This window comes from Carassius auratus, chromosome 26 (genome assembly GCF_003368295.1).
Source record: "Carassius auratus strain Wakin chromosome 26, ASM336829v1, whole genome shotgun sequence".
NCBI lineage: Eukaryota > Metazoa > Chordata > Actinopteri > Cypriniformes > Cyprinidae > Carassius > Carassius auratus.
Genome location: NC_039268.1, coordinates 17,742,261 through 17,854,601, shown reverse-complemented (window position 1 = coordinate 17,854,601; position 112,341 = coordinate 17,742,261). Strand labels below are relative to the sequence as shown.

General features: G+C 36.3%; 12 protein-coding genes and 1 non-coding gene across 19 annotated transcripts; 5 read left to right on the top strand and 8 right to left on the bottom strand.

Annotated features, from left to right (window-relative positions):
• The first annotated feature begins 2,099 nt into the window (after window positions 1-2,099).
• Window positions 2,100-7,514, top strand: LOC113044805 (voltage-dependent calcium channel gamma-3 subunit-like). Its single transcript, XM_026204976.1, has 4 exons — window positions 2,100-2,432; window positions 4,019-4,102; window positions 4,580-4,720; window positions 6,121-7,514. Exons 1-4 carry the CDS (start codon window positions 2,222-2,224, stop codon window positions 6,900-6,902), a joined length of 1,218 nt encoding a protein of 405 aa, XP_026060761.1. The 5' UTR covers window positions 2,100-2,221; the 3' UTR covers window positions 6,903-7,514.
• Window positions 7,515-7,809: 295 nt separating this feature from the next.
• LOC113044530 (cell wall protein RBR3) lies at window positions 7,810-14,614 on the bottom strand. The gene is made up of 11 exons (XM_026204606.1): window positions 14,342-14,614; window positions 13,494-13,838; window positions 10,922-13,108; window positions 10,720-10,790; window positions 10,479-10,537; window positions 10,180-10,337; window positions 9,902-10,061; window positions 8,816-9,007; window positions 8,404-8,625; window positions 8,080-8,236; window positions 7,810-7,999 (listed from the first exon to the last, which is right to left on the bottom strand). The coding sequence occupies exons 1-11, from the start codon at window positions 14,382-14,384 to the stop codon at window positions 7,925-7,927; spliced, it is 3,669 nt and encodes a 1,222-aa protein (XP_026060391.1). The 5' UTR covers window positions 14,385-14,614; the 3' UTR covers window positions 7,810-7,924.
• A 6,295-nt stretch (window positions 14,615-20,909) lies between these two features.
• On the bottom strand, window positions 20,910-23,857 carry LOC113044529 (acyl carrier protein, mitochondrial-like). The gene is made up of 5 exons (XM_026204605.1): window positions 23,654-23,857; window positions 22,717-22,845; window positions 21,520-21,607; window positions 21,239-21,345; window positions 20,910-21,160 (listed from the first exon to the last, which is right to left on the bottom strand). The coding sequence occupies exons 1-4, from the start codon at window positions 23,810-23,812 to the stop codon at window positions 21,248-21,250; spliced, it is 474 nt and encodes a 157-aa protein (XP_026060390.1). The 5' UTR covers window positions 23,813-23,857; the 3' UTR covers window positions 20,910-21,160; window positions 21,239-21,247.
• A 781-nt stretch (window positions 23,858-24,638) lies between these two features.
• palb2 (partner and localizer of BRCA2) lies at window positions 24,639-32,011 on the bottom strand. Its single transcript, XM_026204604.1, has 13 exons — window positions 31,906-32,011; window positions 31,655-31,701; window positions 31,287-31,346; window positions 30,985-31,111; window positions 29,396-30,727; window positions 27,662-29,106; window positions 27,395-27,550; window positions 26,992-27,074; window positions 26,650-26,811; window positions 26,432-26,548; window positions 25,415-25,502; window positions 25,177-25,325; window positions 24,639-25,087 (listed from the first exon to the last, which is right to left on the bottom strand). The coding sequence occupies exons 2-13, from the start codon at window positions 31,691-31,693 to the stop codon at window positions 24,880-24,882; spliced, it is 3,966 nt and encodes a 1,321-aa protein (XP_026060389.1). The 5' UTR covers window positions 31,694-31,701; window positions 31,906-32,011; the 3' UTR covers window positions 24,639-24,879.
• Window positions 32,012-35,341: 3,330 nt separating this feature from the next.
• rasd3 (RASD family member 3) lies at window positions 35,342-36,289 on the top strand. The gene has a single exon (XM_026204975.1). It carries the CDS (start codon window positions 35,481-35,483, stop codon window positions 36,114-36,116), a length of 636 nt encoding a protein of 211 aa, XP_026060760.1. The 5' UTR covers window positions 35,342-35,480; the 3' UTR covers window positions 36,117-36,289.
• A 7,456-nt stretch (window positions 36,290-43,745) lies between these two features.
• On the top strand, window positions 43,746-48,658 carry plk1 (polo-like kinase 1 (Drosophila)). Its single transcript, XM_026204603.1, has 11 exons — window positions 43,746-44,451; window positions 45,109-45,277; window positions 45,405-45,549; window positions 45,702-45,795; window positions 46,087-46,309; window positions 46,465-46,531; window positions 46,706-46,806; window positions 47,021-47,098; window positions 47,618-47,772; window positions 47,866-48,048; window positions 48,146-48,658. Exons 1-11 carry the CDS (start codon window positions 44,089-44,091, stop codon window positions 48,341-48,343), a joined length of 1,776 nt encoding a protein of 591 aa, XP_026060388.1. The 5' UTR covers window positions 43,746-44,088; the 3' UTR covers window positions 48,344-48,658.
• Window positions 48,659-52,379: 3,721 nt separating this feature from the next.
• On the bottom strand, window positions 52,380-63,836 carry LOC113044526 (serine/threonine-protein kinase/endoribonuclease IRE1-like). The gene is made up of 22 exons (XM_026204602.1): window positions 63,516-63,836; window positions 61,747-61,864; window positions 61,451-61,484; window positions 60,546-60,618; window positions 60,395-60,467; window positions 60,012-60,134; window positions 59,339-59,443; window positions 58,957-59,224; window positions 58,675-58,753; window positions 58,445-58,598; window positions 58,124-58,251; window positions 57,461-57,589; window positions 57,066-57,285; window positions 56,693-56,783; window positions 56,423-56,612; window positions 55,277-55,376; window positions 54,884-55,083; window positions 54,592-54,739; window positions 54,165-54,292; window positions 53,965-54,088; window positions 53,727-53,794; window positions 52,380-52,971 (listed from the first exon to the last, which is right to left on the bottom strand). The coding sequence occupies exons 1-22, from the start codon at window positions 63,573-63,575 to the stop codon at window positions 52,801-52,803; spliced, it is 2,784 nt and encodes a 927-aa protein (XP_026060387.1). The 5' UTR covers window positions 63,576-63,836; the 3' UTR covers window positions 52,380-52,800.
• Window positions 63,837-69,834: 5,998 nt separating this feature from the next.
• On the bottom strand, window positions 69,835-69,942 carry LOC113044827 (U6 spliceosomal RNA). Its single transcript, XR_003275933.1, has one exon. It is a non-coding gene; the product is annotated as a U6 spliceosomal RNA (small nuclear RNA).
• Window positions 69,943-70,561: 619 nt separating this feature from the next.
• On the top strand, window positions 70,562-78,081 carry LOC113044524 (chromosome transmission fidelity protein 18 homolog). Of its 3 annotated transcripts, XM_026204599.1 has the most exons (7): window positions 70,562-70,759; window positions 71,392-71,460; window positions 72,817-72,965; window positions 73,404-73,532; window positions 75,877-76,015; window positions 76,604-76,692; window positions 77,951-78,081. In XM_026204599.1, exons 1-6 carry the CDS (start codon window positions 70,744-70,746, stop codon window positions 76,615-76,617), a joined length of 516 nt encoding a protein of 171 aa, XP_026060384.1. In that variant the 5' UTR covers window positions 70,562-70,743; the 3' UTR covers window positions 76,618-76,692; window positions 77,951-78,081. The 3 variants fall into 3 exon arrangements, with proteins under 3 accessions (XP_026060384.1, XP_026060382.1, XP_026060383.1); XM_026204597.1 differs by lacking the exons at window positions 75,877-76,015; window positions 76,604-76,692; window positions 77,951-78,081 and adding an exon at window positions 74,906-75,283 and having other exon boundaries at window positions 73,404-74,078; XM_026204598.1 differs by lacking the exons at window positions 72,817-72,965; window positions 75,877-76,015; window positions 76,604-76,692; window positions 77,951-78,081 and adding an exon at window positions 74,906-75,283 and having other exon boundaries at window positions 71,392-71,570; window positions 73,404-74,078.
• Window positions 78,082-78,446: 365 nt separating this feature from the next.
• Window positions 78,447-79,329, bottom strand: gng13a (guanine nucleotide binding protein (G protein), gamma 13a). The gene is made up of 3 exons (XM_026204601.1): window positions 79,129-79,329; window positions 78,900-78,997; window positions 78,447-78,580 (listed from the first exon to the last, which is right to left on the bottom strand). The coding sequence occupies exons 2-3, from the start codon at window positions 78,995-78,997 to the stop codon at window positions 78,475-78,477; spliced, it is 204 nt and encodes a 67-aa protein (XP_026060386.1). The 5' UTR covers window positions 79,129-79,329; the 3' UTR covers window positions 78,447-78,474.
• A 476-nt stretch (window positions 79,330-79,805) lies between these two features.
• On the bottom strand, window positions 79,806-81,600 carry LOC113044803 (proline-rich protein 18). The gene has a single exon (XM_026204974.1). It carries the CDS (start codon window positions 81,342-81,344, stop codon window positions 80,481-80,483), a length of 864 nt encoding a protein of 287 aa, XP_026060759.1. The 5' UTR covers window positions 81,345-81,600; the 3' UTR covers window positions 79,806-80,480.
• A 4,633-nt stretch (window positions 81,601-86,233) lies between these two features.
• LOC113044523 (ubinuclein-1-like) lies at window positions 86,234-97,221 on the bottom strand. Of its 4 annotated transcripts, none has more exons than XM_026204593.1 (18): window positions 96,814-97,221; window positions 95,585-95,888; window positions 95,024-95,125; window positions 94,722-94,820; window positions 94,515-94,643; window positions 94,305-94,393; window positions 93,765-94,185; window positions 93,611-93,681; window positions 93,390-93,519; window positions 92,500-92,618; window positions 92,271-92,384; window positions 91,934-92,077; window positions 91,432-91,482; window positions 91,228-91,267; window positions 90,651-91,106; window positions 88,924-89,200; window positions 88,580-88,678; window positions 86,234-87,040 (listed from the first exon to the last, which is right to left on the bottom strand). In XM_026204593.1, the coding sequence occupies exons 2-18, from the start codon at window positions 95,816-95,818 to the stop codon at window positions 86,988-86,990; spliced, it is 2,628 nt and encodes an 875-aa protein (XP_026060378.1). In that variant the 5' UTR covers window positions 95,819-95,888; window positions 96,814-97,221; the 3' UTR covers window positions 86,234-86,987. The 4 variants fall into 4 exon arrangements, with proteins under 4 accessions (XP_026060378.1, XP_026060379.1, XP_026060380.1 ...); XM_026204594.1 differs by having other exon boundaries at window positions 88,963-89,200; XM_026204595.1 differs by lacking the exon at window positions 88,580-88,678.
• A 7,871-nt stretch (window positions 97,222-105,092) lies between these two features.
• LOC113044522 (homeobox protein unc-4 homolog) lies at window positions 105,093-109,770 on the top strand. Of its 2 annotated transcripts, none has more exons than XM_026204591.1 (3): window positions 105,093-106,022; window positions 106,669-106,859; window positions 108,489-109,770. In XM_026204591.1, the coding sequence occupies exons 1-3, from the start codon at window positions 105,761-105,763 to the stop codon at window positions 109,455-109,457; spliced, it is 1,422 nt and encodes a 473-aa protein (XP_026060376.1). In that variant the 5' UTR covers window positions 105,093-105,760; the 3' UTR covers window positions 109,458-109,770. The 2 variants fall into 2 exon arrangements, with proteins under 2 accessions (XP_026060376.1, XP_026060377.1); XM_026204592.1 differs by having other exon boundaries at window positions 105,101-106,022; window positions 106,684-106,859.
• Window positions 109,771-112,341: the final 2,571 nt, after the last annotated feature.

The following is a 112,341-nucleotide window of genomic DNA, read 5'->3' as shown; positions in this document are numbered from 1 at the left end:
AAGTTGGCAAAATGCCCATTTTAGGGTTAAAACCCATTTGAGAGGGAAACCTTCTAAGCAAGCATGACACAAAGAGAATAACATGAAATAAAATATGCTTACAAAAATATTATCATATGACAATACAGTGAATATGATAAGAATTACAAATACTGAATGGAAAATGTTAGAATGCACTTTCAACCTTAACTGTGTTTAAAGCATTGAGTTTCACCATTTTCTTTTTGAACTTTTGTCAAGTGCATGCGGTTGCAATCCTTGATAAAGTGCGTTAGTGCTGTTTACTGAACTGGCATCAGGGGTTGTTCCATGCATATCACTGGCTGCAGAGAATGTGATTCGTTCTGTATGAGCTGAAGAACTACAACATTAGCTACTGTACCAATTTTGACTGAAACCCTAATGTGCCATATATTTTTGTGGGGGAATCTACAGTGTTTGAGGAGCTCGTTATGTGCAATGTGTCTGTGTTAAACAGACTCCACAAGGAGTTTTAGTCTACCCTATGCATGCCTGGTAGAGCCCTTGCTCTTTAACTCGGTGTTAACTTATTAACGAACTGTGTCAGTAACGGTTGGATCTGTTGTAGCATAGATCCTTTTAAGGGTTACGGTGTGTGAACAGTTCTATTTGTTTATGTTTTATTTTGTAATTAGATATATGAAATAGAAATATAAGTATTCTAGTCTTCCAAATGAAAACACGTTGTGTGAACATGTAAACAGTGAAAAGTTTAATCAGCTTTTCCTGAGGTGATACCTGGAAAAGTGGGGATAATGTATAAAGATGTAGTAAAATATTTATTGTATAGTGCATATGGAGGGTTAAATGTTTGGGAAGACCAGTGGCCTGAACTACAAAGATGTGAAAGCTGGAAAGAGAGATTGAAAAGCTGTTATTTTAAAGCAACTTTATGTTTTTAATAATCTTGAAATACAGTTTTAAAATGCATGTGCGTAACTGTAAATGAATGATGTGGCCTTTACGCAATCAAGGTAATTGTCACACCTCGGAAAAACATGCACACTTTAATATTGTAAACCCTGGCCCTGTTAGTAGGCAGTTATTATTTTAGTTTTTCTATCATGTTTTAACGATGAAGGCTTTTAAAGGGCTTCCTGCACAAGAATCAACCGCCCCCCACCCCCAAAACAAGTTTTATACTATGCAAGACAGATGCATGTCAACAACGACACATCGACATAACACCAGACAGCAGCAGTGGTCGGCTATGGGGAGGGCTATCGCTGGTAATTGCAAAGAGATTTTGCATGTTATTTATTTATGATATGTGGATTATTAAAGTTGAAGTTTTCAAATGCCAATATGTGTGTTTGTAATTTTTTGTTAGTTTTTGTTATGAGGTTCCATAAAGAGTCCATAGGTTATTGGCCCATTCACAAAAAAGTGAGAAATGTGTACCTGTAAATTTCAAGATGTATTCATACTATTGAAAATATGTTTGTTTTTTGTTTTTTTTCCTATTCTGATTTTAGTGGGCCTACAAAAGTGAACGGGTGAGATTTAATTTAAACTCTAACTTAAAGAAAAGTATTCAAAGCTACGACTGAGGTGCTAGTGTAGAAGCAAGGATGTTAATCCGTGAACGTTGTACTTTGTGAAATCACGCTCACCCTATGCATAGTATACGCAATTAAAAGTATAATTTTTACGGTTTGTAAATAAGCAAATGCAAATGACAGGGTAACTAGATAAATGTGTTAATTTGTGCATGTTTTTCTTTACAATGTATTGATCTTTTATTGCATAAGTTTATATGTGCTGTTCACGACACTATCGAGCGCAAAGTGAGAGGCGGTGCTTTGCATCCACAATCAGAGGCTCAACCCAAACCCACCTCAGTAGTATGATTCATGTGGGAATGCACAGACCAGTCATGGGCACACTGGTTTTATTCGGGGGAATATCGAGAAAACCTAACACCACCGTAATGTCTTCTGGGAAAAAGGTTTTCTTGGAGTTGATGTATAAGGTAGGTTTGGAGCGTTAAAATTAGGATTTAGCCTACCTTAATGAAGGAGGTTAACCCTAATGACCTCTTGCACTTTACGCGTAAAAGCGCACTGCATGAGGAGCGCGTGCCAAAACTTCTCGAAAACGTCACTGTCACGGACGCACACATGTGAGAGACTTCATCGACTTGCGTGAATATGTATAAGCCGTGCTAAGTGTACACTGATGCCAGAGAGCCGGGTGCAGGATGAAGGTGTGTAATCGTGGAGTGCAGATGCTCCTCACCACGGCGGGGGCTTTCGCGGCCTTCAGCCTGATGACCATCGCGGTGGGCACCGACTACTGGCTGTACTCGCGTGGGGTCTGCAGGACCAAAAGCGTCAATGACAATGACACCAACCGAAAGAACGAAGAGGTACTTACGCACTCGGGACTCTGGAGACAGTGCTGCATGGAAGGTACTCTTTTCCTTCAAAACTGTCATGAAATGCTTTTTATTACATGTACAAGTGGATAACTTGATAACACTGTAATAGCCTTTATATTTAGCTCAAACTATGATTGTGTTATGATTTAAATTCATGATTTCAAGTAAGTTGTTTCAGTAGAACTGTGGAATAACTGTAAAAAAGTAACTTTAAAAAAAAAAAAGTGGTTGCAAACTATTTATTTTAACTACACTATGTGTATGTGTGTTTATATATATATATATATATATATATATATATATATATATATATATATATATATATATATATATATATATATGTTGAAAGTTAGTCAGCTAAATTTGTTTTTTGATGGTAAATTGACATCTATTAAACGAATGCATGAATTAATGACAGAAAGGTTCTGAAACAATAACACAGTATTAGTTTGAGATTTAATGTTACTAAATAATTGAAATATTTATACTCTTACACCAAAAAATTGTAAATGATAACATCTGAAATGACTAATTAACTAGGCTAAAATCAAAATAGAATAACATCACTTAATCAACCTAAAAACATTAATTTATACCAACTTGTTTATGGTATAAATAAGATAAAAAATAGCTTTTTAATATAACAATTTCAAATGACCATTTTTACAATGTTCAAAAAAGTAAAACCACCATGCAATTGTTTCATAGAACAGAGAAACAGATTTATTTATTTTTTTTACACGTACCATGAAGTACCTTGAATTACTCATACACATTCACTATAATAATGACCTTACCGTCACTGTCATTTTACCACACATTACGTTTTTCTAAAGCATGTGTGTCAGATGACTATAAATGTTTAAAAGTTGGAGCCGAATCAAACCTCTTTCCTGTTTCCTGTGGGTTGATTTATTTATCTGATTATTGATTGAATCTTTTTTTACTCTCTCTCTCTCACAATACGTATTCCTCTAGCTTCGACCCATCTCTCACACCCTCTCGTACTCTCTGACCTATATCACTTCAACGTCAATTCTTTTAATGGAAAGTGTAATGAAGCGTTGACTATGTTAAAAGGGCATCAAAGTGGCAGCGTTCACTTTACACGTGTGAATGCAAGATATATTAAAGGTACGAGTAGAAAGTTATGAAAGATGGCTGGCACAGACCATACACTTTATCTAAAACTGGTGTTCTCTGTAAGATCAGTTATACACACAAAGATATAGAAATCAAGCTTTTAAAAATGCAGATGCATGTACATGTGTGGTATCTACATCACAGTCACATGCACATGCAGTGATCATTTTGTATTAATAAAAAAAAAAAAGAAAGAAAGCCACGGAATCCCTGTTTAAATTGATACTTTAGCTTCTATATTTTCCTTTTAAATAATTACTTTGGCTCAAGATATTTGATATGTTGAATGACACTTAGCAAAAGTTCAAATGTGTTTCCTGGATAAAAGAGAAGTAAAGTCTGTGTTTTGAGAATGTCTAATTAGTTTGGAGGATAATGATATTGTTAATGATTTGATAGCATTAGTCCGATCATGTGGAAAATGGCATTGGCTGAGGCATGTGTGATTGTGAAAGTATCTGGTGTATCTTACAGGCATATTTAAAGGGGTTTGTAAGAACATTGATCATTTTCCAGAGGATGCAGATTATGAACAAGATGCTGCAGAATATCTACTGCGTGAGTATCTACACATGTCACATTCAGTTAAAGGTAAAGCACATGCAATAAAAACCTGCTATAAAAATAGCATTTGCAAACTCTGTGGTCTCCAATTTAATCACTGATAAAACAAGGTTCCTTCCTAAAGATGCATATGTTAAGATGTATGTGAAAAAAGTATTTTGTTTTTTTGTTATTGTGTTAATCATACTGATACATCAGGTGAATACATGCAGATTCTTCTCAAAAAAAAAAAATTGAGATGACAATATTATATATAATTTTGGACATAATGCTGTATAACCCATTTATGTAAAAATATGGACTGAAAAATTGAGTGGTTTAAAAATGATGGAATTTTGAAATGGAAAATACATAGGAACCCTGTAAAAGCGATAAAATAAACCAATAAGAATTAGAATCATACTAATTATATAGATTAGAGAAAAAACACTATTAGAGATTAGTTATACTTTGTGTGTGTTTGTGTGGCAGGTGCTGTGCGCGCCTCTAGTCTTTTCCCTATACTGAGTGTGGGACTGCTGTTCATTGGTGGAGTGTGTGTAGCTGCCAGTGAGTTCTACAAGAGCCGACACAATGTCATCCTGAGCGCAGGCATCTTTTTTGTCTCAGCTGGTATGTCCATGTGATCACATGTAGGTTTTTACCTGGTTATATGCACTACAGATGCTTTCAAATGTATATATGTATAATATTTGTATCCGCAAACAGTCATCACAGGGTGAAGCACACAAATAGCAGCCCTTTGTTATGTTGAGTAGATTTGGTTGATTCATAGCAAAGCAGATTTTGTATTACTTGTAACTTTTTAGCTTTTGACAAGTAGGTGGCACTGTAAACAAATGTATGTGGTATTCTCATGACTGTAATATGGAAGCCTATTTCTGCCACATAAGAAAAACTATTTGAGAAATCATAATTATGACAAAGGGGAATTTAGGAAGTAAAGAGTCTGAGATAAAACATATGAGATAAAAAGTTTAAGTAGGACTTAAAGAGGAAATTATAGGAAACCGTCTAAGAGATTATGACAAGCAATAAGGATAAAAAGTAAAGTCACCTTTATTTGCTTTTAACAATACAGATTGTGTCAAAGCACTTTTACGGTATTAAATGGGGGGGGGGGTGTAATAATACAAAACAGTAAACACAAAATCTTCAGTTAAAGTCAGTTATGACATTATAATTGACTTAAAAAGTCATAATTAAGACTGTCATTATTTTGACCTTTATATCATGTTTATGATTCCCATAATTTCCCATAATTGTCTTTTTATTTCATAATTATGACTTTTTTGTAATACTATTATACTTTTTTATCTTAAAATTTTAATTTTATCTTTAAATTTTTATTATAATAAATAGTATTATATTAAGTCAATAAATATGACTTATGTTTCTTTTGAAAGTTAAAATTATGATCTGCTGAGTCATATTTATGGGAGAATAAGTCCTAATTGTGATAAGAAAGGGCCAAATTGATATTTTTTTGTCTTTTTATATAACAATTATGACTTTTTGTTAGACTTTCGACCGTTTTATGCTATTTCGACCTTTTCATTTCATAATTATAACTTCACATTTACATCTCAGCATTGCCTAGTTTTTATCTCATAATAATGTCTCAGTATCTCATAATGTCGAATTTTTATGTGGCATAAATGCGCTTCCATACAATGCAACGTTTCATAAACAAAACTACAGAATAAGTGCCAACTTCCACACTCAACTTCATGATTTTGCTAAATTATTATTGAAGGCAAAAAAAGGATATTTTTGTTTGTGGAGAAAAATGCATTGCTTTAATAATTTACGTAAGATTATTTTCATAAGATCACCAGTTATTTCGAGGACAGCATTATAACTTGTTTGAAAATAATTTCTAAGGACATTTCTTAGCAAATTGCTCTTATATGATTAGGTTAGAAATACACACACACACACACACACACACACACACAAGTGAGCTGGAGCAAAAGAAGCAAGGTTGACAGTATTTTAATTTTTATTTTTAGGCCTCAGCAACATCATTGGCATTATCGTGTACATCTCATCCAACGCTGGCGACCCTAACCAGAGCGAGTCGAAGCGCAGTCACTGGTACGGCTGGAGCTTCTACTGCGGCGCTCTTTCCTTCGTCATAGCGGAGACTGTGGGCGTCCTGACCGTGCACCTGTTCATCGATACGCACCGTGTGCTGAGAGCGCGTGCGCATCGAACACTCCAAACCAGCACGCATTCCCTACAGCATCGGCGCTCGAGCAGCTACCGTTCCCGTTACCGCTGGAGGCAGGGTCAAAACCGCTCCTCAGACTCCCGATCGAACGAACCCTCTCCGGCCCCGGCGGCCCGTCCCGGGAACGACCTCAGGCTTTACGCGCTGGGACGCGGACTTCCACCAACAGCTGCTCACGCGCTCGCGCACAACAGCCTCAGCGCCGGGCGTGGTTTTGCACATTTTCATAACTCTGTCATCGCTAATAACAACTTTGCAAATCCTCATGTCCTCACCATGCAGAACTCGTTGAAATCAGAAAGAGAGCTTGGGCACATACAGAACTCGTTGAGCACCGAGAATGGCTTTGCCTTTGCAAATGTACATGGACAGAATTCAATCAAACCCGAAAATGGAGTCGTGCTGTCGCAGAACTACAAACAAAACTTAGTGAATCTCAGTAAAAGCCCAGTGCATGCGCAAAATTCTGGGAATGACAATTCACCCTTGCAAAACGCTGTAAAGGAGCCTTCATATATGTCTCAAAGTAGCACTGCATCAAGAAGAACAACTCCGGTGTAAAAAAAATAAATAAATAAAAAGAACCTATGCTGCTATATTATGCTATATGAAAGGCCATGAAGTGTTAGCTAATTCCTTTATTGAATATGTGCATATTATTTGCTTTTAGCTTTATGTACTAAATGAAGTGGATTGACTCTGCAAAAAAACTAATGGTGCTGTTTATCGTGCCCAGAATTTCTCATTCCAGTGGTCCAGTGAGCAACAACAACAAAAATCCAGAAAGTGTTAAAACATTGTTTAGAACATTCGGTTTTTAGTGGACCATACTGGATTGGGAAAGATAATATACAGTTTTTATACAAATTAACAGCCAATACAATTGATAGGACAGATAGCCTGGAGCAACAGGGTTAAGTGGATTGATTTTAGACCCAATGAGGGCAGAACAGGATGGTGGCTTTAGTTTCTGGGTCATGCATGACTATGACTGAACCTTGAACTTTTGCATTTGCATGTTGCATGCAATCAGAAAACGCTGTCTTGCTACCTCAATTATTTGGCGTGTTCAAGTTTGCTAACACCATGTTTGTTGTCACATCTTCAGAATGGAGAACAGGAGAATATGAAAAAAGATTTGTTCTATTTTCAGAACAAATGTACTATTTTCTATTAATTTCTCATTATTAATGTTAAAAACAGATGTGCTGCTTAATATTTTAGAGAAAACTGTGATACATTTTTTTTCTGGATTGTTGACAGACATTTAAAAGAACAATATTTATTCGACTTTAAAATCTTTTAATAACATTATAAAAGTCTTAACTGTTACTTTTAATAAATGTAACGTGTTATTGCTGAATAAAAGTATTAATTATCTAAAAAAGTTTCCTTAAAAGCTTGACACCAAACATTGGAATGGTTGTGTAGATTTTACAGAGTACACTGGAAGCAGATCCCCAAAAAAGACTTTTTTCAGTTAAAACATTTTTTTTTATTTTTGGCACAACAACGGTGTTCCTGAAACAGATGAAATAATCTCTCACTTGACCAGAGCTTGTTGGGTTTCCTGAGAATCTCCTTTAAGCTGTCCAGCTCTTCTCTAAATCTACAAGTTCCATGCCTTCACAGTAAGAGCGTGGACGGGACGCTTTCACCTGGATATGAAGAACAGTTATGTGTCATTCCCTTACAACAATATAGATATAAAGTATGAGTTTGAGAGTATGAGTCTTACTGTGGTGCTATTCCTGTTGAGCTGCTGCAGCAAAGGGAATGGGGTCCATTGAATCGGCTCGATTGGCCAGCTACAGACTGACAGATCACTAGCCTTCCCAGAATCCACCACGCCATCCGCCAAGCTGCAGTTGCTGAGATCCCAACCATACTGAGAACTGTAAGCCCAAACATACATGGAATTTTCTTTTACTTCTGTTGTGAGAATAAGAGACTTCTTCCTAAACTATTAAAAACTTTACCTACACCAACTTGTGAACAGTAGTGTACCATGATATTTATGGTAAATTATGAATTATGAAATAATATGCAAATATTACGTTACCCGTGAGGATATATGGTGTTGAGGTGTGTTCCACTACCGTGGTATGTGGATACCACAGAAAGAGTATCATCATGGTAACAGCAGGTACGGTCAAGTGCTCTCATGTGTAGTAATTCATCAGAACGGGTGTAGGCAGGGTTATCCAACGAGTCCGCAGAGCCTGGCCAGGACCTTCCCCAAAAACGAGCCGAAAGCTCATCAAAGTGATTAAACCTGCGATAACTGTTTCCACACACAGAAGACAAAGGAATATTATTCACACATTCGACCCCTGTGTTGTGTCGCTATCACAGCCCACGGTTTGTTTTAACTGGCCAATGATTTCCTGCAAACTATTTCCAATAACAAAGCCAGGCTAATAGAGCTAAGTGCATGGGAGTGTGTGTATATAAAATGTGAAAACATGTGATACCTGCTGCGTGTTTGTTCCACTTTGGCTTGCATTAGCATAGTTTTAAAGCGGCGCACTGTGAGATAAGACAGAAGAGCCATGATTGCTGCGACAGCAACCAGTACTCCAAAGCACACGCCCACCAAACGTGGCCGGGTCATGCGCAGGTCACAGCGCTGGCCCATAAACCAGTAATCTTCCCCAACAGGACACCTTCAGAAAAAAAGAGTTTGGACAGCAGGATTTTAAACTGATAAAGCCTGCTGTATCATATTTGATATGCAAAATTTTGATTATCAAAATGATGGGAACCTCCCTGTTGTACACAATATTCTACATGCTCTCTGTCATCTGATTTATACCTTTTTATCAAGTAAAAGGCCTTTTGGTGTAATTGTAAAACCATCTTTGTGTTCTTTTCCTGTGAGATCTTTACTGATTCTTATAAAGTAAAATAAAAATACTCTTTATATTGTTAGTAATATTTCATGCTAATTAGGTTTACTTGATTAAACATCATCTTGTAGAATGTAAAATGTAAGTTTCAAATATGATGAAACAGGCTTTTAAGGAACGGTTATTTGTACATCCCCTAATCATCAATGTATTGGGAGATGTAGAGTAACAAATGATATTTATAAGCATTTTCATGTATTTATATGCATTTCATGTCCCATGTAGTCTGCTATACTATTATAAAGATCTTGTTGATTGACATTAAAAGCTATCCGAATTTCATCTAATATTTAGAATTTGAGTAACTGAACCAAATTGCAAATTGTTTGTTCCTCTGAATAAAATCAAGTGTGAACTCCATAACACTTTATAAGCCATAAAAGCCTGATGTATCAAATATGATACTTAAAAAACACAAAAGCTTTTCTTTTTTTTCATCTAAAGGTTTAATAAACTGCTCCATTCCAAAAATATTGATATATTTTTCTGACTATTATTTAATTTGTTAGGCTTTACTGGGTTAATCAGTGTGCACGTATAAATGCACAGGTCTGGACTAGAATGAGTTGCAATTAAGATCAAATTGTATGCTGCAAATAAAGGATGTGACTATGCAAAACTACACTGCATGTAACTGTACATGCAACTTACTGGCAAATAGGCTGTTGCCCGAGGTGATGGACACAGATGCCATGATGTTTGCAGTATTCAGAGTGGCACACAGATGTACAGGTGGCATTGCCCTTTGAAGAAACACACTGGAAACCAGATGGACATTCAAACAACCATTCACAAACATCTGTCTGCAAACCTTGGAAAGAAACAAAGAAAACTAATTAAAAAAAATATTAAGGTATGATAGGTGTTCTGAGATAGAAATAAAAGTGAGAGATATTTAAGTGGTTAAAATCTCGTTATTCAACACTCACCTCCCACAGTAATATTCTTCACTTTAACTCCCCCCACAAGTATTCCTTTCTTTGGCAGTGGGTTTAACCCCGCCTCTTGTAACAGAGACTCCACCCTTTCCAGCCAGGAGAGTGCTTCCACTGTTTGGAACTGCACTAGTGTTTGCAGAACTGGGCCACTGATGAAAATATCCATTGCAGAATCCATTAAATCAACTTATTTAACACAAGTCTTATTTAAAATTACAAGTACTCACTGAATTATGAATTTCATTAAAGCAATGTCTGGTCGACAATATCTATGTCAGTAAAAATTTTACCTGTGCCAGGTTACATGTTGATTCTGAAATCCAGAAAGGTTGTGCAGAAATGTCTCCACCTACAGGAGTGGAAGAAGAGCAATGGTAATCAAATGGCCATAAACCATCTGCTGACATTTTAAATTTGGGGTTTCAAAAACTGTATTTTTATCAAATAAGACTTCTTTCAAAACATGAAAATTCACATAGCCTACAGAGGTTTGGCATGGTAGTGTATATAAAGCAATTCAAATGGTTTCACCTCAAGTAACCTCATGCTAGGGGCATAATCTCCTTCCAGAACAATCTGTAAGAGTACTTGAAATGTTTTTTCTGAAAAACAGAAGAATGCATGTTTTTTTTTCAAAAAAAAAAAAAAAAAACAAGACTCATGTTTACCAAGAATACGGATAAGTGAAAAATTAGTGGCCTCAAGAAGCAAAAGTGACAGATATATTACTCACCCTTGATGATTGCTGGCTGGTCCTTTACTATAAAATAATGGCGTGCATGTAGCCACTTCCTGTCAAAGCTGGATGCAGTAGAACGGATCCAAGATGTTTGAGTCACTGCTTGTGTAGGTACTGTGTGTGCTTTTGTTTTAATTAGATAAGAGCTTGTGGTCATATTTTGGAGAAGTCTGACAGTGCTGGGTTTATGCACTGGAATGTGTGTCTGGACCTGGACTGAAGTAGTTTCTGTGGACGTGGCATGTGGATTAATCTGGGGGCTAGTTTTCCAATGTGGAGAGGTCGTACTAACAGATTTGCTTGTTGGAACAGTTGTACTGAGCTGAGAGATGTATGGAGTTGTGGTTTCCAATGATGAAGTACTCAGTGTGGCGATCGTGTGGGCGGTAAACCCATTAGTGTTTTCTGTTGATACAGTATGAATGTCGTTAAATGGAGATAAGCCCAGAATTGTTTTCAAACTTGTTGTTCTAGTCTGAGTAGGATCACTCATTGTTTGACCACTACTCATCTCACTGATATCAGTTATGTCGGAAAATCCCACATTGCTCTGTGTGTTTTCCGAAGATGTTGAATACGGAGGTGTAGATGTGTATATAGGGAATTCAGTTGGCATACTTGATGTTGTGTTGGTATTCTGGACTTGTGATGGAGACCCATCAAGTTCTTCTAAATCAGTGCGGTTCTCAGATCTCACTGTAGTGCTGTCTTCAACCATGAGGTCAGAAGTCACATCATGACTAATCTGAGGACTTGACAAAGAGATTGATGGAGGGCTGGTGACGGGACGTTCTTGCTTGCCTTGTACTGTGGACGCTAAATACAAAGTGCATGCAAGCCCGATACACTCACTTTCAGATGGTGACAGATCCTTGTCCCTTTCTAGGGTACTAGGACTCTCAGTAGGGGTCAGGTCTGGAAGGATGGTAGCTGGGAAAGAGGTGAAGTCACTGGTTTCGTTAGTGTTGTGTGATGTCTGGTACGAGATTGACGCAGATGCGGAGCTGGTTCCTCGGGTGCTAGTATCGTGTTGACTTTGGGTTGTGTGTGAGGTGAGGGTGGTTGATGCTTCCAAAGATGTCAAAGTTGGAGTCTCAAGTGTGTTATATGTAGAGTGCATGAACTCGCCTGAAGTTGTTGGCTCATTCTCAGCTGTAACATTTATTGGCGTCTCATTTGGAGACGTGGAGTATTCAGCCATGTCACTTTCAGAAAACGCTAATGTGTGGGTTTGATTAACATCTGGAAACTCTGAGACTGTTGCAGGCGTACTAGTAGTGAGTACTGAATCAGCATAGATTGTTGGATTAGTAATTAATTGATCTGCATTAGTTGACCTTGGAGAGCGATCTGTCCTGTCCACCTCTAAAGATATACGTTGGTTGTCATCTGTAATTGTGTTTGAACTCCCAAAAATCAAATCAAATTGACTCATCCCAACATCCTCTGATATTGTAAACTCATCCCTATTTGGGAGCGTCACCGTGGTTGCTATAGACTTGTGAGAACTGTCACTAAGAAAGTGTTTAGAAGTTCTGTCGAATGGCTGAATATAATCCGGACTTATAGTCATAAAGCTGGAAGTTGGAAACATTGAACCTGGATCATCTCTTTTTGTCATTTTGGGCTGTATTTTGGTATATGCATGTGTATGTGTCTGCTGTGAACTTCCTATATGTAGTTCAGTGTGTGAAACATCATTTGTGGTTAAGAGTACACTTGTTTTTGCCACATCAGTTGCCTGTTTGGGTGTAGTTTGTACAGACACCAATGGTGATTGGATTTCAGTAGAAGACTGCATCAAAATAGGTTCATTAGACAACATTGTATGTGTGTTCATGTGTGTGTCAAGGGCAGAGCTGGTCTGTGTATCAGAATAGGAATGTGTGCCAGTGAGTGTGAGGTCGGAGATCCAGGCTCCAGCCGTTTCCTGTCCATTGTTGGTGATTTCCTGCGGAAATAGGGGTCTGCGCTTATCGTCCAGGTCAGACACACCTCCGCCCTGCTGTATACTCTCACCCCTGAGAGTGTGTGTTTTGGGGGCTGCATTGCTGCTCACTGGAATGTCAGCAGTGTAAGTTACATCGTTTGAGCCATTCGGAGAGGGAGACACCGGGTCAGCATCAGAGTGGGTGTAAGGAATCAAAGCAGGAGTGTGACTGTCCTCTGACGTGTTCCATCCTGAGAAAAACACACAGACAATGATGAATGGAAACAGAAATTATGAGATTATTCAAGACACAAGATTCCAACACTAACTAAGAACACTGCATTTATTTATTTGCATATGTATCTGTATATACTAAATAACAGCAGAAGAAAGATAACGTTTTTATTTAACTTTGTATGAATAAGGAAAATATGGAGGATATTTAGATTTTTGCCAAGATTATCTGTATTGCATATATTTTTCCAATAAAAAAAAAGATTCTAACACTAAGGGAAATTAACAAATATACAACAACCTTTTTTTTACTGGGTATTGTCCATATACTTTTCACAAACACTTTTTGAAAAAAATGTTTTTGAAAGAATATGATAATAGCATGGTACATAATTGCCTTACTCAGATGTAATGAGGAAAATGTTTCATCAGTCCTTCTCAAGCTCCATTCAATGATGGTTCTCCCAGTGCCAGAGAATTGTGCCCGCTCCTCTCTTTCATAGATCAGTGTATTCCCATTCCCAAATTTAATTCCAATACGAGCGCCTTTCCCAACAGAAATGACCTCTATCCAAACAGTCTGATTTTCATAAGCATCAATAATCCAAGTGCAGGTAACATCCAACGGTTTTTCTGTGTTGTTACTGGTAAATCTGTTCAATAAAAGGCTGTTTGGCTGAATTGAGCCACTCCTCTCTCCAAGAATTTTACCTCCACAGTCTTGATTCAAGTTCAACAGTGTGTTACCTACAGAAAAATCATCATCATCTTCAATAAGTTAAGAAACTTTACATATTTTTTTACCTTAAAGTTAGGTAATAACTTTTAATAACATTTTATAAAAAGTATCAGTACTTTTGTACTTTAACCTTGTTTTTTTTGTGAGGTAAAATGGTTGCAACTTTTACTCATAGTAGCCTACTATCAATGTAAATGTCCAAGAAAAACAAAAAACAAAAATGTAGCCTAGAAGTACCATGGTACTTCTGACACGTGTGTAAAATCTGTGGTACATAAAGATTCAGTACCTATATTTTATGATCAGGCCCACTACAGTATATTTTAAGATTACTATGATGCATTTTTAAAAGGATAATATATAGATGAATCATAAAATAAACTATTTAAAAACTATTAAATACAGTTTTTATCAACCTTCTAAAAATATGGCTAATGGACACGTTTAAATATAAGATAATGTATTTAGCATTTAGCAAATACATCGTCTATTAATGAAATAGTCGTCTTACCTGGAGCGAAAATAAATAAGAAAAGATACACAAAACGACGCATTTTGCGAGCCAAAACATTCCAGGAAGGAATCCTTTCCCACAGTTAATTCCATAAAGATTATTTAACAATACTAAAATGATGTAGACAATAGACTATATAAAGTAGTCAAAAAAGTATGTGTAACGAGGATTAATTTCAGGCTTCTGTCTGTTCTTTAAAGACCTTCACAGAAGAGTCAAGTTCATCCCTCAGTCCGCCTCAGAAACCGCGTTGAACCGACCTCAGCTCAATTTATGAAGCTCGCGCGTGCGTACGCGCGCCTGTGAACGCGCGAGCTCGCCCAAGGGGTGTAGAAAACAAGGCATCGTGCAGACATATGATTACGATTAGGCATCTTTTTAAGAGGGAAAATGGGACGGAAGCGGTAAAACGTTAAGGGGACGGTGGAGATTTCAAGATTAGGTTAATTATCGAGGTTGTGTGTGTTTGTGTGAAAGAAAACAGAGAGAGTGTATGGCGTGCATTTTGTGACACATCTAAGGCCTTAGCAGGAGAAGGAGAAGGAGCAGTCGACCCTTCCGTCGCCGTCAGTCCGTGTTCATTTTTGAATGGGATTGAATGGGAGGGCAGACGACAGACCCGCGGCGACGTCGCGGCGACGTCACTGTTGGAACCAATCATAGGCGGCGACGTGACGACGGCGTACGTAAGAAATTTAACAAAAATAGTACGTGTTCTCAGTACGTCTGAACCTAGCTACGTTGCCTTAGATGACGCCTGATATATACGCCGTCTCAATATACGCCGCCTCACAAGACGCCTGATATATACGCCGTCTCAATATACGCCGCCTCACAAGACGCCTGATATATACGTCGTCTCAGTATACTTCGCTTTACACGAAATGTAAGGTTTGCATTACAGTAGATGCATTTGTAACAGGTTGTTTTTAAGATATTTCCCAAAACGTGGTAACAGTGCATAATAATAACTGCATAAAGTCTATTTTATGTTTGATAAATTATGTTTATCTGTTAAGTTGGTGTTGAAGTGAAGTACAAGCACATTAATGTTCAGTTTGCTTGGATGCTACAAACAGTAGGGAAAAACTGAGAGGAAATGCATGATTTCTGCTTGAATTACATTTCTTTCTTGTTTCCTTGTGATCTTGACATAGAAGAGTGTAATTTTAACAGAAATAAAGTTGTATTTATAATAGATATTCATTAGACATTCGATCTTTAACATTAAATGGCATCGAGAACAAAGTCGTTCTAAGCAAACATGCTTAATTTTATTAATTTATCATATTTGGGACGCTAAGGCAGTGATATTAATGTTGTCCACTAGATGACGCCATGGGATTGATTTTAACCCAAATATAAGAAGTTTTTATTCTTATGAATTGAAAAAAAAACGGGAATGATTTACTTAATTTGGATAACTATGGTAAACTGACAGTATAGTTTATAATTACAGTACATAGAATGCTTTGAAATTTATATTTATCATTATTATTTTTAACTTTTATAGACCTCAAGACATAAAACATCTCGACAGGATTAAATAGAAACCCATATTTAATATTTATTTGATTGACAAAACTGCAAACAAAATTTTCAATGTTTTCACTGACTAAATAAACAGTAATCTGTAAATATAAGATAAATGGGACAGAAACACGTTTCACACTGTGTCACGTCAACTTTCCTTTTAATTTCAGTGTTCAATTGTTTGTAAATCGAGGATAATAATTGTTTCTTCTTCAGCTGCTCATCAGTCTGTGGTCATCATTGCCTGAATGTCCTTTTCATGATCGGTCACACATGTTCAATATTCAGACAGATCTGGACTGAACATTCACTCTGTCTACCGTGCTTCTGTAGCACATTTTCAAATTCAAACGCAAATTAACAATGACAAGGATATCCCCAAGAACATTATTGCACAGCAATATATAGATCAAAGCTATACATCGTGGTTGCACATATACACAGATGGTTCTAAAGATCCTGCCTCTGGAAGAACTGCTTCTGCAGTGCATATCCCTAAATTTCAATGTGATATCAGCAAAAGATTAACTGATAATGTATCGGTGTATACAGCAGAACTTATTGCCATTCTGGTAGCACTTCATTGGGTGGAGGATGTAAAACCTAGGTTAGCAGTCATCTGTTCTGATTCTTATGCAGCACTTTCAAGCCTTGCAAGTAGACTAAAATCAACTAGGCAAGATATTATTTTTGAAATTCTAGCAAGTTTATTGAGAAATAGTAATACACTAGTCTTATTATGTTTTTGTGGGTCCCTGCTCATGTGGGAGTAGAGGCTAATGAAGTGGCTGACAAACTAGCTAAGCAAGCTTTAAATCATGCAGATGTTGACATACAAGTGGCTCTTAGTAAAAAAGAGGTTCAGGCTAAAGTGAAAGAAGTCACTCATAGTAAATGGCAAGAAGCATGGGATGTTGATAGCAAGGGCAGACATCTTAATAGCATCCAACAACTTGTAGGAAATGGAAGAAGTGTATATAAGAACAGGAAGGAAGATATTATCATTTCACGTCTTAGAATTGGACATTCTGGACTAAATCATTCCCTTTTTAAAATAGGAAAGCATGCAACAGGTAAATGTAGAAATTGTGATGAATCAGAGACAATAGAGCATATTTTATTTTCATGTCAACAGTACGAAAATGAAAGAATATTGCTTATTCAAGAAATGGAAAAATTGGACATTAACACTTACAATATACAAAGCTTTTTGGAATGTAATTTTGAGCAATGGAAGAAGTATAGAGCCATTATTAAATTTATTAAAGACATAGGGTTATACGGGATAATTTATTTTTTATTTTTTATTATTATTATTATTATTTTATTTTTATTTTTTTCATTTCCTTGCTTGTCTGAGCTCCACACTCCAGTTTGGTAGGTGGCGGTAATGCACCATAAGCTGGTTTGCCAACCGCCATAAAAATTCAGAAGAAGAAGAAGAAGTCAGTTGAGGCGGTTTACTTATCACGCGTCTGTTGAGGTGACGTCAGTTGAGGCGGCGTACTGATCACGCGTCTGTTGAGGCGGCGTACTGATCACGCGTCTGTTGAGGCGGCGTACTTGTCACGCGTCTGTTGAGGCGACGTACTCTTATGACACGCAAAAGTACACGACTGTCGACTTCGGCAGGTAATCCTGTCACATTCCACCCGCCATAGAGAGTGTTTGTTTGCGCTCCCCTGACGAGCTTGTGCTCTCAATTCAAATCAGAAAATAGATTAACGCAGAAGGCATTCAGAGATCGTTGACACTGTGTTTTCTGCAGTGGTGGACGAAGTACACAAATCAAGTACTTGAGTAAAAGTACAGATACGTATAATAAAATATTACTCCAGTAAAAGTAAAAGTACTCCTTTTTCAATTTTACTCAAGTGAAAGTACAAAAGTACTAAATTTTTTATGTACTTAAGTAAAAAAGTACTGAAAGATAGATGTTTGCAATTTTATATAGGCTAATTTAATTTTATATTAGCACTTTTTTTTTTATAATCCTACTGCTCAAAATACCTGGGATTTTTTCCAAAATAACCACTATATGGAGTGAAGATATATTTTTGTTGTTGATATGGACTACGTTGATATGGACTACGCCACCTACATATAGGTGGTTGAATAAAAATATTTGGACATTGTTTATAAAAATTACCTCAAGTTAGCACCAGCAAGCTTGTTAGCTAGACAGTTAGCATCAGCTAACAATATTTGCTTATTTTCAGTGCGGTTATGAATAACGTCCTTAATAACAATGGATGAAAAAGTTAGAGCTTTACTGATGATTAACGTTAAGTCTAGAGTGTGTCCACCTTTGTGTGTGGGTCCATGTACATGCTGAATCGACAGGTAAAAAAAGCCTCAAGTCCAAATATTCATTTATCACCAATTAACCGTTTCACAAACTTGCTTCGATGTCCAGATCTGAATAAAAAAAAATCTCAAACATGCTCCGATATCCCGATCAGAATCAACCGAGTCGCGAACAGGCTCCGAAGTGGCGCTCTGAATCAACCGAGTCGCGAACAGGCTCCGAAGTGCCGATCTGAATCAACCGAGTCGCGAACAGGCTCCGAAGTGCCGATCTGAATCAACCGAGTCGCGAACAGGCTCCGAAGTGCCGATCTGAATCAACCGAGTCGCGAACAGGCTCCGAAGTCCCGATCTGAATCATCCGAGTCGCGAACAGGCTCCGAAGTCCCGATCTGAATCAACCGAGTCGCGAACAGGCTCCGAAGTCCCGATCTGAATCAACCGAGTCGCGAACAGGCTCCGAAGTGCCGATCTGAATCAACCGAGTCGCGAACAGGCTCCGAAGTCCCGATCTGAATCAACCGAGTCGCGAACAGGCTCCGAAGTGCCGATCTGAATCAACCGAGCCGCGAACAGGCTCCGAAGTGCCGATCTGAAAACTTCGACCAAAGAATGTAAGAAATAACTCCATTTCCAAACTGTTAATATTACGGTTGCGGGGAATTTGGACAAGCATGAGTTATTTTATTTAATCTGTGTTAGTTTAAGGTTATTTTATTTTATTTTTTAACCTAATACACGGAGACGCTGATAGATGTGTCTGCTTTGCACTGGAGCATTTCAGTGGGCTTAAATAGTTCTCTCTTTACAGCGGATTTAGTTCCCAAACAACTGACAATTTTGACCTAAATATGATTTTCAGTTACAATAATTAATCCTAAATTTCGACATTAATAACTTACTTTTAGCAACATCAGACGCACGCACGCTCACAAGATCTCCCGGTTCTTACTTCAGGAGACTCGCACTAAACGGTTCATTTGAATCAGTGAGTGGTCGACTCCAGAACAGCTGCAATCGGATCATTCTAATTCGTAAACGAATCGTTTGGTGCGATTCGCGATCTGAGTAAAGTTTATTTTGAAAAGACTCAGTTCATTCATGATGAATCAGACACCGCTTCTGCGTCGGAGCACGTGATATATTATAGGGAGTAACGATATGTTTTATGAAATGTAGTTAAGTTAAAAGTACGATCTTATGCTTTGGAATGTAGTGAAGTAAAAGTAAAAGTTACTCAAAATAAAACTACTCCAGTAAAGTTCAGATACTTGAAAAATGTACTTAAGTACAGTAACGAAGTAAAGCTACTCCGTTACTGTCCACCACTGGTTTTCTGTGATAGCAGTTTTAGGGGACGGAATGCAGGAATTGAAGGAATACTACCACCGTTTGTTTAAGGGTAGATTAGACAAACTCAGATTCTTAGACACTACATTGTAAGGCAAAGTAAAAACTAAAACTATACTAAAAGGTATTCTGACATTGAATAAAATTCAAACAATTTCTTAAAAGTCAATTGCATGAATTCATTGTAAATTCAAATTTTACTGCATTTAAAACTTTGCTTAACCTTTGGCTAATGCACAGAAATCCTGACATTCACACACACAACACACACACACACACACACACAGGAGGAAATGCCTGGAGCGTCCCTCCCTAGCTTCTCATCATCACAGTAAGAGGTATATGTTCACAGACGTCCACTGACATAACACACACATAAACACAGAGGGAGGGAGAAGGATTTATTACACCTGAAAAGGAAACACGGGTTTAAGTCCATGAGATAGGAGTGTCTTTCAAATTAAAGCCTTTTTGAACTTAACTTAAACCAGAGTTCATCTCTTTTTACCCTAAGCTGAAGGTTAAATTGAAACTCCAAGTCTGAATAAACAAAAACAATTTTTTAAAGTCTAAATTAAGAAAGAATGCTCATTATCATAAATCAAATAGTTCTGATGTGATTCTAAGTTTTGATAAATGACTAGAGTAATATTTTGTGTTAAATATTCTGAAGAAAATACACAGTCCTTTTATGCTGAAGAGCTGATCCTGAAATACACAGACTTAAGAAATGGCATTAAAGGAATCCATGTGCAAATGTGAACAAGAATGTTAAATATCACTATTTTAAGGCCACTCTGCAATAAATGTCAAACAGCTTAATGTTGTTTAGAGTGAGTTAAAGGTTATTAGTGAAAGATTGTATTAGTTTTATTAGCATTAACATCAGGGGGTAAAGATTAAGTACTGGACTAGAAATGTTTCCTAATATAAACTCTATTGGCTCAAGCTCTGGAAAGTCTTGCATTAATATTTTAGACATTGAAAGAATCTCCAGTAGGTGGTGCTATAACATACCAAATACAGCCACTCCTAACTATGTACAGTAGTTTCTTGTTTTATACACTACTATTCAAAAGTTTGGGGTCAGCACGATTTTAAATTGATACTTTTATTTAGCAAGGACATATTAAACTGATCAAAAATGACAGTAAAGGCATTCATATGAATACATAAGACTTCTATTTCAAATAAATGCTGTTCTTTCAAATCAAAATTCAGCTTTACCATCACAAGAATAAACTGCATTTTAAATTATATTAAAATAGAAAACAGTTATTTTTTTATGATAATGTTACACAATATTTCCTGTATATGATCAATTTAATGCAACCTAGCATAATGTTTCCAATAAATAAACAATTCCATAAAACATGAAACTTATTCAAAGTCTTTATTTTTGTAGTGTTCATATGTATTATTCACATTATTTGCACGCTGAATGAATGAGGAGCTTGTTCATGTCTCTAACAGACAAATCTCAAGCAGCCACAAGCAAAATGATGAACACTGTTTAAACAGTTATCTAAATACAAAAAGAATAAAGAATGACAAAGAATAGCAGAAACATAAACAGTTCATGAAGAAAACGCCATGGTCTTTGTCATTTGATGGGATTATCTTTATCTGGATGAAAAAGAACAAACGAGAGTTCATAATAAGGTTCACCCGAAATGACTGAAGTAATATGAAAAGGAAACTCACAATGATTGTTTATGCTAATTCATAAACATCCTTCTTGTCTGCGATGTACTGAACAATCTCTTGTGGTGTCATCAACTTCTCTGCATCAGCATCAGGAATTTCAAAACCTGTGCATGAGAGCAAATACTATATCAACTGAGTAGATAGATACACATTCATAACCAGGTATAATAATCGGTTTCTTTTAATACTTATACATCAACAAGAACAAATAACATACATTCAAAGAATACATAAATACAAAGAAATGCCATAATGGGAAACTATTTACAATTACATACCAAATTCATCTTCCATGGCCATGATGATCTCCACTTGATCTAAACTGTCCAATCCCAAATCCTTCATGAAGTGAGACGTAGCCTGAAGCTATTAAGAAAAACACTTTAAAATTATCATCTAACACAGTTAATCTGCAGAATATGGTATATTTGGAGCTAATATTTCAACCAAAAATGTTGCCCATCTGATAAAAAACTATGAAGTCCCTTTCAAGGGAAGTCTGTTCACTCAGTGGCCATATTTGCAATGCCTCCAGGCAGCTCAAACAAGTCCTATCTAAAAATGAATGGGGGAATCCTGAAATTCCAAAATTACTCGCAATTTAATTACATATTTCAAATCAGCAAAATAAAATCTGAAATGAACTGCCCCATGAATGTTGTTTATTATGCTCAAATGGCATATTTTTCAGGCTACACGGACGCGCAGTCATACGCACATGCACAATAACAAAAAAAAAAGAGATAAAAAATTACCTATTTTTTCAATGCTTTAAGAGCATTTCTTGTTTTCAGTGCTTTTTTGTTTGCTCCAAGAGATTTACATATAACTTAAAGTCATTTATAAAATGTGCAAAATTTGGTTAACAAAATTCACAGATATATGAAATATTAAGCTTAAATCTTTCCAAAGCATGCTTAGCAGGATAAAATCTATGAAGTATTTTGTAAGATACTTCCTTCATTTTGTTATTGATACAAATCTTATTTGGCATTTTCCATACTTTAAACCCAAAAGATATTACCAAATAAAGTAGACCAAAATAATCTTGCCGCAGTTAAGGACACAGAACAAAGAGCATTCCTTATAATCTTATTGCTACAGTGTTGTTTTAAAACATCCGTAAGTATTTTCATTGAAAATGTTTTCAGATGGATTAACCATGCTGATTTCATCTGAGATACAGTTTTTAAAAAGTAACACCACACTTGGATTGCGTCAAAAACAAAAAAGCTAATTCTCTTGGTTTAACTGGAACTGGGAATTTCTTATATAATTCAGTATACGATAACAAGTACCCATCAGAGTTTCTATGGGAACCCGAGCTTCTAACGGCTGCTGCCGTGATGCAATGACTTTACCAATCAGCGATTGGCTCTTTCATTTAGAAAGAGGAACTATTCAGGCATATTGCACATTGCCGTTTCTCCCATTCATGAGTATAGGAGTGAAACATATTCGTCTTTGGTTTTTACCTTCTCTGGGCTGATCTTGTCATAGAGTTTCAGGACATAGAGGACACGCTCATGGATAGAGTCCAGGGTTAATGGGGGCAAGTCACCGTACTGCCTCCACTGAAAAACCTGAAATGAACTGATGGAGAACTACAACAGAAAACATAAAATCTCAGAAAAAATACATTTTACAAGGATTATCAACAGACATCTGAAGCAGTGTTACTATTTAAAGTATTTATTAATTATTTGATTGAGCTTTTGTTTTTATGTTTCAAGTTTTTATTTAAATTTTAGTCTAGGTTTAATGATTTTGCTATTTGCTTTCTACTTGGGTTTAATTCATTGATCCAATTCTGTATAACGTTAGTCAGTCAGTTTATGCTAAAGCCTTATTTTCAATTTGTTTTGTTTTTTTAAGTTTTTTATTTATTATTTATACATTTATATTTCAATTACAGAAATTATTTTAACGATTATAGTTAACAATAAGCAAAATTAACTCAAGGTTCAGAACAATAATAACTAATGATACATGAATATTATGAGGTAAATCATATATTTGTTAAATGTCAGAATATCAATGTGTAAGAAAGAAGTTATACCATATATAATACATAGCGAAAATACACAAAAAACAAATACACCTTTAAACAATCATAAATATATTAATACTGTCATGTAATGTATACATACACGCGATCCATAATAACTGTGTAAATCATAGCTGATTAGCAAAAGAGCTCATTATAAATCAAAACATGCAGACCAGTCTAATGAGCTGTTTTGCTACATAGAGATGATAACATTTAGGTTAATTTAGAAACATTATCCTGAACTGTACATACAGGTGAATTTGTTAAAAAGTATTTCGTAGCTGTGATATGGTGTCTTTCCATCATGTAACTAAAGACACGGGTAGGTCACTGGATGTCACGAGTCAATCACTAACACACACCTGCTCCAGCGGAGACTTGTGTCCATGAGTCAGCTGTGAGAATGCTCGTCCACGGATGAGCGGAGCTGCTGTTAATGTCGCGACAGTATTGACACGGTTAAAACATACAGTACGGTGGTTCAGTGATCGGACACACCGGGCAATGACGCGCGCCGCCATGTTTCTCGATCCGCTCCCACAATGCACGAGACTGCACTGCGCATGCGCGCAACACTGTCTTCAATTGTGAATGTAAAAGTTGAACTTTTAATAAATATAGGCTACTATATTTCATGATTATAAAAGAAAATTAATTGTGAATGTACGACATCAACTGTTCAATTTAGATTAACATACGTGTCAACCATAAATGTGTAGTTGTCATCTTTCTGACCTTTAGTATTATTTTGGCTGAAAACTATATATCCAAAACTGTTTCAGTATTTAAACATCCAAAACATTTTATTTATTTATTTTCCATAAAATGTCCTGTTTAATTCTGATTAGGACACTGGACCACAAAACCATAATATACACACACACACACATTATTTTTAATTAACATTTACACATCTGAAAGCTGAATAAGCTTTCAATTGATATATGGTTTGTTAGGATAGGTCAATATTTGGCTGAGATACAACTATTTGAAAAGGGATTCTGAAGATGAAAATATATATATATATTGAGAAAAACTGAAGTTCTTAGAAATGTATATTACTAACCAGAAATTAGGCCTTGATATAATTACATATATAAATATCTTCATGCAACATGATCTTTACTTAATATCCTAATGATTTTTGGCATAAAGAAACATTTATTACTTTTGACCCATTCAAATCATTGTTGGCCATTGCCAAAAAAAAAAAAAAAAACCCTGTGCTACTTATGACTGGATTTGTGCTCCAGTGTTACATATTAGCTGGGGCGTGTGGACAATAAAGCTTATACAATTTGACATTTTCTCATCTAAAAACTTTAATCTCAATATTAAAGGCATTAAAAGTGTTTAAGTCATTTATGTTTTATTTAGTAAAATGTATTTTACATACAGTGTCACATTTGAACAGTACAAATATTTCTCTGGTTTTGATTATATTAACTGTAATCAGCAAACAGCTTGTGTAATAATGTAACATTTTTCATTTTTTTAACAATGGCACTAATCAATATATTTTTGTTTTATTAACAAGTAGTACAAGTCATTTGGCATGCATTGTGCTGAATAGAGATGTATGATGTGTTTATGTAGATTTATAATGAAACACACTAACATCTCCATTCAGATATCCAGTCAGCAGCATATCTGGCCCTGCCCAGCGGGCTAGTCGACACAACTCATCCAGCACACCAACAACTTTAACCACGGCTCCTCTGAGATCCCAAACAGCAAGATAACCAGACTGAAAAACACCAACAAGCCCGGTGCCCAAGACATCACCATCTATTAACCTAGAGAATGAGACAAACATTCATTCATTTGACTTTACTGTTAACATTATGTGTTCTTATATTGGAACATTCATCACGTCTAATCTTACTGCTGTTTGTGTTGATCAGGACAGTTGATAGAGGTTAGTGTGATATGTTTGCCAGTGAGAGGGTTTGTGGCAATCAGTGTGAAAAGAGATGCGTTACTCTCATCATCACACACATTTCCTGCATTCTGAAGCAAAACACACAGCACCCCCTGCAGGAAAGAAAGCACAAGGTTATGACTGGCACATACTCATTCTTCTAACACACACACATTCACACAAGAACAATACACTCACTTACTCTGTAACAATATCCCTTCATGCAGTTTGTCATGGTTAAAGTCTTTTCCAGGTATATAGTCTGCAGCAGCTGGCATGTTTTCATGTTCCTGAAATTCACAAGTGTGACCAAAGCAATAATCAATTATACAAAAATAAAATACTAACAATATATACACAGTATTAAAAATTATTTACTGACAACATTAACAAAACTGACTTCAAATTATACCTTCCTTTTAGCAAAGCATCAGAATATAGCAATCATTTAATCAAAAATGTAAAGAATAGTTCAGCCACACATGAAACTTGGGCCATTCAAGATGTAAACTGAGTTTGTTTCTCCTTTGGGACAGATTTGGAAAACTTTAGCATTGCGTCATTTGTTCAACTATGGATCCTCTGCAGTGAATGTGTGCCATCAGAATGAGAGTCCAAACAGATGATTAAAACAACACAATAATCCACATGATTTAATTAATGTCAGCGAAAAAGTTGTGTTTGTTTTAATCAAATCTATTAAGATGTTTTAACTGTTACTTTGGGCTAAAATATGAGTCCTCTATCCTTCATCTTTCTCTAGTGATTGTTAATCTTTCTCTATTCTCATCTGAATGAGGAGAGAAACATGCACAGCTCTAGCACTGTTTACAAGTGAAAAGAGTCCACGTAATGCAACATTTTTTCACGTTCCAATGAAAAACAGAATAATCCTTAAAAGTGCGTTCATATGTTTTCGATGCAGAGTGCAAATTGCTGTGCATTTATTTGTGTTTTTATCTCAATGGAAGCGAAATTAAACTGTCTGAGCCTGAAGCTGTGTGTGTTGTGTGTCTCTATCCCCTCTTCCCCTCCTCTGTGCACCATGCCCACTTTTGTTTTGCGTATTTTAAAACGGTGAACAGAACTAACCAGTGCTGAAACACAGGGTTTCATTACCCTTTAATTATATCCCTATTTACCGGATGGATACAATTAAAGTTTCCTAATAAAAAGACTTTCAAAGATGTTTAAGACTCAAAATCACCAAATTCTTTACCATATAAGGAGAGTTTTACATTCTGTCCAACCAATCAGAGCATCTTTTTCACCCTCGACAGCTGCAAGGGTTCGAATGTTCTGTTTAGCAGAGGCCAGGAGAAGAGTGTTCTTTACCCTAAATAAAGCAAGTAAATAATAGTTTTGCTTTAAGTGAATAATACATAAAAAAAGGTTTAATAGACACAGGTATTTAACATGCACATGATAGTTTATTACCTTCCATCTTGAGTTACTGTTAGAACACTGACTCTTTGTTGATCTCCAGGGGAGGAGCAACACACAAGCCGACAGTTAGACACACCCAACACGGCTTGTAACGTGTCCTTGCACACAGCGTTCTGAGAGAATGGCCCATCCGTACTTGGACAGCAAAGGATCCTGCACTCAGGAACACACAAGGAATTAGACTGGCGTATATTGAGTATAAGATGCCTGAGCGCAATGCCCCTAGGGTTTGAGTTCACAATTGGATGACTGTGGTAAAGGGCGTCAAAAATAGCATCATTTTGGTTTACCCAATAGTATTTTTGCTGTTTTGTATTGTACCATTTTTATTACCTTGCCTCTGTGATTTCCAAGTGACCCAGAGTGACACAAAGCAGTCCTGAAGAGTCTGGTATCCCTTGCAAAGACATCACGGACTACAGATACAAACACAGAATTCAAATCAGAGGGATATATTTTATATATATATATATATATATATATATATATATATATATATATATATATATATATATATATATATATATATATATATACATACATATATCTAATATATAATTTTTTAGATATAGCTCAATTCATGTCTTGAAGATTAACCAAAGTCTTTCTTAAAGGTTATGGATAACATGAGAATGAATGATGACAATTGTTTCGCGTGAACTAACCTTTTAAACTACTACAAAAATTCAAAGAATTGTCAGCTTGCTGTCATATATGCTGTAGCAAATTGGTTTACCTGTGCAAATGTCCAGGTTTGTAAAAGACACCATGACTGAATTTCCTTCATCTGAGCCCAAAGGCAAATGCTCCATTCTCCTGCCACACATATGCACCAGTCCTCCGATGGCCATCGCACCAAACACAAATCTAACACACATCCACCCTCCAGCGCCTGAAAACAAAGACAATCATCACACATGTGCAGGTAATTAGACCTTAGGACAAGTGAGCACATATCACTGCATTGCATATCAACTAATTATTTATTTTAGTTTATAGATACCTTAAAAGTGTGCATTTCCTGCAGGACTGCAGAACAATGAACTTCATCAGTAAATGAAGTGCCAGTTAGGGATTCCTCATGCACTAATTTCTGGTTGTTGGATGGAACAGTGTTACGCTCCACTAACTGAGAACTGTTGTTGTCAAAACCAGTCCTTCTTTCTGTTCTCTGATAGGTGGAAGTGTCCAAAGAGGTCGTCTCAACAGGAGTTTGACCTACAGCTCCAGATTTCACATTTTGGTTTAACCCCATACTTTGGGTTTCAGACCCAAGCTCAGAGCATTTATAGGTTTCAATGTCCATTTCAGAACTGTTCTTGGTTTGGATTTCAGACTCAAAGACAGTTTTAAAAATCACTGGTTCAGGAATGTTGAGGAGTTGAAGTTCATTTTCTGGCGTGCAATTGATCTTATTTCCACATTCAAGATTGCTTTCCGTATCAAGACTGCATTCACGTTTCTGTTCATTTTCTGAGATGATTGAGGATTCCATTTGCAGGACACTTAAGTTTTCATATCCCAGTGTAGTGTTGTTTTGGGATGGTATATGTGGTTTCACAGTATTCTGAACTTCTGTTACTGTTTCTTGACTTATTTGAGTTTGATTTTGTGATTCTGAACCTCCCTGATTTCTGATGTACCCTGTTTTAACTGAGACTGATTCTGGAGACACAAATCCCATAAGTGGAACTGAGGAGGGAGACCTAAGGATACCAGAGGAAGAAAACAGAGGTGACCGGAGGTCTAATGGTGAACCTGGAGTCAAAAAGTGAGGGGACATTCCCAAAGATGGAAGGACAGGATCTTGACTTTTCTGTGTATGTGAAGTCAGAGATGGGCTCAAACTAAGTACCACAGGGCAAAGCGAGCTGTTCTCCGGGAGCATGTGAGATTGTTTTTGCATCTTTGTTTGCGACTGAATCTCATTAATGTTTTCAGTTTCTGAGGATTTAAGTGGGGCCACAGCTTTTCTCTCATTATTTATGCTTCCGTCTGGTTCAGGTTTGATCATCTGTATACTGTCCATAACTTCTGAGGAGAGGGTCTTTATTTCATTTACAGCGTTGAGGTCCTTTTCTATCTCTGTCTGTGACTGGTCAGCAGGGTCTGACTGACAAAGAGGTAAACTATCCTCAAGAGAAGAGGTAGTTAGGGCTTCTGGAGTAAATAGTTCACCCGCTGAGTAACGTGCTTCACAATTACTCTTTCTCCCACTCATTCTCTGGCGCCTGCTGCTCTGCCGTGTATTGTAAACAAGAGGATGCTGTACGAAGGGCTCTACGACTGAAGATGACAAGCGCAATCTTTCTAATTTTTGTTGTCCAAAATCCTCATCAGGCAGGTGGAAATCCTGGAAATCAAGTGCCGCCAGCAGTCCATTTTTCTTACCCTTTTCTTGAAGAGCCTGAATGAGTGAAGCTAATGAGGGCAGAAGAGGTGACTGATCTAAACACAAAACACATCCACAAACACATATTAACGATAACATGATGGTTCCAGAAAGTACAACACCTCTCATCTACAGTCATACATTTCGCAGACGCTTTAACCCAAAGTGACTTCCATTTCATTCAACGTATATTTATTATCATTATTTCCATGCATTCCCTGAAAATCAAACCAATGACCATGGCATTGCTAGTGTCATAATTATTTATTCAGAATAATTTAAAAATGCATACTACATGACACAGATAGAAAAGAATATAAAAATCACATCATCTTTATTTTTTACCTGTCTGAGATGCTTTTCCAGATTGGCCGTGTTTTCTTCTGAAAATAGGGAACACATTTGAATCCGGGAGGAGTTGGGAATCAAAGCAAAGCTGAGAATCTGGTAGATGCGTAAAATCCTGAGTAACTCCTTGCTCTGGACTTGGCTTTAAACTCACTGTGGGCCCAGGAGAACTGACTTCCTGAGACTCTAGCCTGTCAAGGACCAATACTGATTGACTGGGTGATTCAGTGTGAGACATGGACTTTGATTCTGCTTGAGATTTACTTGGGGAATGTGATATTGTACAATCAGGATCAGCTTTGGCACATGAAGCAGTGCTTCTTGGACGACCTCTTCTCCCTCTCTGACCCTTTCTTCCACGTCTGGCCTGGTCAGTGGACCTGCAGACTGAATGCTCCGTGGTCATGTGACCTCTACCACTCGTTTGCGATTGGCTGAGCCTGCGTCTGCCCCGCCCCCCAGTGAGCTGGCTGTAAATGACAGCATCTAAATTGACAGAGCTGTGAGATGCAGCCATGCGCCTTGTCGTCCGGATATAATACTCCACGGGAAACGGTAAACCCTCAACCAGCGTGCAAGAGTCCAGAACACCAGATTGTTTAATGTCTATCCTGTCATCATAACCTTTATTTGAGTCTTTGAGCAACTGGTTAGTTTGTTCAAGCATCTCTTGTGATTTGTCAGTAATCTGTACTCCCTCGGATGAGTGACGGAAAGATGAGGTTTGGATAGACACAGCTGAACCTGAGTGTGATTTTTGCTCAACGTTAACCTTTTTCTGGCTACGGTGAGAGTTCTGATTTTCTTCACTTGAAACTTTTGACAGTTTATTATCTGACTGGCTCATAGAGCAGTTTAATGCACAATCATTATCCAGTTCTTGTGATGGCTTCGAAATTTTACCAACTTTTCTTATTCCAATTGACCTGTCCTGGTTCTTCTCCCTCTCAGCCGACATCTTCTCAATTTCTCTTTCTTTTTTCTTTTCACCGTCCTCGTCTTCCATTTTACCATATTTTCTTATTCCTTTTAGACTGTTCTTGTTTTCAGTCCATTCACTACCCTCCTTTATTTCGGTGTCCACCTTTTCACAAATACAGTCTCCACTTCCATCCCTTTCTTTTTCTTGGCTGATTTCACTGTCTGATTCTCGCTCTTTGTTCCGTAGACGCAGTCGACTACGCTTAGAACGCAGGCGGTGGGCGGGGCTTCGTTTGCATACTGGGGAGTACAACGGCGGTGTGGACATAATCTCGATAAAATCCAATTGGACTGCAGGGATTTTCGGTACAGCGGAAATACCAGAGCGGTTTCTTTCTGCAACTAGGCCTGAGACAGAACAAAGAAAACCACAGTTTATTAGTGTTCGGGATACTTTTCCTTATGAATATGCATTATTATGTTTAACAACGTTTCAACATTTACATTACAATGAACAGTAAATGTGGTCATCACTGGTATCTCAAACCACTGAAACTATGAATATTGACACATATGTATGCTGCCTTGGTCTATAACAATTTATCCTAATATTATCCGTTATGTTTGTCTCTCTATTCATGTTTTTAAATTGAAATTAGCCTTACTGGTTTGTAATTGCAGATTCTCATGGTTTTCTGAATATTCTGATGTTGGCATGGATGAAGACACAGAAGATGTGTGTGGAGAGTTATTCTGTGTAAGTCTGAGAATGGCATCATGGCGCTCTGCTCTCTAAACCAAAAAACACATGATATACATTAACACGTCTCATATTCATCACAATTTCAATTATATGACAACTCAAGGGCTGTTACACTGCAGAAATCAATTCAGTCTAACAGTGTTAACATCAGTTTGAAGATAAAGTCTTGCATAGACACAAATATGGCATGTCTTTACTCTTTACCTGCAGTCTCTGTGCGGTCTTCTCATACTCTTGCTTCAGCTGCTCCAATCGTCTTCTCAACTAAAACATTCAATGAATGACAAATGAGGCAATATTTTCATGTCTCTCATATTAAGTAAAAACATTAATACATGCTAATTATACAATTAATATGATATAAAAAGTACTACTGGTATTCCAATGAGGATATCAGATGTTACATGGCTCTATACCATGTATGCCATAAAGTACAGTACTATAGTACTTACACAGCGCTAAAAGTTATTTCAAACAATGTCCAAAACAACATAACATGACCATGGAAGTTATTAGCAAATCAGTTTTTGTCAAATGGTGCTCCTACAAACTATATAAACATATGAACTCACGGTCTCTTTATCTTCGTTAGGGTGAATCTCCTCTGACATCCTGCAAACTAATATGTGAATAGATATTATTTCTATATTTGCACGTCAACGTAACGTTATTTATTTGACATATGAAAACATATCGAGAATCACAACCAACTGTAAACAACCACATAGACATAGGCAGACTGACAAGTAGGCTACTGATAGATAAACACAGAAGAGACTGAGCAAACAATGAGCTTCAATTAAATTAACATTTATTTACATACCCAGGAGAGAAGTTTACGCTCAAAAGTTGTGTTTTGACCTTTGTTTCTAACCTGACGAGACTTGCGGAATATTTTGCCACACACTCAACTGTCCCGCGAGTTCTGACTGCAGACAAAACCAATCGATAACAGACCACACGCTCTGACCTTCAGGTTAGTGTTACTCGCCCGTTACTGTTACTGTTACTTTTGTTATTGGATAATAAAATCGTCCTTTATATAAATATACATATAACCTATTGTATAATAAGTTTTTTTTTAACTTAAGGATTTAGATGTAGAAGACGTGTGCGTAATCCGTCTCATCGGGACTCTTTAGTAATGTCTGTTTTTTCTCAGTATTTAGTGAATCAGGCTTAGATTCAACTATTGTCTTCCCTTTCTCGCAGCTATAAATTTAACAGTGTGGTAGATAAAATATTAGCTTTGTAAGTAGTCTGTTTGCATTAAAGAAAATGGTGCTTAAGATTTTTTTTTTCAAAGTAGTCAGGTAAACTATATGAAGACCACGTGTTTTAGTGGCAAATAATAGATCTTAACGAAGCTTCTGCTCAAGACAACTGTCATTACTTAAGCAACTTAAATGATTATTTCTTTAAATTATCAAATAAATCAGATCACAGATCAATTTAAAAAAAAAAAGTAGCTTACTCACCCCCAGGCAATCCAAGATGTAAATTAATTTGTTTCTTCATTGGTGAAATTTAAAATTATATCACTTGTTCACCAGTGATTCTGCAGTGATTGAGAACCCAGCTGATAAAAACATCACAATGATCCACAGTTGATCCACACGACTCCAGACCATCAATGTCTTGTAATGCAAAAACAGCTGTGTAAGACACAAATCCATCATTAAGCTCTTTTTAACTGTTGCTTATATCCATATTGCTTTCTCTAGTCAAAAGGTGGTAGTCTGAATTAATAGAGAAAATTTGCACATATCAAGCAATGTGAAAATGGTCCAAAACAGTTCTTAGAAAGTATGTTGTTGGTGGATTTTGATGTGAGAGAACAGGGGATGGAATTTTGAGAAAAAACCAATGAGATATGACAGCAGGAGGAAAGACTCCTCTATGTGAGCCTATACCTGATTGCCTGAGTACATTTTAAGCTAAAGTATTTTTAGTGCAAATATTCCTTAAATTAATTGAACGGGAGGTTGCTAGAAAGACTGAATTTTACTACTTAAAGTGGAAGTGAAGTGACATTCAGCCAAGTATGGTGACCCATACTCAGAATTTGTGCTCTGCATTTAACCCATCCGAAATGCACACACACAGAGCAGTGAACACACACACACTGTGAGCACACACCCGGAGCAGTGGGCAGCCATTAATGCTGCGGCACCCGGGGAGCAGTTGGGGGTTCGATGCCTTGCTCAAGGGCACCTAAGTCGTGGTATTGAAGGTGGAGAGAGAGCTGTTCGTGCACTACCCCCACCCACAATTCCGTCCGGCCTGAGACTAGAACTCACAACCCACAACCCTCTAACCATTAGGCCACGACTTACATTATGAAGAAAATGTAAGTTGTACTCATCTGGACCAGTGCAACCTCCTTATTTTAATAATCTGCATGATTTGCAATTGCTTTATGCAGTATTTGTGTTAGACAGGACATTCATTCTCTGCAAGCATGGACGGCATGGGTACATTTAAGGACAGTGTCTCTACATAATGGTTCTTTAGAGGCAATACTGATCTTATGATGTGTCTTCATGTGGTGTGAAGAGGACGTCTCCCCAAACTGTTAATCTTGGGAGATTTCCTGTCAAAAGGTGAGTCACACGCATCTCAGATTTACGATGCAACAGCACAAACAGACTTATCTTTAAAGTTGCTTTAATATCATATTAAATAGGCATACTAATGTAAATATATACTGCATTAAATATAATAAACTAGACAGCAATGTGCAGAAAAAGCAGAACTGAAGGCCAAATTAATCATCCTTTCATGTTAGTCCCAGATAGTTTGATGGACAGCAGCAACGGATTAATAGGGAGATAGACAGATAAAGTCACATTGACTGCATTTAGCCTTCAGACTTGCTTAAACACAGTGTTTGTGTGGAAAATATTGGTGCTTTGAGGTCACCGTGTGTATTTCCATGCCTACCATCTGACACCATGATTTTAATATGCAAAATATGGAAAATCATCCCTGACGAGCTCATAAAACATTGATATTTGAAATACCTTGTTTCTGACTTTTTCTTAATGACAAATACAGCCTAGCTGAAAGTATATAGTATACTTTAAGTATATAATGCTCCTTTGAACAGTTTACATATTTTATTTCAGTAAGCTAACAGAACGATTAATCATGATGACTAATTACTGGAGTTTTGTGTTTTTGAAAGGTCAGCCATGCATAAAGATTAAGATGATTAAATATTAGACATCAAACAGGCCTGTTCCCACATTAGTTAAATAACTAACTCTGCTGATAGATATGCATACTTATCCAGGGCAGAGTAAAAAAACAACTTTTATATAATTTGCCAAACCACACCTACAAGAAGTCAGGCTTCCTCAAGTCAGAGTCCTGTTAGCACATTATTTGTAAATTCAAAACTGTCTGTTAAAAAAAAAAAAGTTGAAACAACAAAGTAAATATTACATCCATTGTTGTGAGATGAAGCTGTTTGTCAACTGGGGGATGATTATGGAGGGGTCTCAAACTGTTTTGTATTTTTAAATAAATATGATACAATTATAAGTAAATAAATAGATTCACAAAGATTTATCAAATTCACACAAAAATACAATATGATCCACAAATAGGGTTATATGTTTTAAAAAATTAATATTAAATGTAATATGTTTAAAACATTTAATAAATAAACCAAATTTGCCCATTATTTATTTATTTTGTTTTTAATGTTTCAGTAACCATAAAAATTTGGTTAGCCTCATTAATTTCTCATGGCGATAAATAAACTCAAGCAAACAGAAATCACGTTATTATGAGGAGCAACCCTTACTAAAATCAGCCATGGTTTTATTATCGTAAAAGTGTAGTATCAATATTTTTGGTGCATTGATTACCATTTGTATTTTACTACAAATACCATGGTTAAACTATGGGTAGTGTAGCAAAACCATGGTTAATTGGTTAACATGGTTTAACTCCTATACGTTTTTTTGTTTTGTTTTGTTTTTGTAGTAAAACCATGGTTAATTTTGTCCTGTCCGGGCACGTTCTGTTACATTTATAAAACATTATTATCACTTTATTAGCCTATATATATATATATATAACCCCAAGTGTTTCAACAGTTTGCGTTCGGAAAAATTTCCTACTTACCCCAGCTGAACTCACTGAATAATTCTTACAATGTCTTTAAATTCGTCAAACTCTACAATCCAGAAACCCACGCGTCGCGTCATTGCGTTTCCATTGGCTACAGCTAGTAGGACGTAGGACGCATGCATGTAATATAAGGGCAGCATCCTTGCTTCATCTCACCACTTTTGTATCGCGTCTCGATGGCATAAGGATATTAAAAGTTTTAGATTTGTAAGTCTTACTGAATCTCTTCTGCAAATTATAATTTATAAAATTAGCAATATGTCTTTGCTGGTGCGGGAGCATCGGACGGTCCGCTTTGTGTTTTTGGGCGCCGCCGGGGTTGGAAAAACTGCTCTGATCACCCGTTTCTTGCAAAATCGCTTCGACTCCAAATACACACGCACGGTGGAGGAGCTTCACGCTCTTGAGTACGACACAGACGGCTCGAGTGTGCGCATTGAGATCTTGGACACGAGCGGTAGTTATTCGTTCCCAGCGATGCGCGCTTTGTGCATCCGAACCGGCGACGCGTTTGCGCTTGTGTACGCCGCGGACGAGCCAGACTCATTGGAGGAGGTGCAGAGACTCCGTGAGGAGATCCTGGAGTTGAAGGGAGAGAAGTTCACTGGAATCACGGTGATAGAGAACAAAGCGGACCTGGGCAGCCGGAGTCGCCAGGCCACTGCTGAGGTGATGCGCGCGGTGGAGGAGGACTGGGGCGCCGGCTTTGTGGAGACGTCCGCACGCACCGGGGAGAACGTCACCGGTGTGTTTCGGGACTTGCTTCAACAGATGAAGTTACCGAGCCGCGTGAGCCCGGCACTGCGCAGACGGACGCAGACAATGAGCAGAGAACATACAGAGACGCGGAAAAAGCCTCCAATGAAGAAGAACAACAGCTGTATCTTGTCTTAATGCACTTTCACCTGATGTTATAATAGTTGTGCATCATACTGATGCTTAAGTGGTCTGGATCGATAGACTCCACATAAATGTTGGACAGTTTAAGTCTGATGCTTTATCATAATCATGTAATCTCTCTAAATGAGATTTTATGAGTAAATAAATATAAATAATGTTCTAATCAATATATGTTCTCTGTGCATATTCTTTACCTTGTTTCATAAAAGGTAATATCAAATGTGACCCACTTGGGCTAAAGTCACCTATACAGAATAAAACAGACATGTTTTCTTAGTTCAACCAAGAGTAATAATTCAGTAATTTGATTACTTTATCTGTCATGTACACTCTAAAAAACGCTGGGTTGTTTTTTCAACCCAACTGCTGGGTTGATGCCGTTGGATAGGACTTTGGGATGTTTTAACCCAAGTTTGGGTTGAAAATAACTCTTTTTTTTTTAACCCAGCGGGGTGGGTTGAGGACGCGGACGTGAAGGAGAGCACGCACGTCACGTCAAAATCGTACGTCTCCAGTGCGAGCAGCCGCCATTTTCTCAGCGTGATAGAAGCGAGAAGCGAGTGAAAGACAATGGTAAGTAACGTTAAATATTCAAAATGTAAAGTTATCTTTTATTGTTTACCCGGTTGTATGAAAGGCGGAAGGTTTTATGAAAGGCGGAAACAAAGGAGCTTAACGTTATATATATATAAAAAAACGGACGCGGTTTTCGCCTCGGACACGGAGGTCTTAACTGCCTCATGTAACGTTATTGAACGGAGGATGTACTTTTAATATAACGTCTGTGAATGTATTTTGTCATATTTACATAAGATTTTACATTATCTGTTCTCTTTGAGGCGTTAACAGACGGTTATGGTCACGGTTACGCTCATGTGAATTTGTCTTTTTTTTTCGCGGTTAAACTGAATGTATGTTTGTCTCCTAAAGGAAACGGCATTGTGTAGTAAAGACTAGCATAATTATTTTGAGGCTGTTGAAGTGTAACTGTTAAAAGTATGTTTTACATGTAATATTTCAGACTTGTCCAGCTCCTGTCTTCATTGTCCTCGCGCTGAGAGTTAAAGACACAGAAGCTGTTTGTGTGAGGAGTCACAGACCTGTGTGAGGATGAGGAGGAGGTGTTCTTCTGAAGAGAGGGACAGACGGTTTAAGGAGAGTAAACTTCAGAATAACATCAAGTTATCTTTATTTTTACTAAACCTAAAATAATGTGTGGTTTTTTTAGATGTTGCAATCCAGAGACAAGATAACTTCATTCTTTTGAGACTGATGTAAGTTAAATTATTATTACTTTTTTTTTTTTAGAAAATTAATGTTTCTGTTGTGTCCTGCCTGTTAACTTCACATTTTGATGCAAAAACAATGTGATTTTATATATGTATGTATGTATATGTTAATATTTTATTGAAACCATTGATGCCCCTCTTTGCAGAACTCAAACTAACTGGAGTTAAGGACACAGAAGTCTGCTTGTGTGAGGAGGTGGTTTTCTCAGCTTCTTCTGAAGAGAGGGAAATATCGTTTAAGGCAAGTAAACTTCATATTTCATGTTATCAGTTGTTGTTTTTTTACTAAGAGTAAAATAATGTTTGTTTTTTGTTTTTGTAGATGTTAAAAGCAAGAGGCATGGGAGAGCATCATTCCTTTGAGATTTTATGTAAGTTATTTTTAGAAAATAAATTTTTCTGTCGTCTCCTGCCAGTTTACTTCACATTTTGATGCAACAACAGTGTGATTACGTGCTCATTTCATTAAGACCATTGATGTCTGTGTTTTTTATTGCAGAACTCAAACCAACTTTGGAGTTGTCTGATTTGGAGAGTCATTATTCTTGGTCTTCGCTCTTAGAGGTAAAGTTCACACAAAAAAATCATTTACTTGCCCTCAAGTCATTCCAAACCTATAAGACTTTTGTCTGTCTTTACAACATAAATTAATATATTTTTAGTTTTCTCATAATATTTGTTAATCCATTTATAGTTTAGATAATCAGTATTTTCAAGCTTCATAAATATAGAGTTATTGTAGAAGTAAATTCTGATATTTATATATGAATACATCTTAAATTATATGATAGCAAACATGTATGTTCAAAATAAAATACTGGTCTCCCAGACCAGTAATGGAGGACACAAAAAGAGAATATTAAATATATTCATACGTTTTCCAAAAAATTAGCAGATTTTGTATGAGTCTGGAAAAACATGAGGAGAGTAAATTATGAACATTTTAATTATTTGGTGAACTAACGGTTTGAAGAGCAGCCCTCCATGTACATGAATATTGTTAGGTATGTGAATGTCATGTCTGTTTTAATGTTTCAGTAAAGAAGCTTTCTGAAAGCGATATTTATTCAAACAATATCACCTGCCCTCACACTAGCGCTGTGGTGGACTGAGACATTAATCAACTGCACAAAGTGTTGAAACTTTAAAACCGATTATTTACCTATCCTTACGGATGTGAATACACCTACCTGAAAATGGATAGTTTAATTAAATGTTTAATTTTTTCAAATGTGTTTCTCTTAGGCCACTGATGAAGAGCAGGCGGTGACTGGGATGAATGCTGGTCAGAGAGGAGAATCTTCTTTCCCCTAAACTGATGCAGCGGTGGTTTTAAAGGAGGACGCTGCCCTGGATGATGTAGAAGATGTCACATGCTGTGCTGATGGGGTTTCTTCATGATTACATCAGTTATGCTAAAGAGATCATGAAAATTGACCGTGATGCATGATCTATATTCATGGACTATGAAACAAACTGTAAGTGTATAATTTGTTAAAAAAAAAAAGTTAAATGCTTTTTCTGTGTTGTTTAGTTTACACTCTGTCATTTATACACCTGCTCACATTCTTACACACACACACACACACACACACACACACACACACACACACACACACATGCATCTGTTAAATGTTATAATATCAAAGTTAATGTGATTTATTTGTGTACTGTCATGCCAGAATAGTTGGAAAAAAACCTAACTAATTGTAAATTTATTGTATGTGTTTTCGTATATTTTTATACAATATATACAATTGAACAAAGTCCAATTTGATCTTAAGTTATATTCATTAAATGTTCAATGCTTTGTTTATGAACTCTGTAGCTGTTAATGCCATCCTTTTCTGCATTTCTTCTAACATGTTACTTTTTGACTTTTCTCTTGTTTTTAATAAATATTTTCCTTTTGGTAATTATTATTTGTGTGTAAAAGTGATATTTAAAATGAATAACATTTGTATGTTTAATGCCTAGCTCAATTTGGGTTAATTTTAACGTAGAAATGCATTGTTTCCCCACATGGCTGCACTCTGCGAGTTTATTTTCTTCCAGCAGGAGGCGCTAAGAGCGGGAGAGGTAGGTTTCTCCGGTAACGGCTGCAGAGCGGTACTGAGCTCACAAACGCTGCCTTATCAAGCACATGCGAAATGATATCGAACATTTTCTAAATACAGTAGTTTTCCTTCTGAAATACAGTGATAAAAAAACACCCGCTCTGTTTTTTTTAAACCCTGCAATATAGTCATTTTAAACCATAAAAAAGGCAACCCAGCAGGCTGGGTTAAATATGATAACCCAACTGGTTGGGTTAAAACAACCCAGCGCTGGGTTCGTCCCTTTTTGACCCAGCGCTGGGTTGTCAAAATAACCCAAATTGGGTTGTTTTCAACCCAGCAGTTTTTAGAGTGTAGTGTCTTGGTCAGATCAATGGCAGAATATATTAGTACGTTTTTTTTCTATCCTGCTGCTCTGATCCCAACACACAGAAAATAACACTTTGCATTTAAGACTGGATATAGATATGCTGAATGACCAGACCTTTTCTCAGGAAATAATGTCAGCTCTGCACCTTCCAGATGGCCTTTTGTTATATATATCAGTCTGTGCATGACTCAACAACATGTCACACCCTTTCTTTGCTGATAATAAAAACTGCAAATAATATCATGTTCTTAAATGAATGGTTCATGAAATAAAATTTGCTACACACCCACAGGCCATCCAAGATGTAGATTAGATTGTTTCTTCATTAGAACAGATTTGAAAAAATGTAGCATTACATCACTTGGATAAATGGATCCTCTGCAGTGAATGGTTGACGTTAGAATTAGAGTCCAAACAGCTGATAAAAACATCACACTAATCCACACCTAATCCACACCACTCCAGTCCATCAGTTAACATTTTGTGAATTGAAGAGCTGTGTGGTAGTATAAGTTGTTAACTTTAAAGGTGCTGTAGGGAACTTTTGTAAAAAAATATTTTTTACATATTTATTAAACCTGTCATTATGTCCTGACAGTAGAATATGAGACAGATAATCTGTGAAAAAAATCAAGCTCCTCTGGCTCCTCCCAGTGGTCCTATTGCCATTTGCAGAAAGTCATGCGCTCCCGGTAAAAAACAACCAAGCAGAGCTGCGGTCCGTAACTTTGTTTGTGTTCAAAATGTAGAAAAATGAACATAATAAGCGAGTACACCATGAATCCATTTTCCAAACCGTGTTTTTAGCTTGTCCTGAATCACTAGGGTACACCTATAATAAGTGTTTATATTCGGATTTGCTTCGGGGGTACCGCGGCGGAGTAACCCAGTACCTTTGTGATTCTTCATAGACATAAACAGAGAGAAGTAGTTCCGGCTACGATGTTCTTCCGCAAGACGCAAGCAGTTCTGTTTATTAACCGCTAGAGCGTCAAAAGTTCCCTACTGCAGCTTTAAGTTGTTGCTTTTGGCCAAAACACGAGTCCATAATTTACAAACAAAATTGTACTGTACAAGTTGTGAGTAAAAAAGGAATGGAATAATTTACAAATCTCATAAACTTTATTCACAATAGAATATAGATAACATATCAAATGTTGAAAGTGAGACATTTTGAAATGTCATGCCAAATAAATCCAAATATTTTGGATTTCATGAGAGCTACACATTCAAAAAAAAGTTGGGACAGGTATAATAGGCCAGAAAAGTTAATTTTACATATAAGGAACAGCTGAAGGACCAATTTGCAACATATTAGGTCAATTGGCAACATAATTGGGTATAAAAAGAGCCTCTCAGAGTGGCAGTGTTTCTCAGAAGTCAAGATGGGCAGAGGATCACCAATTCCCCCAATTCTGCGGCGAAAAATAGTGGAGCAATATCACAAAGGAGTTTCTCAGAGAAAAATTGCAAAAAGTTTGAAGTTATCATCATCTACAGTGCATAATATCATCCAAAGATTCACAGAATCTGGAAAAATCTCTGTGCATCAGGGTCAAGACCAGAAAAGCATACTGGATGCCCGTGATCTTTGGGCCCTTAGACTGCACTGCATCACATACAGGAATGCTACTGTAATGGAAATCACAACATGGGCTCATGAATACTTCCAGACAACATTGTCGGTTGCCGGCTAAATCTCTATAGGTCAAAAAAGAAGCCATATCTAAACACGATCCAGAAAGCGCAGGTGTTTTCTCAGGGCCAGGGCTCATTTGAAATGGACTGTGGCAAACGGATTAACTTGGTAATAAGGAACACACAGCTTTTCATTTCACAAGACATTGAACTGGAGTTGTGTGAATTACTGTGATGTTTTATAAGCTGTTTGAATTCTGATTCTGACGGCACCCATCCAATGCAGAGATGACCGAAAAACAAACTTATCTGGGTGAACTATTCCTTCAGTGCTTCAAAAACTGAAATGTGAAATAAATGTTAGGTAAAAATTGTTTTGCCTGAATGCACTTTAAGTCGCATCCGCTGAATGCATAAATTTAATTTTATTTAAAAAGAAGAAAAAGTGAATCAATGCATTATAATAGCCAATTGTGTAACCAATGAATTCATTAGTTGTGGCATATCAACTTTTTTGTTCCAGAACTATCCAAAGCAGATTATGAATAAAAGCTCATCTTCCATCTGAACACATTGCTGCTCTCCTTGCTTCATTTCTTTGTCACCTCTTAAAATATATAATATTATATTTATTTATAAACAGGCCAGTGGACAAAATAATAGCTATATATGTACAAGTAAAAATAATATTTACAGCCACATCTACAATAATGACTGACTAAACACAAAAGTAAAATCCAATGGTAGCAAAATTAAACAAATGTAAAAATAAATGGTATAAACATTTAATCACTAAATAAATACAGCATGTATGCCAGTAATAATGTTAGTCCCAGCAGTTGCTGACCATGTGACTTTTTGTAGGTTGATGTATTTTGGAACTGTTTAATATAGCCTATGTGTAATTTATTCAGCTTTCAAGGAGGCTGACATGTTTTATGCAAACATGAAGTACTTCCTTGCATCCATGCAACCCACCTTTTTATATATGCTAAAATTATCTAACTGCCATGACAACCTTTTATAGTGACAATTGTAGTGTTTTAATCAGGAAACAGTGGGTGGGTGCATGCATGCATTTGTGAATGGACTAGTCAAGAGAAAATCGTGAGCAGGAGAGTGAGAAAGACACTCATGAAAAACAGTAAACAACCTTATTAGGAAACACTTCACAGTATTCACACAGACACAGAAATGCTCTCAAAAAACACCCACACAGATAATTTAAGTCATGTCTTCTCTTTAATGGTTTGATTATATGAAGAAAAAAACATTTGCATAATTTATTTTTTCATTTCAATTTATTTAGAAGATCGTTATTAATTTTAAGTCTGTTAGAAATAGTTAAATATCATGAATAGAATATTGAATAAGACACTAAAATAAATACTAAGAATGGTATATATATATATATATATATATATATATATATATATATATATATATCATTGTTTGTTACTGCTTCCTGACCTTGTAACACTGTTTTGGTTTTGTATCACAAGGGCAAACTTTGTGTTTATCTTGCTTTCTCTCCTCTACTCACACCCACACTTGTACAAACATAAAAACGTGTGTAATGATAGGTAACTTGGTATTTTTCCCCTCCGCAAGCTAAAACGTGCCCTCATTTGACCATTTGCACACACATAAATACCCAAAGATACACAAAGTGTTAAAAGCACGTGATAAATGGTTAGATTAAAAACTAGAGCAAAATTATTTACTTTTCGAGGTTAGATACTAAACAGACTTTAAGCACACGTGCTTGAATGAATGTGTTTACAAACCCAAGAGGGCACATGCGGCATAATTAAACAAACCGAACAATGTACAAAATCAAAGGATTAGCTGTATATGACATGAGAAAATAAAATATAGCAATTTATCTTCAGGTGATTTTTATTTATTTCGTTATTTATTATTATTACTAAATGTGGTTGTTTAAATTATAATATAAATAATTTACATTTAATTAAATACATTAAATTAAATGATAACAAGTTAGTGGACTTTGAATATTATTTATACCCCATAGAGACTCAATAAACCCCATAGAGATTCAACGTATAATCCATGTTATAAATCATAAAATTAAATCCATACGAAAACTATTTAACGGTGTGTAAAGTTTCCCCAAAGTTAAACATCCAAAGAACACAAGTAAAGTTTTTCCGAACGCGCACGCCGAGTCCCATGATGCTTCGCTGTGTTTGGTCAGAATTTAAATCGCAGCAGCCAATCAGAGGCGGCGATAACGAATCGAGCACAATTCAAAAAGTAGCAGTGACTCACTGCATTCCCATCTGAGCAGCGGGCCGACGCACAGACTTTATGCCCGTTTAATTTCATTCTTATCAGCGAAATCCTACTGATGCGTGATTCAGTGCGGCAAATATACATCTTTTAGATAATACAGCGTGTATATTGTAGGTTTTCAAATTGTTGGGGTTATTATTTGAATGTAATTCGCAGCGGATGTGGATGACTGGTGAATTGCATGCGTGCTTTTCGGGATAAAGAAGAAAGGAGCAAGGAACTTCGACTCAGTTATTTATTTTTCAGGACTTTAGGTTTCCTTATTCGACTTGAATCGTCTCGTAAAGCGTGCAACGATGAGCGCTGCAATCGCAAAGACGGCGAAGCCATCGGGTCACGTCGACCCCAAATCTGCTCCTTTGAAAGAGATTCCTGACATTCTGGTGGATCCCAGAACCATGAAGAGATACATGCGAGGTCGCTTTCTGGGAAAGGGAGGATTTGCGAAATGCTACGAAATCACAGATATGGACACAAAGGAGGTTTTCGCAGGGAAAGTGGTGCCTAAGTCAATGCTACTGAAGCCGCACCAGAAAGAGAAAATGAGCACAGAAATCGCCATTCACAAGAGTCTCGATAACTCACACGTCGTGGGATTTCACGGCTTTTTTGAGGATGATGACTTTGTGTACGTGGTGCTGGAAATCTGCCGGAGACGGGTAAGATCAGGGAAACCGATTTGAAAACAGACCGTCAACGGTCGGTATTCCTGTCATGGCTGATAGTAGATTACAGCGCTTCAAACTTAACTCGTTAAAATAACCACATTCTGCTAAGAGTAACCGGTAATTACTGTGTTCTTTCAAAACGTAACGTTAAATGTTTTGTAAACGTTATATCTAAACTTAAACTTCTTCAACTTTCTCCCTTACGCCGCTGGTGGATTTTAAACTGGAGGATGTGACGTCAGTTGATTTTGTGTTTCTCGGAGACATCGTTGTTTAAAACGAACTGTGTCAGAAATGAAAACGATCAATAATACACACATCTTATTGTTTTCACTTCTACTAATGCCAATTCTACCAGATTTTATAATTAATTTACAAATAATTTATTATACCTTTTTTTTTGTTTTTATAACTTTTCTTTCTTTCAGATTCTGTAAATTCAAATAATCCTCAAATCCCACCATATTTATTTTCTTTCCCCCCCCCCCCCAAGAAGTCTGAAATAAGAAATTGTTTATCCTGAAGGTTTTTGGCAAATTATTTTATTCCTTTGTCCTTTATGTGATGGAACTGGAGTTAAAGAAGTTTGTTTGAAGTTCCCGTCCGCTCCATACTTTTGTGCTTTATTTTTTCTTTCTTTCCATATAGTCTCTCCTTGAATTGCACAAGCGGAGGAAGGCAGTGACGGAGCCTGAGGCCAGATACTTCATGCGCCAGACTATCCAGGGTTGTCAGTACTTGCACAACAATCGGGTCATCCACCGTGATCTCAAGCTTGGAAATCTATTCCTCAATGATGACATGGATGTGAAAATTGGTGAGGAAAAAAATAATTGTTGTTGCATTACTTTTTTTTTCTTTTTTTAACCCCTGACCTTTTTTATTTTTTATTTTATTTTATTATTTTTTTAAATCAAGACTATGTACCATTTCTCCTTTTTTAGGTGACTTTGGTTTGGCCACTAAGATCGAGTTTGATGGAGAGAGAAAGAAGACCCTGTGTGGCACGCCGAACTATATAGCCCCAGAGGTGCTCTGCAAGAAAGGCCACAGCTTCGAAGTAGACGTATGGTCACTGGGATGCATTCTGTAAGTCCAGTGTTAAACCAAACAACCATAGAAGCATTTGATGTAGATTTTCATAAAACATGATCTCTAATGAAATTCTGTCCTTGCATAAGGATTAATTTTTTTTAACTGTGCATGTGCGATTGCTGATGGAGATGTAATATGTCCATTAGATATACACTGTTGGTTGGCAAGCCACCATTTGAGACGTCCTGTCTGAAGGAGACCTACATCAGAATCAAGAAGAATGAGTACGCTGTTCCTAGAGTATGTATCTTTGCATCAGGACTTCACCTGTTGTACTTGGATGCTGGCATGAAATGAAAATCCTTTTGTGCCCATTGTGAACGGTTTCTTTTTTTTTTCATAAAAAAAAAAGTTTAAAAAAAGTAAAGCTTCTAATGTTTAATCATTTAATTGTGGTTAATTCAATTTAGGTAGGCAACTTGCTAGATTTTGTACTTTCTATTGTTAAATGTTTAAAGTAATTATAAATTGAATCTTGCCAGATTGTTGGCTTATTGCAACATGTTTTTTTTTATTTTTTTTATTGTTTAGCACATTAATCCAGTTGCTGCTGCTCTGATTCGTCGGATGCTGCACGCTGACCCGATGCTCAGACCTTCAGTGTCCGAGCTGCTCACTGATGAGTTTTTCACCTCTGGTTATGCGCCTCTGCGGCTGCCCACTTCCTGTCTCACTGTACCTCCCAGGTTCTCCATCGCCCCCTCCAGCCTGGATCCCGCCCTCCTTCGCAAACCCCTCTCGTCACTTAATAAAGGTATGTGTATAGAAAAATCTATTTTTAAAACTCTTATCTTGTAATTTGGCTCAGCTGTGTTTGAGTTCAACACCGTGTCCCTCCACTGAAAATCTTGTCATTCAGAAATATTTCAAACTTTCAAGTTGCCTGTAATCTATCTTCTGTGTGCAAAGGAACCGATAGTCCTATTGAGAAAATGGGGAAAATGGAGCAGCCACAAAGTGAAGATCTTCAGCAAAGGTCAGTTTTATCTATGTAGATACCTGCCGCTGTTTTTAGATATAGAAATATATAGATATAGATGGTTTGGTACATGCATTTGGAAAATAGTATCAAAACCAGGATTTTAATATAATTGTAAAAACTGACTTGCATCCATTTGTATTTAATGGTCTTATCTGTTGTTCTGTACAGGGATGGAGTTGAACAACCTGACACTCATCTAAGTGACATGCTGCAGCAGCTGGCCAGCCTCAACACGGCCAGGCCATCTGAGAGAGACTTTATTAGACAAGGTAACCACATGGATTTTCTGCATCGTGCCAGTGAAGGGTTGAACTTGTGGCTGTATTTGAATGGAAATGAGAGCAGGAGCTACTGTAACAGCAAGAATCTATAAAACTGTACTTTGTGCATTTGAACATAAACACCAGTCAGCACATATTTTTGTGGCTTTGTTCAAACTATTGATGAGCACAATGCAATGAAATTTTTTTTCTTCCTATATAGAGGAAGCAGAGGACCCTGCATGTATACCTATCTTCTGGATTAGTAAATGGGTCGACTACTCTGACAAATATGGCCTTGGTAAGACCCCCCCCACATACACACGCAAACTGTATAATTAGCATTTTTCTCTGATGCATCTGTTTTGTGCACATAATGTGGATGATCTACAAAAGGCAAACTTGTAAGCAATGTGAACTCTCTTCACTTTATAAAAAAATAAAGTTACTCATTGCTGAAGAACTTTACAGTAACTGGTAAAATTTATTGTCTGAGATCACATTTCAATTGCCCTAATTAGTGAAACCTTTATTTTAGGTTTTTGGCTAAATTTGTAGAGATAACTACTGCTAGCTGCAGTTTAGTTTAAAGGAATGTGCAAAGTCTTAATATGCGCACGCCGCACAATATTCATTTGAGGTGGGTTTCTACATTTGGTAAGAAAACATGCATAAACTGTGATAACCAATTATGTGCGCACATGTCATTTGTAGCTTTGGGTGATGAATGATGCTACTTGCATGCTTTCCAAAAATATTGTCCATATTTGTACTTTTGCATTTATTATTCATTTGTATAATGTTCTTTTCCCCTTCATAGGTTACCAGCTGTGTGATAACAGCGTAGGCGTTCTGTTCAATGATTCCACCCGTTTGATCATGTACACTGACGGTGACAGTTTGCAGTACATCGACCGCAACTCTGCAGAATCCTACCTCAGTGTTCGCTCCTACCCTTCTGCACTCTCCAAAAAGGTCTGTGTGCACTGGAAATATAACACCGCGAATGACTTCCATAATTCTCTGTTTCAGGTTTGCTTATAAAATAAAAATCTTTTTCTGGTGTAGATTACGCTCCTCAAGTACTTCAGGAATTACATGAGCGAGCACTTGCTGAAGGCCGGGGCAAACATAACGCCACGTGATGGGGATGAACTGATCCGGTTGCCTTACCTCCGCCATTGGTTCCGCACAAAGAGCGCCATAGTGCTACACCTGAGCAATGGAACCGTGCAGATCAACTTCTTCCAGGTCAGAACCTACCATGTTTGAAATGGGTCTAGTACTTGTGATGTCAAACAAAATACAGAGGTATCCGAACTCATCATTTTCTCTTTGTGTTCTACAGGACCACACTAAGCTTATTTTGTGTCCCTTGATGGGTGCAGTGACGTACATCAATGAGAAGCGGGAGTTCTACACCTATAAGATGAGTTTAATTGAGGAGTTTGGGTGCTGTAAAGAGTTGGCCAGCCGTTTGCGCTATGCTCGTAACATGGTAGAAAAGCTCATGGCCTGCAAAAGCACCGCTACATCAGCCCGTTAATCCACTGACATCACAATATGTATAGCTTTATGAGATCAAACTTGTCAGTTTTTTGGGCTCTACACCAGGACTTCCTCCTGCGGATCTGTTGTTTACTCCTATACTATCACTTGTTTTTCTGGGTTGGGGAGTTTATGACCATGCCAGCTCGCTGTATCATGTGAATGCTCTTGTACATGTTTTAATATTTTAGAACTTGTCTGTTTACCTTTTGACTGTTCTTTGTATAAAAGCTTTCGGACGTTAATCTTTTAATGTGTAAGAGAATATTTGAAATGAGTTGGTTTTCCAAAATAAAGATCTTTTTAGAGACATTTTGATTGTTAGATACTGTTAATGATATACATGTTTATAACTGAGTTTAATTAAAATGTAAGTGTCCTGAAAATAAGTCTTTAGTGTTTTTAAATCAAACATGAAACCTTGCTATCTATCAATCCTTTATTTCAATATTCTACTTGTTTCATGTTGAGTTGCTGTAACTTAATATGCTACTTTATACTGTTAGGGCTTAGTAATTATAAAAATAAAAAAAATCCATATAGCAGTATATAAACAAACTTTATAAAATTATGAAAGATTTTGATTTCAAATAAATGTTGCTCTTTGGAAATTCATAGAATATCCTTGAGGAAAAAAAATAAGATGTAAGATGTAAAACAGTTTTCCATGTTTATACATTTCTTGATCAGCATATCTTAATGATTTCTTAAGGATTATGTGACACTGGTGTAATGATGCTGAAAATTCAATTCAGCTTTGCATCACAGGAATAAATTGTTTTAAAATCTATAAAAATATATGAAAATATGAGGTTTTAAATCTATGAAATATAGCCTTGCATGTTCTCAATAACCTGAAGCATATGTTACATTATTGTATTAGTGATCCTGTGTCTCAGTGTTAGAGCATTGCATTAAAAGTGCAAAAGGTTGTGGGTTTGATTCCCAGGGAACAGACGTTAGGTTAAAAGTGTTAGCCTGAATGCACTGTAAGTTGCTTTGGATAAAAGCGTCTGCTAAATGCAAACATTTATTTTTTACGGCAGCATGTGCAAATAAGACAATGTTTGGGGGAAACCATGAGGAAGATTGAAGGTACTTACTTCTCTACATCTTAATGAAGTAACTCTATGTCCTCTTTGGTAGTGTTTATTTACATTGCCACTGCACATGAACAAATCTTTTTTTAATGTTTTTGAGCTTGCCATTTGCATCTGTCACCAAGACCACTTATATTAAGAATAAAGATGGCCATTACAAAGCTGACAAATGATTTAAACATTAAGCACATTTACACAATAACAGCTTACCACAACATAATGGATTGAATTCAACAGCTGAGAAAATGTAGAGCAATGCAATCAAATGCTTAAAGGTACAGTTTATTTAAGATTATATCACTCCATAATGTTTTGCAGGGCAGTTAGTTTCATTTTTAGGTTTCAAACATTTTTCATGTAGTTGACTATAAGTCTGTTGTAGATGCTGTAATAAAATGGCACAAAAAAGTATAGCACTACCACATTTTTGTACAACGGTAATACCATTGTGTGTTTTGTTAAGTAACATGTAATTAACACAGTATCCAGTGACATGGAAATCCATAACAACAATAATCTGAATCAAGTATAAGAGTTTATAATTTGTGCCAAAAATAGTTCCAAAGATTTTTATGGCAAATACATTTAATCTTCACTGGGTAGAAAAACAAAGGCACTAGTATTTCCACATTCAGTGAATATTTCCAGTGGCAAAAATCCTCAACACTTAATTTATAAAAATACATGTTTAAAACTAGCAGTATAAAACTAGTGTACAGCAGGCTGTAAAATGCTTCACAATATTTGGTTTTAAAGCTGTAACACTGAGAGATGAGGATGAAGATGCAATGTGAGGTGGAGGATCCAAAAATGTAGCCACACAAAGCAAAATCAAAAGAAAAAAATCCCATTCCCAATGTATCTGAATCACAAAAATACATATGCATATACACGTGGTGTATAATATGACAGACAAACTAGTTTTTTAAGTCTAATTATGAAATGTTGTCATAAATCTGCAAATATCAGTGGACGTTTTGCTGGCTTTTATCATTCTTTAAGCATCTAAACTGGCTGAAGGAATAGTTCACCCAAAATGTATTTCATTATTTGTTTCTCACACAAAGGTATTGAATATGAATATCCTGCACAAGATGGACCACATATGTGACCCTGGACCACGAAACCAGTCTTAAGTCTCTGGGGTATATTTGTAGCAATAGCCAAGAAAACATTGTATGGGTCAAAATTACAGATTTTTATTCTATGACAAAAATCTAAAATAAAAGTCATTAATCACTTACCCCCATGTTGTTCCAAACCCATAAAAGCTTTGTTCGTCTTTGGAACACAATTTAAGATATTTTGGATGAAAACCGGGAGGCTTGTGACTGTCCCATACTGCCAAGTATGTTACAATGTCAAGGTCCAGAAAAGTATGAAAAGCATCATCAGATTTGTCCATCTGCCATCAGTGATTCAGCCATACCATTATGAAGCAACGAGAATAGTTTTTGTACCCAAATAAAACAAATAATAATGACATTATTCAACAATTCCTGTCAACAGTCTCCTCTGTGTCTCTCCACATCACTCAAACTGCCTACGCTCTTCTGTGTCAGCCACACCACAAGCATGAGCTGTTTCTACGTGTATTTAGCTTTTATTTAAAAGATAACAGTGCATCCTTGTGGAGCGGCTGATATAGAAAAGCATACGCAGCATACGGCGATATGAAGAGAAACAGAGGAGAATATTGAAAAAGGAATTGTTGAATAAAGTTGTAATTTTCATTGCTTCATAATGTTAAGGTTGAATCACTGATGGCAGTTGGACATCAGTGTCTTTCATATTTTTCTGGACCTTAACAGTGTAACTTACTTGGCAGTCTATGGTATAGTCTCAAGCCTCCCGGTTTTCATCCAAAATATCTTAAATTGTGTTCTGAAGACGAATTTAGCTTCTACAGCAGGATAGGCAACTCTGGTCCTGTAGAGTTTAGCTTCAGCTCTCATAAAAACTCACCTGCCGGTATCTATCTAGTAATCCCGAAAACACTGATTGCCTTCTTCAGGTGTGTTTAATTAGAGTTGGAGCTAAACTCTGCAGGATAGTGGCCCTCCAGGACTGGAGTTGCCTATCCCTGTTCTACGGGTTTGGAACGACATGTGATTAATGACAAAATTTTCATTTTGGGGTGGAGTATCCCTTTAAGTAAAGATCATGTTCCATGAAGATATTTTGCAAACTTCCTACTGTAAATATATAAAAACGTAATTTTTTATTAGTAATATGCATTGCTAAGAACTTAATCTGGACAACTTTAAAGGCGATTTTCTTAGTATTCAGATTTTTTGGCACCCTCAGATTCCAGATGTTCAAATAGTTGTATCCCGGCCAAATATTGTCCTAAAAAACCATACATAAATGTAAAGCTTATTTATTCAGCTTTCAGATGGTGTATAAATCTCAATTTTGAGAAAATATACACTTAAGATTGGTTTTGAGGTCCAGGGTCACATTTATGTTTTTTTTTTTCACCCCCTTTTTAAACTTTTGTGGTGAACTATCCCTTTAAGAAACTTTATTATGAAAATACTTAAAGGAACACTCCACTTTTTTTGAAAATAGGCTCATTTTCGAATCCCCTAAAGTTAAAGAGTTGAGTTTTACAATTTTAGAATCCATTCAGCCGATCTCCGGGTCTGGCGGTAGCACGCTTATCTTAGCATAGCTCATTGAATTTAATTAGACCATTAGCATCTTGCTAAAAAATGACCAAAGAGTTTCAATATTATTCCGGTTTAAAACTTGACATTCTGTATTTACATTGTGTACTAAGGCCAACGGAAAATGAAAAGTTGTGATTTTCTAGGCCCGTTTAACTACAGGGGAGTTGGAAATAAAAAAAAGAAAAGCCTATTTAAAAAAAAAGTGGAGTGTTCCTTTAACTTTCTACCTAATAAGAATATAAGTAGTCAGTTGGTGATGCAGTAATCCTGTGTGGTAAAAGTCAGAATTAAAATAAACAAAACTGACAGAAATGGTAGAACACATGCCAATCTACTGGCTGATGTCAACTCATCAGAAAATATGGCCTTTTTATTTCTTTGCTATTTGTTTGATATGATAAAACCAGCAGCAAACAATGGCAGCTCTGTAAAAGCCCTTAATAAAAGCCCACTCAGTAACTTGTTTGGTTAATCTAACCTATAAAACCTGTTTCTGTAAAAGCATAAAAAGCTTTACATTTAATTCAGCAAGTCCAGTTTGATGTTTAGGAACGAAATGTGCTCACAGTTCTGAAGTTCAGAATTATACACTGACAGAGTCCTCAAGGTCTCTGTTTCCTCAAGGATCTTACTTTTCGTCTCCTGTCCAGCGTAGGAACAAACAAGCATGTCTCTGTGGATGTTCAGTGGTGGTAGTATGGGTGAAAGAGTCTCTCGGAGGCACAGATGCCAAGCGCTGAATGCGTGTGAAGCAGTAACCGAGGGAAACGGGAGGTAAAATATGCCACGAAGCCATCGGGGACTTCACCCAGAGCTGTCTGAACCTCTGGTGGGAGCTCATGATAATGATGTTTCTGTTGAAAGACATTACAAGATTTCAGATTTTTACAGAAGGCTTCACATTCTATTCTATTCTAATCTATAACATTACATTACATTACATTACATTATAATTATAATTATAATTATAATTATGGTTCACAAGTCTGGGGGCAGTACAATTAAAAAAATAAAAAATAAAAGAATACTGTTATTCAGCAAATTAAAATCAAGATGAAAATTCAGCTTTGCCAACAGAGGAATAAATTATATTTTTACATTTATTAAAATATAATGATTTGTTACAATATTTCTGTTTTACCTTTTTTTTTATCAAATAAATGTAGCCTTGATGAGCATAAGAGACTTAAACATTAAAAACTTACCAACCCCAACTTTTAAACATTATATTATAATATATTAGAAAACATTATATTATTATCATTCAAATGTTTGTCACCTATTTTTCTTTTTATTATTATTTATTTTTCAGCAAAGATGCATTCAGTTGATTAAAGTGAAGGTGAAAATGATTTTTCAATCATAGGAATTAATTATATTTTAAAATATATTAAAGCATTTTAACAGAAAAAAAATCACAATATTACAGTTTTTACTGTATGTCTGAAGTTTTTCAACTTTCAACAGTATTTTACAAATCTTACAGACTCCTTTTGAATGATAGTGTATATTATATTATATTATAGTAAGTGCAATGTTAATAGTTATTTTAGTGATTACTCACTTTTCTATGCAAAACATTTTATATGTAAAAACACATAACACTTACTTTATTTCTCATTGCTCTTAGTAGGTCTCTCACAGAGTTTCCTTTATATGTGCGAAATTTTCTAAGATCTGCCAGATGGAAAAAGATTGATATTAGACAAGCAAATATACATATATAAATAAACACGTTTTAAACCATTTTCATTTCATATGCCTTAAAACATTCCACATTTTATTCAATATTTCTCTAAAATAAAAATGTTACAGTATTTTTTGTAATGGTAGCTGGCAGTGCTTACCAGTCTGCAGTGGTGCTGAAATGTGCATCCTCCAGTTGGTTCTTACCACAGATCTGCCAGAGTTTTCTAGACGGGCCACTATAGCGCTATCTGCTGGCTCCTTCTCTATTCTGTCACTGACATCCTAGAGCCAAAGAACAACTTCAGCACTGCACTTTCTCACTGGACCCTTCATTGAATACGCACACACAAACACACACCTGAAAGAATTGCAGTTGTTTCTCTGGGCTCCAGAAGAAAGGATGTTTGAGGACGGACGCTGCCGAAGGACGGGTTTCCGGTTCAGCACTGATCATCCGCTCAATCAGATCTCTGCCAATCACATCCTCTACAAACACCAAAACAACCAGAAAAACGTTTTTTTTTCAGTGCATACACATAACTGATGAAATTTTTTATCTAAGTTATTAATTGAAACCTTTTAATCTGCAAAACCACATTGTTATTAGTCAATGCTAAAAAAATTTAAATGGGCAAATAATATGGTTTTATTCATAAAACACGCGCGCACACACACACACACACACACACACCATTTTCTACATTTAACTTCATGATAACATTGTCTACACAAAATCAGAACACTTCTCAAGGCAAAAGTACACATGCATTAATAAATTCACAAACCATGTATATCCTCCATAAAGTGGTCGAGGTTATAGACTCCAGAGAGAATATTAGCTTGACGCCGCAGAGTGTCACCAAACGGATGCTGTCCTTTGGACGTCACATAATAAAACACACATCCAGCCGAAAATATGTCCACTGCACTTGTCTAAAGACAGAAAAAAGAAGGGAAAGGAGACTTATACAAAATATATCATATTTAGTAAGCTTTTAAAATTCAGTAGAGCACAATATCTGTTTTTTTAAACTGAACATGTGATGTGTGTGTTTTATGCATGTCTACGGGACATACAGGGTTCCCTTTTGGAGCATTTATGAGTAATTCAGGGGCAATCCAGCCTTCGGTTCCCGGTATTCCAGAGCGTAGGCTGAAACTATGGCGACCATCTGGAAGCTTCTTACACAAGCCGAAATCTGAGATCACTGCCCGGACTCGACCCAACGCCCCCGGGAGAGAGAGCAAAATATTCCGTGGCTTTAAATCCCTGTGAACTGAGTACAAAAGGGACATGCAATTACAAATGACGGTGGGGCCGTCTGCTTGCGTGCATGTATGCCATCAGCATCCAGGTACTCAATAGCAATTAATAAACATTAGTGCAATGCAATACTTCCATGTGCATTTTTAAGACGTTACAGGAAGGAAGATATGATAAGAATCATTGCTATGGCAATGGTGACTCACCAATATTGAGGGAGTGCAGGTGACTGAGGCCACACATAGTCTGGTCCAAAAGGGACACTGGGTTCAGGTCTGAATAAGGACAGCTTGGGTCCTCCACATACTACATACAAAACAGAAGGTGCATGGAAACAAATCAGTTATAATACAGCTTTAAATGAGAGTTGATTATAGTAATATTAATATTATTCATGAATATTTATTATGAAAATAAATAACAAAGTGTGGTTATACAGTTAGAAAATACAGCACAGTACAGTAGGGATGTTGTTTTTGTAGTGGCATATTGCAAAAGCCTAATTCATAATTATAGTTTTTGTCTTGCTTTTTAGTAGAAATATCTCAATCCTTAAACCATCTTTAAAAATGAAGAGAATGCCCCTTGTCAGAGAATGCATCTTACAATTTAAGCATAAATCTAACTAGTTTTTGCTACTGTTATCAAGTGCTTTGTAACTCAAAGCTGAAATAAATACTTAATTAGACAAAAAGAATGTTAAAAAAGTATTCAAATTACTAAAACTAAAAATGACATACAAAATGACTAAAGTTTAAACAAAAATTAAAACAGAAAATATAAAATAAAAGCTTATTGAACTTATAATTGTTAAAGAATAATTCTGAAATAACTTATAAACAATAATAACAATGCATGGTTTAACAATTTTGTTAAGGCTACATGGTTTCAATGCTGTTTTAAAATGCACTTTTAAAGTGTTATTAATAAAATATTAATTTCAAATAAAACAACTATAACCACATTAATTAGAAATGTATTCAAAAGTATGTTAAGAATTTTGAAAGCTAAAACTGAAATAAAAAACGAATAAAAAGACAAACAAATATACTAAAACTTTAAAATTAAAACTTAAAATATAAAAGCTAATTTAACATATTAATGAATAGTATACTATAATAGTATATCACTTATACTAAAAAAATGTGTATATTATATTTGACTACGTTACAGTAAATTATAGTTTTTGTGCAACTAGCCTAACTCTAAATCCTAACTGACTTTTAAATTCTAATGATACAATTCTCATGTTATTGCCTCATGTAGATCGACTTCACGAATCACGATGAAACAGCGAAAAGGAAATTGAGTAACTTTTATGTTGTAACACACATGCTCACACTGAAACACACCTGCTGGAGTGTAGCAGCACACAGCTCTATGGCAATGTAAGTGAACTGTCTGTCCCGCTCTGTGCAGAAGTAACGGATGACATTGGGATGCTCGTCTGATTCACGGAGGAGCTGAACCTCTCGCTCTGCAAACTCCACACACTCTGGAAGAATACGCTTTACCGCCACACGCCGGCCGTCAAAATCACCCCTGCATGTATAACACCAGTGAAGTAAAGGTAAAGATGAAACCAACCCACCAAACTATTATTACAACCCATAAAAACCCACCGGAACACAAAGGTTCCCGCTGTCCCATGGCCCAGCACCTCAGCAGGACTGAAAGAGATTTTACCAACTCCCACAACGTCAGGCTGATAACCTGAAGAATATGAGTTGAACACGATTTAAAAAACACATATCTAAAGGCTTATATTATAGTGAACAACATAGATAGGTGTGTAAATGAATTAAAAAGCTTATTTAGATCAAATAAAAAATGATATAAGCAGAACTTAATAAGAAAATAATTCCTATAATCAGTTGTAAAAGCAACAGTTTGGTAAAGAATAGTTTGGATTTAATTGGATTTACACAGAAATGTGTTTTTGTGTTTCATGAATAAGGCTCAACAGTTGATATGGAGATAGCATAGCTTCCGTACTCTGTGATTGGCCAGCTGTCATACATGGGGCGGAGTCTTTGCTTGAGAATGGCGTTTGATTGGATGCAACAGAACTGGTCTTCTCTGAATGGCTGTTGTTGTGGTTGTAAGATGAGGTTGAGGGCAAGGCACTGGGTTCTGTGTTAGCGCTCTGATTGGTCAACACTGGCAGTGGGTTAGAGTCCACTGGCTCCTCAGATGTCTGGGATTTTTTGACAGGCTGATTAAAAAAGGGAAAACAAACAGTTTTTATGCCAGTTTATTTATATTACATACATACGTATATAAATATTATATACATATTTTTATTTATACATATATATGAGTATGTATATTATCATAAAAATAAACTTGAATTGAATTATAAATATTAAAATAAACTCTCTACTACAAACCCTTTTGTGTGTTAGCAGGAAGGCAATCCACGCTCCAAGCAGCAGCGTCACCACCAGCACAGTCATGGGGTCAGAGGTCAAGGAGTCTGGCAACACAGGGGAGGAGCTGTGCTTCGTTACCGGTGGCAACTGTGAACACAAGATGACAAGTTTGTTCTTGGATGTTCGTAACGCTTGCAATTTCATCATGCATGAGATTTTCAACGATCTACATCCAATTATAAAGTTGCTATAGACACGATCTACATGTTGCATTTACACACTCACAATTGCTTTTTAACTGTATGCATTTCTTCTTTTCTCTAAACTGCTTCCTTATATGGTTGTCAAATAAAACTGCCATTGCATATTGCGAATATTGTGGTGTCCTTGATAAATTGTCTTTGTTTTTATTTCATAGGTTGCTCTGGATAAAGGTGTCTGTAAAATGCATAAACGTTAATATGAATGTAAGGCATGGCAAAAGTTGCATAGATTACTTCTATGGTACTTAAGTGTATAGGTAACTTATGATATTATTACCTTTTTTGACATTCTATGAAAATAACAGTGTAAATTAAATTTTTTTAACAAAAGAAATAACATAATGAAGGCTTTGAACAACATGAAGGTGAGTAAATGGCAGACTTTTTCATTTCTGAGTGAATTGTGCACTGGACTCACTGGGTGAGAGGGAGAACGGAAAGAAGAGCCAGAAGCTCGAGGTGGGATGACTTCACCAGAGCGCTGCAGGTTCTCTGGGAAATCTCTCAACATGGTGGTGTGAGCCAAAGGAGGCACTTCATGATGACCTACTCACACACACACACACACAAACATTAACCATTTACAGAGATACACCACTGTTTTAAAGCAGTTTTAGAAGAGTTTTAGGGCATATTTTTGTCTAATATACGTTACAAACTTCTGAAACTGCTGAACTACAACTTAAACTGGGGAGTTGTAGCACTGCACATGCATGCACGTATTTTGATGTACGCGTACCAATCAGCAGCCACTGATTCTGCAGGGAATTGCTGCTTCCTGGTGGATATTTAACATCAGTGCTGGGTGTGATCTCACACTCAGGCCGCCCGTTACCCATTGTAACGCCAGCGGTGATCGGCCCCTCAATGCGTGCAAGTGTAAGACCTTTTGGCTGTCATGGGAACAAGATATAGTTATTAAGAAGAAAGTTTTACTGTTGGTTTTGAAAAATGGATTGCAAAACTTACCACTATTGCCACACCTTTGTGCACAAGAGAGGTAGAAGCATACAGATGAGAGTCCGTCTTGCCAACATAGAGAGTAGGACTATCAAAATATGCACACATGAATATATAATTAATTTTTAAATATTACTTTATAATGAGTTAATCATCACTTGAATTGTTTTATAGTTAACTGCCTTTTAAGGCATACAGGTTTGGCATGCAAGGGTGAGTAAATGATGACAAAAAAAATGGGTGATGAATCATCTCTTTAAATAAATGGATTTTTAAAGCCTAGTGTCTTACACTAGCTGAGTCTTAGTGCTGTGGTTCTCCTTTGTGAACTGGTAGACCCACTTCATGGTGTGGGACTGTGTGTTTTCTGCAGTGAAGGTCAGGTAACGCAGGGTTTCTGTTGCGACCGTCAGATGAGGAGCTCGCCGCAGACTGTCCTGACTCCATAAATAAAACCCTGCTACTGGAGAATCAAACTTCTGCATCCACAACACCTCACCAGAGTCCCGATCCACCGTAACCACCAGACCGTCCCCGCTGGACGCAAAGTGGGACATCTCTGTGATTCACAGACACACTCAGTTGTGATGAATTCCAAAAACAACATGCTTACGCATTCACAAATTCAATAGACTGGCTTGTAAAATCTGTGCATGCGTGGTGAAGGACCTACTATATTCATATTTTTTGTCATCATAGTGAGGCGCAGAGTAGTCGTTGTAGGTGGCATTCCAGCGGAGTTCCTGAGTCTTCGTATCATACATGGTGATCATATATTCTGCAGACATACATGTGGATACATGCATCACATAACCAACCAATCAAAAGTTTGGGTCCAGTAAGACTGTGAAATATAATTACAATTTAAAAAAAATATTATTTTTCATTGTGCATTCCAATTAATCTCAGTCAAACTGCAGTTGGGTTGTTTTGATTAAGTAAAAATAACTACAACATTTAAACAGCTAATTACCACAATGAACCACAATACAAAACATGATAACATCATAAAAACATGATTTTTGGAGAGTTATCTGTTTTTGCAAATAAACTCTTCAATTTACAAAACTGATTTTTCAGCATCATTATGCCAGTCTTTAATGCCATATGATCCTTCAGAAATCAATCTAATATGCTGATTTGCTGCTCATGAAACATTTCCTATTATTACTAATGTTGATAAAACACTGTTTAACAAACACTTAATAAAAAAAAAAAAAAAAATCTGATATTTTTCCTTTAACATTTTTCTCTTTACTTTAACTTTTGTGAAAAATATGTGTGTGTGTTACAGAATGACTCAGGGTGTTATAATAAAGAGAAGGTTCATGTATGTGTGTTCGGACCTGTGCGACCAATGTACAGCAGAGGGGCAGAAGGGCAAATAGAGTCCGAAGAAGAGGTGCTTAGACTCGTCTGTTTTTCACCTGTCTGAGGATCAACCACAAACCAAGTGTCCTGTTTTTTACCTGGGAAAATACACAACACAATAAATGAGAGCGTGCAAGGCCATGGAGCTTTTCACAGATCATTGTGTGTACATGCTATCAGGGTTTCGCTCAGCAAAACTAGTACATGACTTTTAAGCTTTTATTAATTTGCACAAATTTTAAAAAATCATACTGAGCTGGAAATCACTTTTATTTTTAAAAGCACCACAAAGTGCATATATTTAACACTGATTTCACCAAAAACGTTACAAACACACAAACATGTCTGACATATATACCCGTGTAGAGCACCCCATCAGAGCTCCTGCAGGGAGAAGACTGGACCAGCTCTTGAATCGTGAACGGGAGTTTCTGCAGAGAAGATTCATATGAGTGACTGAGCTGTGACTCTCTGACAAACACACTCGCAGCCCTTCCCATGACACTCACCATCAGACCTTCTTTGCGCTTGCCTCCTAGTACATACAGACTGCCATCATTGGGATCCGGTAAAAAGCCTGGCCTACAAGAGGAAACAGACAGCCTTAAAATCGGATCATAAAGGTGGGCATTATATACCAGAAATGTGTCAGACCTGAATGCAATTTTAAAACAATCAATCAATATTATTATTTTCTTTTTATTTTGCTATTGGTGGTAATAGTATCTAATAACCTGCATGCCTTAAGTGATGTTATTTATAAAAAGAATGTTGTTTCAGAGAAAAATCAAGTTATTACATTTTATCCAAGATACTATCTTTTAAATGCATGGGGTCTCTAAGATGTTATTTAATTTAATTTTACATTTACTTTTTTTTTTTGCAAGGATGGATTAATCTGTTCGAAAACGACAATAACAGCATTTATAATGTTACCAAAGATTTATGTTTCAAATAAATGCTGTTCTTCTGTACTTTCTATTATTTATAGTATCCTAAAAACTGTATCATGGTTTTAGGGTTTAATGCAATATTTAAAAATTAGGCAGCACAACTGTTTTCAACATTGATAATAATAAGAAATGTTACTTAATCAAAAATGTTTGCATTAGAATCATGTAACCCTGAAATTAAGTAAACTGAGTAATGGCGGACGATAAATTTATTTTTGCACTCATGGGAATAACACATTTCTATTTATTTTTAAAATATATTTTCAGTTCAAAGTAAAATAGAAATGTTTTATTTTAAACAGTAATAATATTTTAACAATATTACTGTTTATAATGTGCTTCACTGTATTTTTTTGGAGAGCATAAGTGACTTTTAAAAACATTTTTTTTTTAAAATCTTACCGACCCTAATCATGTAGTAGTGTAGATTCATTTAGATTCTGAAGCTGTTAAACACTTACTCTTGGAAATATGTAGGAACCTGTATGATGGGATCTAGAAGAGAGAGAAAGTGAAATGATTCTGGAAGTTGTTTGGCAGATAGTAATACTACGTACAGTAATTACAGTACTCTTAAAAATATCTCATGGAATAACAATTTTGTTACAACAAAATGTTTGTCTTAATGCGACAAAACAGCACTACAAAATGACAATATTCTTTTTTATCATTTGTCATAATGCACATGCATGCAGATGCGCGCGCACACACACACACACACACACACACACACACACACACACACACACACACACACCTTCTTTTAGTGTCCATTTGATGTCTCCTGTCTGTTTACTGACAGCATGCAGACTTCCATCCAGTGTAGAAACAAAGAGCAGGGATTCTGGGAGAGAGACTGAACTTCCTCCTTCACACTGAAAGAGAAACCAGTAAAACACCATTTCACACACCACACTGCAGATATCAGACTATTTAAAACTAATCGCTACCTGATATGTATCCGTAAATACCCCAGTGTGTCCTCTTGAGACTGACTGAATGTGTGGGTGTACTTGTGAAGGCCAACATTTTTAAGCTCATGTTTAGCTTTAAATCTAATGCCAACAACATGACTGTTAGAGTTAGATTCGTGGGGAGTGTATAGCAAATATGTTATTTACGAAAAATCATGTCTATATGATGTCCGCTCTAACATAGCTTCAGAGGTTTGTGTGTGTTTGTGTTAGAGAGCACAGTTAACAGTCAACGGCTAGTAACCAGGATATCCTTCTTTGTAACGGCACTCCTATATTTACCAAAAAAAATTGCCTGACATTATATGACTGAGAATGACAACTTTCAATGAGTACAAAAAGTAAATAAATTATGAAATGTACTTGTTGTATGGCATAATTAGGCTGTTATTTCATTAAACCATACAATCATTATTAATTTGAGGGGATTCAATTCTTTACATTTTCAATAATTCATCCTGAGAGCATAAACAGCTGGTATTATTACCTCAGGTCAAACTAAACCTGAAGCTCTGCCTACAAACATTATGGGTCAGTAAGTGTTCAAAAGAAATTATCATATAGCATCACATCATTTAAAACTCACTACTCTGTTTTCTCACACATTCATGGAAATTCTTGTTATAACACACATGCACCCGCTCTGGGAACAATGCATCATGGATTGCGCGAGCTCTCCAGTACAAACTAAAGCCTATTAAGCGCGCGCCTATGCAGGTCTCGTGCTCAGGCTCAGGTAATATGACACTATTGTAAGAATACGAATTGAAATTAGCTTGAAAAGCTCTGTTAATAGGGTTGTGTTTCCAACTTTTTCCAAACGTGTTTCTTGGATCGGTCTTTTGAGCTGATTCATTTCGATGAACCTGTCCAAACGAGTCACAAAATGTCCAAGCACTTGACTGTACTGGATCACTTTGTTTAGGAATTAAGCTGCGAGGTATATATAATACAGTTAACAATATAAGGAAAAACAATAGTAATATAATTATTATTTAATTTGATTCAAATGTTTTCTTATGTATTATCAATACCATTATAAAACTTTTCAAAAATGGATTTTTTACAAAAATGACATAGTTACCACAGATGTAGTGCATAAAAACCATTAGACATACAGTATCTAATCAAACCTATAATATAAAACAACAACTAATTCAATTCAAAATAAATGTAAAAATCTGCGAAGGGACGCTTTTGAGCGATAACTAAAGAAACTGTGAATCGGGTTTTAGAATACGTTCGTTCAAATGAACCGATTCGGTGAAATGATTCCGACTCGCAAACTTTATTCATTATTAATAGTTAATTCACTACATTACTTTTTAATTATAATACAACAGTATAATAATATCAAATCATTATAATATGTGATTTCTATATTATTCTTGTTTATTTATTATTTTTAATTAGCATATCGTTCCAAGAACCTCAGAGCACCCGCCTCTGCGTAGCCAAAAATAGACGAACACATAGCCATGTCCCCGTGCATTCCCTATAGAGACCAGCAACATGAAGTGGTAAACACATGCGGTCCATTTCCCCAATTTACCTGTGACACGTTTCCAGCCAAGCTGAGCAACAGCAGCAGCGAATGCCTCCAGTCCATCATTTCTCCTTGAATCTGCCAGGTGTGTCTGTGTTAAAGTTGCGGCGTGTTCTAGGTCCGTGTCAGTAAATATACACTGAGGTCGAAAGGGCTACAACAAAACGCCATAATCACAAAGTACCGGAAAAACTACACAGCGGCATACTCAATCACTTACAGTACTGCTTCAGTTCAGCATATGTCTGTAACATGCCAGACAACTGAGCCTATATTATAATAACAAATATTGCACATTTCCGCGTTGGGACGGAACTGGTGATGTCACTCAAATCAGTAGAAAACTAGAAGGCACGGCCATGTTTGTTTGATTGACAGCGCGTCTGACCAATAGCCACTCGCTGCGCTTGACCTGAAAGGCGGAGCTTCGAGAAAACGGCATGTCATTTTAAAACGCGTGGAACAATAACAGTTTGGCCCTGACGATTGATGACAACAGCCCGCTCTGTCTTTTTTCTTCTTTTACATTTAACATAGAATATTCTCTCTGCTTAAGTAGGCAAAATAATTTTTTACTTTAGCTACTTTAGTTTAAGTGCCATCGGAACAAGTAATGTTTTATTACTTCATTAAAATTAAGAAAGAATTACATACTGAATCAAACATGTATGACTTTTTATGTTCAGTCGTTTTCTCAACATAGTTATTTAAAGAATAAGAACTCTACATTCTACAAACCAACTTAAACTAATGTAATCTGAGGTAGCTGTCTCCTAACATTTACATTTAGTCATTTAACAAACGCTTTTATCAAAAGCGACTTACAAAAGAGGACAATAGAAACGATCAAACTAACAAAAGAGCAACAATATGTAAGTGCAATTGACAAGTCTAGGTTAGCCTAATGCAGTACACTGGCATATATATATATATATATATATATACACACACACACACGCGCGCGCGCGCACACACACACACACAAAGAATGCAATAAGATATAATTAAAAAAATAGAAAGCATGTGAATGTAACTTAAGTGAATGTAACTTCTTTGCAGATACATACATACATTTGAGCTCTGTGAAAAATAAATAGATCGATACAAATACATAAATATATAAAACTAAACTAAACATCAAGGATGTACAAGGTAACAAAATACCATTATTATGGCCAACAAATTATGTAATTAAACCATGGAGAACATTTAAAACAATTAAATGTGTTTTAATAAAGTGTGGCATAACCTCAAATTATATGGAAAGCCTTTTTAACATTTATTCTAAAAGCTGTACTAGTATCTTTTTTTCATGTTACTAGTACTTATTTTTTAGACACTAGTATCTTTTCCATTAAGTACTAGTACTTATTCATTAGGTACTAGTGCTTATTCGTTAACTACTAGTGCTAATTCTTTAGGTACTAGTGCTTATTCTCTAGGTACTAGTGTCTTTTGTAAAGTTACTAGTACTTATTCATTAGATACTAGTACTTAATCATTAGATACTAGTACTTATTCCAATAGTGACTAGTATTTAATTAAACTACCCGTGTTAACAAAAAATAGAACTAGTACTTATTTTTTAGTTACTAGTGACTTTTTAGACCAGAGATATCCTGAACTTAATAGATACTAGTACTTTTTAAATTTGCATTTCTGCCCAGTATGGTAATTGTATGTTGAATATTAATGAGCCAACAACATATAGGAGAGAGATTAATCAGGAAACAGAAACAAGGAGATGGATGTACTTCTTTTTAGAAAACCAAATAGAAAAGAAACAATTATTTTTTTACACAAGCACATTGAAAACGTATTTTTGTCAGTTTTTAACTGTAATTTCATAAATATAGTAGCCTAATGTGTTTGATGGTCTTTGAGTGACCTCTGCTGGCAGGATGGAGATACGACACCAATTGTATTAGCTGTTATTTTCCTATTTTTCCTCCAGTAAAAACAATAAATATGATACACAAGCTGTATGTTAATTTTTTTTTTTTCATATACAGTCTTGCCCAAAAATATGGACACCCTTGGTAAACATGATCAAAGAAGCCTGTGAAAATTAATCTGCATTGTTAATCTTTTTGATCTTTTATTTTAAAAATTCACAAAAATCTAACCTTTCTTTGGATAATAATAATTTAAAATGGGGGAAATATCATTATGATATAAATGTTTTTTCTACAATACACATTGGCCACAATTAAGAACACCCTTAGAAATTCTTATGAGTAAAATAACTCTAAAGTATATATTCCCAGTCATATTCACAATTTTGAGCACTCCAGAGTGATTATGAACATGAAATTATCCAGCCATTGCTTCCTGTTTCACATAAATATAAAAAGAGGGAAAACAAAGCCCAAATGCCCTTAATCATCCATCACAATGAGAAAAACCAAAGAATATATTTCTGATGTGCAGCAAAAGATGATTGAGCTTCACAAATTAGAAAGTGACTGCAAGATGTGACTAACAAATGAGCTAGAGCAGTGAAAATCCCCATTTCCAACATCAGGGCAATAATTAAGAATTTCCAATCAACAGAAAATGTTACAAAACTGTCTGGAAGAGAAGATGGAAGATGTGTGTCTTTATCATCCTAATGCATGGTGAGGAGGTCAGTTTGAGTGGCTAAAGACTCTCCAGGGATCACAGCTGTTATTGCAGAAAATAGTTGAGTCTCGGGCTCAGAAAACCTTTAAAAAAATTGTCAAACAGCACCTACATCACCACATGTTGTTTGGGATGGTTACAATAAAAATTATCCTAGCTCATCCAAAAACAAACTAAAACATATTAATTTATCAGACATGACTGGAACTTCAAATGGGACTGGCTTCTATGGTCAGATGAAACTAAAAAAATAGCTTTTTAGCTGCAAACACTCAAGATGGGTTTGGTGAACACAGAGATAAAAAGTAAACCATATGTACAATGAAATATACTGCTCTATTTTTGATGTTGTGTGCCTATATTTCTGCTGGAGGTCCTGGACATCTTGTTTAGATACATGGCATCTTTGATTATATCAAATACCAACAGATAAAAAACCAAAAAGTGACTGACTCTGTTAGAAATCTTATAATGACCATGTTTGGATCACAATCAAACACAAACCTCAAAAACAACACAATAATGGGTCACTGAGCACAAAACCAAGCTTCTTCTATAGCCTTTTCCAGTCCTCTGACCTGAACCCTACAGAAAATGAGAGGAGTGAACTGAAGAGGAGAAGCTGGGAATCTGAAGGGTCTGGAGTGATTCTGGATGAAGGAATGGTCTCTGATCTCTTGTCAGGTGTTCTCTAATCTCATCAGGCATTATAGGAGAAAATGTAGAGCTGTTAAACTGGCAAATGGAGGTTTAAAGAATAATTCAATAAAAGGGTGTCCTTAATTTTGGCCAATGTGCATTAGAGAAAAATATTTTTTTATAATAATATTTCCCCCCATTTTAAATTCTTATTATTCAATGAAAGGTTAGAATTTTTAGAATTTTTTTGATAAAAGATCAAAAGGATTAACAATGCAGATTAATTTTCACAGCCTTCTTTATCATCATATATACCAAAGCTGTCCATATTTTTGGGCATGACTGTAGCACTGGTGCTGCAGACACTGAATGTTTTTACATTAATATTCTGTACAGGGCACCCAAAATCTGTGACAATTCGTGGAGTGCAATTACTGTGAAGACAGGACCAGACTAGAGGAATTCTAGTGCCTACGGTGAAGTGCCTAAGGGGAAGTGAGCCCACTAGTGGACACCCAGGGAAACAGAGACTAGACAGCGTGACAAAATCCAAACCTTGTGGTTTTCAGACAAACATTTTCTTTATTTGAAAAGAAGGCCAAAAGGTATAAATAAAAAATTATAATAATAAAACACCAGGTTTGCTGTACTTGAAGGGCTGCACAATTTTGCCCAATGTTTTTTTTATTTTTTAGTAAATATATATATATATATATATATATATATATATATATATATATATATATATATATATATATATATATATATATATATATATATATATATATATATATATATACATCAATAAAACTAATAATGGTTATGGTTATTAATTCTAAATAAAAACACTAAACAAAATAAGGAACATTACTTTTGTAATAACACTATTTCACTATAATATACAAAACTGAGAAGCCTATACAAGACTAAATATAAATATAGCTGCAAAAAAATGCACACTTCTATAGTAGAACATAAGGAATTGCAATTTTTTTACCTCAAAGTTCTTAATTATTTTAGCTATTTTTACTCAAATTAGGATTTTGCAAGCAATAATGAGTACTCAATGAATTTATTTTTAATTCATACTCGTCGCCGGAGGGCGCCCTCGCGCAGAAACTCTACAAGTGAGACTCACTGATGAAGTTCCAGGAAACTCAGCTTTCACTGTAGATGTAGCTGAATAACATTCAGATAGACGTTTTACTGATGAAACTTGATGAAAATAAACAATTACTGTGACAATATATGCTTTTATCTCTGCTCTTCAAACCATCGCGCGTATTTTTATGAGAATAAAGTTTAAAACGCAATCCTAATGCAAATTTATTCTGCGTGTTGTATTACCATGTGGACTCTGATTGGACGGTGGAGAGGTAATCATGTTTATGTAATGATCTGTTTAAATGAAGATATCTCCAAATGCATTCTTACTAGTTCTTAATGAGGTTGAAGATATCTCCAAACGAACAGGGACTCGGAGTTATTCTGTTTTTGATATCATCTTTTAATTTCTGACTAGTAATTATTGCAATTGTATCTAGTATCTATTTAAATATAACTAGTAAGTATTCATTAGATACTAGAACTTATGTTTTAGATACTGGTACTTATTCATTAGATACTAGTTCTTATTTAATAGATACTAGTAGTTATTCATTAGGTACCAGTTCTTATTCTTTAGACACTAGTACCTTTTTTAATCACTACTAGTAACTATTCTTATCTTACTAGTCAGATCTGCCTTTTCACTCGTCTTATGTTATGACTAGTCCAAATGGCTACAGTAGAGTTCAACAAAAAAAATTACTAGTAAAATAAAAAATCATACTAGTAACATTTAGAATAAGTACTAGTATATAATAAATGTGTACTAGTGTCTATTAAATAAGTACTAGTATTTATTTTATTAGGTACTAGTATCTAATGAATGAGAACTAGTTTTTAATAAATAAGCACTAGTACCTAATTAATAAGTACTAGTATCTAAAAAATAAGTACTAGTATCTAATTGATAAGAACTAGTATCTAATAATAAGTACTAGTATCTAATGAATAAGTACTAGTGTCTATTTAATAAGTAATAGTATCTAATGAATGAGTACTAGTATCTAAAAAATACACACTAGTACCTAATGAATAACTACTAGTACATAAAAATTAAGTACTAGTCACTAGTGGAATACATACTAGTCAAAACTCAATAGTTGATATCTCAATGACAGATCCCCATAGAAGTCAATAGCAAAAAATTTAAATTTGTTACTAGTAACAATATAAAAGTTACTAGTCACTATTGAATTAAGTACTAGTATCTAATGAATAAGTACTAGTGCCTAATAAATAAATACTAGTATCTAATAAATAAGTACTAGTATTTAATCAATAATTACTAGTATCTAATTAATAAATACTAGTACCTAATAAATAAGCACTAGTATATAATGAATAAGTACTAGTACCTAATAAATAAGCACTAGTATATAATGAATAAGTACTAGTATCTCATGATTAAGCACTAGTATCTAATGATTAAGTACTAGTAACTTTACAAAAGACACTAGTGCCTAAAGAATAAGCACTAGTACCGAAAGAATAAGCACTAGTACCTAATGAATAAGTACTAGTACTTAATGGAAAAGATACTAGTATCTAAAAAATACGTACTAGTAACTTGGAAAAAGATACTAGTACAGCTTAAAGAATAAATGTCAAAAAGGCTTTCCATACAAATTATAATTACATACCATGAGCTCTGCTGCCCTCTTGTGCAACATTTTTAACATCAAGCCCACTAAACGATAACCCACTAATACAGTTTAAAAAGATCTACATAAATGTGTGTTTGTGTGTATAAAATATAGCCTATATATGTGTATTAAAAATATGTGAGCGGTTGTCTTTGCAACAAGTTGTAGATAGATGTGTATCTCCTAATTATTGTTTTTTGTATTCGCTGTAATATCAACGACTACAGCAGTTACTTGAACGGACTTTAGTTAATTTAATTAAGGATTAGAAACGACTGCAAGCACTTGTGAAAAAGAATATGTGGCAAATCGCAAAAGATTGGATACGCTTCACGATTATGCGTGTCATCTTTGCGCAAGGGACCATGCTAATCTTCTCTGTATCGATCCAATTTTAGTATATGTGTTATTTCAAACAACACAAATCTCTAGAGGAACATGCCAGAATATATAGATCAGATATTGGCTATTAAAGCACACGATGGTAGCAAAAAGCTTAGACAACAAATTAATTATATAACAAGTTTTTTTATATCGTAGAGCGGTATAGGGAAAATCTGGAGTACATTTAAAATAATAAAAACAAAATGTTTAGGAGGGTTTACTCCCCTTAAATGTGAGCGTTCTGGGACATATGCAAAACAGTTGCGTTCCAGCGGAATGATTGGATAATTCTGTTTGTCTTATTTACATAAAACCCGCCCCCTCATTCTGTCTGCAATTTAGATTAAATTAGAAGCAAGGGAAACGAGGGAATGGCATATTTGATTAAAAGTTTAATTAAATGCTGTTTACCATGCACGCATATAATTGGTTTAGTGCATACAGTAGTAAGGAAATTACATTATTTTATCTATTGTAAATTTGCAATTATAATACATTGGAAAAGGACAGTTCAGAAAAGGCTGATTATAGAGTTTTCAAGCAAGCAATTTTCTAATATAAATGTTAAATTGTTGTATTTTCCTTTGTTTATTTAATTGACCATGTCCATACAGGACTTTTATCGCGTGGATGTAGGTCTTACAATGGAACCGGAAGTACATTTACATACAAATATATATTCCGCGAAAAATTCTGTTGTTGATGTGCGCTCTACTGCTTGTTTATTCGTATGTCAGGTCAAATGTACATTTCCTGTTAAAACATTCAAGAGACCGCAAACATGGACGAATATGATGAAATGTACGGGATTGAAGATTATTTTGAGAAACTAGGAAGTCATGGCTGAAATGAAACGTAAGTTTGAGTTAATATCGATCTTAAGTCTCTGTCTAATGGTATAACCACCGACTGCTCCTCATAAAAGTGTTTTAATAAAGTTTACCTCGCATTTGTGTGTGTGTGTCATGTCTTAAATACCATAGTAGTACCACGGTATTCACTGAAGAATAAAATATCTGAATGCAATTGCTCTTTTTTAGTCTCAGAAAAGGATTCATGATATTGTCTTGAGATACATTTTGCAACATTTGTGTGTGTGTGTGGGTGTGTAGCCTACATATAAATATGAATATAAGTATAAATAAAATAAAAATATATATATATATACATAAGTATTGAAACAGTAAAGACAAAATTGCTCTGCTTGCTGTGGAGTCAATAAATCTGTAAATATGTTTAAAGATGAATATGACACAAAACTACACATTGTCATATTCTATTATTGGGTGTCAACACTCTTATTATTTGGGTCAACACACACACGTATTACGAACTAAGATCAAATTATATATATACATATGTATGTATATGCATATCTATATATATTTACTAAACATTGTTGGAAAATTATTATAGTGTAATAATAACATAATTAAAACAGCTTGTTAATTTTGAACGTATGAATGAATGTTTCTGTATGTATGTAGGCGAACATCCTTCAAGTGTAGGCAGTAAGAAGCCGATTCCACAGACGTTTGAGGAAGCCATTGTGTCCGGTGATGTGCCATTGAGAAAATCAGTAAATAAACCGTGTCCTGAGAGCATCTCACCTCCAGTGTGTGAGGAGGAGGAATCTCTGAATAAGTGCATTACAGGGGATTCTCATGTAATAAAACAATAATTCAGAGCTACACTATCATTCAAAAATTTGATGTCAGTGAGATTTTTATTTATTGGTTTTGAAAGTCTTTTATGCTCACCAAGACTATTACAATTTTAAATAACTTTTCTATTTTAGTATATTTTAATATGTAATTTATTAATGTGATGGCAAAGCTGAATTACTCCAGTCTTGATCTTTGTTACATGATCCTTCAGAAATCATTACAGTATGCTGATTTTGCTTAAGTATGCCTAACATTTATTATTATCAGTGTTGAAAACATAATATTTTTGTGGAAACCATAAGAAGTCTTTTTCAGGATTCTATGATGAATAGAAATTAATTTTTTAGCATTTTTTTGCAATATTATATGCTTTTATTGTAACTTTTGCTCAACTTAATGCATCAGTGTTGTATAAAAGTGTTAATTTCTTAAAAAAAAAAACCCGTTCCAAACCCGTAAGACCTCCTTTTATCTTTGGAACGCAGTTTAAGATATTTTAGATTTAGTCGGAGAGCTCTCAGTCCCTCCATTGAAACTGTGTGAACAATATACTGTCCATGTCCAGAAAGGTAAGAAAAACATCATCAAAGTAGTCCATGTGACATCAGAGGGTCAGTTAGAATTTGTTGAAACACCGAAAATAAATTTGTCCAAAAATAAAAATTGCGAAGACAATGGTCTTCTTTTCCTGGTCTGTTGTGAATGCGTTCAGTGGCGCTGTTGACGTTCGAGGCTGCTGACGTGTTATCTCTGTTATTGGGCACGCCAGATAACACATCAGCAGTGCTAAAACAAATTGCATATCATATGTACCATGATTGGTGTTGACTGCAGTTTTCAATACCAATTTTTTTGATATGGCAGAAAATACAAATATGCTTATGAACTCCTTTATGTAAAAGGCGCTACAGTCAATTGCAGCAGTAAAATTGTTGATTTGAGCCACTTTGCAAGTTTCCATCATGTACCAAAGTCGAGCCCTTTGAAGATAGTCAGTCATCTCAAGTGTTCTAGGAAGAAAAGAAAGTTAAGAAGAAAAAAATGGGCCAATTTTAAAGCACATTCAGATAACTAGCCAATCAGAAACACTCTAACAGGATAAATGATTTTGTGTGTCAGGGTTAGCTGATATCAGATAGGATGACATCTTTATATAATGATAATAAACTCTTAACATTTATCATTTTTATTGTGAAAGGAAAGTGGTAATAAATGTCATATGAATTAATATAAATTCATTTTTAGGCTTTCACCAAAGTCAGCACTCCAGGAATGCCCTTCTTGCCATGTTGAATGACATCCCACCCGCTATACAGAGCCGAATTTCTATGAGCAGTCTCTGTTTGGACATCCTCAGCCTTCTCCTGGAGCTCATCTCCCCCAAACTGAAGCCGGTGAGTGATTTTGAAGTCTGCAGCGTAAAAGAACAAGAATGTGGCTAACTATGATTATGATTGCTTGTAAGGTACTCAGCTTCTCAAAAGTTTGGATTCAGATTTGTTTTTATTTTCTTTTTGAAAAACAAACAAACAAACAATAAAATAAATTAAGCAAGAACACATGAAATTGACGTGATCAAGACATTTATAATGTTACAAAATGTTTCCATTTGTTTCCAAAAATACTGTTTTCAACTTGAGCAACAGATTGCAGTATATTAGAATGATTTCTGAAAAATCATGTGACACTGAAGACTGGAGTAATGTAACAGAAAAAGGTTATTTTAAAATGAAATAAAATTTCACAATATTACCATTTTTACTGTATATTTTAGTTTTACAATTAATTTCATTCTTGGTGGATTGTGGTGGATAGTGATGTTTTTCTTACAGGTCAATCCTCAGCTTTACAGCACTAGGGAGAAGCAGCAGCTCTATGATTTGATTGACACCATGATCAACTTCAACCTGACTTATAGACAGGACCGCACAGTAGAGGGACAGTACACTTGTTCTGGAGCCGTGAGTACATGCACATACACAAACAACTTTACCCTGATCTACAGACATATTGTTCTGTTGGCACTTAAGTTATGCATCTCAGACTTCATCACAAGAATACACAATAACACACACAGAGATTCTGCATCTGTTTACGTGTTCATCACGATTTATGAGAGATTAAGCTGCATCTCCAGATTATTGTCTCTCCCTCCCCTACTCTTCCCCATTTTTATTATTCTTCGTCCACTGTTTCACTTTGGCGATTCTCTCAGATGAGAACTTGGAGGTTTTGTGTTACTTGCCTCATTGCATGGATGCACATGCTCATCACTTAAATATTTACAAAGACCTACAATCCTCTCTGTGGCTTACCGTGTCCTAGCACTCACAATGATTGAGGGGAGTGATGCTGACAGTGTTCACAAACAAGCTTTGACAGTCATGTGTGGAGCACTTGCTGCTAACCCTTTAAAAGTCTTCTTGGTGGAGCTAAAGGTGGATAAAAACCTGGAGTGAGAAGATAACCAAGGGAACACTTTGGGCCATTGGATTGGTTTTCAGACGGTGAGTTCAAGCTAGAACAGAAGAAGAGCATCTCTGTTCATCCTGTACGTTTACCTCTTATTCATTGAGCATTCAAGTTTTTCAATGTTTGTATTTCTGTAAAACAGACTAACCTAGTAATGGTCGATTCTGAAATGGCTAATGTCTAATGAAATGCAGATGCATACATCCACTACTGTTCAAAAAGTCTCTTATGCCCACCAAGGCTGCATGTATTTATGCAGTAAAAATAGTACTATTGGAAAATAGTATTAGTTTTCTATTTCGATATATTTTCAAATTTTATTAGCCTAATTCCTGCTGAATTCTCAGCAGCCATTACTCCAATCTTCAGTGTGACATGACATTGTGTTGTTTAACATTTTGTGGAAACCATGATGCACTTTTTCAGGATTCTTAATGCAGTCAATGCATCCTTTCTGAATAAACAAATTAATTTCTTTACTGTTCATTTCTTACTGTTTTTAGTTTAAAACTCTAGTGTTTTCACATAAAATACACAAAATGTAATTTTATGTAACAAAGAGTAATATTTACTTAATTCTTTGCTGTAGAGGTTTCTATCAGCGTTTTTTTTGTTGTTGTTGTTCTGATCCCAGAATCAGTGTTTTGTGTTGAAACAGACAGTTCAAAATAACAGCTTTTTTGAAAGTGAATCAAACTGAATGAACCAAATGAATAAGCCGGTTAATTGTATGTTGATAATATTGAACTGAAATATATCTAACCCTACTAGTTTAGATTAGATAGGGCAAATATAACATGTTTCTGAAGTTTCTTACTGATATACACGTGTGTTTGTGTTCTCTCTGTGCTTGGTGCTGTAGAATGATGCAGCAGTCGTTCCTGCAGGCCCGCTGCGAGGAGACGCTGGTCACTTCGGATTGGGGGATTCCTCTGCTGGTCGCCCTGTTGCTGCTTCTGCTTGTTTATGCCTTCCTGTATCTTCCTGCCATCTCTTATCGAGCTCTGCTTCAACAAGTGCTGAGTAACCACACTGAAGCCATGCCACTGGAAAATAACAAGACAGACTGAGGATTGTACAATTCCCATGCCAAATGTTGAATGACAGTGAAAGCTAACTGCATTTCCATTGCATTGAGGAGAAATGGTTCAGCATTGTTAACCAAGAGCAGGCCTGAAGGGAAGAAACAATCACATCTCACTTTTGTAATTAATACACAGCAAGCATTTATATATATATATATATATATATATATATATATATATATATATATATATATATATATATATATATATATATATATATATATATATGTGAAGTCTTCTTTTGTTTTCATGTGAGATGCAATGTCATATCAGCAGCATAGATATATTGAAGTATCTGCCAACCTTTCATTGCTGTCCTGTTCTCTCGAAATGGAAGAATTAATTTATTTTAGTGTGAAAACAAACTTGTGAACTGCTCCATACTGCTCCACAGAACATTCTCCAACTGTCCTAGAGAAATGACTTTGTGTACGTGACCAGGAATACCCCGCACAACTAATCCTGCGTTTGGATTTTCATCTGCTTGTGTGTATTGCACATATTGTTTAATTTACTTCTATTCCTGGAAGAGTGTTTCACCTTCTGAGTAAGACGGATTATTGAGGTCACCCGCTTTCCACTCTTTAACCATCTCATCTTCATTTATATCCCTCCTCGTTAGATTCCCTTGTTTGGGTTCTCTTTGGAGTATAATAAAATGTTATGCAAACGTTTATGCTGTCATTATATTTAGCTGTTTTCATGGACTTGTCGTACATTAAATGACCTGTGTGTGTTTCCACAATAGTGTAGAAGATGTGGTGCATTTTCCGGGTTTGCCTTCGTGGAGACAGTTAACTTATCAGGTGAAGCAGCTGATTGCCAAGGAGACAGAACTGGAGAGGATGAGGAGGGTGGAGAAAGCCCAGCAGAAAGAAACCCACAAGGTCAAATTCACACACACACACACACACACACACACACACACACACACACACACACACACACACAGCCTGTGCACAAATATGCACTTTTAAAAAGACAATTAAATCGGTTATAGGAGTTTTTTTTTTCTGAAAGTTTGATGCTTTGCTTTCAAGTATGTGTTTTTTTTTATTATTATTTTGTATGGTTGTAGTTGTGTGTGTGTCACAGACACTTGTTTCACCATTCATTTGTAGTGTAAACTGTACTTTTACATGCACTTTGATAATTTTCAGTTTGACTGAAATATCATGACTTTGGAAATGTTTACTGTTTTGTCTTAACTACAGTTGTACTTTTTTGTGGTGTTGAACTGACAGACCTCTATAATATAACTGTATCTTGACTTCATCTAGTATGGACACTAGACAGCAGTGAAAAACATTTCATATATTTAATCCTTTATATATTGTCATGTATACTTACTTAGATAGATGTTAACCCCTAATAAAGGTTACAACTATACAATGTACAATGTGCAGAGCTGTAGATAATCATGTTTTAATAAACGGGAATGTGCAGATTGCAAAGTATTTGTTCTGTGTGTTCAGGCAGAGGCAGTTAATAAAGTGCAGAAGTGAAGAAACAGACCAGCAGGAACCATCAGCAGAGGCTGGAGAATAGACTGTGGAAAAGCAGGGTAAAACATCTATATTAAACCATCTTAAATCCTTTACATCTGTCCTTAAACCTCCTATACTCCTATAAAAATCCCAAATTTATTTTCCTTAAGTGCAGTCCACCTTTAAATGAAATACTGTCATTCAATAAAAAAAGTGATTGCAAATGAGCCAAAAAAACAATAATATTTACATATTGCATTACTAGTTTAGTTTATTATTTGTAACCTAATTTAAATGCCAATTGTTTTTGCTCTGAAGTATTTAGTAAATTCTCCCCTTTATCCATTTTACAGTGATTCTGTGCCACCAGGTTATATGATTATCCTCATACTGCTTGACTTATGCTTCATAATAATCCAAGATTAATTGGGTTAATAGTGGATCAGGGTCGAAGTGCTCACACGTGATGACTTGTTTATTTATCCTTTCCATGTTTATAGCCTGAATTGGATTTCTTTGGTCTAGCCATTGTACCCAAGTGTGTTGTTGTTGTTTGTGTTTTTATATCTATATCTATATCTATATCTATATATATATATATATATATATATATATATATATATATAATGCATTAATTGATTAACTCCAACAATATATATATATATATATATATATATATATATATATATATATATATATATATATATATATATATATATATATATATATATATATATATATAATGCATTAATTGATTAACTCCAACAATTATTTCATTTTAATTTTTCATTATTATGAAAGTCCATTGCTCACTGGCTCTGAATAAACATACAGACAAATCATGGGTCACAGGAGGGGATGCTCCCGATCAAAGGCTAAGAATCAGCATTCACAAACCACTGTCAGTGATAAATAGTATATGAATAATTTATATATAATTATTTAATTATATATAATAATTAAATAATTTAATTACATTAATGTTATTAGTTGAGATTTAGGTTACAATAAATATTTTAACTACTACTATGTAAAAGAAACACTACTGTAAAAATCACTTTACTTGTTAAATTGTTTGTGAACCAAATGTTATTACACTTTTGTTCATATAGCAGTAGGCACAATACACTACTTTTCTGAATGCATTATTATTTTTGTGCATAACAATTTGATTAATCATGATTAAAACATTTAATCGTTGCCCAGCACTAATATATAGATATAGATATAGATATAGATATAGATAGATGCTTTTCATACTTTTATGCAATAGATCAAAATACAAGTCTTCTGTAACCCGAATGCTAAAAATTAACTGATCTCACCTTCCTGCAGGTGAAGATGGCAAAGGAGCTGGAGTGGTGCATATTGGTAAAGCCGTGGGTGACATTGACATATGGTTTTATTTAAATGAAGGTGTGTCAAATACAGTGCGCAGAAACGTTTACATTCGGGAGTTACTTTAAAGTGAAATGGTCAAGAAAGTGAATGAAGCCCATGTTCATTTACCACTTAAATCAATACATGAAAAACCCCAAATTTTCTGAACCTTGTACTGTAAAGTTAAAAAACAAACCTACAGATCTACAATATGTGAAAAAGAAAAAGCACCGGTTCCTCTTTTTGTTGTTGTTTTTTATTGTGTCCTTGTATAGTTCTTACACTTTTATAAATACACGTTTTCACTAAATAACAAGAGTTTTTATTATTTTTTTCACAATGTCATGGCATGATAAGCGTAAACAAGAAAGCAGATTTAAATTAGCATGTTTGTCTGTCCTAGTCAAAGTTGGGCAGTGTAACCATGACTGTGGGCGGAGTCACTCCTGCTGCCATAGTGATGAGTGACAGCTCCTGCGCTATATTATCACACATTTACTTGACTCCACCCACGGGTTGTCCTTCAGTACATCTGGATTCAGAAATGGATCCTCGTTCATTTTCTCCTCGATCCATTTAGTTAACCTGGAAATAAATGTATAGCAGGAGTATAGAACTTAACACACACACAAAAATATACTTATATAATATACTTTTGATATTTTCCGAGCAGATGTATTCAGATTTTTATACATGATGCTTATATTTTATATGTGAATACCATCTATATAAATTAAAATAATGAAGTGTGCATTAAAAAAGATAGATAATTATAATTTTTTTGTACCTATTTTTTTTATTTCTTCACTATTTTATGACAATTGTTTAAGGTTTACAGACTCCTAGTTGGAAATCACTGTTTTGAAACAAACCAAAGCAGTAGATTTGTAGGTTTGAAACTCACTCTGGAATCGTGACAGATGTTTTCTCTCTGTTAAACTGTAGCTGCTGCTTCAGACTGTCCACATGATTCTTCAGCTGAGTCTCATCTAGCTCATCCATCTGTAATACCATTGATCATGTTTCTTTTAATGTTACGTGCAAGTCTCAGAGATGAATTATGTCTAAATGATAGCTACGTAATTTTAATTTCAATATAAAATAATTGTATTTAAAATATACAATTGGCCTACCGTGCAAAGTTAAGTAGATTGTCAGGAGTCCTTCAGCAAAGTGGTTGAGTTTGAATGCTTTGTTCCACTTAAGAGGAGGGTGTTTAGTTTTTTCCCTTTTGTAAATTTCTGGTTTACACAAATGAGATTAAGATACACACCTATTTTTGAGGCTATGCTGCATTCAGACTTCTTTGTTAATCAAATGATCTCTCTGCGTCATGAGATGTAATGGGAGGGATGTTTAACTCACTGTATATCTATGTAAAATACATGCAAACTGCCCATTTGGCTTCAAATAGCAATTTCTAGTCTTTGCCAGAGAAAATTAACTACAGAATTAATGCTGTGATGTTATCACGAGACCACTTGTTGTTTTACATTTTGCAGTCACTTGATAACATCCATAAATGTTATTTAAATGTCATAATCAAGTCAGTGTGTTTGCCAAAAAGTTACATTTTATAGTTTTTTTAATTGAATTGTAGTTGTAGCATTTAAACAGTAACTTTTACAACAGTTCGGTACATAAACTACCAGATTTTATTGAATCGATCCATCATAGGAATAAATTGTATTTTAAAATAGTGTTTAAAAGATTTTTATTGTAATAATATTGCAAAATGTTACTGTTTTTCATATTTTAGTAAATGTAATCTAAAGCAACTTGCAAGAGGGAACATGTTGGAGAGCTCTACTTCCTGTCATGTCTACTTGGGATTGATTCAGTAGTAGAAACCGTAGTGTTTGCTGTTTGTTTACAAGTGAAAGCAACTCTCTGTTAATGAGATCAAGAAGTGCTACGAGTGAGCGATGTTTTTAGTTGCTAAGTCTGTCTAAATCATGTCCCTTAAGCCACTTATAGTAACAGCAAAGTCCCTGTAATGCACAATGTGTCCACAAGAATGGTGATAGACTGAGATGTTAGCCAGACCAGTGACTTCATGACATAATGCATTTGACAAATAGGATTTAAATTGCATTCAAGCAATGCATTTTAGTTTTAGTTCATGCATTCGCTGGGAATCAAACCTATGAACATGGCTTTGGCCAATAATTCTGTCCATTAACAGTACATTTTATTTTAGTCCAGTCTAAAATATACCAGTAGCCTTGACAACAAATTTTCATTGTGAAATGTAAACATTGGACATTCAAATTGTTTACAGTAGGTGTTGCAATTATATGTACATCCCATTTTCTGCAATTCAAACCAAGTAAAAATCAGCTATAAGGCACCCAGCTCTTCAGTTGCTGGGATGGACATCAGCCACTGCAGGACGCATATCAGTCGACCACTACTCAAAACTACCACCTTTCTCAAGTCAGCACAAGTAAAAGGTCACGCAGTGTCCGATCTGTTAAATGCTCTTCTAGCTGATTTTGTCCACTCTACCCAGGACTGTAGCTCCAGAAGCGTTCTTGACCCCTCGTAGCCACTCAGAACATTTCAGCAGAACGCTCTGATCCACACTCTCTTCATCTTCCTCATATTCCACGTCATCGTATCGGTGATGCTCGTTTAGAAGAGAGATCTTCAAAAGTGGAATGTTGGATCGAGAACCTGGCTTGGCAGACAGACGGTCTTTCTGGTGTTGTGCTGTTATGTTGCCGCGGATGGCACGGAGCTGCTTCTCACGGCTACGTTTCTGCAGGAGCAAGGTGGCCTCAGGAGTCAAGTTGAGAGAGAAGTTAGATTCACTATTCAGTCCATGGCCTGATCCTGATGAAGCCTGTGGACTAAAAGAGCTTGTGGGAATGTTTGTTGCTGAAACCGGAAACGTCTCCTTGCTTGAGGATTTCACTGAGGTTGTTGCCAAATTGGTTGTAGAGGTACTATTGCCAGAAGTACTTTTCGAAGAAGTTGGTGTCGAGGAACCCAAAGGATCAGTGGGTCTTGAAGTCATAATCCAAGTGCTTTTACCCTCTATCCTCAAGCCAGAAGGGGCTCGACTGGTAGGTAGCTTACTTTTGTGTGGTGTGGCTTTCTTGCACCGTTCCTTCACAGAACTTCTTTGTTCCACGGTCTTGACCAGAATGACAGGTGACGGTCCTGAAAGTTTCTCTTTGCCTGAGCTAGGAAGACTCCGTGGTCTTGTCACAGGCGGGAAAGGCATCTTCACCAGATAGAGCAGCACGTAGGACAAGAATTCGGTTTTGGAGGTGTAGCGCGACAGAAAAGGGTCTTGATCTTTTGCATGTTTAGGGCTACCTGTTATTTCCAGAGCCCCCAACATCCACTTCTTTCCTCAGACACAGCCACTGCAGAAATAGCATGAAGGAATAGTTTAGCTCTTTATAGGGTGCTGGGAAAGGGGCTTGGCAAAGGCATGATGTGCGGATCCTCTGAAGAAGGTAAGCCTAACACGTGCAGCTTAGAGTTGCATAACGGACTGAGATGTAAACATTCACTGCAGTAGTTGCAGTCTTGCTGGACTGTAAGATTGTTAGGGTTATAATAATCTAATAATCTTAGTCACATTAGTTAAACCATCTTTTGTGGGACAAATGATGATAAAATACACAATCCCTACATAGCTGACTGCAATAAAGGGTTTGGTGTTGTGTATACATTGCAATTTAAGATTGAAAAGACAGGCCTAGAGTTCTGTCCATTACTGTAGATCAAAGTGCTTGTCAAGCACTAGTATGTGTATCTGATCCACACGTGTCTAAGCGTTTTCCCCAATTAAAGGATTTAGGGGTTTACAGAACCTAATCTGTTTAAGAGGTCACGTAATCTTTCTCACACCCAGCCTATTACTTTATTTTCAGGAAAAGGGTCTTCCATGCAGAAAGATTGTCATTAAAACCTGATTATGACAGCATGCAGTAGGTTATGCAGGAAAGTGAGGATGTCATAACTTGTTATAAATCAGGCAGGAGAGTCTTTTGTAGGCAATGATGTCAATTCATAGCTCTGGATAATAAATTGATTATCACTTTTAGGAGTGAAAGAGTAAAAAACTACTACATAAGACTGAGATCCAACCTGAATGATGATAACAACACAGAATAATGTGAATTCAGTAGGCTAGTGCTCATCAAAACCTTTTAACAGTTTATTTTTACAGACTTTATGTTTTAGTCAACAAAACCTTTTCTCTCTGGAAACCATGTCAGTTTCAGTTTAAATTATTTTAAGTTCAATTTTCAGAATTATAAACATCGAATACCAACACGTGAAATTAAATTAAGAAAATGCCTGGGAATGTTGAATAACAAATATATAATAGGATTATAAAAGCGTGACAGTAAACTTTTCGCAGTATTGTTTTATATTAATGTCCGTTAAAACAAGAATGTCAACAAAACAACAGTTTTTAGAGCCAGTGTCTCCAAAACTGTTTAATTATGACAGACAACAATGCATCATAAGATTGTCGTGTTTGTAGTGTGTTCCAGGGGCTTAGATTATACATATATATATTTCTTACCTAGTGGAGTAATAGTAATAAATGTGTAAATAAAAGGGAAATACTCACAAAGTTGGCTAAACCTACCTCAAATTAGTACTTAATGGTTTGATTCCACAACCGATAACATAAAACCTATAAAAGACAATACATAATTTACTGTAGGTGTCATAAAATGTAAATTTGACTAATTTGAGAAATTTTCTATTGTGCGTCTAATTTGGCTGAGATTTAATCATTTTGGATGTGTAAGTTCAGATGTGATGGATTCTGATCTGTATAGAGAGTCTAACCCTGTAGGTGAGTGCACTTTTCCCATGTCACACACTGCTCCCCCTCACTCACAATCACCATCATACTGGTAAATAGCTTCCCACCCATCCCAACTGCGTGCTTTTATTTTTTCCTTCATAAGTTATAGACTCCAGAGCTATGACTAAATCCACCTGTGCCATGCTGGGCACTTTATGAATCTACTCTCCTTGAGTACTGTGAATCAGCAGAGATGTACAGGGACCATCTTCACTTTTTAGTGTTCACATTTATAGTGATATTTTAATGCTTTCAAATAAATTTTTAGTTATGACGGAATTTTGAACGAATCCATTTCAACGTATTCTTTAAAATAATTTAATTAACATTCATAATGATGTTTTAATGCTTTAAAATCTTTAGCTATTATATAAATGTTAAATTAATCAATTATTTACACAGATTCTGTTAAAATAATTTGATCAAATTTGCAAACCACTCTGCTCTATACGAGAAAGCTTGTTTTCCTGTTTTTGACAAGATTACTGAAAAACATGATAAATAATATATAATTCTTTTTTTTTTAAATAATTGGTAACAAATTTATATCAACAATTATTAAAACAAAAAAATCTTATGGCTCAATCAAAAATCATTTTAAATGTTCCAAAACAACTAAATCATTCCACTGTAAGAAAAAAACCCATTATAAAAAGCACTATGTAACTAAAATATATTTTATATGACAAAAATAAAACATGATGCCTTACAGGACTTCTGCAAATACATGACTGTTTCTCAAAGGAATTCACTGAATATAACTAGGTAAAATGACAAATTCACTAAATAAAATTCCTGAGTTACCTTAAATAATCCCAGCACAACAAGCTCATCTCCACCTAAACATTTTTTCCAGCTGTGTGAGGTTATTGATGATGTCAGTGCTCGTCTCTTTTCTTTTTTAAATCCATGTTATGATGGGGGCGGAGCTCTTAAGAATTTGGGGAGGAGTCACACAACAAACATCATGGAATACTCAAAGGTACTCTCTGTATTTGAGTTTGGAAAGGCACCTAGGTCGGTAAATAAGGACAGAAAGTTGTCAGTGCACATATTTTAACATTACCAAGAAAGTACACAGGGGTGTTTTTGTCTCCAGACAGGTACAGCCGTAGTAATGGTATTATTGTGATGTTAAGGGATGCAGTAGGATCTTCTTCTTCAGATCCACTCCTCCCAGTCTCACATCAGACTCTGCTTCCGTCAGTGCATCAGCTGCTTCTCTAAACTCAAGGATGGTGCCAAGGGACTGGACAGAGAGAGGCGCATCTATAGCAGGTACAAAAAAAAGCTGTAACAGTATACTCCATGTTGCAAATACACCCCATAAATGTACAAAAGGACCTTTTGTTGTAGTCCCAGACGTGTTGACTCTAATTTACCTTCCAGTCTTCTTTATGCACTTACTGTATGTGTCTTCATTAGTAAGTAAAGAGTCATTCAGGAGACACTTTTATCCAAAGCAACAAACAACCCCACTTAAGTTAAATGACTGGCTCAAATGCACAATGGTGATGGCTCACTGTTCATTTCTTGTGGAGATCGAACCAGCAACTTTCCAATTACCAGCCCTAAATTTAAGCATAACACCATTATTAATCGGGAGTATGTTTGTTTCTTTGAAATTCATGTTAAAATCTCTGGGAAACCATCTGAGGAATCTTAATAAAGAAAAAAGTACCGTTATACTTAGATTTGAAATATTGATTTGTCACCTCATGGAGCTGGACTTAAAAACCATAAAAACCCTCATGCAAGAAGATACACTTACAGAAATGGACCGGTAGCTTGTTGTGCTGTTTAAGAGCTCATTCAGAATTGCTTTTTGTCAGCCCTAGGATCTCTATGTCCTCGAGGATTGAAACAGAATCATTCTCCACAGAGCTTTGTGTAAATACACACCTTCATTCTCCCTTCAGAAGCTGAAACAGACTCTCTGACCTGTGAGTGTGTGAGAAAGTATGAAGCACTACATTAAAAGACGTGTGTCTATAGGTGATATCAGTGTGTACTTTGGCAATGGACCCTTTACAACCAATACAAAAAAGAAATAAAAGTCTAAAGTCTGAGGGTGACAGAGAACAATACCTTCTGTGCTTTGCACACAATTACCTGCAGTAGGCCTACACAAGGCAAACATGTCATACTAAAGTTTGAACTCCATTAAAGGGATAGTTCACCCAAAAATTAAGATCTGATGTTTATCTGCTTACCCCCAGGGCATCCAAGATGTAGGTAACTAACTTTGTTTCTTCAGTTGAACAAACCAAGATTTTTAACTGAAACTGTTGCAGTCTATCACTCTTATAATGTAAGTAGATGGAAATCACGGCTAAAACATGCAATGAAATAAAAAAAAAACGTACACAAACAAAACCAAATTAAACCTTGCGGCTCATGACAAAACCTCATGACACAAAACAATTAATCTGTGCAAGAAACTGAACCATATTTATATAGTTTTTTTTTTACCATCTTATTCACGCAATGTCCGAACCCTTCTAAGCGTGTTCTCAAGCAGGCCATGAGGCGACGGCGTCTTCTTGCTTTATGGCGGATGGCAGAATTATAAGTGCATTACCTCCACCTATCTCTCAGGTGGAGCATTGACACTTCTAATTGAGATTGTAGATAGAGTGTGAAGTAAATAATGCAAGCCTGCAACCTGCCATAAAGCAAGACGACGACACCTCATGCACCTGCTTGAGAACACGCTCAGAAGAGTTCTAAAAGTTCCGGACATTGCATGAATAATCCAAACTAATATTTTACTAAGTTTTATTATTTCAAACTAAATTTGTTCTGTGGCCAAATTATTATTATTATTATTTAAATGCTACTTGACTGAAGAAGCAATTTTTTTTTTTTTTTACATTTAGTCTTTAGCACATATTTAATTAAGGATTCATTTATCCGTTTAGTTTTTGGAAATGCATTGAACATCTGCTTTGGTCAGCGTATGAGTTGTCTTTAAAGCTTTCATTATATATTTTTAGGTTACTTTTGTTAAAATGTTGCAATTAGTGTATAGGTTAAGAAAGTTTTTACAGATTTACAGAACAGCCGTGCATGGTAACGTTCAGATATACTTTCTCACTTTAAAAGGAATAATATGGTAAAAACATATACAGCTATCAGATCAAATAAAGTTCAGTCAGTATCTCATCTTATTTGTTCAGGAGAGGTCACATACGGTGTAGAGGTAATTAAACAACAGCAATTTAACATCTGTTTTGCTGAGCTCTTATCCAACTTTGCATAGACATGAAATGAGGCTTGACAAGACTGTGTTCACTCTCAACATTCATTTGTACAAAAATGTAGAGAAAAAAGGCTACTAAAAAACAAAACAAAACAAAAAACATCTGAACTCCAACAATACAATGTCAACAATAGAATATTTTAGGAAACTTTATTTCCACATTATACCTTCAAATATTTAAATAATTCATTTTTCAATGTGTTCAAAAACAAAAGCGAGTGCATGTTCTCTACAGATATTGCAGCATTTCTCAATAACTCGGCCACTATACTTAAACAGCCCTGAGATCATTACACTGGCATCATTTCCATCACCCAGTCCAACTCCAAAACAAGAAAAAGTGCAGTGTCTAGCTTTGACTATTACAACAGATTCTGAGCTCCTTTATATTTTCATTGCAAACATGTATTTGAAAATTACACTGTAGTTGAACACTGAATTGAATATCATTCGTTTCATTTCATAAATAAATCAGGATTGTGGATCTTCACTGGTAGATCACCTCTGAGAGAGAGAGAGAAGGTATATGGATACAGGAGAATTTACAGAAGAAGTATCCGCCTTAGAAGTTGAATGTAAGGGTGAATATCACTGCACTGAGGTCACATGGCTGGTCATAGCATTCAAATTATAATCAATACTGTGAAAAACAAAAAACTTGGATTATAGTCCTCACGTCCATTCTCAATAAGTGCATTTTTTTCTCTCCAAACAAACATTTTGAAAGAGATTTGATTCTAAAATATACAAAACAAAATGTCTCCTAATCTCCTTTTTAAATTAGAATTCAAATCCATGTTCAGTTATATCAGCTCCGTCTTCATAATCTTACGAAAAGTAGCAAATTTTGCTTTAGGTAACAGCCATCATTCATTTCATTCTAATGGCCATTAATGTAGTTTTCTCCGAGCGTTTAGACCATCTGTGTGGATCTGGCTTCCATCTGTCAGAAAACAAAATGTTATTTTATCTCTCAAAATAACACTAATGTGATTGTTCAATGTAATGCTCGCCTAATTTAAGCAAATCAACCTGAAACGACACACATGACCCATTTTACTTTTATAATTTCACAATTCCTTCATAAGATTTCATAATTTAAAATATGGCAGTGATTAAATTAATTCAATAAATGTATTGATATTGAAAATTAATAAGCTATGGTAAAACCAGGAACATGCATTACATTTACAAGTTATTCAAATGTGCAAACGTATTACAAGTAATTGGAGTCCATTTGGATTTCATGTCGATTTTAAAACAAAACTAGAACAATGACATCATACAGTCTATGTTATTTTGTCAAAAAAATAAAAAAAATAAATGAATGGATTATTATATAACCAAACTGTGTAACTTTGTATGTCAACTATAACATTAAAAAATGTAATTTATTATTAACAACAGTGCTGTCCACCAATACTGGCACCCTTGGTAAATATGAGCAAAGGCGGCTGAGTAAATAAATCTGCATTGTTTATCCTTTTGATCTTTCATTCAAAAAAAAAAAAAAAAAAAAAAAAAAAAAAAAAAAAAAAAAAAACACATCACAAAATCCGAACCTATCATTGAAGTAAAACAATTGATCATCTGGACCATAAAGCACCAACATGGAGCTGGGAATCTGAAGGATCTGGAGAGAGATGCTCCAAACTCCTCAGGCATTATAGGAAAAAACTCAGGTGTGCATTTCCCAAAACCATAGTTGCTAGATAAGTTACAATGCAATTTCCCATTGCCAACCAACTAAGTTGTTAACAGGTAAGCAACTATGGTTTTTGGAAACGCACCCCAGAGTGGTTATCTTTGGGAAAATAGAGTCCCAATAATTGTGGCCAACATGCATTGGAGAAAAACATTTATTTCATCATGAGATTTTCTACCCACTTTCAATTGTTTTACTTCAATGAAAGTTTAGAATTTTTTGAATGAAAGATCAGAAAGATCAACAATGCATATTTATTTGCACAGCCACTTTACTCATTTTTACCAAGGCTGCCGATATTAGTGGAGGACACTGTATATGAAACTAGAGATGATCAGCTAAACTAAAACTCAGACTCATGCATTACTTGTGACACTTCAAATAATGTTAAAAAGATAAACTCAAAACAATCAGCTAAAGAAAAAAAGAAGAAGATATAAACAAGCAAGCAAACACCAAATCAAGAGCTGCACAATATTGGAAAGATTTATATATAAAAAAGAAATAAATTGAGATATATATATATATATATAAATAAAATTTTTCTTGGGGAAAACTTGAAAAATGTATTAAGATTGTTATAAATAAAAAATTTAAATGAGAACTGTTGTAATAATAATTATTATTTTAATAATACTGTAAAAATACTATTTATAAAAAAAATATTTTTGTCTAGTTTTTATTTCAATATTTCGCAGCCCTAATTAAGATGAACATGAGCAATGTGAGGGTGTTTCAACTATCTCTATGGGCTTTCCCAAAGGTGTGTAAAGTTACCTAAACCAAAGAGCCATGGTGTTAAAGAATGAAGAGGAGCAGGAGAAGAAACAGGGACAGACAGAAGATGAAGCGTGCTAGAGCACAGCATGGAGTTACCTGAAACAGGAAAGAGAGGAGGAGGAAGAAGAAAACACCAGGATGACAAATGTAACATTACAGCGATGGAGCAAAGTGCATTAAACATCACACAAAGATTATGAATTTATTAAGCCTCTGTATGTAGTTAAAGGTGAAGTGTGTAGTTTTGAAATGCTAGAATAGTTATGGAATGAATTGTTTTGTGCAGTAATTGAAGCATAAATAACACACTCTACCTTTAAACAAACAGAGATGATGCTTACCAAGTTCTATGGTTCTTTTCAAGATGAATATCTGCTCACCGTGTGCGAGACCATGCTGGAAAGTTCCCGTTGCTTGGCCAGGAAAAACAGCTCCATTGCAGGCCTGAGGCTGTCCAGGGAGTTTGGTGCCAGAGCTGAGCCCAGGGAACGGGAGAGCATGCAGGGGGGCAAAGCTCGGTAAAACACCCGGCTGTACTGTGGTGGGGTGTGAGGATGGAAGGAGCGATAGAGAAGGAGTGGGAAGCGCTGGGTTCCCACAGGAGATCTCACCAGCTGCCTGAAACACAAGGAAAGAAGAATATACGTTTTATTCAGTCCAACTATAAACAAAAGCTTTTAAAACAAATCCCTTGCCTCTTAGGCTCCAAAATAAATGACTAAAACGGACTTAACTGAACAAAACTGACAGTAAACATTTCAAATTTGTTACATAAGATTTTCAATAAAATATTTTGTTCTTTTGAACTTTCTATTCATGATATATATAATGAAATAACAAAAAATAAATATTAAACCGTAACTATTCGAGCTCGCTGATTGGTTTAAGAATAAACCGCCAATTTATCTTAGATATTTTTGCTGCATATGCTACAGAACAACAAATTCAAACATGCATAAATGGCTGTTAACTTGTTTCCTCCTGACTGCTCGCTCCGGTGACTGGTTTTCATGTTTTGCTGAGCAGTGCCAGCCAGAGTTATTTTCTGTTCATTGCCAGTTCATTCAATAAAGACAGTTAACAATCTAGCTTCTGAGTACTAAATTATTAACCCGACAATAGCAGGGTCAGTTCATTTTTTTGCAGTGGGCCGCACAAACATACAGTATGTGTTTGGTTGTGTGGGCCGCGAACTGAAAAAGGTTGTGAACCACTGTCATAGGGAATCTATGGGCTATCTATGGTTCAAGAGGAAAATGAGAAACAAGAGCCCAAACAATGCAGATGAGCTGAAGACCACTGTCAAAGAAACCTGGGCTTCCAGACCACCTCAGCAGTGCCACAAACTGATCACCTCCATGCCACGCTGAATTGAGTCAGTAATTCAAGGAAAAAGGATCCCCTACCAAATATTAAGTACATGTACAGTCAATTAACATACTTTCCAGAAGACAAATAATTTACTAAATGTTTTTTATTGGTTTTATGAACTATTTTAATTTGTTGAAATTATGAATTGGTGGGTTTTTGTTAAATGTGAGCCACAATTAATCATCATAATTTTAATTAATCAATAATTTTAATAATCACAATTAAAAGAACCAAAAGACTTAAACTAATTCAGTCTGTGTGCACTGAATTTAACACACGAGTTTCACAATTTGAGTTGAATTACTGAAATAAATGAAACTTTCCTCGACATTCTAATTTATAGAGAAGCAACTTTAGATTTCCGAAGAATTGTGACAACGAAGACTGGAGTAATGATGCTGAAAATTACACTTTAAAATACAGAAGATATATTGAAATAGTTTTTGTAATATACACATACATATGTATATACACATATACATATATATACATATACATATATATACATATACATATATATACATATATATACACACATATACATATATATATATATATATATATATATATATACACATATATATATATATATAGTGTGTGTGAACACTAGATGTAGATCATCATACAGATTATATGATCTACATCTAGGAAGCAACCAATGTGTGTCTTTTTTGCATTTTTCTTTGAAATGACTTACTGCTGCCATAGAAACTGGTGCGTCACCCACTGAGGTGGTAGTGAGCAGCCTGGCCACTCCCTGCACCACGGATGGACAGTCACCCTCAGCACCATCTGGCGGTGCCACCAGCGTCAGTTTTGGAGTCGCCCTCTCTCCAGTCTGGAGCCGCTTTGAATCTGAATCCATAACAGACCTGGTCCACATCATCTGGACCGACCCAGCTCCCTCTGCGATCACTGGACTTCTCTGAGTGCTGGTCTGATGGTTCTCAGTTTTATCACCTTCCTTATGGTTCTGATTAGATGGATGGGTGGAGAAGGTGGCAGATGTTTGTGTGTTTGATGGCGTTTTGGCAGTGGTGCTCAGCGTGGCTTCAGGTTGAACGCTCACAGGTACACTCAGGCGTTTGCGTTTCAGTGCTGGTGGGCCCTGAATTTCTGAGTTATTCTTACTGTCCTCAACGGCAGCACTGACCTGTGCATTCAACATTTGAAAAAGCAAGGTTTAGGACCAGACTTCCACCTATATTTTCCTAAAGAATGCGACATGCAACAGTGTACTCTACGGCTGGGGTTTGCAGTTTTTCCTGATGTACCTTTTTTAGTTTTGTTGTACCTAATGGCTTCTTTCTTGCCCTGTAAAATCAAGAAAAAGGGTCATTTATAAACAAGAACTTTGGTTAAGTTTACACGTTCATTTGTCTTTTCTGATAACAGAAAAAATAATGACTAATTTTCTTCAGAAGGGTTGGATATATACAGTATCTGGGAACTGTGTAGCAGTGTAGAATCATACTTACACAACACCTGTGATGTGGCCATGTGCTTTTCGGGTTTCTATAAGCAGAATCCTATTAAGGACAGGACAGAAATTAATCAAATGATTAATAACGATTAACTCCAAGCAAGATTTCATAATGCCTGAACACTGATGGTTGATTTTTTTTATTTTTATTATTTGCTTATCTGTGAAGAAAAATATCAGATTTTTTAAAATGCAGATTCTAATGCTTTAAATTGATCAAAAGTGACAGTAATAGACAAATGTTGTTCATTTGAACCTTCTATTCACAGAATTCTGAAAAAAAGACCGTTTTTAACATTCATTATAATAAGAATTTTTGAGCAGCAAATCAGCATATGAGAATGAATGAAGGATCATGTGACACTGGAGTAATGATGATAAAAACAGACAAGTTTGTTGTGAATTACTCGTCACTTGTAAATGAACAACTTTAACTTGGCTCTAGAGATTTCACTTATGTCCAAAATTTCAGAATATTAATAATTTACTTTGTATACCTGGATTGCATCCATCCTTTAGGCCAAAGTGGTTTAACATCAGCCTCTAGGAACACTTTCAGATATTCTTCCAAACTAGAGCATGTGGGCGACTCCGAATCATAAATAATCATCTTCAAATTGACAATCTCAAAGAGTAACTCCCTGTAAAAGTCCATTCAGTGATAATTGTTTATACTGATGACCAGTGCGTACACAATTAATTAATAATATTTAATCTTATTACAAGTTCTGGTATTCATTAAATTCAAAGACTATGTAATGAGAATGTACAGCATTTACTAGTAGCATTCAAGAGAGCTTTAATAATCACACGTGCGCACACACAAGACCCGACCTGATCTCTTCATTCCATCTGAACCTCTTGCGAGGCCCAAACACTCGTTTTCCACCCCTCTCCTCTTCTTCTTCATCAGAGCCATCAATCCCCCTCTCTTTCTCAGCTTCGAGTCTTAAAACACAAAAAGAACATACAAATTAAACCGAAGTTGCATTCTAATAGAAAACTTCAAACCAATTAAAGAGTCAGTAAAATAGAGTTGTGCATATTAACAGTGATTGATTACTTGGCAGCTCTGGCTTGAGAGTGAGCTTGGCAGTGATTCTGGAAACGGGTGATCTGTTCTGGCATGGACCTGGCAACTGCATTCTCCAGCTTCTTCAGCAGCTCCTGCAGCTGTTCATCCTGATAACACACACGACCAGCACATTACACGTACAGAGACATTTAACTGGAGTTCAGTTACACACACATTTAAATGTTTAGGGTTGGTAAATACAAAAAACATTGAAAGTAGTCTCTTATTAGGGAAGTCGTGGCCTAGTGGTTAGAGAGTTTTACTTCTAACACTAGGGTTGTAGGTTCGAGTCTCGGGCCAGCAATACCACAACTTAGGTGCCCTTGAGCAAGGCGCTGAAACCCCAACTGCTCCCCGGGCGCCGCAGCATAAATGGCTGCCCACTGCTCCGTGTGTGTGTGTGTTCACTGCTGTGTGTGTGCACTTTGGATGGGTTAAATGTAGAGCATGGATTCTGAGTATGGGCCACAATACTTGGCTGTATGTCAGGTCACTTTCACTTTATTCTCACCAAGGCTATATTTATTTAATCAAAAATAAAGAAAGACAGTAGTGAAATAACATTACAATTTTAAATAACTTAACAGTTTTTTCTGGATTATTTGATGAATAGAAAGTACAAGAGAAAAACATTTATATTAAAATAGAGATCTCTTGTATTTTTTTTTTACTTTTGTACCGTGACTTCACATTTCAATTCAGTGCATCCTTGCTAACTAAAAGTATTAATTTCAAAAAGTTATTGACCTCAAACCTTCAAACAATATATTTTAAAATCTTTTAAAAATCTATTATAAAATTGTATCTAATTTTGATTGATTATGATCAAAGTCATGTCACTATGCTGAAGGCTCATGCAGTTTTGTAAGTTCACAGACCTGCTGTAGACTGTGGAGTTTTTTGACTCTTTTAACCAGAGTGCCTTTGCTGCAGGACAGCTGTGATGCCAAGTATGAGAAGATTCTGGAGCGTGGTTTCCCACTAAGCTGTTTAGAGTTCACCTCCACACTGAACATACAAAGAGAAAGAATCAATATATTAGATGCAAAGTATGCTTGCAAAATGTTACCCGTTATATAATTAATGTAATGCAACTTACTCTAGTAGAACACTGTTGAGTTCTGAAGACAAAATCTCCAGCTTGTTTTGTCCTTCAATTTTCTTAACAGCCTAAACAACAACATAAGTAATGCATATAAGAATAAGTAGCATATTCCAGCAAACTACTCTAAAGTTGTAAGAGCAAATAATACCTGGGAAAACTCCTTAATGTGTTGCTCTAATGTAGGTGGCAGACCATCGGGAAGTAATGTAGTAGGTTTCTCAGTGACGGACGCTACCAGAACCTCACCATTATCTTCCAGGCTTGGAGAGCAGATGTTCTGCGGCTCCCCTAAGAGTCTATCAAAGTCAAAGTCTTGCTCTGCTGCTTTGACCGCCTGAAGGAGGTCATCTGCACTGGCAGAACCAATGAGTGTGAGAAGAGGGTCAGCTGATATGGGCGGTTCTTGAACCTCAGCTTGCACGGTGTCATTGAGAGCATGCAAATCTCTCTCTCTATTATTAAACAACTGCAGCTGCTGAAGCTTTTCCTTGTGGAACTTCTTCAGCATCTTATCGATACTTAGTGGCTTATTTTTCTTCTTCTTTGCAGATGATTTTTCTGGTGGGGTGCTGAGAAGGATAAAGAACAATGAGGGCATTTAAGAAACAAATCAATGAAACCATTATTAAAGGATGTTGTGAAAAATTAAGAGTAGTAAACATTGTAATCTGTAATCAGCAGCAAAAACCTTTTTCTGGCTTCGTCCCTAGTAAGCATGTCTTCCTCTTTCTTTTTCTTCCCAATCTTCTTGTCTTTTCCTTGCTTAAGCTTTCGCTTCTGAGAAAGGAATCGGAGCAAATAAGATTTAATAATGTATGGTGTCTTAATCTTTTGCATACAGCTGAAAATAACTGTACACAACAAATTAGCATTGCAATTTTTGCAACAGAGGACACACCTTAGGTTTAAAACCGCTGTCCTCAAAATCATTCTCGTTCTCAGAGGCTGGCCGGAACTGCAGAGTTCCAGAGTTGATGTAGAAGCCTCCGTATCTGGTGGTGAGACAAGCTGGGACAAGCTCATCATACTGCGGCATGCAGGAAAAAAGACGACTTGAGTAAAACATTCCTAATTTGATGCAGGCTATCATCTGGCCTGAACTTACAGCCTCAGAGTTGTCAATGAATGAATCCGATTCATCGTAACCAAAGCCTATATCCACCAGATCCTGTAACCTGTCTTTTTTTCTTTTGCCACCTCCACCCTAAACAAGAAAAGGGTGGATGTTAATGAATAGCTTTAAATATGCACACACAAAACATTACATTTGACATATAAGCTTAATCCTGTTGAATCACCATATGCATCAGCAAGTGTGGTGACCTTTGAAATGTACTTTTTTTTCCACAATCCACAGAACTAACATGATGAAGCTAGAAATATAATCTTGGCACAATTCATACTCACGTATTTTGCGTCAAACTTTTTTGCAAGCGCCTCCAGTTCTTCTCTCTCCTTGTCCTCCACCAACTCCTCTAATGTCTGTGGTTTCTTTTTCTCAGTGGTTTCCTTAAAATGAGAAACAACTGATTTATCTACATCTACCAGAACTGGTTTTATCCTCAAGGAATCGTAGGCACATTGATGAAAAACTAAAGAAAAAAGAAATTAAACTGAATACTGGTAAAATACAAATATCGGCTGCTGAATTGACAGTTAGATAATAATTTATAGGCCTAAATATACAATTTTTTACTTAAATTTAAATACACAGTAGATGCTTACTTTGTCAACACTGCTTCTTCTGGATCAAAAGCAATTTTCCAAGTATGTATTTAACTTTTGACTATTTCCCCACAAAATTCAAGTGTTCTGATTGAAAGTTGTTAAATACAAACTCAGAGCATTTATATTTTGCAGTACTTTTGTTCTTGCATACTTGTAAACAGTTTTGAAATGTCGTCTTAAAATCATGATTAACACAACACATGAAATTCAGAAAATAAATCAGTGCCAATGCTTGTTTACTTTTGAGCTGATCAAATCCAGGTAGCTAAACTCCGGGCAGCGTTGTTCATCCGACTCGAAGAGTTTTAATTCCACTCTTGTCACAGGATGAGGAGGTGGGGGCGATCCAGCTGCAGGCGTCGGTGCAGGTAAACCCTGTTTGACAGGCTGGTCACCAGCATTGGGGATCGTGGGAAGAGGAAAGCATGCATTGCTTGAGAGAGCGGTGAGATGAATTCTTCTTGGAGCGGCCATTGCTCAGACCGACAGCAACACTCCACGATTCTTCCCGAACAGGTGCGCGTTTGGTTGATTGATTATGAACCTGTGAAGCCAATTGAACTAAGTGTTACTTTCCGTCCTTAAAAGGTAGGCTACGTGAGCGCACGCAACGTTTATCTCATGCTCCTGGAGGCCTGCACTAAACAATTTGCACGTTTCAGCTGACAAAAACTTTTCATGTCTGGAGTAACGACAAGGGGAAGTAAATAATTATTATTATATAATATTTTTGTAGAGTAGGCTATTTTAAATAAGTTGTTCTGAAAACGAAACTTGAGCAAACTTACCTTGGTTTTTTAAAATGATTTAAAAGCATAGTGTAAATACAAAAATAAACAACCACTTACGCTACATTTGTCGGCCTTTTTTATATCGTATGTGCCAACATCAACTACCAAAAATGTGCCAACTGCCAAAAATGTAAAATAGGCCTACGTTAATTGTTTTAAACTAAATAAAACCACTTTTATTTATTTATGGAAATTAACCATGGTTTTATTGTAGTCAAAGCGTAGTAAACATGGTTTTTGTCCTAAAGATTAACTTTTTTTATAACCATAATTTTACTACAAATAAAGTTACCATGGTTAAACTAGTGTAGCAAAACCATGGTTAATTTGTGGTTACCACGGTTTAACTAATAACAATGGTTTTTTTTTTTTTTGGTTTAACTTGTAGTAAATATAATAGCTATATTATATAATACCAGATTAAAAGTGATAGTGATGGTTTTTTTTAAACGTCGCGTGACGCCATGACGCATCTGCGGCGTAGTGGAAATATTTGTTTTATCGTAGCCTATTATGTACGATAAAAACCTTAGCATAAAATATTTACGACTTAATACGTTTTAGAGCGTAGTTATGCTTGCTATATATCTGTGTGCTTTACAAAATGTCTTCTGGAACCGATTTGGGAAACTACTGATAGACACTGCATCTGTAGAAAAAGCTAGAAATAAAACATACCACGGGTGTTTATCCATGTCATGTAATGGTGAATCGTTGATATGCTGTCTTGTATGGCATATTCTGACGAAGTGTCCAAAATCCAGTCTCTCCGAAAGCGTTCGTTTCATTCTATCTCCGCGGCCCTCGGTGAATCGCGCAGCCGTTCTCACGCCGATAGTCGAATACTCTCCATAAAGCATTCGCTTGAGTGATCATGGCAATGGAGAATTGTCGTTTTCAGATGCAAAGAGCAAATAGGAGACGGTTGGTATCTCCAATATGGATTAGTCGATGGATCACACTGGCGATCAGCCCAAGCCTATTTGTTCGATGTAGTATTGACGATCAGTTATATTAGTAGCGATACATTTTTAATAGAAAAATTTCATCACTGATATGGACACCCACAACTATTTCCAAAATCACCGTTCACTGCTCTCATTGGATGGACCACTGCCTAGTCAGTCTAGTCGTCATCATCCTGCGCCTGAATTTTTCATTGGGAAAGGAACATTATTGTACTTTTAAGTTAATAATGTTGTCTCACGTTTTTACTGTTAAACTGATGTATACTAACAGGTGAGGTTGGAGAACAATAGCCTACTAATAGACTGTTACTGCCGAGTTTATGAAATCCTCCTTTTTCTCATTTGCCATATCTCCATTATAAATCTCGTAACCAACATGGCATCGTGAACTGTTCTTAACCTAACATTAGGATAATTGTACGCAACTTGGATTAAAATAATAACCACAGTGCTATCGTTCAAAAGCAACACAGTGGCGCTGTCCATGGTACTGAAAGGACACCGTCTATGTAGGCCACTGAAGTTAAGATATCCACCACCAAATACTTACAGATAAGACTGCTAAATCCATGCACTGCAAGTTAAACTGTATTTGTATGTAGTGTTTGACGTGGTTATGGTCTATGCTGTTTCACTCAAACAGAAGAAGCTGTCTCTCTGTCTTTAAATATTCACATTTTACGATTTGAAGAATCATACATTTAATAATCATTACATAAGAATTAAGTTATTAAATACGAATCTTCATAAATATCTGTATCATGTAAAAAAGGTTCAGTTTAGACTGATTTTGGTCCAGTCCAAATTAGAAAAAAAAATGACTTCTGAGTTGACATTGATATTAAAAAAACGCTTTTAGTTTCAAGGCTCTACTGTTTGGTTGTGAAGGTGACCAGAAGATGGCAGCAGATTTCTTAAAACCGAATGGAATTGGTTTGCTCAACTTCTAATTTGGGGTGTGGGTGTCAGAACACATACAGAAAAGTTTGTGAAAATGAGTCACATTAATTAATAACTTTTTGCATTTCATGTCTTGATCATTACCAGATAAAAGGTAGTAATTTTAAATTGTTGTAATTGTTATTTTTTAGGCTAATTCAAATGCAGTGACTTTTAAAGAGAAACTGACACATTGACAGGTTCTAAATTCCAAATAATAGAGATAATCTGGATTTGAGGTCATGTTTTGCAACAGATAGCATATAACAGAAATGTGTGGAGACACTTCCTGCATCTTAAAAAGGATTTCTGTGGAAGTTTTTTGCTTAATATAGTGCAGTAGTTCTTAATTGTGGTCCAGCACTGCATATGTTGCACATCTTTTTGTTGAGGAAAGAAACTTTTGTTTTGGTTGCACACCTGATTCATCATCATCACCACCAACCAGTGTCTGTCTCTCTTATACTATGATAATGAATTATAGACAAGATCGGTTTAAATCATGAAGCCATTTCACACAGATTAAACAAACACTGGTAATAAAGGCAGGCCATTTGATCGACTTTATAACATTCGGTTTTTCGGTCTGCTTTTCGTTTCCCCCAGTGGAGATTTCTAAGCCTTCTCTTTAGCTACATTAAGATTCACCTCATCTTCTTCTCTACGGGCGCTCACCGTGGAACGAGCCTCTTATGAATCGAATTTGACAGTCACAAAGGCGTCATAATTGCAGTCTGTCTCATTCCATTCCATGTTAACATATCACAAACTTATTCAAACGTAATTCGGGACGCATATGCTTTCGCTATCTCTCTCTCTCTCTAGCAATTATAAATGAATTTCACGGTGTAGGCTTTTAATGCTAATAAGATCCCCCCTCCCCGCTGGCTTGCGAACGCACGGGCCAGTCTCTTTGACAAACAGGGCGCGAAAACCCGTGTTGTGCGAGAGAGACATGTATGGCCTCAGAGAGAGAGAGAGAGAGAGAGAGAGAGAGAGAGATAGAGAGAGAGAGGGAGAGAGCTGACACAGGATCAGATTGCATCTCTTTTGTTTAACCAGACTCCTGTTTCAATGAGCTAATGGAGCGGAAGAGTTTGGCGCCCCGCGGCATGAGAAGGCCGACAGAAGCGCAGAATTAAAAAAGGTGTCAATAAATGTGTGAAAGACAATGAGCTAAAACACACACGCTTTATAGGGAGGACAAAGAAGGACAGATGGAAAGTGAGGAGGGGGTTCCGACCAGTGACAGGACCCCTCAGCGTTTCATCAGAGCGCAGAGAGAGTTACAATATTGTCCCGGGATGATTTAAGGCGCTCTGGGACTCGGGTCCCCAAAGTGAATAATTTAGTCCTTTTATTAACTTGAGCAAACATGAGCTGTTTTTAATTAACCAGTTAGATCGGAGCACTACGGCCAAATGCATTCACCAGTGGGTGGTTCGAGAAAAAGCTTAACGTAAAACAAGTTTGACTTTCGGAATTTACTTCAACCAGTTTTGGTCAGGATACTTACTCCCACAGTTGTTAATTGTATTCTTATGCCACGTTTTAGCAGGATAAACGTGTGCAGTATTATCATATGGTATCATTGCTGTAAAATCTATCAACAATATCATCATAATTTACTGAATAGGCCGATCTAAAGTTTAGGGAGGATGACTCGGATCACCACTAGGATGCGCTGTGACTACCATTGAGAGTCCTCTGCAAGTAGCCTAATTAAGCAAAAATGCATGCATGTATTTAATTGATAGGCTCATCTAATTATTCTGTCGCACAATTTACACCTTTAATTTGCTTACCGAGAACCATCTTTTGGTACTGAGTAAACATCGTTGGAGAACAAATTATTGAAAAAGAAAGGTTTTAGTATTGTTAAAACATTTATATAAAGTTTACTAAACTTTGCTTTTGCATTATCCTTCATTTAACCCAGCGAGGCTGAGCGATATTTGGTACACAAAAAAATAATATTTTTCGGTAAATAAGTTTAATAAAATAAATATTTTTAGTCTTTAGGGCTTTCTTCTTCAAAATTTCACTTTAATGTGTAACCTGCCGTTTCTTTGTGATTGTTTGTGAAATGTACTGGCAATTTTCCCCACTGTATTATAAAGTTTGGACATAATAAACCTTTAAAAAGATTTACACATTTTGGGTGCCTCTACACACCAAGTTTAGGTCTGAAAACCTCTAATGAGCTGACGCTATGATGATTATATAAAAAAAGGTGTCTTAAATATGAAGAACCCCCAATGTTCACTTCTGGAGCAGGCTACTCATGGATTAGAACTAAGACTGTTTTGTTCCACAGTGTTTTTGGAGGAGGCCAAGACAAAAAGCACTTCTGGAAGACAAGGGGTGGCCAACGAAGGTAATTCATTAAGCAGCAGAGTTAACCTGCCTCGCCTTAATTAAAACATCTTCGCTAGTTTACACTGTGGGTACTGGGGCGTCTCTGGGGTTTTGGGTTTCCTGCGCGCAGCAGATGGCCGCGCCGGCCGAAAATAATAGTTGACGCTCCTCCTCCCATGCTTCATTGTACCAGACCCGAACAACCGTGAGCCCGCGAGCCACCGGGGGATTAGAACGGCGTGGATAACAAAGAGATATTAACTATTCAGGGCCCTCACGAAAGACCGCGGTCAGTGCACATCAAGACCCTGATTGATATCTAGGCGATGACATGAGTCACGTGACGTGAGATTTGTTTATTTAGAGAGCACGAGAGATGGGTGATCCCGAGGAATAGTCTACCTCTTTATGTCTCCCAGCAGTTCTTGTAACCATCAATAAGCCTTACTGAGTCAAGCCAAGTCACCTTTTTTTATAGCGCTTTTAACAATACAGACTGTGTCAAAGCAGCTTTGTATCAAAATAGGAAAATACTGTGTAAGTGCAAAAGGACAATAGTAAACATTCAATTCTCGGTTAAAGGCAGTTCGTCATTGAATTCAGTGATGTCATCGTCCAGCTCAGTTCAGTTTAAATAGTGTATATTTGTGATATCGCTGGAAATTAAGTGTCCAGAAGCAGGCGACAGCTGCAAGGAACCAAAACTACATCGGTGACAGAATGGAGAAAAAAACCTTAGGAGAAAACAGGCTCAGTCGGGGGAACAGTTCTCCTCCGGCCAGACGAATCAGCAAAGACTGATCAAAAAATTATAACGGGGAAGTTTATCATTTAACCCTTTAACCCTTTTTTATTATTTGTTATTTAGGCTATTGATTCTTTAAAAATGAGTTTTTGTAACCAACTTAGACATTATGTTGTCATGTTAGAAAGCACTCCTTTATAACCTCTTTTATAAAAACTACTTATCGCCTATAGCATATATGTGTATATATATATAAAATTTTTAAAATGATTAGGTTGTTATTAAATCATTTTACATTTCTTGATTCTTTGTAATAAAACGTTTTTGAAAATGTATGAAACCAACTTGGACACAAGATACAGTTCTAAGAACTGGCACGTGTTTTAAAATCTGTTGTTTTATCATGTGTATGTGTGCGTATACGTGTGTGTGTAGTTGTTTATGCTACATTGTGGGGACCAAATGTCCCCACAAGGATAGTAAACCTTAAACGTTTGGATATAAATAAGGGGGAAAGTGATCAAAAATAGTAAATTATGTTTATCTAACAATTCAAACAGGTTTTCTGTAAGGGGTAGGTTTAGGGTTGGGTTAGGGGATAGAAAATATCGTTTGGTCAGTATAAAAGTAATAAAAGTCTATGGAAAGTCCCCACAATTCACAGAAACAAACGTGTGAGTGTGTCTTTTTTGTCGTCTTGGACGTCCTTATTTTGTCACTGCCCTTGCGTTTTGACACCCTGACACTCTCTAGTACGTTAAGCTAACCTTTATAAAATCACAAGACGCTAGGTGGCGATAAAGGAATGATTTCTTTTTCCACATGACAGCTGAAGTTTTTGACAGCTGTAATACTTGTGTGCTTGATCACCAAATGAAGTCCTGTTACAGGTCTTTTCTGCTAATTTTCCTCACTTTTCATGGACATGGATGATCAGTATGCTTTTAGCACAAACGCGAGCGCATGGGCACAAAGACACACAGGAGCGCGCACTCCCGCGTGCAAGTGCTACATTAATGTGTCCTTCAGTTTCAAAGTGATGAACGGGGGAAATAGTGGACTGTAAAAATATGTAAATTACCCTCACAAAGGCTCCGAAAAATTGGCGTCATCGCCATTGCTCAAATGATATCATTACTATGTTTTGAAAATGTTAATCTGTTCAGTGGATTTCCCTGGGGAGGCAAGTAAATTAGTTCTATTTCCGTGCATACCAGCGCGAGGCAACGGGAAGCGACAAGCACCTTCGATTCGCTGATTACAATTAGACAATCCCTGCTCGGGGTCTGTCAAGCATTGATAATTTTTGGCATATTAAGCACGTTTTAGCAAAAGGTGATAAGTCAGTTTTAATTGAAATTAAATTATTACTCTAATAGAAGTTTGAGTTATTGTTATTAAAAGCATTTCATTTTGCCCTACCTCATAAATGCAGACCAAGGTAAGATTTCTGAAGGACATTGTAGGTTAAGGCTGAGTAAAGTAATTTGAAGTGGAACTACGTTTTTTTTCTCTCTCTCTCTCTCTCTCTCTTTCAATCAGGAATGCAGTAAATTAAAACTCGGAATCAATCGCTTTTACTTTCTGCTTTCTCTGCAGTCAGACCAACAATTGCAGATAATTAGTGCGCGGGAAAGTTTTAATTGCATGATTATCTGAGCGGGATTAGAAGGAAATTTGCCTGGTGGGATAGCCTAGTTTCCCACTAAAACACCAAACTCTGTGCTTGAGTGAAACACAAACACAGAAAGGAAAATCATTTTACACTTTAATTGGTTCCGTTTGTGGATCAAATGACTAAATTAATTTACGTTTCACACTCTTAATTATCTGTGCATCGACTAATGTGCAGTTCAGTTTTGATAGCTACAAATTAATTCACATTAAGTTAATTTAGTAATTAAGACCTTCAAAAGAAGTATATTGATTTTAATTAAAATGTTTTATTCGAGCCTAATGGTTAGCTATGATTATCGTTTAAAAGTACCTTGTTTCAAGCTTCAGGGTGCTGAGAGTTTATGAACAGCCAAAACCTTTTCATCTTTCTGGCTGAACTTTGTACTGAATTTAACAGGCTACATATAACCATATAAACACGTTGGACCCCTTTAACTTATTTAAATTGTTTTTATTCATAAGTGTAAAAATGAAAGTATTATGAAGTCTTCCTAATGCAGTATATGCAGAATTGATAGATCATATTAACATGCGAATAAAATCTTCAGGCAAAACATTCAAAGTGCTTTGCATTTCATTTTGACACGTGTTGATTCTATATCCAGATTTGTTTAATATAATATCGCCTAAGATATAGGCCTATAGATAGCGAAAATGTGATAAATGTGGAAACGCACTGAACCCTGGCCCTGGCGTGGCTTGAGTACGTATTATTAACAAGTTAATTAAAGCCTGCACATCTGACACACTCACTGTCGGATTAAAAACAACGGGCGCCTTGCAACGCTTCGCAGGGGCCGCATGTCAAGGGTTGTCTACCCAGGAGCCGCGTGCGTCTAGCGGATACCGCTTGCTCAGAACTTGAGGGGTTCCCTTTCAAGAAGCAGTTTTCTAAAAGCAAACGACAAGAAGCCAATTATTGAACTTGTATGTCTGGGGACGGGCAGAATGAAACGATTTCCATAATTCCTGTATGCGAAGTGATGAAATGTTTGGGATAAAGAGTGGAGAAGAGAGATACAAACCAAGTAACATCAAACGCGCGCTCACGCAGGCAATGTGTGCTTTGAAAACGTCTAGCGCTTGTAGAGAGGCCTTTTTTTCTTTTCTTTTTCTTTTTTTCTTTTTTGGAAAGTGCTGGTTTGAAATGAACACATTGAAATGCAGAGAGGCAGCCAGCCAACAGACTGCGAGGTCAAGTGACGAACGGATTATATGCTTCTCCTTAATAATATTAATTAAACAATTTGCATGCTAATAAGGTAACAATTATCGTGCCTCTCTGTTGAAAGATTTAGGTTATTACTACACGCCATCCGGGTGCTGCTGAGGGTCAGCGCAAGCGAGCGAGTGGTGAGAAATTTCAACTCAAATTAACATTCTGGCAGCTGGAGAAATTGGATAAATAAAGTGGAATTAATTCTCGGTAATGGAGGAGGAGAGCAGGGAGAGAGAAAGACCCATGTACTTACTTTATACATGAACAGGATTGATTACCATCCTCTATTCAGTACCATCTCTCTCCTCTCTTTCACTCTCTCGCTCACACACCACACACTTTCCCAATTTTAAATAAAAATGACATGAGCTGCACATCGTTTACATTTAACATGTATAGAGGCAGGGGGATCTTCATTCTACATAAAAACTTAAATGTTTACAATCATTACAAAATCACAGTCTGATGAAAGAAGATATATTTCTTTTAGTTTACATTTTATTCTGTAGGAACACCGTATACACTCTAACATGTGTGCGCAATCATTCACACATTACTTCTTATGAAATTTTGTCCTTTACATTTGAAAAAAGTCGATGTTTTAGCCATTCTTTTAAATGTTAATAATTTTATTTTATTGATTAATATGACCCTTTCACACACCACAGCGCCCTCTTTTAGATACAAATGATCAATGGAATAGAAGCATAGGCTAATTGATTGTTTGCTTAAACATTTAAGTGATGTCAGTTTTGGTTTGGTTTGTTTTTGACTCAGGGGCCCAATAATCTAAAAGCCCTATACTGAAATAGCCTATAAAAACACGTTTGAAAACACGTTTGTTTTCATATAGCTTCCCCCTCACAGATATTCTATCAGAGTCGCTTTTGTTTCGACCTTATTTTTTCATAACACCTGCCAAGATCATGGCCACAGTAATCAGAACTGTGGAAATGAGTTGAAACGATGCGAAGCGCGCTGGAGTGTAGATATTAGAAAGGCTGAGGTGCTTGTAGTTTTAAATTCATCTTGACAGCTCGCAACAGGGTGGGTGGTGATGCATGCATGCTTCGTCCGTTCTAGGATCACTCTATTCAGGGCACGATGCCTCCGCGTAATATGAGAACATCATTTTACGCATTCGCCAGACATTCCTTGAAAAGTAGCTGACACGGGGTACATGACGTTTCTGGTTGTTAGTATGTGTTATTCTACTTTTATTAAACGAATGTGACGTTTAGAGCAGAACAATTAGCTATTGGAACAGAATCAGTGTGTTTTTATGTGGCGGCTGTTTAGAATGTAGTCGGGGAATCAATCAATTTGCCGGTTTCGCCTCCTCCCTCTCGCCTAGTTGTGATGTCTCATGTCGTGTTGTGACAGCGCTGGTATTGTTTATTGAGGTGGATGTCAGGTATAATTAGCAATCGATATGGAAAACGTTTGTGTCGTGGCTCTGACGTCACCGAAGATTAACGTTCCTTATTGGTCGCGAATTCCCTAGCGCGAGAGCTAGTTATTTGGACAAGAGGAGAGTTGATGTTGACAAAGTAGGAGAGAGCGAAAACCTCGCGCGCCTGCCTCGGTCTCCTTATTCCTAAATCGGGAGCGCAAAGCATGTCAACTCCGTCCGTCTCTTCACGGCTGCTGCATGCGCTCTGAGAGAAGAGTTGGAGCTCGTTTTGGCCAGACAAACGCTTCCCTGATTCCGGAGATGCAATGATGGATAGCCGGATCCTCGAGCATCCTCATGCCCAGTTTGGAGGCTCTTTGGGAGGCATGGTTGGAATGGGTTTCCCCTATCACATCAGTCACCATCATGTTTTCGATATCTCCGGACACCAGCTACAGTCGGCGGCCGCTGTACCTTTTTCTATAGACGGATTACTTAACGGATCATGCTCGGCGTCTGTTGCCAACTCCAACCCACTGCTGGGATCTGGTTGTGGTGTAAACGGGGATAGCCAGTATAAACTCAGCGGTAAGTGAATGGTTATCCATGAAGAATATAGCAGGCTGTACAGTTTGTCAATAGTTTTAGCAAAACATATAGGCTACACGAGGCCTCTCGTCAAAAAACATGAAATGCTTTTTTCCCTAGCCAACATTGCACACTTTATAAATAGCTTTGTTTCACTTTTATGAGTTCAATTAAACTGAAAAGTAAGACGATTTTACTTGGACAGATAATACACCGATAATAATGAAATGTCAAATTCTTCTTATGATAACCACTGATTATCGTGTGTTCAAGTCCGTTTGATTTATGTTTAAATTCTATTAGCAATTCTGCTCTTTGTAAATATCAGGATTATTAAATAGCTACTTCATAAATACTTTGATATAAAATGCGACATTAAACAATAATAACCATTGTATTTTAAGAATCATATTACTAGCATTTAAAAGGATATTGTGACCTATATTTTTAAAAGTAGGCTACAGGCACTATCAGGCACTGCACTTGTGTGACATGTTATTGTAGAATTGTATTTGACAATAATTTGGTTGTTGTTAAATTGTAATATTTTAAATAATTAATGTCAACAAAATTGTAATTATACAGTTCCAAGTAGAACTGCTGTGCATATGTGCATGTTCATGTTTGCATGCGCGTGTTCTGACAGACTCTGTGGTCCTAGATGCTGGAGACCTCGACAAGGAAAGCCCTGGCTGTAAACGGAGGCGAACGCGTACAAATTTTACGGGCTGGCAGCTGGAGGAACTAGAAAAAGCATTCAACGAAAGCCATTATCCGGACGTGTTCATGCGCGAGGCTCTCGCGCTACGTCTAGACCTTGTTGAGTCACGTGTTCAGGTAAATGATGGTTTGTTATTGTCATAACAAAATCTTTCATTGACCTTTATTATAATGGCCTATTTACTATTAATCAGACAAAATATTACATATAGCCACGCTTTATGTATCATATACTTAATTTTTTGTGTGTTAGCTTTTTTATGTAATATTTGAAATGCTAAAATTTTAAATAGGCCTAGTTATTTCTTCCAAATGCAGGAGAACAGGGTAGACATTTTAAAATAATGGTAAAGTCTACATGATAAATGTTCAACCAATAATTCATCTGCTAAAAGCATTAATCGATCATATAACAGAGTGATTTGCATAACATTTATATTCATGCTGACTGATCACTAGCTGAGCAGTAAATGCATGTTAATTCTAAAGCAGATTATTATAAACAATTTAATAATTTCATTCTGCTAAAATGCTGACTGATTTTTAAAAATGATAGCCTACTAATATCACGTTTGATTGCCTAAATATAATAAAACACCCTTATAAATCTTTTAGTTAATACAATTACTTGTGATCAGTTTAACCAATTCTTACTAAACATAAATATGCCAGTGGGTTGTAAATTATACTGTGTATACTGTGTTGAACGTGCAGCCTTTGTCTGCATTTTCTCTTTTTGTAGAAACTCGACGCTGGATGAGAAGCAGTCTTTTTAGGGAGTTAAAAGCTAAGCTTTCTATTATTCTTATTTCTTAAGGAAGATTAGCCTGCGTTATCGTTAGGCTTGTGTGCTCACAGATTTTAACGTCATTAACATTTTATGTGTGTATACACAGCTATTGTCATGTATAGCCTCGATGTCTCTATGTTAGTATGCGTCTTAGCCTGCTGGTGGATGCTAACTCTCGTGTTATCAGCGCTGAACAGACGGCAGTCGCCATGTGAGGGGCCTGGGTGTGAGGTGCGAGCCTGCTGCTCTGCCTCTTCTGGGCCAAATCTGTCCTAGCGCTTATACGCGCCTAAATGAACTTTAGGGGAACAGGCCCAAATTAGCCACGCAAGAACCAGGCTTAATTGAAAGACTGAGAGTGAGCCATTACATTGAATCAATTGACAATTAAGACAAGCGCATCTGTGGCTGTGGGCTTTATGAAATATGCTTCGAAGAAAACATTTTCCCTGTCCAAGTCGTGGCATATTATTGGAGAGCCTTGGATGTATATCAAATAGAAACACAAGACGACCTAGCATCTTGTCAGAGACTTTTCTTTTTTATGAGAAATCGGCTAGTGCTGTTGTTATTGTTATTGCTGTTGTTGTTATTTAATTGAATACATGCATACAATTAAATATAAAGAAACAATTCTTTCATTTGTGATGTGTAAATGATAATACTTTGATAAAGAATCGAAGTACTTGTAGATTTCAGATTTCAGCATTTATTCAAACATTTGTTTTAATTTGTCATTATAATTTTGCCAATCAATGTTCTTTAGCCTATGAGTTTGATATATGCCTTGTATATATCAAATATACAATATATCAATATATGTAATTCTGCTTAATTTGTTGTTATTATAATGGGCTAATAATTACATGTAACGTGTAACAAGGACACCTTAAAATACAGTGTAACCCTTCCTGCTTAAGAAACTGAGTAAAGAATTCACAACCTTTTCTGTTTAGGTGTGGTTTCAAAACCGGCGAGCTAAATGGCGCAAAAAGGAGAACACGAAGAAAGGGCCCGGTCGACCGGCTCACAACTCTCACCCCACGACCTGCAGCGGCGAACCAATGGACCCAGAAGAGATCGCACGACGGGAGTTGGAGCGCTTGGAAAAGAAGAAGCGAAAACAGGAACGCAAGCTGCTGAAATCTCAGAACAAGCTCTTAGCAGGTGAGCTCTTCCACACACCCGGATCTGACAGCGACAGTGGAGTATCGCAGAGCACCGATGGCGAGTCCACTCCACACACCGGGCCTCAGCCTAGCGCGCACCGACAGCAAACAGAACATATGTGTGACCAACATCCACGCCACCAAAGAGCCGGTACAGTCAACGACACAGCGGAGCCCATGGACTCCACGCGGAACTCTGCACTGTGCGCCTCGAACGGCATCACACGCGCCTCCACGCTTCAGAAACTCAACCCATTTAGTGTGGAGAGTTTACTAGCCGACTCAAGTCCAAGGAGAAAAACTACCCTGGATGTCTCTCAGTTACCGCCGCAGCGACCACTGGTCGGAAAAGGCCATTTCCTTCTGTATCCCATTACCCAGCCGCTGGGTTTCATTGTGCCACAGACAGCGATGAAACCGAGTCAGGATTCAGGAAATTCGGGCCAATACTGTTCCACGACAGACACCTCAAACCAGAAAAATATCATTCACTTGTGCAAAGACACAGGTGCCACAAACGACGAGCTGCAAAGAGAAAGCAAGAACTCTTCCATGCAAACTTCAAACACAAGCTCAGAGAAATGTTATGCAGAATCGAATTCGCCGCAAAAGGAGTTTGAAAACGACTCAGAGTCCACAGTCACAAGCTCTAGCCAGAAAGAAAGCATCTCTCCTAACCTGTCTGAATATTCAGACACGAAACCCCGCAGGTCTGCTGACACAAATACAGATGGAGAGGATGTTGACATGGACTGAAATGTAAATAGGCCAGAAGCGGTGGCGCCAAGTGACTTGTCACAATCCCAAAGCTGATAACCATATGTTTTTGTATACAAGACTGTTTGAATTTCATTTTTTATACTTTTCAAAAACGGATATTCTTGATTCAGGTGAACTGTCGGCTTAAAATGTCTGTTCCAATTCTCTGCGAACTTGAAGGAAACAAGTCAGCTGTGAGCAGCAGACAAGAACAACACATCCTCAAACATTGTATAAATGATAAAGTATCGAAAATATTTATATATGTAACATTTTGATAAGTAATAATAAGAATAAGAATAAAATATTGTGAAAGAAACGACCTTGTATTGCTACCTCAGTGCTTACAGTTAGCATGTCTAGTTTGTTTATCGCTTTGAGAAGCTGCTGTACAGCAGGCTCGTGTTTATTGCTTTAACAAATTCATTCATTCAAAACCTCCAGTTAAAATGAGGTCTCACGCCGCGGGCGGTAGGACCCGGTCAGCTCCTGTGGAGTTTTGATATGAAAGTAATTATTTTCCCGGTGGCGGCTGGGAGGATACGTTTTTTTTTTCTGTTAGCCTGAAGGGTTATTATACATTACCGATTCCTGCGATATGAAATCACATAAACTTCCAACAATAATAGAATTAGCATGAAAGGCTGGCGAGTCAGATTGAAATGGGGAAATAATAGCCCAGGCAGCTGCGAGCGTACGTGTGAGGATGTGTGTGTGTGCGTGCGTGTGTGTGTGTTTGTGCACATGAGGCAAGCCTGGGTGATTCGCTGGGTGGAATTTTCATGAGGCGCACGGGCCTGTCAGGGCACGCGTAGGCGGCAATATTAAGATAGATGTTCGATGATATCCCTCATTGTTCTGTCGCGTACATTGATGTTCCTGCCTTATCGGCCTATTGATCATTTGTCGCTCTATAAAAGAGCAGCCCCTCTCTCTCTCTCTCGTTCTCACACACACAACTCTCTCTCTCTCTCCACACACATGCATTACACCAATTTAGTCTAATAATGTTACCCACAGGGTCAAAAACTCATGGCACACTGAAGCATTTGCGCTGGAAAATATTAGCATCAGTGAATTAATAAATATACGATGATCGAAATGAAAGGTAGATGTCTCAGTAAAGACGCACCCAGCATGGTTCTGCAATGGATTTTTTCCTTGCTTATACTTCTTAAAGCAGAACCTTTAATTATCACGTTTCCAAAAAGATTTACTCCGTACAAGTGTGCAATATTATACAAGTGTAAAACCGCCACCCCTTGGAAAAGGCCCTTCGGTCATCTTCATTGAGCCCCTGCATTTGCAAATAAATGAAAAGTAAACGGAGGGACTCGAGCTTTACCCTATGAATGGCATCTTCCAGCCTTAATAACATTTACATAATTTCTTATTTCGGGTTACTGCTATTTGCACTGCATGAGACCTAGCTTATAGGAAAAATAATGAGAGAAGCGAACATCTCTGGGGGGATGCGCTACTTCAGCGAAGAGAAACATAAATGTTTTAGTGTAGGAAGAAATGAGCCTATAGCCTATTTACAGTGGCATATTTTCTATATGAGCTGATCCTGAAGGTCCGACAATCCGTCATTACAATGCATGAATCCAGTAAGCACTAGGCACACTTTATTAAGACAAACAATGAATTGATTTAGACTAAATGAATTGATGATACCACGGGCTCTCTTCAGGTCTGGTCCGGACCCCAGTGTTGTAATCTAGTCTTGTGGACGTTTTGAACTCGGGAGTAAAAAGTTTTCACTTTGAGCCCTGAGACTCATTATATACGGAGAAGGGAGGAGTGTAAATTGTTTTTACGCTATTATCTGTCCGTAAGCCGCAATTTCTCTTGCTAATTACGAAGGTGTTGCTTCTCATCGACAGCCGGCTGCTGATTTTCAATTTAACTGATCATCATACATTCATTTCTCCGCATGATAAATCTACAAGGCCGCCATGCCCTGGGTACTGAGTGGAGAGGGGGTGGAGGGGAGCGTGTGGCTGTCAGGGCGAGTTAATGGGGGAAGTGTATGCGCCAATGAGTGCGGATCAGGCAGCTAATTTACCACCTCCCGTAGCCTTCTATCTCCGTATCTCATTTCCTCTTTTCTCCCGGGAGGGATTGCCACCCTAGAGCCACCTGCACAGACAACGGACAACGGGGTTGTCTTTTTAAAATACACCCATTAAAACCTTAACGTGGATGAAGGCCCACAACATTGTGTTCTGAAACTAGGATATCATATCAAGTTTCATTAATGCTGTTGAGTTTCTCATTTAATTGCATGTCACAATTTTAATTACAAGCAAAACATTTGCACAGTGAATTATCAATGTCAGTTCTCGCTCTTGCTTTCTTTGGGCAGACTGTGGCCTTTAAACTGCAAAGGCGGAGAGTATAAGCTGAATGCAAGGCAGTATAGGTAGTTGACACATAACATATCCATGTTATGATTTTTTTGTGAATATTTATGTTAATGTTTAAGAAAATATGTATATGAAGTGTAGCCTATTAGTTTTCCATCGGCCTTCAAGAGTTAATTATATTTTTGCAATGTCACCCTTTTTTTAGGTCTTTAAGTGTCCTACTAATATTCCACAAAATCTCAAACTCTCAAAATTAATGTCAATTATATCTACCATTAAAATGTGAATTAATGCAGACTGTTTAATTATGCAGAAGATATTATGCAGAAATAAAGTTATGAAAACTAATATTTTAAATATTAAATCATGAAACTAGAAACGAAGACAACATGCAATGATAGAAGTATGAAAATACAAATGTTACATAATTATAATAAAAGACATCTACAAACTACGAATTACGCATCCCAGTTACAAAAAAGCCAAGCTACAACAGAGTTTCCTTTATAGGA

Excerpts from the sequence above, each read along its gene's own strand:
- LOC113044805 (XM_026204976.1), top strand. The coding sequence starts at position 2,222 with ATGAAGGTGTGTAATCGTGGAGTGCAGATGCTCCTCACCACGGCGGGG. Across the intron at positions 4,103-4,579 it reads TGCTGCAGAATATCTACTGC|GTGCTGTGCGCGCCTCTAGT; the intron begins GTGAGTATCTAC and ends TTTGTGTGGCAG. Across the intron at positions 4,721-6,120 it reads CATCTTTTTTGTCTCAGCTG|GCCTCAGCAACATCATTGGC; the intron begins GTATGTCCATGT and ends TTTTATTTTTAG.
- LOC113044530 (XM_026204606.1), bottom strand. The coding sequence starts at position 14,384 with ATGCGTCGTTTTGTGTATCTTTTCTTATTTATTTTCGCTCCAG. Across the intron at positions 10,538-10,719 it reads CTAGCATGAGGTTACTTGAG|GTGGAGACATTTCTGCACAA; the intron begins GTGAAACCATTT and ends CCACTCCTGTAG. Across the intron at positions 8,626-8,815 it reads GTGGAACAAACACGCAGCAG|TTATCGCAGGTTTAATCACT; the intron begins GTATCACATGTT and ends GTGTGGAAACAG.
- LOC113044529 (XM_026204605.1), bottom strand. The coding sequence starts at position 23,812 with ATGGCGGCGCGCGTCATTGCCCGGTGTGTCCGATCACTGAACCACCGT. Across the intron at positions 22,846-23,653 it reads ACAAGTCTCCGCTGGAGCAG|TTCTCCATCAGTTCATTTCA; the intron begins GTGTGTGTTAGT and ends TTTCTGTTGTAG. Across the intron at positions 21,608-22,716 it reads ACAAGATCAGCCCAGAGAAG|CTTCAGGCTACGTCTCACTT; the intron begins GTAAAAACCAAA and ends TTTTCTTAATAG.
- palb2 (XM_026204604.1), bottom strand. The coding sequence starts at position 31,693 with ATGTCAGAGGAGATTCACCCTAACGAAGATAAAGAGACC. Across the intron at positions 31,347-31,654 it reads CTAACGAAGATAAAGAGACC|TTGAGAAGACGATTGGAGCA; the intron begins GTGAGTTCATAT and ends TGAATGTTTTAG. Across the intron at positions 30,728-30,984 it reads GAATCTGCAATTACAAACCA|GCCTAGTTGCAGAAAGAAAC; the intron begins GTAAGGCTAATT and ends GTTCTGTCTCAG.
- rasd3 (XM_026204975.1), top strand. The coding sequence starts at position 35,481 with ATGTCTTTGCTGGTGCGGGAGCATCGGACGGTCCGCTTTGTGTTTTTG.
- plk1 (XM_026204603.1), top strand. The coding sequence starts at position 44,089 with ATGAGCGCTGCAATCGCAAAGACGGCGAAGCCATCGGGTCACGTCGAC. Across the intron at positions 46,310-46,464 it reads CCTCTCGTCACTTAATAAAG|GAACCGATAGTCCTATTGAG; the intron begins GTATGTGTATAG and ends CTGTGTGCAAAG. Across the intron at positions 47,773-47,865 it reads CTTCTGCACTCTCCAAAAAG|ATTACGCTCCTCAAGTACTT; the intron begins GTCTGTGTGCAC and ends TTTCTGGTGTAG.
- LOC113044526 (XM_026204602.1), bottom strand. The coding sequence starts at position 63,575 with ATGATGGACTGGAGGCATTCGCTGCTGCTGTTGCTCAGCTTGGCTGGA. Across the intron at positions 60,468-60,545 it reads AGCGCAAAGAAGGTCTGATG|AAACTCCCGTTCACGATTCA; the intron begins GTGAGTGTCATG and ends TCTTCTCTGCAG. Across the intron at positions 60,135-60,394 it reads TGATGGGGTGCTCTACACGG|GTAAAAAACAGGACACTTGG; the intron begins GTATATATGTCA and ends GTATTTTCCCAG.
- LOC113044524 (XM_026204597.1), top strand. Across the intron at positions 71,461-72,816 it reads TGAGGAAGCCATTGTGTCCG|GCTTTCACCAAAGTCAGCAC; the intron begins GTGATGTGCCAT and ends ATTCATTTTTAG. Across the intron at positions 72,966-73,403 it reads TCTCCCCCAAACTGAAGCCG|GTCAATCCTCAGCTTTACAG; the intron begins GTGAGTGATTTT and ends TTTTTCTTACAG.
- gng13a (XM_026204601.1), bottom strand. The coding sequence starts at position 78,997 with ATGGATGAGCTAGATGAGACTCAGCTGAAGAATCATGTGGACAGTCTG. Across the intron at positions 78,581-78,899 it reads ACATCTGTCACGATTCCAGA|GTTAACTAAATGGATCGAGG; the intron begins GTGAGTTTCAAA and ends ATTTATTTCCAG.
- LOC113044803 (XM_026204974.1), bottom strand. The coding sequence starts at position 81,344 with ATGTTGGGGGCTCTGGAAATAACAGGTAGCCCTAAACATGCAAAAGAT.
- LOC113044523 (XM_026204593.1), bottom strand. The coding sequence starts at position 95,818 with ATGGCCGCTCCAAGAAGAATTCATCTCACCGCTCTCTCAAGCAATGCA. Across the intron at positions 94,644-94,721 it reads TCATTGACAACTCTGAGGCT|TATGATGAGCTTGTCCCAGC; the intron begins GTAAGTTCAGGC and ends TGCATGCCGCAG. Across the intron at positions 92,078-92,270 it reads AGATGGAATGAAGAGATCAG|GGAGTTACTCTTTGAGATTG; the intron begins GTCGGGTCTTGT and ends GGACTTTTACAG.
- LOC113044522 (XM_026204591.1), top strand. The coding sequence starts at position 105,761 with ATGATGGATAGCCGGATCCTCGAGCATCCTCATGCCCAGTTTGGAGGC. Across the intron at positions 106,023-106,668 it reads TAGCCAGTATAAACTCAGCG|ACTCTGTGGTCCTAGATGCT; the intron begins GTAAGTGAATGG and ends GTGTTCTGACAG. Across the intron at positions 106,860-108,488 it reads TTGTTGAGTCACGTGTTCAG|GTGTGGTTTCAAAACCGGCG; the intron begins GTAAATGATGGT and ends TTTTCTGTTTAG.